At 32.7% G+C, this 144,179-nt stretch overlaps 2 protein-coding genes across 4 annotated transcripts; both read left to right on the top strand.

The window, feature by feature from the left end:
- The first annotated feature begins 34,069 nt into the window (after positions 1-34,069).
- On the top strand, positions 34,070-129,366 carry LOC134721038 (fibrocystin-L-like). 3 transcript variants are annotated; one of them, XM_063583722.1, is made up of 62 exons: positions 34,070-34,168; positions 40,623-40,697; positions 41,627-41,768; positions 42,425-42,527; positions 77,198-77,255; positions 78,446-78,539; positions 81,032-81,085; positions 81,861-81,977; positions 82,378-82,448; positions 82,888-82,998; positions 83,247-83,333; positions 83,934-84,205; positions 85,224-85,315; positions 85,757-85,916; positions 86,624-86,753; positions 87,069-87,215; positions 87,560-87,720; positions 88,150-88,383; positions 88,786-88,901; positions 89,239-89,393; positions 89,758-89,918; positions 90,266-90,353; positions 90,896-91,056; positions 91,720-91,951; positions 92,317-92,586; positions 92,957-93,081; positions 93,426-93,558; positions 94,146-94,353; positions 94,709-94,944; positions 95,310-95,489; positions 96,003-96,179; positions 96,672-96,973; positions 98,314-99,490; positions 99,852-100,001; positions 100,343-100,508; positions 100,869-101,028; positions 101,640-101,796; positions 102,635-102,714; positions 103,231-103,360; positions 103,773-103,929; positions 104,373-104,578; positions 105,307-106,537; positions 107,349-107,643; positions 108,589-108,760; positions 109,186-109,464; positions 109,915-110,178; positions 110,489-110,737; positions 111,590-111,763; positions 112,417-112,650; positions 114,268-114,646; positions 115,331-115,686; positions 117,188-117,341; positions 118,044-118,276; positions 118,587-118,847; positions 119,427-120,061; positions 120,455-120,682; positions 121,431-121,805; positions 122,394-122,784; positions 123,669-123,850; positions 124,357-124,483; positions 125,848-125,871; positions 127,983-129,366. In XM_063583722.1, exons 1-62 carry the CDS (start codon positions 34,096-34,098, stop codon positions 128,186-128,188), a joined length of 13,557 nt encoding a protein of 4,518 aa, XP_063439792.1. In that variant the 5' UTR covers positions 34,070-34,095; the 3' UTR covers positions 128,189-129,366. The 3 variants fall into 3 exon arrangements, with proteins under 3 accessions (XP_063439792.1, XP_063439790.1, XP_063439793.1); XM_063583720.1 differs by lacking the exon at positions 125,848-125,871 and adding an exon at positions 124,949-125,023; XM_063583723.1 differs by lacking the exon at positions 125,848-125,871.
- Positions 129,367-133,621: 4,255 nt separating this feature from the next.
- On the top strand, positions 133,622-139,465 carry LOC134722463 (complement C1q tumor necrosis factor-related protein 4-like). Its single transcript, XM_063586084.1, has 5 exons — positions 133,622-133,661; positions 135,376-135,498; positions 136,191-136,381; positions 136,689-136,932; positions 138,972-139,465. Exons 1-5 carry the CDS (start codon positions 133,622-133,624, stop codon positions 139,463-139,465), a joined length of 1,092 nt encoding a protein of 363 aa, XP_063442154.1.
- Positions 139,466-144,179: the final 4,714 nt, after the last annotated feature.

Here is a 144,179-nt window from a genome sequence, read left to right as displayed (position 1 = left end):
TTGTTAACTTGTGGACAGGATGTTGTGCCACAAACATTCGGTGTCAATATTTCTTTAGTACACCATATCCGGATTTCGACAATAAATGTCTCTTCAGTGATGTTAGGGATCGAAACGGTATTTGGAAGGCCATATAAAAAGTACCCTCATTTTTTAGAGAAAGTACCCTCATTTTTAGATTAACTCTTGAATTTTAAGAGTCAATATATAGGATGAACGGATCATATAAACTGGAGGGAAAATATGATACATGCCCAAACAAAAAATATAAACGAGTCTAAATTGAAAACTACGTTCAAATATATATATATACAACTCGTCTAAACATCAACCCAACAATGTTAGATCTGTAAATTTTCTTTCGCAAATTTTTGGTTCTTCCCTTGCCGGGATTCGAACCCATGCTACTGTGATATCGTGACACCAAATCGCCTGCACTGCAGCCGTCCCGCTAGACCACACGACCACCTGGGCTGTGATATCATTATGTGATAAGTTCTGGAGAAAAGAAAGAAAAAAATGAAGTTCAAAACTATTTTTCTTTTACAGGTTGTTATAGTTTTTAGGTATATTTTACTAGAAAATTTGGTCTAGATATATGTAGTTATAAATAAGGGTAACAGTAGTATACCGCTGTTCGAAAGTTATAAATCGATTGAGACAAAAGTAAATCCGGGTGACAAACTAAAACATAAGGAAACACATCAAGCATAAGAGGTAAACAAAAAAAAACACTGGAGTCAACAAAAAACAAACGACAATGCAACACACACAAAAACTGTATGATAAAAACTGCTAATTTCATGACTTGGTACAGGACATCTTAAGAAAAAATGGTGGATTGAACCTGGTTTGTGGCTAAAATAAAAAGATGTGGTATGATTACCAACGAGACAATAAATATATCTATCAGATACCCAATGACTCAGAACATCGTAAAACCGCATTTGACTGAGATAAATACTCACATTATCAATGCTCGACATGGTTCACAGCGTCTTGGTTGATTTAATTATTTCTTTTTTTTTTCTTCTTTTTTTCTTTCTTTGACTTTGACTTTTGTCTGTGCTATTGAGGACAATCAATCAAGATGGAGCTTCCTGGGCGCAAAATGTTTGTTATTTGGACATGGCACTGTTATTTTGTTTTCTTCTAGTGATTTTGAATATGCCTTTGGTATCAACCACCTCTCTGTAAAAGCTCAAATTGAAATTACTTATTTATACAATTTATGAGTTTGACTGTCCCTTTGGTATCTTTCGTCCCTCTTTTATACACTTTTCAATGTCATTTAAGATTAAATTATCAAATTAAAAAGGTAAAAGATCAAATAAAATACGACGATGAAGAACATTGGGGGCCCACAATTCTGAATGGTTTTCCTAAATACAACTCTGGTTGTCTATTCATGGGGTAGATACAAATCAAGAAAAAAATCAAAGTTTGTAAACAGTTAATTTATAATTGTGACTATATCAATGAAAATGCATGTCAACACAGAAGTACTTTCTATGAAGTAAGTATAATGGCACCCCCCCCTTATAATGATGCAATTCTAAAGTTCAGGTCAAAATATCAATATAGAAACAAAGCAATAAATACAGTTTGACGAGCATGTACTCGATACGTAGGGTGGTCGTATGAATTAAAAAAGTACGCGTGAGGTTATTAGCACAACCTCATGGGCTAGTTTAACATAGTGTTCTTGTTATATTTTTGTTTTGTTTTTTACTTTTCGTAATGCAAATTCACATTTGGATCAACTATAACAATGTTATGCTAAATTCACAGGTTAATCCAGTTAGGTTCGATATCTTTTTAATGTCGTTTTGATTTTTAATAATATTTGCCTTAATTAATTATGGAAGTAATTAATACTTCCATGATTGAATTGATGACATAAATTATACGATTTTATGACAATTTTGATAATACCATATTTTTGCTATTTAAATTAAAAAATTACTAAATCTTATTTTAAATGTACCAATTATAATTCTTCAGTTAACTAAAAACATTGGTCCCTTTGCGTTTATAAGAATTTGATGTTTAATCAACATTTAATATTTTGTTTTTGTTTTATTTTTCATCGGACCTGATTCATTGGTTATTGATTTTCAAAATAAATCATATCCCACCGAGAGGAAACACGACTTCATTTCAGAAAAAAGAAGATTTAGAAAAAAAATCTAATATGTTTTATTCAGGCTATGGTACTTTGTTCACATAAGAATCTTTTCACATCTGACAAGGTGTTAGTTAATTTGGGTTATATAATTAATGATCAGCATTAAAGAAACAAGGTTGTGGTGAATCCGGTGCACACAAAATTGTTACCATTGATTTTATTACTACAGCAGATTTCATTGAGTGTGTATACAAAGGTAATATCGTTAGTTAGCTTGCTTTTTAGCTGAACCGTGAAGTCATTGTTAGGTCAGGTAAACTACCCTCCTTTAAGAGTAGACTAGTCCGGCAGATAACCAATCTGTCTGTTGGACTAGGCTACTTCGAAAGAAGGGTAGTATACCTGACCTGATAATGAATTCACGGTTCAGCTAACAAGCAAGCTAACCAAGGATACTACCTTTGGCTACATACTCAATGAAATCTGCTGTAATACTACCACTGGATCTATTATTCTGTTGGGGATTCACCGAAGGTATGAATATCCCAGTAGCCAGTTATTCCGTACTTTACCGTAACAATATTTTTAAAATTATAATAAATTTAAGAATCTATCACCATCACGCAAAGCTCTGATTCCTTGCCCGAATTATATGGTTAGAATGGTTGTACTTTTGTTTGCCATATTCAGTTCATCAATGATCAATCAACAGTACAAATTCCTTTAATGAAATAAACATTAAAATAAACAAAAGGCAAACTGACGACTTTCATAACTCGAGAAAGTCAGATTACATGAGGTTTGTACTTTTCGCCGTATGTAAAACAAATATCATTAATGCACTTGGTTTTTTTAAGTACTTTAAGATTTAAACCTCCGAAATATTTGCTTGGTCAGCGGATTAAACCATTACGTATATTGATTAACCTAGTTTACTCGTCGTAAGTTGTTATTCCAAAACATAAACGTCAGAAGTAGATGTCTTTTGCTTTGATATTTTTTTAATTTTTGTAATTTTGTATTTGTTTTTGATCTTTTGTAGACTGAATAAACCCCAGATTGTGTCTAGACGATTTAGAGCTTATGATTAGGTATTTATCTTTTGTTGGAACCAGCATGTCCTTTCAATGTGTCTTGTCTGTGTTTAACACTATCGACCATATTCATTTTGGAGAATCTATCCTTTACAAAACGCGGAGGAACAACGATTTTAAATCTACTTCAAAAACTTTTTTTTTTTTCAAATCTGGTTAAAATTAAGATCGATAAGAACTCGCTGGATCATATGATGAGAGCGAAATTAGAGATCTTTATTTCAAAATCACATAGTTGTAATTTTTTATCAATCATTTATAAATCTTATCCGAGAATAACGATATTCCTGTGATATATTCCTTTAACTTGATATTCCTTTCTATACCCATTCGGGCTAAAACTTAATATAGAATTGGTTTAACTGTATGAAAAAGGAATATTTGTTGAATTGACAAATAAACTCATCATAGAAACCAGGACTAAATTTTGTATATACGCCAGACGCGCGTTTCGTCTTCGAAAGACTCATCAGTGACGCTCGAATCCAAAAAAGTTAAAAAGGCCAAATAAAGTACGAAGTTGAAGAGCATTGAGGACCAAAATTCCTAAAAGTTTTGCCAAATACAGCTAAGGTAATCTATGCCTGAGGTAGAAAATCCTTAGTATTTCAAAAAATTTAAAATTTTGTAAACAGTTAATTTATAAATATAACCATATCAATCAAAACGTTTGATACTCTTTAAATGTGTGTGTCAAATCAGATTGTTCGAAACAAATCAATAAATATCTGACTTTCGTCTCAAAATAACTTCGAATCTTAAATGGGCATTGGCATTCAATTTCATGTTCACCGATTCGACACAAATTCTCACAGTTGATTTGTAACATACGAAACGTATATCCAAATTATAAAAAGTCTAAAATAAACAAATTTGCAAGGCATGTGGTTGATAATATGTATAATTGTTTCGCGTGTATTTTAGTCTAGACGCCAATTAATTAACTATCAAAATGACCGTCGAAGACTGCCAACGGTCATATAAGCGATATAAACATAAATATAGATAACATAGATAGCTTATAAATCGTGCAGTTAAATTTTCTTGGTCTTTTTAATTTCATATAATAGGTTAAAAATATATGTTAATCGTCGTTTTTACCTGTATATGAATGAGTGTTTGTGATTCGAAACAGTCAATTAAATGATTTACCTTTGTTTCACTTTCACGTTGTGTCATTCTTTTCCTTTTGATAACTGAACACGCATGATTCATACGTAACCCATCTCTAGTTAAAGAGTTGAATTGAAAGTCATATGCATACATATTGAATGAGGTCGACTTGTTAACTTGCAAGTACATATTTCTTCATTTAATATTTATAGCATTCACAGAAAGTTTTTTTTTTAATACACAGGTTGATTTTAATATACAAATATTGAAAGAAAATAGTGTTATGAATGTATTGTATTGTTTATTTTCATTAAATAGCCTGTTTAGAACAAAAGTAAAATAACAAAAATACCGAACTCCAAAGAATATTAAAAACGGAGAGTGCATTTTCAAATGTCAAAATCAAAGGCTCAAACACATCAAACGCATGGAAAACAACTCTCAGTTTAGTTTACCAATTTAGGAATATGACAGTTGTTATCCATTCGTTTGATGTGTTTTTACTTTTGATTTTGCCTTTTGTTTTTCGATTTTCCTTTTTGAATTTTCCTCGGAGTTCAGTATTTTTGTGTTTTTACTTTTTTTTTAAACCGAAAATTGACGAAAAGACAAACAAGACCCAAAAACTGTATACAGACAACTAAAGACTATGATACACATTCAAAGTATAAAAGATCACTGATATAATTGTATGTGACTACTCATGTCAAATATAAATGCTTGTAATCAACTTTCTATTATTTTCGATACATGTTTCAATGATTTGTAATAATAACTACTGCACTTCGTAACTCAACGTATGAAGTAAAACCTTAAAATACATTTATTTTAGACTGACTTTTCTTTTACCTTCGCTGTTGTATTTTTTCTAGTATCTGACCCAATGAATATAACATATGTGATAAACAAAAGAATATATATCAAGAGAATTTTGTATAGTTCTTTCAGAGTGCTACGTTTTGTCATCTCAAATTCAATACACATGTAACAAGAAAACATAAGGTCTTCGTTTGAAACAATAATGTGTTCGTCCTCCCGTCCGTTCAAAAGCTTATGTGCAATTCCGAATATGTAAGGATATGGATTACATAAAGGAGAAAAAAATCCTCATTTAGCTAGACGATTATAGTTTACATATCCATAAACAAAAAATTTAAGCAATTCAAAAAGAAAATTGATAGCTTATATTATATATTGCAAATTAACTATACAATTTGTCAGAAATAGACCTGTTTTGTTAAAATTCGTGACAAATAAGAAGCAGCAATAGTTTACTGATGTTCAAAGCCTAAAACTTACATTTTGAATACTATTAAAAAAACGTTAATAAGTTTTTGATTTCAAATATTTTGGCCTCGAGCAACTTTGAAAAGAGGTTTATTGTCGAAATGGGAACTTTTAAATTAGTACCGTTAATGTTATTTTAGTGTACAAACAAAGAAAATGATTAAGGAAATAACATTAACTGTAAACGGAAAAGGGGGGGTCGTCGAAAAGCTAATGTATGTTACTATTCCTTTGCTGTTGTTGTTATTCTGGTATTTGACCCAATGCATACAACATATGTCATAAACATTGGAATATATATCATAGGACTTTAGAGGACAACATATGTCATAAACATTGGAATATTTATCATAGGACTTTAGAGGACAACATATGTCATAAACATTGGAATATTTATCACAGGACTTTAGAGGACAACATATGTCATAAACATTGGAATATATATCATAGGACTTTAGAGGACAACATATGTCATAAACATTGGAATATATATCATAGGACTTTAGAGGACAACATATGTCATAAACATTTGAATATATATTATAGGACTTTAGAGGATACTTTTTTGTTTAGTTCTTTTCAGATTGCCTAAGTTTTGTCATCTCAAATTCAATACACATGTTCTTAACAATCTTCATCATATAATCTGTAGTTTACGTAGTCGTTTTGGGGATAAGAATGCTTGCTCTTTTATTTTATTAATTTTGGATAAACGTCTACAGAAATCCCCTCACAATTCGAAAACATAAAAAAACATTATGCACTAGAATTCTTCAAATACCCAATCTAAACATAGGATTGATGTTACTGTCGATGAGCTTAAATCAAGGTGACATTACTTTACCGATGTTCAATTATATATTCACTATATAGCATTAAGCGATTTGAATGGAAAAACGATAGCACATAAAAACTGAAAAAATTGAATGAACCCTAAATTAAGTGAGACGGTTGCTTCACAGTATCAGCGTCTCCCGCTGTGGATACATCACTCACCATGAGTATTCATACTCACAGCGTCTCCGCTGTGGATACATCACTCACCATGAGTATTCATACTCACAGCGTCTCCCGCTATGGATACATCACTCACCATGAATATTCATACTCACAGCGTCTCCCGCTATGGATACATCACTCACCATGAGTATTCATACTCACAGCGTCTCCCGCTATGGCTACATCACTCACCATGAGTATTCATACTCACAGAGTCTCCCGCTATGGATACACCACTCACCATGAGTATTCATACTCACAGCGTATCCCGCTATGGATACACCACTCACCATGAGTATTCATACTCACAGCGTCTTCCGCTATGGATACACCACTCACCATGAGTATTCATACTCACAGCGTCTCCCGCTATGGATACACCACTCACCATGAGTATTTATACTCAGTCAAAATAGCACAGTCGGGAATAGTGCACATTCGGTTTAACTACAGATAAGATGAGTATGCTGGTATCTAAAAATATAAGATTGCGAAAACATGCCACTAGCTGGTTAAAACAACAACGTAAATAATTGTACAGAAAACTTAAGAAAAAGACAAAGGAACTCATTACAAACAACGCAAATGACTTAAAAGACTTAACAAAAATACCGAACTCCAAGGTAAATTAAAAAGAAAAGTCCATAAAAACCTCAAAATCAAATGCTCGATTTTATCTATGGAAGGAAACAACTTGAACCATGGACCCCCAAAGTGCAATTGATGTCGTTACTGCTCATACTGTTTACTATGCACAAAAAAACAAGAAAATTAACTTATGAAAACATATCTTATAATTATTAAAAGGTGCACATTGTGGAGCAGGATCTGCTGACGTTTCCTAAGCACCTGTGATCAATCCCTGCTTTTGTTGAGACGTGTTGCTCAGACTCTAGTGTTCTATGTTTGTATGTACATATGGTTGTTTGTCTTTTATTTGCTTTGCCGGGTTTTTTCTTCGATTGATGAGTTTGACTATCCCTTTAGTATATTCTGCCTCTCTTATATTAAATACCTTCTACACTTTATCAAATGTCTCTATCGTAATACAATATTGAAACTCAAGGTACTTTTACACTAGTCAACAAATGAAACGATACAAGGTGTTGTATTTTCCATATACATGTATGATGAAATTGTATAACTGTACCAATGTGAATAATTTCACAACAGGTCTTATGTTTAAAGAGTGGTACTTTCTTATCGAAACCATTAATTTACGGCAAATACGCGAATTTGTTTTGGATTTATTTTTTGCATTTTATTGTATTTTCACCCAAAAGTAAAAAAATCGATAAAAGAACTTCAAATCTTAAACATGGTCTGCTTAGAATTTTTAAGTCTTTGCACATATTTCAATGTATTTGAATACATAATTTTCATCTACAAAATTTTATCGTCATTTTCCTCAAAATAAATTTCACAATTATGTTCAATAACACGATATTTTCTCACTTTCCAAATGTATCATATTCTTTTAATAATATAAATTTGAATAAGACTATTTACCGGGTTTTTATAATAACATGAGCTACGAAGGATGTCACATGTATAACTGGATCTACTTACCCTTCCGGATTACATGAGATCACCCCTAGTTTTTGGTAGGATTTGATTTGCTATGTTGTGTTAGGTTTAGTAATTTTTGTATGTTTGTCTTTTTTTCTTTTCTTTGGCCTGGTCAGTTTGTTTTCGATCTCTGAGTTTGAATTTCCCTCTAGTATCTTTCGCCACTCTTTCATTGTATACTTCAACAGTTTTTTTTTTATATTTATCATATTTTATGACAAATTGGAGTTCAAAGTTGTGTATCGTTAATTTTGTTTAATAGTATATCAAATATGTTGATAAAAAGTGTTTTTTTACAAGTTTTTAGATTTTTTTTACACAAATTATTTCATTCATCAGTCACTCAACTGATAACTTCATGTTTGTCTTTAATTTATTCAAATTGGTTCGCAATTTTATGATTGTGCGACCAAGGTTGACGTTTATTCAGAGATTTAATAAAGTATATGTTTATATGACAGCTTTATTTGACTACTGGTGTTATTCAAAAGATAATAAAATGTTTCAATTTAGACAATAGAATTGTTTTATCAATTATATTCATACACAAACAAACAATGTACTGTATAAGTCTTGATTTTACGATGTACCCAGGAATGCGTACTTCTCTTAACATTATGTATTACTAGTTCAAGGTAACTGGGATATTAACTTCTTGTGAAAATATTGAATTCCGATAAAATTGATGTAATTTTCAGTTTTAAAAGAATTTACTATTTTCCCAAAACACTTTAGACAAATCAATTAGAATAAAAAGTTATCATTCATTATGATAACTGATTATTTTGGGGAGGGAAAGCACACTCAATACTGCAAAAGATGTATGTACAAAAAGAGAGAAAAAATATCTATTTCTCATAATAGTTGAACTTCATCTATTCTCTGTAAATTACAACATTAAAGCGTCATTATAGATGTATATAGAGACGCCACTACAATGTATTAGAAACTATTCAACATGACATTTGTTAAGCTAGCAGAGTTCCTTTCCTTTTTTCATAGCTTCAATATATCGACCGATAAGGTAAAGGACATGTATTTTAATTTCTATAACATACTACCGATGTACGAACGATACCTGACTGATAACCCTATATCAGCCCGACCACATGACGCCACATAGGGCTGATGGGTTATGGGTTTCTATGTAGCAACATTTCGGTAGTATCTTCATACGGAGTATTTATCTACCATTTGATACGATATTCCAATTCTTGTAGTTCCAATCATGATTTCCTTGATAGCTGGATGCTATTCATAAGGAAGATATTAGAACAAGAGTTCCAAGAGGTGAAGTTGAAATCCTCCCTTTGTTGGTTTTACGGTCGCCATCACGAGTCAGGTAACCGTTATGGAATATACGTTTCACAGGCGATAGCGGATATGTTCATCAAGTCGTAGCTACAATCATGTACCCTGTTCCCCTAATGTGACCTACCAAATTAGACTTCACAGGATTTGTACTTAAACGAGCAACACTACGGGTGCCACATGTGGAGCAGGATCTGTTACCTGTCGGGAGCAGCTCTAGTTTATTTCAGTGGTCATTGATTTTTATGACATGTAGTTGTTGTTGTTCTTATATAATTTTATATAATTATATCTTATATAAGTATAAACCTAACATACTAAGATGATCTTTACAAAAATGATTTAAACACTTAGCATTACATGTCTTCGTGCCATTTTAACCTTCAATTTCGTATAAAGAATAACAGTTAAAAGAATTCTAATAAGATATTTGGATAAACTGGCCGGGACTTATTTCCTTTGTTCTTAAAATAACATTTGTTGTACTATAAATCCAAATTCTATAAAATCGGATATTAGTTCAGTTACCGGACAGATTTATATAAAAATATTAGTAAATATGTACACAGTAGATTAGTAGTATGAAGTGCGTTTTAGTACATGTATATGTCTTACTAATGACCAATATGAAATCAGTTCTAAAAGGAATACGAATTGTGCAAGAATCAAAGAGATTGTTATAATTGTATAAAATGCTATAAAAATGTAAAGATTGTGTGTAGCCATTCATCTGACACATCAATATTTTTTACAATCCGATGTTTATAATATATCTTATTGTTTTCATGCATGCTGTACAAATATGCTAGTGCTACATATTTTTAAAGGGGCATTAGCTGTCAGGTTCATGTTCACCGATTTGACTCAAATTCTCATATTTGATTTATAAAAATTTAAAACATTTATCCAAATTATAAAAAATCTAAAATAAACAATTTACAGAGCATGGGCTGGAGAATATGTAGCTTCGTTTCGTGTGTATTTTAGTCAAGACGCCATCTTATTCACTTTCGAAGTCCTCCGATTGTCATATAAGCGATATAAACATAAATATAGATATGAATAGATAGGGAAATCGTTCTCTTTGATTTTTCTAGGTCTGTTTAATTTCATATTATAGATTAAAAATATATGTTAATCTTCGTTTTTACCTGTATAATAATGATGTGCTATGGATCGAATCAGTCAATCAAATGATTTACCTTTGTTTCACTTTCAATTTTGACATTATTTTCCTTTAAATAACTCAACACGAACGATCCATGCGTTATCATTCTCTATCTTAGGGGTTAAATTGAAGTAAACATGAAAACGGCTTCAATGAGGTCGAATTATTCACTTGCAAGTGATAAATTCGTCACCAATGTTACTAAGGTTATTTTGACAAAATTGAACCATATTTGCCGCTAAAGGCGAATTATTATTTTACGGTTTCACTTTCATTGATGATTGAAAATAAAAATATCATATTTTAGATTTTTTATGTTTCTCGTAGCTATGGTTCTTTTAAAACAATCTATAAGTTTGATGAACTCTTGTCTCACCTTATGAACGTCTAAGCAGAACTTTACAATATGTTATAAATTAAAAATGCATTGAATCGGTGTCTTGGTGAACTTTTAAAATTATATAGGAAACAAATAAGTTTTTTTCATAAGAAAAACAAAATATCTTTAATAGTATCTTTAAAAAAATGGCCATTGTTACATTATAGTTCGTTTTTGTGTGTGTTACATTTCGGTGTTGTGTCGTAGTTCTCTTATATTTGATACGTTTCCCTCAGTTTTAGTTTGTAACCCGGATTTGTTTTTTCTCTATGGATTTATGAATTTTGAACAGCGGTATACTACTGTTGCCTTTATTTAAATATCTAAAATGACAATGCAAAATTATTTAATTGAAATCAAAGATCGATTAGTCGAAATCTAGTACACGATGATTATGACCTTCTTTTATTGTTTATAACGGACTGGGAAACACATATCCTATATGAAATGCTTTGTATATTTTGAAAACACCAGTCCATATCATATGGCAGAGTTAACAAAAAAATCACAAGGGGTTTAATTTCTTATTCTTCTTGCTGGTGGATGGTATTATTTTGACCCTGTAGAACGAAGTAGGACCGTATATCGATGCCACCCTCTCAATGACTTCGACAAGTTGTAAAAAAATGCAAGCACACAAAAAAATTAAGATGGAAATATATTGGTTAACAATCATCTGTCTTGTGAACTCATTTTAAAAATGACAGATAACAAAACTGTGGACTGTAGACACACAATATTGTGTCAAGTGTCAATTTTTTTACAATATAAATTTGACGTGGTTTGTAAATTAACAAACTACTGTGCGACATATACGACATATCTTAAGGAAAAAACTTTAATGATTTTGAATATTCAGCATTATAGATCATTAAAGAATTAATATTTCTCTCCCTAATGAGAAAACATTCATTTTCTTGTCGTGATTCTTTTGTGTGTGTGTGATCGGACTGTTTACTTTGACACAATGTCCACGTAGATTTTATCGTTTAATATCATTTAAAGATATTTCACTATCCAACAATGTCCTCATAACTTTCTGATATCAATATCCCGTGAGATCCCGTGTGTCCAATCTGTCATTATAAAAAATAAGACCAAAATGACGTATTTAGAGGGATATGAAAAAAATACTAAGTGGCTCGGCTGCGCAGACAACATCGTCTATTAAACCTAATACAAATGGACAACTTTTATTGCTTCAGGCATTAACCATATCAAATGACTTAATAAAATATATGTGCCAAGCTAATTTTGTTATTAGGCTTTAATTAATCTACGAACTTTAATTGCATTTTGGTTAACCAATTAACATTTAAAAGAAAAAAGTTATTTACTAATTTCAAACGGATAACTATGGATTATACAGTATATCTAAACTAGAACATACATAGATATAAAAAAAAATGTGGTATGAGTGCCAATAAGACAACTAATCATCCAAGTCATAATTTATAAAAGTAATCCATTATACGTCAAAGTACGATCTTCAACAGGGAGCCTTGACTCACAACGAACAGCAAGCTATAAAGGGCCCGAAAATGACAATTAAAACCATTCAAACAAAACAAAAAAACCGGTCTAATCTACATAAATAAAAAACGAGGAACGTGAAACACTTATGAACCACATCAACAAACGACAACCACTGAACACCAGGATCCTGACTTAGGGCAGGTGCAAACAAATACAGCGGGTTTAAACATTTTAATAGGAACAAACCTTCCCTCTTACCTGAAACAATAGTATAACATCACAACATAGAATGACACACTATAAAATATCAATTGAAATAACTTAACTCAATCAAAAGACGTATTAACAAAAACAAGAGAACACACACAGAACGTATAAATTTGATATATGACACAATGTGAAAACAAAATCCATGAAATCAATAAAATAAGAGGTGAGATGTTAAACAATATCAGAAAGACAACCATAACCTTGGACAAAATCCCGCCAAATAAAATAACGTATGCATAGATATTTTGGTTGTGTTTGGAGTAAACCGCCGTCGCTATCCAGTGTGTTATCTCACTGAAGATACAGGAAAATAGACCCTAAACAAAATAGGATCATTAGCATAAAGTCTTTATTAGCAATGCAATCTGAAGAAATGTAGATTTTTAACATTTAAATGAGTGGTCAATTCAGGTCCGACTTTATGTGATGGATTTCAATCATTGCATTTAGCCTTTAAAAAAGGGATCATTTAAAAAAACAATATACAATTATGGCCCGTTGAAAAGGTGAATATCCAAAATTCTCAACACGAGAAGTTTATTTCATTGAGGGCACAGCCCGAAGTGAAATAACTTTTAAGGGTTGACAATTTTGGATATTCATCGATTCTAAGGGGCCACAATTGTTTTATTATACCGAACTAACAGTGGAAGGGCATTTCGAACACTTACTATAGTTCACAATCTAACACAAAAGCATTATAATTCACGATATAAATGTTGGTACACATGAATTCATCTTTTTTGTTTGTTTATATTCCAATATCATGAGCACACAAATGACTTGCATGTACACTTAGTACTATTGCTGACATTCATCCTGAGCTACAGCAGTGCACATATATATATACACCTTATCGCTTATCCCGGCTGACCCAGTCGCTTGAACTTTTGATACACACAACAATCACTTTTCCATAGTGGCGTCAGATATTTTGTTTTATGACGTTAAAATTTTACGGGAACAAGTGTGATATCCAATAATGGCGGACAAATAGCGATAAGGTGTATATATGGCATAACTTTGTATATGCCAGCGTCACACTGTCCCAATATTGACACTAGATAAACTTACGTATCTGGAATTTCGAATTTTGCGCGAAGATGGTCCCGAACTTGGTCAACGGCCAGTCATCACCCGGATTCGAAGTAAGTACGATGTCTGCAGAAGGTCACACAATGGCATCCGAACCATATGCGAAGGCAATACAAATATGTGATTTTTTTTTTATGATGTTAGTGTCTATGTATTGATTTTACTGTACTACTTTGTGGGGAAATAACTGTGTTTCAAAAGTCCCTCAGGTTGTTGTGGGTGGCTGGATATCTCAGTCTGATGTTGTGGGTGGCTGGATATCTCAGTCTGATGTTGTGGGTGGCTGGATATCTCAGTCTGATGTTGTTGGTGGCTGGATATCTCAGTCTGATTGTGAAGCATCACACAAATTGTGACGATTTTTCTGCATGTCTTTTACCTCTTGTTCATGGTCCTGAGCAAATCTTGGAACTTGTGTGCCAGAATAAAAAGGCTTTTTCTGCTACACTGACGAGTTTATAGTTAAATATTTCTCATAGAAAACGGGTTCAGTAATTGCTTATTGATCCCGAAACATTGTCCTCTACTATGTAGCCATAGTGTGACAGGAACGCAATCACTGAATGGAAACTTCTCTTAAGGGAGATTGGATGTGTTGTTCGGACTTTCCTTGTCTTCCTTCAGTTCGGCACTATTGTAAATTTTGGCATCGTTGTTGGAAACCATCAAGGCCGACATCAATCCATAGAAACTTGTAACCTGCGTCTACAAAGGTCATAAAACAATGAAGCCAGTAATCCAAGGACAGGTGACCGCCAAATGCTTGATTCCAAGAGCACCGCAACAGTTTGGAAATATCAATTTCTTCTCAAACAGCGCAATAAAAGTGGTACAATCCTCAGTTGTAGTAGGATACTTGATCATCTCAACAGAAAAATTTGGCTTTGATGGTATCGCAGACATCATTAATGGTACGGGGTGGTATTTAGAGCAAACTTGGAATTAAAGGACAGACATACATTTTGTGTTAAATTACATTCAAAATTAAAGGAGAAAAAAATAAAGAGATACTAACAAACCTGCATTTGCATTTTAATTGGTTCGTTCAGAGGCATGAACGGTAACAAATAAACATAAATATTTTATTATGAAATTCAATCTTTCTTTCACAATAAATTGATTTTTCCCACAATTGTGCACTCTTCTCAATGCTTTGTTCTCGAGTACATGTGTATTCTCTGTAACCTTTGTTCTTGTAGAGTTTTATGAGAATAAAATATCTATATATCCATTTACTTGAATAGTTTTGCTAGTAAAATTAGCAGCGATGTTATACAACTATTTAAAAAAAAACCAGTTAGTACATTACAAGAACTTGCTTATTTTAGTTCGCACTTCTATGGAACGCCGTAACTGCCTTATGGTACTTCATTCTTTATCATGATGAGGTTTTTCTCTATTATGAGGAGCCTTTTCTCTATTATGAGGAGCTTTTTCTTTATTATGATGAGCTTTTTCTCTATTATGATGAGCTTTTTCTTTATTATGATGAGCTTTTTCTCTATTATTATGAGCTTTTTCTTTATTATGATGAGCTTTTTCTCTATTATGATGAGCTTTTTCTTTATTATGATGAGCTTTTTCTTTATTATGATGAGCTTTTTCTTTATTATGATGAGCTTTTTCTCTATTATGATGAGGTTTTTCTTTATGATAGTTTTTCTCTATTATGATGAGCTGTTGTACGGGAATCATGGGAAATTAAGAGAATTAAGATCAAACAGAAGAAAAATGGCAGAATCAAAAATGATGAAAGTTCTTCGGAATGTTGGCTTGCTCTGTGTGCGGGAAATGTGTGATAAAGAAAAAATAACACAAAATTTTGTCCGCATGCTTTCAAACATGAACTGGAATGTCTAGGGGTTACCATTCCAGCGCATATGATGACACTGCTTCTCACTTCTGTCACCAGCTATACTTCTTACGACAATGCATAAGTTAGGGATTATGTTACCACAAATACTTAAAACCTTTACTTAATTTTTCCATATATAGATATAAAGATTAGGTTTTAAAGTTATGTTGTACCTTAAAACTTATTTCAAATAGGATACATGTAGCACATACTTTTTTTTACAGAGATGTTGTTTATCGCACGGAAATTTTCAAACGATCCTGGTAAACTTATTGATCCTTAAATAAACTCATTCTAATAGGTTACCAATTCAACATTGTAGTTAGATCATTGAATATTGTTTTATTGATATTGATATTGATTTTGTTATCAGTCAAATGTAAAGCAAACTAAATACTAGTTTTATGAGGGTGGTAAAGGGTTATTTTCTTTTATAGAGATATATATATATATATAAAAATTTACATATACACATTCATCAATCTGCAATATGTCGAATCCTGTATTTTAGCAAAGGACAAGGTCAGGGTTTTCTCCCATTTTTAATTGACGTCTTTGCACTAAATCAATTGGATGTTTGATGTGTACTGATTGATAATTTAGTCTTAAATGCATGACTTTATTTATTTATTTTTTGGTCTTTTTGTTGTTAGGATGTACAAGTATCCGACCATGTCCGCTTGTATATTTGTACTATTTGTATTTTTTCCATCTGACGAGTTCAGCTTTTTCAAGTGTTTTTTTTTTTAGTTAGTTCTTATGTTGTACCCGTGAGTGTTCCAGTTTAGGGGAGGGTTGGGATCCCGCTAACATGTTTAAAAGCGCCAAATTCTGTATGTATGTGTCTTTCCAAAATCAGGAGCCAGTAATTCATTTGTTGTCCTTTGTTTATGTGTGACATATTCTTTTTTTTCTTTTCATTTTTTGTACATAAATTAGGCCGTTAGTTTTCTCGTCTGAATTGTTTTACATTGTCACTTCGGGGCTTTTTATAGCGGACTTTGCAGTATTGGATTTGCTTATTGTTGAAGACCATAAGGTGACCTATACTTGTTTATTTATGTATCATTTGGTCTCTTGTGGAGAGTTGTCCAATTGGCAATCATACAAAATTTTCTTTTTATATAGGTGTACCAGATGAGTTCTATGATGAATATAACACAAGAGTGCACACACTGAAATGTCTCGCATTCTTTACTAATCCTTGATACTATCTTGATAGACCTAAATATAAAGCTTTATTACAACTGTCACATAAACTCAACATTCAGCAAGAAAATAAAACATTAATCAATGAACAATGAAAATGAGGTCAAGGTCAGATGAACCATGCCAGGCAGACATGTACAGCTAACAATTCTTCAATATTACAAATATATGTGACTTATTGTTTATAAATAAAGAAAAAGAGATCAAAACACAAACACTTAAAAACCGTGAAAATGAGGTCAAGTTCAAATAAAACCTGCGTTACCGACATATAGATCATAAAATATTTCCATTCACCAAATATAGTTGACCTAATGCATAAAGTATCAAAAAGATAGACCAAAACTAAAAAACTTAACTTTGACCACTGAACCATGAAAATGAGGTCAAGGTCAGATGACACCTGTCAGCTAGACATGTACACCTTACAATCATTCCATACACCAATTATAGTAAACCTATTGCATATAGTATAAGAAAAACAGACCAAAACACAAAAACTTAACTATAACCACTGAACCATGAAAATGAGGTCAAGGTCAGATGACACCTGCCAGTTGGACACGTACACCTTACAGCTCTTCCATTCACCGAATATAATAGACCTTTTGCTTATAGTATCTGAGATATGGACTACGACCACAAAAACTTAACCTTGTTCACTGATCCTTGAAATGAGGTCGAGGTCAAGTGAAAACTGTCTGATAGGAATGAGGACCTTGCAAGGTACGCACATATCAAATATAGTTATCCAATTACTTATAATACGAGAGAAATTAACATTACAAAATAATCTTAACTTTTTTTTCAAGTAGTCACTGAACAATGAAAATGAGGTCAAGGACATTGGACATGTGACTGACAGAAAGTTCAAAACATGAGGCATCTATATACAAAGTATGAAGCATCCAGGTCTTCTACCTTCTAAAATATAAAGCTTTTAAGAAGTGAGTTAACACCGCCGCCGCCGCCGGATCACTATCCCTATGTCGAGCTTTCTGCAACAAAAGTTACAGGCTCGACAAAAAACAAGACTAAAACTGGATTGGAAAGGGGGGGATAGGCCAAGAAATAGATAACGATCATTTATAACATTGTTATTGTACGCAAATAAATATTGAAATTTCAATAGGGCTTGTGCAGAAAGGATTTCGACACAATTCACAAAGTCATCAATGCCAATTATTCGTTGGTCATTAATTGCAATGTTCATGGGCTCAAAAATTGACCTTTCATCGTCCATAAGATAAGCCGCATCAGTGTTTCCCTCTAATCCATAATAAACTTGATCTCGTTCACTGAGTTGTGTAGGTGGTCAACAGGATTCTGTATTTAACCGGCGATCCAAATATTGACAGGAGATGCTTTTGTTGTTTTCAGTCTATGGCGTGCCCAGGCTGGAGTTCAAATAACAAGTCTTCTGTTAATTTTGTCCCTGTAAATGTAGTGCAGGGCTATCAGATGCAGTTCATTTAGTGGATCAGATATTCCCTGGTCTGGATAGAATAATGTGTAGAAATGGCACAAAACACCCTCGTCAACGTCCCTCTACAATCTCTCTATTCTCCGATTGTGCCTGCTTTGGTCTGTAATCATAGGGCCGCGACCATGTTTTGTCAATATAAAATCCGGCACAGATACATTTTGTAGTCCCTTATCTGACAAGAGGCGGATTTAGATGGGGACCCGCCCCCCTTTTTCATTGAAAACATTTGGTTGATTATATAGGGAATCACTGAAGCATGACCGGAGCTGACCCCCTCCAAGACAGTCAGTGGGACACACTTATGAAATTTCTGGATTCATCACTGCTGACAGAACCTATACAAAAACATCTACTCCAGAGAGGAGGCTACTCAGTACGGGGGCGGAAGTGTTGTCACGACAATGTAGAAACTTATTAAGCCTACTGAACCCATCAACTCCGCCCAGTATAATGAATCTCCATCTTACTAATGTATGGTTAGTGTCTATACTAGTGTCATAAGTGATTCGGTGCCGTAACGTTGTATACACGTCTGTGCAGTCGAACGGTCTTTATCTCATGGATACCAGTATATTCTAAGAATGGCATATCTCAACCTCAATCTTTGTACTTTAATTCCTTTTCCCTTCAGTATTTCACGCAACATCCGTTCGCCACAACGAGGAAAGTCTACGACAATGCCGGAAAGTATACTGTCAAGGTTGTCATCTTCAATGTCAGAGAGTTGTAAGAGATTTCCAATGTCCGATATCTTTAAGTCACAATCCAATAACGATTCTAGTACAGTTTTGTCAACATGGTATTTTGGATTGCCATCCAAACTATCAGTTTTCACAGGTTTCATATTTACATACTTGATGCATTCCCTTCGCAGTGTCATCATATGCACTAGAATGGTAACTTCTAGATATTCCAGTTCATGTTTTGAAAGCATGCTGACAAAATTTTGTGTTATTTTTTCTGTATCACACATTTTCCGCACACAGAGCAAGCCAACATTCCGAAGAACTTTCAACTTTTTTGATTCTGCCATTTTTCTTTGTGTTTGATCTTAATTCTCTTAATTTCCCATGATTCCCTTATAACAGCTCATCATAATAGAGAAAAACTATCATAAAGAAAAACCTCATCATAATAGAGAAAAAGCTCATCATAATAAAGAAAAAGCTCATCATAATAAAGAAAAACCTCATCATAATAGAGAAAAAGCTCATCATAATAAAGAAAAAGCTCATCATAATAAAGAAAAAGCTCATCATAATAGAGAAAAAGCTCATCATAATAAAGAAAAAGCTCATCATAATAAAGAAAAAGCTCATCATAATAGAGAAAAAGCTCATCATTATAAAGAAAAAGCTCATCATAATAAAGAAAAACCTCATCATAATAGAGAAAAACCTCATCATGATAAAGAATGAAGTACCATAAGGCAGTTACGGCGTTCCATACACATCGACAAATATCTATATATAAAAGAGTAGAAAAAGTCTTAAATGTCAGAGAATTTTATTTATTGTCTTTATCTCATTGCGTTCGAATAAAAGAAAAAAACAATTTAAATTTGTTATTTGAAAACAGCTAAGTCATTACATGAACCATTGTTATGTGAAAGTTGCATAAACGTTGATGTAAATGACTTTTAAAGGTAATGTTCCGTAAACAATTAAACATTTATAGAAAATGATAAAAACTATTAAGCTAAAACATTTATATTAATTGATTTAGTATCTTTTGTTATACATCAAAGTGAAAGTTGTTTTGAAACATTTTGTTAGAAATAAATCTCAAAAAGATATTTGTTTTATTGTTAATGAATTTGGAAGGTAGTCATGATATAACATTAGCGTCAACTTTCATGTTCTGAAAAAAGAAAAAAAAGTACTTAATATAACATTCAATTCTTTTATCCATACTTACTTTAATCAAAATTACACAAGTTAGCATTGGAATTCGGAATACATTTCGATACTATTTTTTTCTGTTGACATATATAGTTATTTCTATTAAAAAAATTATTTTAGAGATATTTTAGTTATGATAAATAAAAAAAGTATAGTGTATACGTCAATGAGACAACAACCCAACAAACATACATCTAGGGCCTAGTACATACAACCAGTTAATACAATAGGTTTTGCATTTGCGTCGATTTTTGTTTCCTGGTGATTTTCGATCTACTTAATTTTGAAAACCTCACATCCGGAGGGGGGCTTCAGGTGACCCCTAATAGGTGTACTAGTTCAGTGAAAATGACTGCAACCTCCCGCCATTTGCATTTATATACCGAAATGTATTAAAATTTGTATCATTTAATTCTTTACATATTTTTATCAATGATAAACATGTGTTAGAATGGTCCTGTAAGACATAAAAGTTAGGACTATACTAAGATACCTTTGTTTTACATCACAAGACATGTTTTAGACACGTCTTAAAAGGGCGGACGAACGTACGAACGGACTCACAGACCAGAAAACATAATGCCCCTCTACTATCGTAGTTGGGGCATAACAAGATGCAAAATTAGATTGATAAATAAAAAAAAAAAAAAATCAAACAAACAGATAAACCGTATGAAACAGAAAATTAAAAATAAAATGGAAAAGTTAAAGTTTTAGTGTTGACTTCTCTCCTGAATATGCGGACGAGTTTCTTGGTTTTAGTTTCTAAATCTAATAAAAAAAAATATATAAAGTACTTGAAATTTCAATCATATGTTGTAAAATTTTTAATCAAGATTAATTGGTAAAGTATCCATTTTCACACCAAGAAAAGTTTCAGACATGGACAATTTATTTTTATTTACGATCAATTTAAGTATTTTTTGTTAAAAGAATTGCTGACGTATAATAATTCTGAAGACCTCTCAATGACCAATTATATTTATTTTCTACGGTAATTTGGTAATTTAGGCATCACATATTTTATCGAAATTATCTTTCGATGTCCAATATAAATAAGACAAATAAAACATTCATTTAAGGACAGATTATAACCCTTATTTTTATTTCAATTGTTAATTTACACGAAATAATATTATTTTGATTAGGGGTCATCAAATGATAACTGACATTAATTACTACATTGAATTTAGATTCATCTTGATTGTATCATTTTAAAATAATTGTACATTAAAAACGAAAAAGAAAAGATCCTTTACTTGTTTGAGGGTAATGAATCATATTTCTTTTATTTTGAATGGACACTTCGATCCGACGACATAAACAATACATATAATAGAATGTAACAATACATAGAATAGGATGTAGCAATCCACGACTATTCTTAAAGTGCATGTATACTTTTACATACTGAAGCAAGAGCAATAGATTTTTAACAAGTTCAAAATCAAATTCAATCTCACTTCGTTTTAGCGCACACCTGAATTAAGAAAACTAAGTTTATCATTACGTTTGGTGTAACGCAACCAATTCGGACAAAATGAACATATTAAGAGAAACTATGTAATCTCCGTAATAGTTCCTATGTACATGAGGAGTACCTTGCAAAATGTGTAGAAAATTGAAATTATGGTAGCAAACAAAAGCGCACGTGTTGTGTGTTTCTCATGGCTAAATGAACTGTTTTGGTTCTTTGATAGCGTTTTGGCATTAGATTTTTTTTTTTACTAATTTGAACTTCAAATAAAAGAGCTATGAATGCTGGAAATTAAAAAAAATAACCTAAAGAGCAAATGTCCAATAATTAGTTTTGTGTCTCAATGGACTATCATTTTAGAAGGATCCAGTTCCTCGACGCTAATTTAAATAAAACTGAACAGTTTACAAAACTTTGATTTTTTTAAATACTAACGCTTTTCTACGTCAGGAATAGATAACCTTAGTTGTATTTGGCAAAACTTTTAGGAATTTTTGGTCCTCAATGCTCTACAACTTCATACTATATCTGGCCTTTTTACTTTTTTGATTCGAGCGGCACTAATGAGTCTTTTGTAGACGAAATGCGCGTCTGGTAAAAACAAAATTTCAGTCCTGGTATCTATGATGAGTTTATTTACTGTAGAATCATATTCCAAACAGTGTGGTCCTGGCCATTGATTGACGACCTTAATTATCCCATTGACTGGGACAGATTTGGTGAACGTTTGTCGGTAACAATCACTGCTCACTATGTACTTTTTAAAGACACTGAATCTGTGGGGTCACTAAAGGTTCTCAACACCTAAATAAAGCAATTCGAAAATCGAATCCGGAATAATACGATGTGTTGATTTATATCAATAATATAAATCAAAACATACAGGTTATTCGTGAATAATATTTCGAATTATTTTATTATTAAAGGCGTTAAGAACCTTTGGTGACCCCACAGTTTAAATTCTATAATACGTAAGAAGTGAGCAATGGTCGTTACAGACAAACGTTCACCTAATCTGTCACAGTCAATGGGATAATTTAGGTCGTCAATCAATGGCCAGGACCACACTGTTTTGAATATGATTCTATGTTTATATCAACCAAACAGTTTGAAGTTGAAACCAATGCAAATGTTACTAACTTAAGTCAGGCTCATGTAATTACATCTACCAAGTCAGGCTCGTGTAATTACATCTACCAAGTCAGGCTCGTGTAATTACATCTACCAAGTCAGGCTCGTGTTATTACATCTACCAAGTCAGGCTCGTGTAATTACATCTACGTCATTGATATTGTATTAAGAGAGACTTATTGAAAATTGGTGTAATCCAAATTAGTTACTCTCTCTAAATAAAGAAGTTATTATTATTATTTTTATTTTTATTGTTGTCTCATATTGAAACATACTAAATCTCCTTATTTTATGTTTAGAACCTGTTTATGTCCAGTAGGAGATGTAAGATCACTCATACTAAAACTCCTTATTTTATGTTTAGAACCTGTTTATGTCCAGTAGGAGATGTAAGATCACTCATACTAAAACTCCTTATTTTATGTTTAGAACCTGTTTATGTCCAGTAGGAGATGTAAGATCACTCATACTAAAACTCCTTATTTTATGTTTAGAACCTGTTTATGTCCAGTAGGAGATGTAAGATCACTCATACTAAAACTTTCACATTTTTTTTTAAAGTATAATATTAACTTTTAGTTCGAGATACTTATGGTGGCCGGTTAAGGCCATTTCGCCCTTCATATTGTATAGGGCAAAAACGCAAAGTCGAAAGCACTAAAACACGAAATATTTTTTCTTTAAGATTTCGCTTTTTCACGATTTCGCGTTCTCGAATTTTCGCGATTTCACATTTTCGAGTTTTTCAAGTTTTTTGCAATTTTTCGTTTTCGCGTTTTCGTGTTTTCGAGTTTTCGAGTTTTCGCGTTTTCCATAGCCTAAATGTCTTTAAACCAATGTGTACACAGTTGTTATAAAGAATACCATGGCCTTGTCGTGTCTTTTATGAAAGGGGTAGCGCCGAAACATTTTAACAAACTGATAATAAACTGTTAGAAAAGGCATGATTCGTCAGTTTGGAATTAATCACAAAAAAACATTTAACAAAAACGTATTAACGGTTATTAAAAATGCCTGTCCATTCCATGATGTTTACTTAAGACAATGTGGATGTTAAGATGAGCACTTACATGGCATAATGCGAAATTGATGGTACACTTTTGGAATCTATTATGTTAGGGGTAAATGTATACATGTATTCAAGTCACCACAAAGACGTTTTTTAACTTCTTTTGTTCTTATCTCTTCTGAAACGTAACAGTTTATTGAGAAGTGTGCAATACTACAAAAATAAAGTGTTTTATTTAACGATTGTGTAATCTCTTTCTGTTGACAGGACAAACAAATGTATATTTCATAAGAAGGCTTTTCCTTTAATTAAATACTAAACAAATATTGAACCTATTGATGGACTTAAAACAAGTGTTTAGGTCTTTCAGGTTCAGAAATAATAAAATACAATAGAAAGTATATTGTCATGCTTATCACAAAGAGAGGACTATGGTATGAGTATAGTGATTTGAAATATATCTTTCGATTGCTTTAAAAATGGTAAATAAGCAAATTTCAAAAGTTGATTGAAATACGATGACATCTTTCAAATTAGGTAACCTTCATGCTACTACTTAAAAGGGTTTTATGAACATAAAACCTGCATGTTATCGTTTAATGGCTTAATTATGTGCCTCCTTGTCCCATTTTCTGATTGCACTTCATTTTTTTTAAAGAGACATAATGCATCGTTGGTCTATTTCTGAATTGTAAAAGATCCACTAACGGCGATCTTGTTAGAGAGAACTTTTCTTAATTATCGAAACAACCTGTCAATCTTACAAAGAGAGAAACTTTTCATAATTCTCAAAACAATCAGCCAATCTTATATTGAAAAAGATTTTTTTAATAAATTCCGAAACAATAAGTCGATCAAATAAAAAGAAACTTTTCATAAATCTCGAAACAATCTGTGTAAGGTACCAATATCGAACACACATGACATGTAAAAGAATAGTGTCAACTGTCAATTAATATTTGGTGAACTTGATAAAATATAGAATCAACGAAGAAAATATAACTGTTGATATATAATTATAATTGAACTGCAATTGTAATTGACTAAATATCGATATACTAACCCAACCTTGGAGTTTTGATATTTACAAACAGAGACCATTTACTAGAATGCTGTGAGTGAGCTATGAAAAGCAGTTGTGCAATATGTAATGGAATAGAAAATATTTTTTATTAATGTTTATAGTAAATTTAATAAAATAAGCCCTTGAATATCGAAGCTTTCGTAAAAATGATCATGATTCTGTAGGCAAAACCAATGCACAATACTGAAGCGCTGAGATCAGGACAATTGGTATTACATACATTGCACAAAATGGAGATATAGTGATAAATACTGAAGCCGTAAGAGGACACAAAAAAAAATTAGATGGGACACAAAAAAAATTAGAAAATATTTTTTCTAATTCGAGATCACGATAAAACATTACCGTTTTACCGAGATTTCGATAAAAAAAATATATCGTTTTCTCGATAAAACAAAACTGTTATATCGAGATCTCGGATTATTAAATCGTTATCTCGGTTAAATATATCGAGATCTCGATAAAAATATATCGTTATCTCGATAAAACGAAACTGTATTTCTGAATTCGTCATTTTGATGTTATCTAACAAATATTCAAATTAATATCTGAAAAAAAAATTCAAAGCACTCTTTAAAATTTTTAACTTAATTCATTCATTTATTTAGTTTCGGAGAATAAACTACTGGATTTCTAGATAAAGCAGTCAATAGCTGTCTAAAACAACTTTTGCCAATTAAAGTACTTACTACAAGTATCATCAAATTAAACTACAAAGTTGTGCCCCGCACTCTACTCTGACGTAACTGTTTTACGTTGAACAAAGTCAATGTAGGACTTTCTTTGAGATTTTATTGTGTCTGGCATATGAAAAATGGTATTTTAAAATACACAAAGTTGTAACCATATAGGTCTATGGTTTACACCAGGGGGAGTTATTTTGAAATGCTATTCACCTCTAATGCTAGTAAATACGCCAAAAAATGACAAAGTTTAAATATCCACCAAAAGAGAAAATATAAATAAAAATAAATACCCAGACCACACACCCTTAAGATATGAACGAACAACCAACAAAGTGAAAGACTCTTAGCATTCAAACTGTAGGGGGAGTTATCTGGAAAAGATAGACGTTGCGCACGTATTTACTCAAAAAATGATAATGTTCGCCTATCTCCCAAAAGAACTTGACAAATATTAATAAAAAAAAAAAAACACCTGACAACATGCACACCTTCAATATGTGCACAATGCTCAAATGGTTATTTACAAGACCGACTACATTATCATATTTTATTGATAACATTGTCTTCTGAATTAAACTTACTAAAATGTACTAGACAAGCAAAGAAATGACTTAAGTATTTGAATTAGGATAATAATGTTTAATTGTTTGATTTGCGGATTCTTTTTTTTGGTAATGATATATACCGTTCAGTGACTTTTATTCTTATAGGCACTTACTATGTCCCTCTTACGGATTTTTTTCTCTCTCAATTGTTTGATATGTGTGTTAGCAGCTGTGTCTCATATTCCAATGAACGTAGTTATTATAAAAGATTAACACGTTTACAAGAGGGATATAAATATCAAAGATAGGCCAAATCTTTAACTTTAAATAGAAGGGGGGAGGGGTGGGTTTTTTTCAAAATAATATTCTGATCCGCAATTTGATAAAAAAAAAATTGTTGTGGTCAAGCAGATGACAAAAAAAATATCCGAAATACAGGATTTCCCAATACTGTATAGTGTTAAATTTTAAAAAATAATTTGATTGCCACCGACGAAAAACTCAAAAAAATATTTCAATTTGCGCAAAAAAAACAACAAAAAAACCATTACGCCCAACCCCCTTGAAGTTAAATGGTTGCTCCCTAATCAATGAACTTTTGAAGCCCTTAATTGCTCTAAGGCTAGAAAAGTGGAAGATAAAACTATCAAAGACAAACAAAGATCTGACATAAACTCAATTTTTTTAAATAAGAAAGACGTTTAGATTTAAATAAAAACACGCACTGGCAAGGTTGATAGTCCTTGATATATTTATTATCTTTCTTTTGTTCAAACGTAAGATGTATTTTTGTTGTGCACATATAATCAAATATGTATTTGCATTTATCTCTTTATAATTTATATACTTTTGCAATTTAAATGTGAACTTGAGAATACTTGACAATACATTTACATACATGCTTATACTAATAAAATGTTAACCTCTCTTTCATCTAACTGGTTCAACTGGTGTTTTTGTAGGATAATTTGCATTTTGTTTATACCAAACTTACAAATTCTATAACAGTTCAATTGTACCAAAGTTAACGACTTACATTCTTTCAACATTGATATATTCTAATCAACGAAAGTAAGCTGAAACATTTCGCGATTATTTTTTCTTAATCAGGTCTTGTCCTTCATAACGTTTTATCAATATTTTTGATAAATCCTTGTGTCTTATTTGTTTAATTTTCATGACAATATACAAAGACGTACTAGACCGACTATACGCATTTTTGTATTGACGACGAAAATCATTTAAACTTTATGAAAAATCATAATCCATTTGTATCTACTCATAGTTTTACTGATAATGATAGCTTTACAAAGGAATTTCTTAACATGCATTTGACACTTTTTTTTTTTATTTCGCTGTGCAACATTGTATAACATTGACACATATATAAGCATATGAGCATTGCGTGTTTTCTTCGATGACTCTGCAAGAATATGATCTACTTAAGTTCCACTTTTTGATATGCTAAAAAAGTTACTTACCTTTTTTTGGAACCACACAGTACATGCACTAAGGAGCATAGAAAAACTTTTGAAATGACGACATTTTTTAACAGACTTGTTCTTATACTGATACGTTTTAAAAGACATGAGGTAAAACAAGCAAATAATGAATTGGATATTTTGATGATGTTCATTCACTATATATAACACTTTTTATGGTAATTACATCTCCTGTAATGAAACGAACTTGATTTAAGGGATACAAAATAAACCAGAATATCTGATCTCATTAATTCCTTTTTTTTTAGAATTTGACACCGCATATTAGATGAAAAAACTAGGATATTAAACAAATGCAAATTATTTTCATTTTCCTATTGTCACTGTCTCATTCTCGAATAATAGCATCTGCCATATCCTATGACGTACAGGTCTTTTTCTCAGTTGTTATGATTGGACTAACACATGGTCTACCAACGATTATCATAAGTAGAGATTTTCTAAAACTAAAAAGAGCTACCCCAACAGGGTTGTGAGAAAGAGCGATAGACATATTTACACACAGGGGAGACCACTCTTTGTTTGCTTTTAAGAATTTTGTGTCCAATTTTCCAGAGATCACATTCACTATGAAACAATTAAAAAAGTGAAAAAGTGAAAAGTGTTTTAGCTATAAAAATAATTGGCAGACAGCAACCAACTTACATATAGTTGGTACTGCTAAGTGTAACACTAAATAAAATATGCTATATTAAAATTATAACAAACCAAATATTTCTTGAGTGGACTTTAAAATTATTTATCTAAGAAAGGGTGACAAATAAAATTAACGGGATATAATTTTTTTTAGCACATAGCTAAAAATAAACAATACAGCATACCGTATAGACTTATTAATCAAATTAAGTACATGTAGATACAAGTATACTAGGTAAGATCGAAGTTAATGTCTTAAATTGAAAAACAAATTGAAGCATGAAATTAGATTAGCTTAATCTTTCAATCTTGACATAAACCTTTGACTATAAAAAATAACAAAATCCTTAAATGAAATATTGCAAATACAAGAAAAAACAATGATTTTATGAAATTCTTTTTAAAAAATGTCCGAAACGACTGAAAATTATTACTTTTTTTATTTTTTTAAACTACCAAAACTGATACCCGTTTAAAATACCCCGGGTTTCCAAAACTATGTTTACGGTTAACTGTACGACATACTTGTTTTTGGTTTATTGTTTTGGTCATTAATCCTACCCTTAGTGTTCTCATTTGAATTGTTTTATGTTTTGTTATTCATTTAGATCTCTTTTTTTATATTGCTATACGGTATGGATATCATCAACTTGCTTGTTGTTGAAGGTCGTTTGAGGACATATAGTTGCCAACATCTACGTCCTGTTGGTATATAGTGGGTAGTTGTCTCATGGACAATCACACCACATCTCCTTATTTTATATAGCAAACAAGAATTTTTGTCCGACATTTCTGCAGCACAAATTATGAATTTTTTTTTAAATTTTTTTCTCAAGAAACTCAAAGAAATCATCAAGATAGCCTCTCTTCATCCTTCATGTGCCTTTCCCTAGTCAAAAACATTTTAGTCTATGGTTGACGTTGAATCATGTTTGTATAATATTTGTTATTTTTTCTCGTAAACAATGAATTTTAATAAATTAGCTGTTAGTTTTCTCGTTTGCAATATTTCAAATTTGTCTAATTTTTGCAGCTGGCTCGTTGCTGTAGACCGTACGGTGACTTATAATTATTTACTTTTACGTCATTAGGTCTCTGATGGAGAGTTGTCTCAATGGCAATCATCATACCACATCTCCTTAATTTTATATTTATATGAGTTACAGCAAATAATTTTGAGACCCGATTTTTCAAAAGATTATGTGTTTAGATAAGAAGACTTCTGTTTGATAAGGTTGTGTGGAAGTGAAGGGTCGAAAGGTCATAACTGCATGGCAAACGAATAGAAAGGAACATCAAAAGCACATGACATTTTTACACTTTAAAGTGATTAATTCTATTATAAAGTATGCTTTTTTGAAAAATAAAAAATAAATTCTTTAAGTTTATCGAAAGGACACAAACAACAGTTGAAAAACACTGATTAGAAGGCAGCCACCTTGAAAGGACGTTTTTTTTTAATGTTGTTTATGTATCCAATACATAAAAGGGACCAAAGGTTCAGAAGAGATATTAAGCTGTGTAAGGGCAATATTATGATTGCTTACTATTTGACGCTTACTGGAGCGTAAGGCTTTGAATGTAGAAGAATGTATAAATTCTTTCTTGACAAGAACTCACGCCATACTACCACCATTGTTGGCTGCTTTTCCCGTCGATACGAACACAAAAAACACTTTGCGAGAACAGATTGATTGTTTGTTGGTGATTTGCGCCAGTTTCTGCACTCTCTGCTATATCGTGGTGGCCGACTTCTTTTTTTTTTTTTAAAGACGGAGTTCACGGAGAGAACAACCAAATTTAGGCAGAAAAACTAGCAACGTTCATTCAATTCAGATCGGAGTTGACATTCTTATGTTGATTACTTTTTTTTCACAAATTTTGGTATTCGTGTGTTTTCAATTTCTCGTAATTTCCGAATATCACGACAGCATCAATAACGAACTTAAGATATTTAAATGTGCATACATTAAATCTTTATTCGTTTAAAATTTGGAAACAAAATAAGTAAAGATTATCAATACAGCCGTCTGTTCGATAGATGTTATCATCCAATTAAATTGTTAAATACAAAATAAAACTGTCATATTTAGCTTATTTGTTACCTTATGTTCTTTTATTCTTTATTGGTTCTTGGTAGATCAACCGTTTAACCAAGATTAAAAAACGTAAACAAGATACATAAGTATGAATGAATGAATGAATACTTTAAAACAATTGTTACAGAGAACATATACATATTAACAATATACGAACAAAACTTCTATGTGCAGTTGTAAATGCACCTGTATGTTATGCCCTTGACATTTATGTAAGACATGTACTATATCTTATGCCCTTAACATACACATTAGATCTAATCTGTATCGTATGCCCTTAACATCTACGTGCGATCTCATCTGTATCGTATGCCCTTAACATTCACATGGGATCTCATCTATATTGTATGCCCTTAACATCTACGTGAGATCTCATCTGTATCATATGCCCTTAACATTCACATGGGATCTCTTCTGTATCGTATGCCCTTAACATGCACATTAGATCTCTTCTGTATCGTATGCCCTTAACATTTACATGAGATCTCATCTGTATTGTTTACCCTTTACATTCACGTGAGATTTCTTCTGTGTCGTATGCCCTTAACATCCACATGATATCTCTTCTGTGTCGTATGCCCTTAACATCTACGCGATATCTCATCTGTATCGTATGCCCTTAACGTCTTCTTGAGATCTCATCTGTATCGTATGCCCTTAACATCTACATGATATCTCATCGGTATCGTATGCCCTTAACATCCACTACGTGAGATCTCATATGTATTGTATGCACTAAACATCCACGTGAGATCTCATATGTATTGTATGTACTACACATCCACGTGAGATCTCATTTGTATCGTATGCCCTTAACATGCACGTGAGATCTCATATGTAGTGTATGCCCTTAACATCCACGCGAGATCTCATCTGTAGTGTATGTCCTTAACATCCACGTGGTATCTCATCTGCATCTGCCCTTAACAACCACGTGAGATCTCATATGTAGTGTATGCCCTTAACATCCAGGTGAGATCTCATCTGTACTATATGCCCTTAACATCTACGTGAGATCTCATCTGAATCGTTTACCAAAAAATCTTTGTGATATCTCTTCTGAAGCATTCACATGGGATCTCTTCAGTATCGTATGCCCTTAACATGCACATTAGATCTCATCTGTATCGTATGCCCTTAACATTTACATGAGATCTCATCTGTATCGTTTACCCTTTACATTCACGTAAAATTTCTTCTGTGTCGTATGCCCTTAACATCCACATGATATCTCTTTTGTGTCGTTTGCCCTTAACATCTACGTGAGATCTCATCTGTATCGTATGCCCTTAACATCAACGTGAGATCTCGTCGGTATTGTATGCCCTTAACATCCATGTGAGATCTCATATGTATTGTATGTACTAAACATCAACGTGAGATCTCATATGTATCGTATGCCCTTAACATGCACGTGAGATCTCATCTGTAGTGTATGCTCTTAACATCTACGTGATATCTCATCTGCATCTGCCCTTAACCTCCACGTGAGATCTCATATGTAGTGTATGCCCTTAACATCCACGTGAGATCTCATATGTAGTGTTTGCCCTAAAAATCCACGTGAGATCTCATATGAAGTGTATGCCCTGAACATCCACGTGAGATCTCATATGTATTGTATGCCCTGAACATCCAGTTGAGATCTCATCTGTACTATACGCCCTTATCATCCACGTGAGATCTCGTCTGTACTATATGCCCTTAACATCTACGTGAGATCTCATATGTAGTGTTTGCCCTTAAAATCCACGTGAGATCTCATATGAAGTGTATGTCCTGAACATCCACGTGAGATCTCATCTGTACTAAATGCCCTTATCATCCACTTGAGATCTCATCTGTACTATATGCCCTTAACATCTACGTGAGATCTCATCTGAATCGTTTACCCAAAAATCTTTGTGAGATCTCTTCTGAAGCATTCACATGGGATCTCTTCTGTATCGTATGCCCTTATCATTTACATGAGATCTCATCTGTATCGTTTACCCTTTACATTCACGTGAAATTTCTTCTGTGTCGTATGCCCTTAACATCCACATGATATCTCTTCTGTGTCGTATGCCCTTAATATCTACGTGAGATCTCATCTGTATCGCATGCCCTTAACATCTACTTGAGATCTCATCTGTATCGTATGCCCTTTACATCTACGTGAGATCTCATCTGAATCGTATACCCAAAAATCTTTGTGAGATCTCTTCTGAAGCGTATGCACTAACAACAAAAGAACAGTCATCATGATATACGACCACCTTCGCATGATTGAAAAAATAAAAGTGAATTGTCTTACAAATTTTCTTATTTGTTTCTTCCGAGTCGAATAAGTGAGTTTAATGAAAATGTAAGAGGTGTAATTTTTGTATCCACTCGTACTTGTTGGGTGAGATTATGCTATCGTTGTTACCTCCAGTAAAGAAAAACAATGAAACCTTATCATCGAAATAGACCAAACATATTGGAATTTCATTATTTAGAAATACTAAAAACATCAGTATGTTAAACCAATTGTGCAAATTTATCAGACTGATTAACAAACCGCTTGACTCTTAGGGATAACATTGTTTTATAACGTTAATATCATATTGTATAGAAATATATGATGTGTTTATACATGTATATAAGCTAGAATTTCTTTCTTTTCCTACTTGTAGATCATACATTTGTATTAATTCTGACAACTATTATTTGTTATATTACCAATGTTTATATTATCTCTGTACTATGGATTTTGGTTTATGAGAATAAAGATATATAGTACATAAGGGTACCAGATGGCTGGTTCTTATTTACCATTATCAAATATTTATACTTTTTACAACTTGCATGCAATATGTTTCAAAGCAATAGCATAACAAATAAACATTGGTATAATGCAGGATTTCGTTTTCTTTATAATGCAAGTAATTCTGCAATTTGTACAGTAACTTCTAACTGAGACTACTATAACACATATGTATCTACTATATATATACTGTGATATATTAGTAGTCTCAGTTTCTAATTTCTGAGAATCCAATATTTCATTGAAATCTTGAAACAGGATTGTCTTTATAGTATCTAAAAAAGATAATTGGATGTCTGGCGTTCTAAATGGCGGCATATCTCACGTTCTAAATGGTGGCATTTAGCTCTAATGAGTTTCAATATTTTTTATGAAGATAAATGATAATTTTAATAAATGGACAAATGGAAAATAGAAACTTTGATTTTTTTTCTGATAATTTTTTTTAATTGCATTTCAAAGAATTCTGTAATAACATTTTACAATGATAACTTAATGAATATTTTCGGTCCAGTGGGACTTACTAATAAAGCTATAAGTAGTTTAGTCAGTACTTAGTCGATACACTAGCACTTACGTCGGTTATACTTTAATGAAAGTGGTCATTTAAAACCAATTATTAAAATGTATACAAAAAATAATATCTTATTAAATATATAAGTATACAGTACATGTACCTTCGGTCAAGCAATGGTCCAAAAATCAATGTAAGCCTTTTGAATAGAACTTACGTCAGTGGGTATAGACTATATAAGGGTGATTTAAATTAAAATTCGTCACATTTTACAAAATATCGTTATGAAGAAAAGTCTTGTAGAATTAATCGGTATTGTTTTATGGGCATGTAACTTGGTGGATTTTTCTAATGGAGGTAAGGCCATATATTTATTTGATTGTTTATAAAAACTTGAGTAAGCATAACATGCACGCATAAAAAAGATGGCATGCACAATACATTTCATTATTGTTTTTTAATATTTCAAAACTCTTGGAGAGTTAAGATTTTATGCATCTTAATTCGGAAATCGTGTTTTTCAGTTTTCAATAATACAGACTAATCATTTTATAAAAACCAGAGTAAGCATAACATGCATGCATTAAAAAGACAGTGTGCAAAATTAATGGTTTCGCCAATACAACTCATTATGCGTGCTTTTCAAATTATTGTTTTTGAATAATTCAAAACTTGCAGATGATAAAAGAATTTTATGCATCTTAACTCAGGAATCGTATTTTTCAGTTTTCAAATATTATCAACTTTTTATTTTACGAATTTTGAAAACTATAAAAAAAAAAAAAAAAAAAGAAAGAAAAAAAGTGATAACTGCGTTTATTATAAATCTAAAATAGTATACAAAGATGAAGTATATGATAAGAATTACCAAACAATAAACAGTCAAGTAATTTATAGCTTAAGAAAAGGTTTGCTAGAATACAGAAATTACATTCCAGCTTTCTAAATTATTCTGTAGTTTATATTTTGATATCCGTATGTTAATAATTGATAGGACGTCTTTAAACCGTAACATTATGTTAGATGAACAAGAAAATATAGAAACTATAATATAGCATTAAAAATCATACTTTGTCACTTTAAAATAAAAAAAAACCAATTTGTTTTTGAAATAATAAGCGGATCTGTATTTTATTTTTTTAATTCTTCTTTTCCCTCCATAATTGGCTTTTTTCAGAATTCGTCTTTCATATGCAGTCTTTTTTTATTTATAAATAAACATTTGAAAATAGGTGTTTGCTAATTCATCATAGAAAGTCTCTTTTTAATGAAACTTTTTAAGAGCTGTCATTTTGGCAAGATTTTTCGACGTTGCCTAATACGAAACGATGTTCGCGGTCAGGATAGAGTGTTTAAGATGGTGTTTGCTGTTATATGTTGGTTTGTACACGACACATGAATTCATACATACATCGGAGTTATTGAGTGTAGGATATAGCACGGAAATGTTTGGAAGAGACAACACCTGACCAAAGAGCAGAAATCAATCCAAGGCCACCAATGGGTCTTCAACGCACAGAGAAAATCCCGCTACCGGAGGCGCGCATCCGCAAAACACAATGTCTACTAGTTTAGCACATTGTACGCCACATTACACGACGATACATACAAAAGAATCAAAATGAGCAGAACACGCATAGAGGTTTTCTGGGACAGGCGGGCTTAAACATGTTTTATGAGATCTTAACCCTAATCTTTACTAATGAAATTAAGAATGAAAATAACACTAAAATTATAATTATTTTTGATGCAGTCTAAGCCTTTCTCTGGGTTGACCTCCAGGTTTGACATTCTGTAATAAGACTCAAACCCACAATTCTAAAAGCTAAGCATCTACATGAATAATTTGATGTGATGAGCTTATTACCAAACGGAACCTAAAATAAATAGTCAAATCCATCTAGGTTAACTCAAATTCTGCTGGAAGCTGGAGCCGTATCTAAATTCATCAACTGCAAAAGTTATGTCAACATCAAAGCATTGAAAACTGAGGATATGCATTATAATAAGCTCGGATAAATGATTACATAAAACATGCTTTTAAAGTATCGTCGTTTATTATTTTTTATTTATTTCTCACATTTTGATAGAATTAAAAAATGTTTTCGTAAAAGAATTAAAAATTTCGTTAAAGACGTTGAGCGAAATACATGCTGACTGTTTATTTTAAATCAACGCATTAAATATCAAAGAAATAATACCATTCGAGGTTCGTTTTATTCGCTTAAACAGAAATATAGATTTAGTCCGATTTAATTAATTGTAGAAGTGATTTTTAGAAGTCTCTGTAAAAGAAAGGTAAACGCTCCAGAGCTAAGCCGTCTTTTTTTTTAAACCTTATGCCGATGGTGGAGTTACCTTTAAATGACCTTGCAATATTAGTGATTATATAGTCTGTGATAACTATGATTTATAACTATTGTTTAAATTAAATCTTTAGGACAATAGTATGTATATCTTGATACGAAGATGACTTAGAGTAGGTCTACACTGTCAACAGACCTGTAATATTTTGTCTTGCGATAATGATATTGTATAGACATATCTAGATCAGCCAAGTTGATATGTACCTGACCCAGAACATGTATTAATATGCATTCAATTGTTTTCGAATAAGTGTGATATTCTAAAACTCTCATTATATTTAGTTAATTGATTATTACATGTCTATTGAACTAATTATTTAATGAACCTGTAACAGGCCTGATACGAGTCTTTATATACCGACATACAAGTAGCGACTGTATATTATACTCTTAATGCACGAATACCTTTATACATGTTTGATCTTAAAGCATGAAAAATATTTATGACCTAAGATTTTGAAATGGTGTATGCTAAACTAAATTACATCCACAAATGACCAAATGTTATCATTATTTACATTTCTGCTTGTCTCTTTGGTAGTATAACGTCTATCCATCTGCTGTATTACAAACTCTTAAAAAGTACTTCTTTAACAGCTTATTAATAATTCACTATGAAACTTTTATTAGAAGCAGTTCAATTGATTTTTTTATTTGTGCAAGTCTCCGTCTGATTAAATCATTGTCGTGAAAATAAAACAACCAAATAGGTTTAGTACCGTATGATGACATTGTTTGTTGTGTTCAGCTTTGTGAAATGTTATTCTATATATTGTCTTTCCAGTTAAAATCACTTACATTTGATGAGAAAACGAAAAGTAATTTTAAACCACAACATGCCTACATGGCGTTATAAAATAGCATTGAAAGTGTTTTAAATTTCTACAAAAATACACAAATGTTCAGTTTGCTAATGGATCTCTGCATTATTTTGAGCCGGTGAGTTCCTAATGTCCGTAATAAGGATAAGCAAATGTTCCACGTGAAATCCAGCTAAACTGAACGTCATTCATTGGTGTAAAATGAAATCTGATTAGTCCCTTCTATTAAACATAAAATAAGGATCATGCACCTCAAGCACGGTCAGGAATACGCGAGCGTTTTGCATCATCTAAACATCCAAGGAACAAAACTGGTAATAAAAGTGTAATAACTATGCAGATTAATATATTGGTTAGCGGCTCAGGCCGATATGGGAGTCCCGGGTTGATTATCATGCCGATCAGTTTAGGCAAAGGTAATCGATAATCGCTGATAAAGGCAGAGGAAATCGATAACCAGTGATAAAGGCTGAGGAATCGATATTCAGTGATATAGGCAGACGAAATCGATCATCGGTGATATAGGCAGAGGAAATCGATAATCAGTGATGTAGGCAAATGAAATCGATAATCACTGATATAGGCAGAGGCAATCGATAATCAGTGATAAAGGCAGAGGAAATATGATAATCGGTGATAAAGGCAGAGGGAAACGATAATTCTTGATAACGGCGATATATGTTTTATGCGCGGGAAAAATGTCGGGATAAGTCAATAAGCTTTACTTCAATGATATTTAACGCGTGGTTCTGTTGGGAAATTTTAATGTTAATGTTACATTTAATACGAAATGGCATTAATAATAAATATTTTTTCTTGGCTTCTTCGTGCTCGGGCGAGTCCACATCTCATATATACTCAACTTTTAATTTTTCACGCGGTGTTGAAGATAAAGATATAAACGCGATACGGTTTCAGTTGAGATTTCAATAATTTATAAGTTTCCAACTTACATTGATTACATGACTTGCTTCTTCTGAAATAAAGCATTTAGATTAGACATAAATCAATTGATGATATAAAACTTCAAATTGGCAATTTTATGACGAAACGGTAATAATCCATAAAACCAAAATATTAAAATGCAAGAATCTTTAGTATAGCCTTAGTCCTAATATTTTCCCTTAGTTTACATTTTACATAGTAAATAATGTTAAAGGTTGACAGAAGTTCAACTCTGTAAAGAACAAAGATGTGTTGTATACTATAAAGTTTACAATATAGGGGATCAATGTCTCTATATACCATGCAATACAAAATTGTTTATCTAGCCTTATCGATTTAACAGATTATAATTGTTAAAACATGGTAAAATACAATACGACATGGGTATACGTTAACTTTGTAATATACCATTGTTTACCCTCGGAAACAAAATACCGACCGTGTCCTATCAAAATGGTTAGGTCAATAAATGTTCCTGTGAACATCAATGGATTGATTTAAAATATACATGATGTCCTATTTATTTAACCTAACTTATTTTAATTGTATCAAACTGAGAGCATGCCAATAGTATACCACTTTAAACATATTTTATAATTCAACAATTTTGTGAAGTTGGCCTTACCTAAAACTCTATGCTCCTAAATGCATTAACGTACATTCAAAATATTTCACAAAAAGATACTTGTTATATATTTATTTTACGTAATAGCGAGTCCTAAACTTCTGTCTTTTGTCCATTATTGTCTGAGTTTTACTTGTCGATTCACTTTCTCGTCCTGAATATACATGTACTATTTGCCACTGGACGTTCGGTAAACAAGCATTTCTTTTCCTTTAAAAAAATAACTTACAATCATGTTATATTTGCCACTGTACGTTCGGTTAGCAAGCATTTATTTTTCTTTTAAAAATTAAGTTATATACAATTATGTAATTCAACAAAGTTTATTTTATTACCATCGCCGTCAAATTTCTAATTGTATACAATAACTGGCCAATTGGATTTTATTTAAATCTTGTTCTATGTCTGATAATACACCGTCATATTACAAGAATAAACAATAGGTAGTAGTAGACCGGGGAAAACATGTTATCAATAAATCTATTTTGTTAAATGTAGGGATTTAATATAACTATGATACAATCGGTTGTATATCATATTTAATAATGTTACTTTTGATAACTGTCAGATAACGCAAGTTACATGTGTTAAATTTGAGAATTGAAAGGGAAATATGTCAAAGAGACAACATCCCGACAAAATGAAGAGCATACAACAGCCGAATAATATATAGTTTAGCATTCTGTTACAATTATGTCGATTGTCAAAACGTTAAAAAAAACAAATTGGTGAAACCAGGGAACTAACTTTCACTTAACTGTTGGTCTCTCATACCCTGGTCCAAATAATTCATAATAATTATTTCTTTGTAACATTAATATTTCTCGTTTTGGTCGTATTATCAATATTACGGTCCGATACATATCAAAGTAGCAAATTTCAATTATTTTGTCTAAACATAGCTTATAAGCCATTTTTTCCCGCCTGATTGATGCCAGGTAGGTTTCGTTGACTGAATTTTTAATATCACAATGAACAAATTAATTGTACGTAAAAATAATCTCAGGGAATATAAATACTTATCTTATGCTAATCTATAATTTAAGATATTCTTAAGTATTCGTGTACTTAACCAGAGTTTTACACTTTTAAAATAAATCATGCATACTATAAACTGTGGTTGATATAAGTAATCTTTTTTTCGGTTCTATAAACAAATTGAGGTATCATAAACACCTTTCAGATTCCTTTGCCAACAAATTGAATTTTTAAAATAATAATTTTCAATTATCTGGTGTGAAATTAAAAGTTATAAAGTCATTAAACTTTTACAGTGCATATGTTATGTCAACAAGCCATGAAGGGTTCAAATAATTGCATTTTCATCATGAATTGATGAATGTATCCATTAACTCTACCTATATATTATACCCTGAGTTAAATGATTCGTGAAAGGAATCATTTTCTGGAACTATGACAAATTTATTAAAATGATACAGATATTTTATGAAAAATAGTCTGAAGATAAAAGAAACGACGGTCACGAACTCACGTCAGTTTTAAGTATTTATGTATCAACTATGTTTATATTGATCATTAGTTAGATAACTTAAATATTAACTTATATAAAGTATATGCGTATGTTTTTATTAGATAAATTATCAATTTAAATATCAAATTTGTCCTTGGATATGTTTTTCCAACTTTAATATCTATTCAATATGTTTTAATGGCCATTCATACATGTACTACCTTTTTCCAGACTAGTGTCATAAAAGTTCTTTGATTCTAAATCTTTTCTTTTTTTGTATTGTGCGTGTATGTAAGTTTATTGTTTATTGACTTTTTTATTGTCCTTTGTTCTAATTTCCTTATTATTTTCAGAAATAATTGATGCTTTGTCGCTCATTGGATTATCAAATACTGTATTAGTCTATACATGCATCACTTCAGAGTACAAGCAGAAACATAGCAATGCTTTTAATACCCATTATCGAGAATTTTCTTTTAATAATATGCATTATTTCATACGGAAGTTTTTTCAAATGGAAACTCAAGATTTTAAAGCCTGATTATACAGCAGTTATAAATACATCTTCTCTACTTTTGTCTAGCTACAACTATAACAGGGCTTTCGCCGAAATACGGAAGTAGAAATGGAGGCACCAGAATAACCATCTCAGGGGCAGGTATGTATATTTCCCTTTAAGTTATATGGCGATAAGTCTTTGATCGTCTTTATTAACATTATTCAGTACTTATCTAACTAAGAGCGTTTACATATTGCATAGAAATGTGTCTATTGTTTTATATAGTGGGGTGACATTTAGATTTTTATTTTTTATTTTGTCTTGTTGAAAAAGACCCCACGTCTGCTTTGATCCAATAGTATATATATAAACCACTTTTAATTTTTAAATACAATGTAGATTGAGCATAAATTAAATGATGTCTGATAACATATAAATATGCCGATGGAAGAGGAATTAAATGTAAAAAAATATTTAAAAAAGTCTACATACATAAAGCAAATGCAATAGTTTACATACTATTCTGATGAGAAATGCAATAGTTTATACTGTTCTGATGAGAAATGCAATAGTTTTACTGTTCTGATGAGAAATGCAATAGTTTTTACTGTTCTGATGAGAAGCACAAAAGTTTTTACTGTTCTGATGAGAAATGCAATAGTTTATACTGTTCTGGTGAGAAATGCAATAGTTTTTACTGTTCTGATGAGAAATGCAATAGCTTATACTGTTCTGATGAGAAATGCAATAGTTTTTACTGTTCTGATGAGAAATGCAATAGTTTTTACTGTTCTGGTGAGAAATGCAATAGTTTTTACTGTCCTGATGATAAATGCAATAGTTTATACTGTTCTGATGAGAAATGCAATAGTTTTTACTGTTCTGATGAGAAATGCAATAGTTTATACTGTTCTGGTGAGAAATGCAATAGTTTTTTACTGTTCTGATGAGAAATGCAATAGTTTATACTGTTCTGATGAGAAATGCAATAGTTTATAATATTCTGATGAGAAATGCAATAGTTTATACTGCTCTGATGAGAAATATTTTAATTACAATTATAATTGTTAATTTATATTTTACTTCAGGGTTTGCAAATACCCAGTTTAACTTTGGAGCAGGAAATGAAAATCTAGGTAACAAAGTAAAGCTTATCCAAGGGACACGTGAATATGAATGCGATATACATGTGGATGGTTGCACGCCATCCCAGGCTACTTGCTACACAAGGTATTTACATATGTTGTTAGAAATGTGTGAAGTAAACACTTCGTCCATAAAGCTAGCAAAAATAGTACTTTAAATGTTTAAGATAAATTTCGAGTATTTCTCGTATTAAAATCAACGAATTCCGTATACGGAGAAGAGCCGCTTTGTTTCTGGACTGCAAATACCCAATCACGTTTTATCGGTATTTAATTAACTCATAATGTTGTTTGGTTCCCCTTGAAGTATACTTGTACTGTCTGTTAGCCTATGATACATGTTCATGTAGCTTTTTTGACTTTTTACATGTATTGTAGGCTATAGTTTTAATTTCTTGAAGTGGTCTATTCCATAACTTGCATTCGATTATTGCTAATCCAAGGATTTTAATTATAAAAATCTTTGGTTAATCCAGACATATATAACATATATAGGATTAATTATTTTGTCATTTCATTCTTACTAATCCTTGTTGTTTAAAGTGTTTATATTAATGTATTTATCTTATACTTATAAATATGCTCCGCAATCGGAGCGCCATAATTGACTCAATAAATTCTCTCATGTCTTGAAACTTGTCTTCTACTAATAAATAATGACCTCACAGTTTTATGATCTTCTATATTTTAATTAAATTGTATCCATGCATTGAAATGAAGTATAATTACGTCTGCTTTTAGACCTATGCCAGACGGTGAATATACCGTCAAGGTCAGTGTAGACGGTGTAGATGTCCCTGCTGCCAATCACTGTGCTGCAGATGACACACAATGTATATTCCAGGTAAGTTTAATATTTTTTCTGTTCCGATAAATAAAGAAGGACGACCAGAAAGTCAGGGACTCCAACTCCATCAAGTAGTTGGCCTTAGCCTCAACTATATATATAAGACGGCAATAAAGATATGAAAAACTTGATTCGAAATATGACAGGACACTTTTAGCACTTTTGTGCTTTTTTCGTGGTGGTAAGTTTTATTTGTTATGGAAGCGGGAGTGTTCGGAGAGGCTAGGAGTAATCAATATTGATAATCCGATCAATTATTAGGAGTCCGCGATGAAAAAAAACAACTAAAAACGGAATTATTTTTTCCGTACTTGACTCTTAAATTATACTCCGCTTCCTGGATGGTAAGCGGAAGAAGGGATCCCGTAGACCGCCTTACGTCACGATGAGCCTCTCACGATTCATGAATTATGCATATTCTATTTATAGGCTATTTATAAACGATTCTGAAAATACTTATTCTAAAAATAGAATATTCTCAACATGTACAACTATTAAAAAAAACGAATCAAAATCATTAACTTTCACGTAACACGGTGAATTTGCTTTATTTATTTTTTATCACATGAAAAAAAGGACAATGTACCGCATTACAGTAGCATATATCATTGTGAAAATATATATATACAGATTCCTTTTTAAAATACATATGATACATTTGATATAGATATGATAAACAGTAGTACTTTAAAAGTGCCATAATTATGTTGTAAAGACCTGCAAATGTCACATGCACGTGGTCCCATGGCTTTGGATGTACTATGGAATTAATAATATTTGTATTATCCGTTTAAAAGAGTATTTTTATCGGTAGGCAAATTGAAAAAAAGATATAGCCTACACATGTTAAACATGTTACACGTACTAAATTAAGGCTTTACAGGAGTGTGAGAGGATGTTTAAACTGGTCTGCGTTTAAAGAAACGAATCTGTAATCTGACCCCCTGTTGTCTGACCATTCTACTATAGCGGGACGTTCTATAGGAACCATTGTTACTTGTTTACAATAAAGCTATGTGAGGGCGTTCTACATGATCCCCTGTTGTATGAACCCTGTATATTTACTACAGAACGTTCTATAGGATTCCTTATATTGTTTGTTTATCATGTATACACTAAAGGACGTTCTACAGGATCCCCTGGGCAGTCTACAGGATCCATTGTTGTCTGAATATTATATAATATATATATATATATATCTAGTATAGAATAGAACGTTCTATAGGAACAAGTTTCTGGTCAGGATTCTTCTGAAAAAGCTCATACCAAATTTATGAAATACATTCTTGGTGTAAACAGAAAGTCAAGTAATAAAGCTGTAATGTCAGAGATTGGTAGATTTCCTTTGTATTTTACTATAATTTTATCAATGTAAAAATATTGTCATATAAAATAAAAAAAAGAAGATGTGGTATGATTGCCAATGAGACAACTATCCACAGAGACCAAAATGAAACAAATATTAACAACTATAGGTCACCATACGGCCTTCAACAACGAGCAAAGCCCATACCGCATAGTCAGCTATAAAAGGGCCCGATAAGACAATGTCTTTGTTCTAATTGCTCACTCAGTAAAGGTGAAGATGAGCTTCATTTTTTATTAGAATGCCCTCTTTATGATATTCAAAGGGACGATTTTTCCAAGACATTTCTAACAATTGTTATAATTTTATAAATTTAAAATCTTCTAAATTTTTATGGCTCTTGACCCAAAAACATGTTACTCTTATGGAAAAACTGGGCTGTTCTATTGGTGACTGTTTTGAATTAAGGAGATCAAGTATGAACTCTGACACTAAGTCAAGAAAACAATTTGAGAATAAATATATATATTATGTAATTTTATTAGTTTTTGGCTTGATTCTGACCAATGCTCATTTTCCAAATATATATGTGTACGCCTCTTTTATTGTTGTTGTTACCAATTATGTAAATCAATTGTATCTGATTTTATGCCCTTTATGGGCACTGTAATTTTGGAGAAAAAATATATATATAGGATCTCATATTGTTTGTTTATCATGTATTATACTAAAGGGCGTGTTCTCCAGATCCCCTGTTGTCTGAATATTATATATTAACTATATAACGTTCTATAGGATACCCTATTGTTTGTTTTTGATGTATCTACTAGGCTAAGAGAACGTTCTAAAGAATCGATCCCCTGTTGTTTGTTTATTATGTTTATACTTGAGGACTCTCTACAGGATCCCTTGGTCGGTCTTTGGGATCCCCTGTTTTCTCAACATTATATATAAACTATAGAACGTTCTATAGGATACCCTATTGTTTGTTTCTAGTGTATCTACTAGGCTAAGAGAACGTTTTACAGGATCCCATGTTTGTTTTTCAAGTGTATACTATAGGGCGTTCTACAGGATCCCATAGGCGGTCTACAGGATCCCTTGTTTTCTCAACATTATAGATATACTATAAGACGTATATGATCCCCTGTTGTTTGTTTTTCAAGTATATACTACAGGGCGTTCTACAGAATACCTGAGCGATCTACAGGATACCCTGTTTATAAAAATTATGCATTTAAGATAGTACTTGCAATAGGTTCCCCTGTTGTTTGCCTATCATGTATATACTATAAGGCTTTCTATAGAATCCCTTGGTTGGTCTACAGGATCTTCTCTTTTTCAACATTATATATCTACTATAAGACGTTCTATAGGGTCCCCTGTTGTTTGTTTAATATGTTTATACTATAGGGCGTTCTACAGTATCCCTTGGGTGGTCTACAGGATCCTCTTTTGTTAAAATATTATGCATCTGAGATAGGAAATTCTATAGGTTCCCCTGTTATTTGTTTTTCAGGTAGATACTAAAGGGCTTTTAAGATCCCTTGGGCGGTCTGCAGGATCCCCTGTTTTCTCAACATTATTTATTTACTATAAGACGTTCTACAGGTTCCCCTGTTGTTTGTTGTTCATCTTTATACTATAGGGCGTTCTACAGTATCCCCCGGGCGGTCTGCAGGATCCCCTGTTTTCTCAACATTAATTATCAACTATAAGACGTTCTATAGGATCCCCTTTTTTTGTTAATCAAGTATATACTAAAGGGCGTTCTACAGGATCCCTTGGGCGGTCTGCAGGATCCCCTGTTTTCTCAACATTAATTATCAACTATAAGACGTTCTATAGGATCCCCTTTTTTTGTTAATCAAGTATATACTAAAGGGCGTTCTACAGGATCCCTTGGGCGGTCTGCAGGATCCCCTGTTGTTTATTGTTCGAGGTGATACTATAGGGCGTTCTACAGTATCCCCTGGGCGGTCTGCAGGATCCCCTATTTTCTCAACATTATTTATTTACTGTAAGACGATCTACAGGATTCCCTGTTGTTTGTTTTTCAAGTGTATACTATATATAGGGCGTTCTACAGGATCCCCTAGGCGGTCTGCAGGATCCCCTGTTTTCTCAACATTATATATCTACTATAGGACGTTCTATGGGGTCCTCTGTTGTTTGTTGTTCATCTTTATACTACAGGGCGTTCTACAGTATCCCCCGGGCGGTCTACAGGATCCCCTGTTTTCTCAACATTAATTATCTACTATAAAACGTTCTATAGGATCCCCTTTTTTGTTAATCAAGTATATACTAAAGGGCGTTCTACAGGATCCCTTGGGCGGTCTGCAGGATCCCCTGTTGCCTTAACATTATATATCTACTAAAGGACGTTCTATAAGACCCACTGTTGTTTATTTTTGTTGTTCATGTTTATACTATAGGGCGTTCTACAGGATCCCCTTGGCGGTCTGCAGGATCCCCTGTTTTCTCAACATTAATTATCAACTATAAGACGTTCTATAGGATCCCCTTTTTTTGTTAATCAAGTATATACTAAAGGGCGTTCTACAGGATCACTTGGGCGGTCTGCAGGATCCCCTGTTGTTTATTGTTCGTGTTGATACTATAGGGCGTTCTACAGTATCCCCTGGGCGGTCTGCAGGATCCCCTTTTTTCTCAACATTATTTATTTACTGTAAGACGATCTACAGGATTCCCTGTTGTTTGTTTTTCAAGTGTATACTATATATAGGGCGTTCTACAGGATCCCCTAGGCGGTCTGCAGGATCCCTGTTTTCTCAACATTATATATATATATCTACTATAGGACGTTCTATGGGGTCCTCTGTTGTTTGTTGTTCATCTTTATACTATAGGGCGTTCTACAGTATCCCCTGGGCGGTCTGCAGGATCCCCTGTTTTCTTAACATTATTTATTTACTGTAAAACGATCTACAGGATTCCCTGTTGTTTGTTTTTCAAGTGTATACTATAGGGCGTTCTACAGGATCCCCTAGGCGGTCTGCAGGATCCCCTGTTTTCTCAACACTATATATCTACTATAGGACGTTCTATGGGGTCCTCTGTTGTTTGTTGTTCATCTTTATACTACAGGGCGTTCTACAGTATCCCCTGGGCGGTCTACAGGATCCCCTTTTTTCTCAACATTAATTATCTACTATAAAACGTTATATAGGATCCCCTTTTTTGTTAATCAAGTATATACTAAAGGGCGTTCTACAGGATTCCTTGGGCGGTCTGCAGGATCCCCTGTTGCCTTAACATTATATATCTACTAAAGGACGTTCTATAAGACCCCCTGTTGTTTATTTTTGTTGTTCATGTTTATACTATAGGGCGTTCTACAGGATCCCCTAGGCGGTCTGCAGGATCCCCTGTTTTCTCAACACTATATATCTACTATAGGACGTTCTATGGGGTCCTCTGTTGTTTGTTGTTCATCTTTATACTACAGGGCGTTCTACAGTATCCCCTGGGCGGTCTACAGGATCCCCTGTTTTCTCAACATTAATTATCTACTATAAAACGTTATATAGGATCCCCTTTTTTGTTAATCAAGTATATACTAAAGGGCGTTCTACAGGATCCCTTGGGCGGTCTGCAGGATCCCCTGTTGCCTTAACATTATATATCTACTAAAGGACGTTCTATAAGACCCCCTGTTGTTTATTTTTGTTGTTCATGTTTATACTATAGGGCGTTCTACAGGATCCCCTAGGCGGTCTGCAGGATCCCCTGTTTTCTCAACATTAATTATCAACTATAAGACGTTCAATAGGATCCCCTTTTTTTGTTAATCAAGTATATACTAAAGGGCGTTCTACAGGATCCCTTGGGCGGTCTGCAGGATCCCCTGTTGCCTTAACATTATATATCTACTAAAGGACGTTCTATAAGACCCCCTGTTGTTTATTTTTGTTGTTCATGTTTATACTATAGGGCGTTCTACAGGATCCCCTAGGCGGTCTGCAGGATCCCCTGTTTTCTCAACATTAATTATCAACTATAAGACGTTCAATAGGATCCCCTTTTTTTGTTAATCAAGTATATACTAAAGGGCGTTCTACAGGATCCCTTGGGCGATCTGCAGGATCCCCGGTTGTTTATTGTTCGTGTTTATACTATAGGGCGTTCTACAGTATCCCCTGGGCGGTCTGCAGGGTCCCCTGTTTTCTCAACATTATTTATTTACTGTAAGACGATCTACAGGATTCCCTGTTGTTTGTTTTTCAAGGGTATACTATATGGCGTTCTACATGATCCCCTAGGCGGTCTGCAGGATCCCCTGTTTTCTCAACATTAATTATCTACTATAAGACGTTCTTTAGGATCCCCTGTTGTTTATTTTTCAAGTATATACTATAGGGCGTTCTACAGGATCCCCTGTTGTCTTAACATCATATATCTACTATAGGACGTTCAGAAGACTGTTTTTCAAGGCTATACTATAGGGCGTTCAACATGATTCCATTGCACGGTCTACAGGGTCCCCTGTTGTTTATGAAAATTATGCATTTAAGATAGGACATTCTGAAGGTTCCCCTGTTGTTTATTTATCAGGTATATACTATAAGGCTTTCTACAGGACCACTTGGTTGTTCTGCAGGATCCCCTGTTTTCTCAACATTATATATGTACTATATGACGTTCTATGATCTCCCTGTTGTTTGTTGTTCGTGTTTATACTATAGGGCGTTCTACAGTATCCCCTGGGCGGTCTGCAGGATTCCCTGTTTTCTCAACATTATTTATTTACTATAAGACGTTTTTCAGGTTCCCATGTTGTTTGTTTTTTCAAGTGTATTCTATATATAGGGCGTTCTACAGGATCCCCTAGGCGGTCTACAGGATCTCCTGTTTTCTTAACATTATATATCTACTATAGGACGTTCTATAGGGTCCCCTGTTGTTTGTTGTTTATGTTTATACTATAGGGCGTTCTACAGTATCCCCTGGGTGGTCTACAGGATCCACTTTTGTTAAAATAGTATGCATCTGAGATAAGAAATTCCATAGGTTCCCCTGTTATTTGTTTTTCAGGTAGATACTAAAGGGCGTTCTACAGGGTCCCCTGTTGTTTATGAATGTTATGCATTTAAGATAGGACATTCTAAAGGTTCCCCTGTTGTTTAATTATCATGTATATACTATAAGTCTTTCTATAGGATCACTTGGTTGATCTGTTGGTCTATAAGACGTTCTATATGATCCCCTGTTGTTTGTTGTTCATGTATATATTATAGGGCGTTCTACAGTATCCCCTGGACGTTCTACATGATTCCCTGGTTTTTTTTCAAGTGTATACTATTGGGCGTTTCTACAGGATTCCTTAGGCGGTCTACAGGATCCCCTGTTTTCTCAACATTATACATCTACTATGGGACGTTCTATATAGGTTAGACTGTTGTTTGTTGTTCATGTTCTTAATATAGGGCGTTCTACAGTATCCTCTGGGCGGTCTGCGGGATACCCTCTTTTCTCAGCATTATTTATCTACTATACGACGTTCTATAGGATCCCCTGTTGTTTGTTGTTCATTCACTTGGCGGTCTACACAATCCCCTGTTGTCTGAACATTATACATTTACTAAAGGACGTCCTATAAGAGCCCCTATCGATTGTTTTTCATGTTTATACTACAGGTCGTTCTACATGATCCTCTTTTGTTTAAAATCATCCATCTGAGATAGGAAATTCTGTAGGTCCCTCTGTAGTTTGTTTTTCATGTATATACTATAAGGCTTTTATGATCCCTTGAGCGGTCTGCAGGATCTCCTTTTTTCTCAACGTTAAATATCTAAAATAGGATCCCCTGCTGGTGTTGTTCGTGTTTATTTTATAGGGCGTTCTACAGTATCCTATTTTGTCTGAACATTATATATCTACTATAAAACGTTTTATAGAATCCCATATATTGTTTGTTTATTATGTATATATTAAAGGGCGTTCTACAGGATCCCCTGTTGTCTGAACATTATATATCTACTATAGAACGTTCTATATGATCCCCTATATTGTTTGTTTATCGTGTATATACTAAGGGGCGTTCTACACGATCCCCTGGGCGGTCTACATAATCCCCTGTTGTCTGAACATATATTTACTAAAGGACGCTATACAGGGTCCCCTGTTGTTTGAATATTATACATCTACTATGGGACGTTCTATATAGGTTAGACTGTTGTTTGTTTTTCATGTATATATTACAGGGCGTTCTACATGATCCCCTGCACATTCAAGGGTCGGTCTTCGGGATAGGTTAATAGTTGTTTATATACCTATATGGAGTTATTCTCTTTCAGAACGTCAGGTCATTCTTTTTCAGAATCAACCCGGACGATACCATGTTTCAATGGTATATGCTCCAAGGCATACAATAATGACCTGTGTACGGTCATTATTTTCCTTGATTAACATGCAATCTATGATTTACTTCAAAATTTTATTCGTCTTATAGTATTTTGTTGCCGATTTCGAAATTTATTTTCTAAAGTTCAACCGATTATAGATGTAAAAGAAACCGTCATTGTAGACCCGCAATTTAATTTTAGAAAAAAAATAACGTGAAGTTTTGTTGATTTATCGCTATAAGAAAGAAACATTATCATATAGGTCAGATGAATTGTAATGTAGACTTTCATAAAAAAAATCAAAATTTAACATATTTGTGTGTAAGATTTGGAAAATCTTATCGAGTCAAACTGAATTGGTTGATTGCTTAACGTCCAGTGGAAAATATTTCATGCATGTTCAGAACGATACACACTGAATAGGAAATCATACTGTGACCTATATGTATTTATATTCGTCTTCGTGTCAGTTCGTAACTTTTTAAAATGTATGTATACCTTTTACTCTATCAACTGATCAACTAATAAAATAATCTTATATTCTATTGAATAACACGAAAGGGTCGGGTGCGGAGGGTATATAATTTTATCCTGATTATCTTTTAATAAAATGTATTGCTGTTCGAAAGACAACCTTTCTGAATTTTTCATTCGATTCAAGTAAAATGGATAAATAAATAACAACTTTTCCGCGATAGAAATAACATAACAAAACGTAAAAAAAACATACCCCTCCCCCTTTTCCATAAGCTAAGTGATACAATAAATAACTTACAATGTGTCTTGTATTTGTCATGCACCGTTATCGGATGGTAACAATACATTTGTGTCTTACTTCATGCAGTTACAGTAATATTTGCATTGTGTATGGATAACAATTTTTAAAAGATTTATATCTAAATTATTTAGTGAGTTTTATTTCACATTTTAAATGAGCCGCAGGGCGTATTAAACCTGAACGCATTAGAAAGGAATATCCCACTTTAGTGTTGTCGGTAAAAAAGGATACTTAATTTTACAAATCTTTATAAAATTAATATTTTTTGACGGTATATAAGTCAGATAATGCATATTTTAAGGTTTTTCTTGTCGTAGAACACACCTCGGGGTGTCAGGATTGTTCAAAGAAAGACCTCCCTCCGGTCGGTCTTTCATTTGATCAATCCTGTCACCCCTCGGTGTGTTCTACGACAAGAAAAACCTTAAAATATGCATTATCTATAACGTATCTGCTATAGGGCGTTCCATGTAGAATCCCCGAAGGACATTCTTTGGGATAACCGGGTCGGTCTATAGGAGCCTTGTTGTTTGTGCACCATGTATCTATTAGAGGGCGTTCTATCAGATCCCTTGTGGTTTAATAATTATGTATCTGCTATAGGGCGTTCTATTGGATCCGTGGGGCGGTCTATAGGATCCCCTGTTGGTTGTTCATCATGTATCTATAACAGGTTATTCTATAGGATCCCCAGGTCGGTGAATATGATTCCTGTTGTTTGTTAAACATGTTTCTTCCAGATGGTGTTTTATAAAATGCCAGGGTCGGTCTATAAAGGAGCCCTGTGGTTTAATAGTTGTGTATCTGTATGTGGCGTTCTATAGGATCCCCGGGGCGGTCTATAGGATCCCATTGTTTGGTTATCATGTATTCACTAGATTTATCTACTAGAGAGCGTTTTAATTGATCCCCTGTTGTGTCTATAGGATAACCTGTTATGTTATAATCGTGTTTCTGCTATATGATCCCCTGTTGTTTGTTCAACATGTTTCTTCTAGAGGGTGTTCCATAAACCCCAGGGTCGGTCTATAGGAGCCCTGTAGTTTTTTCATCATGTATCTATTAGAGGGCGTTATATATATGCTCCCATGGGCGGTTGATATGACCCCCTGTGGTTTAATAGTTGTATATATGTATTGGGCGTTCTATAGGATGCCCTGTTGGTTGTTAATCATGAATATATAACAGGTTGTTTTATAGGATCCCCTGGGCGGTCTATAGGACCCCGTATTGTTTAATAATCGTGCATCTGCTATAGGGAATTCTTTGGGATCCCCGGGTCGGTCCATAGGATCCTCTGTTGTTTGTTCAACATGTTTCTTCTAGAGGGTGTTCCATAAAATCCCAGGATCGGTCTATAGGAGCCCTGTAGTTTTTTCATCATGGATCTATTAGAGGGCGTTATATATATGATCCCATAGGCGTTCCATAGGATCCATTGTGGTTTAATAATTGTGTATCTGCTATAGGGCGTTCTATTGGATCCCCGGGGCGGTCTATAGGATCCCCTGTTGGTTGTGCATCATGTATTTATAATAGGTTGTTGTATACGATCCCCTGGGCGGTCTATAGGATCCAGTTTTGTTTAATAATCGCGCATATTCTGTAGTGCGTTCTAGAGGATCCCCAGGTCTGTCTATATAATCCCTTATTGCATTGTTTAATTACCTTGCATCTGCTATAGAGCGTTCTATGGTATCCCTTTCAAAGGGCGAGGGTGCATATTGTTATTGGTTGTTTTTTTTCTGTTTTTTTTTTCTTTTTCACCATAATTTTATTGTCTCGACAAGTTCTCGGAAAAGGATAGACACATTCATATTTATGGAATTATGGCATAATGTAAACCATTATATAAAGTTGTGCTTTTTAATAATGGGATGGTCCAAGATGGTCTCGCTTACTATAAACACTGGTCAACAGGTTTTTTTTTATATTCAATATACAAAGTAGGTGTCAACAATTTGTATGATCCTCAGAACTACATGTACCCAGCAGTAGGTAGTTGTGTTTTTTTAGTATACATTTTATTTCAAAATTGCTGACGGTAACCTAGCAATGACAAGGTCACAGTGTGGGAACGGAACTGTAAGGTTTTCTAATAAATTGGTCATTTGGGAAACTGTCAAGCGGGGCTCCGACATTTGCAAAATAACAAGTTTCTTGATGGAAACTTTGATGAACTCTTATGCAACTATAAAACGTTTCTGTTTCAAGTTTTGATATCTAAAACATTCTTTATGTAAATATGAACCAATAAAATGATAAGAAACATATATGAACCCAAACGTGTTCCTTAGAATGGTGGAGCTCCGTGTAAAACGATAAAAATTGTCACACAACAGCGATCAAAACTGTCAAATATACATCGAAAAATCAATGTTTGCTACCTCCATTTTCACATGTACCTTTTCTGATTTATAGTCTTACCTGTCTGAAAGTTTCAAAGCCATTGTCCCAGTAGAAATCCAAATATATGCATTTTCTCAATGTCGGATATTTTTATTAACTGTACAATCGCTTGCACGTTTACTGTAATATCACTCGGAGCCTTCCTGTACAATCACTTTGAGCTTTCCTGTAGAATTGCTTGGCCAAATATATTATTGCATTGGTTGTTTCTCGCTGTCCTATTATAGTTATGCGTTTGCTTTTCTACATTAGCTGGAGGTATAGGGGAGGGTTGAGATCTCATAAACATGTTTAACCCCGCCGCATTTTTGCGGATGTCCCAAGTTAGGAGCCTCTGGTCTTTGTTAGTCTTGTATTATTTTAATTATAGTTTCTTGTGTACAATTTGGAAATTAGTATGGCGTTCATTATCACTGAACTAGTATATAATGTGTAGGGGCCAGCTGAAGGACGCCTCCGAGTGCGGGTATTTCTCGTTACATTGAAGACTTGTTGGTGACCTTCTGCTGTTGTTTTTTCTATGGTCGGGTTGTTGTCTTTTTGATACATTCCCCATTAATTCCATTCTCAATTTTATCTATGGTATTTGAAGTGAAAATAAGCACAAAACCAGTCATTTTGACAATTAAGATTCTATCAAGGAACCCTTTTAAGGTGACTAAATCAGAGGCAAAAACAAAGTGTGTACAATAGATATAAAAAAAAGGTGTTGTATGATTGCAGAGAGACAACTTTCCAAAAAAGTCCAAAAAGACACAGAAACTACCAACTATATGTCACCGTGCGGTCGTCAACAATGAACAAAGCCCATACCGCATAGTCAGCTATAAAATGCCCCGAAATAACAATGCAAATCGAGAAAACAAACGGCTTATTTATGTACAAAAAATGAACGAAAAACAAATACGTAACACCTAAGCAAACAACCACTGAATACGTATACAAGACAAAAGAAAAGGACAGTACAAAATATGTTAAGAATCTAATCTTAAATAAAAATGAAAATAATCCTCGTACAAAAATAAATATTTATATATACCGACAGGTGACTAGATTCTAAAAGAGTAATTAGCATATTTTGAATTTTACTTAATATATTATTTACCAGCAATTTAAGAAAAGATAATAAATACATATTTGAACAATACAACAAAGATTTTTTTATTAAAGTATCGGGATATTGTAACTTGATAAAGGAATTCGAATGTGGAATGGTGGTAGCTAACCACTGATCCAAGAACAGACACGTATATGTAAATAAACATGATATTAAAATGAAAAGATGTGGTATAATTTCAAATGAGATGTCAGTTTATTACAAGCTATAGCTACTGGTAGAAAAAGCTCCACTAAATCAAATTTTATCTAGGATGGGAGAGGACTTGATATCTGAAAGACAGAGAAAACACAAAATCCTTCAACATGATTTTTTTTTATATCAATGTCATGATTCGGGAACCTTTCAATATTCTGCAACTATATAGCATCCGACAAAGGAACGAAACAGTTTTTGTTTTTTAGTGAGAATAACATTTTATCAAACCTCATTTATATTTTCAATATAAAAATAAGGAGATGTGATATAATTGTCAAATTTCAAAAAAAATAAATAGATGTAAGCAGTTATAGTCGGCTATAAAAGGTCCCGACATGAAAAATAAGAATCAATACCTTTCGAATTTAACTGACGGTCTAATTCATAATAAAACAATTTACGAGAAACATATATGACAGACATGAACCATGTAACGACAACCACTGAACTACGGGCTCTTGACTTGGGACAGGTACATAAAGAAATTGGCAGGACGTCCATAAAATAAAAAAAAAATCGAAAAAAATGGGGTTTCAACCACCGAAATTCCCTCTCCCCGCATACCGGATACCGTCTAATGCAGGCTGCATCCATTCAAATAAAAGCTTCAAACATCAGTAACACTTTTGAGTGTGTAATTTAGTTTTAACAAAAATGATTACAATTCCAAATAATTAACTGTAGTGTAAGTTATTAAATCGTATCAGAAAAAGGGGAGAAAAATCATGTCCGACATAATAAAAATAACCAGGGATCCTATAGACCGCCCCGGGATCCTATATAACACCGTATAGCAGCTACACGATTATTAAACAAGAAGTGATCCTATAGACCCAACAGGGGATCATATAGAACGTTCTCTAGTAGATACATGATTAACAAACAACGGGATCCTATAGACAGTCCCGGGGATTCTATAGAATGCCCTCTAATAGATACATGAAAAACAAAGAACAGGGGAACCTATATAATTTCATATCTCAGATGCATATTTTTTTTAACAAAAGGGGATTCTGTAGACCGCCCAGGGGATCCTGTAGAACGCCCGATAGTATAAACATAAAAACAATCAACAGGGCATCCTGTAGACTGCCCAGGGGATCCAATAGAACGCCTTTTAATATATAAATAATAAACAAACAATATAGGGGATCCTATAGAACGTCATATAGTAGATTTATAATGTAAAGACAACAGAGAATCCTGTAGACCGCCCAGGGGATCCTGAACAACGCCCTATAGTATGAAAAACAATCAACAAGGGTTCTTATAGAACGTCCTTTAGTAGATATATAATGTTCAGACAACAAGGGATCCTGAAGACCACCTAGGGGATCCTGTATAACGCCCTTTAGTATATACTTGATTAACAAACAAAAGGGGATCCTATAAAACGTCTTATCGTAGATATATTATTTTGAGAAAACAAGGGATCATGTAGACCGCCCAGGGGATCCTGTAGATCGCCCTATAGTATATACTTGAAAAACAAACAACAAGGGGTCCTATAGAACGTCTTATAGTAGATATATTATGTTGAGCAAACAGGGGATCCTATAGACCGTCCAGGGGATCCTGTAGAACGCCCTTTAGTATATAAATGACAAAAAAAAACAGGGGATACTTTGGAACGTCTTATAGTAGATATATATATTTTTAAACAAACGGGAATCCTATAGACCGCCCACTGGATCCTGTAGAACGCCATTTAATATATACTTGATTAACAAAAAAATAGGGGATCCTATAGAACATCTTATAGTAGATATATTATGTTCAGACAACAGGGGAATCTGTAGAATGCCCTATAGAATATACTTGAAAAACAAACAACAGGTGGGCCTATAGAACGTCTTATAGTAGATCTATTATGATGAGAAAACAGGGGATCCTGTAGACCGCCCAGGGGATCTTGTAGAACGCCCGATAGTATAAACATAAAAACAATCAACAGGGCATCCTGTAGACTGCCCAGGGGATCCAATAGAACGCCTTTTAATATATAAATAATAAACAAACAATATAGGGGATCCTATAGAACGTCATATAGTAGATTTATAATGTAAAGACAACAGAGAATCCTGTAGACCGCCCAGGGGATCCTGAACAACGCCCTATAGTATGAAAAACAATCAACAAGGGTTCTTATAGAACGTCCTTTAGTAGATATATAATGTTCAGACAACAAGGGATCCTGAAGACCACCTAGGGGATCCTGTATAACGCCCTTTAGTATATACTTGATTAACAAACAAAAGGGGATCCTATAGAACGTCTTATCGTAGATATATTATTTTGAGAAAACAAGGGATCATGTAGACCGCCCAGGGGATCCTGTAGATCGCCCTATAGTATATACTTGAAAAACAAACAACAGGGGGCCCTATAGAACGTCTTATAGTAGATATATTATGTTGAGCAAACAGGGGATCCTATAGACCGTCCAGGGTATCCTGTAGAACGCCCTTTAGTATATAAATGACAAAAAAAAAACAGGGGATACTTTGGAACGTCTTATAGTAGATATATATATTTTTAAACAAACGGGAATCCTATAGACCGCCCACTGGATCCTGTAGAACGCCATTTAATATATACTTGATTAACAAAAAAATAGGGGATCCTATAGAACATCTTATAGTAGATATATTATGTTCAGACAACAGGAGAATCTGTAGAATGCCCTATAGAATATACTTGAAAAACAAACAACAGGTGGGCCTATAGAACGTCTTATAGTAGATCTATTATGATGAGAAAACAGGGGATCCTGTAGACCGCCCAGGGGATCGTGTAGAACGCCCTATAGTATATACTTGAAAAACAAACATCAGGGGATCCTGTAGAATGTCTTGTAGTAGATACATAATGTTGAGAAAGCAGAGGATCACACATACCGACCAAGAGATTCCGTAGAAAGTCCTCTAGTAGATACATCAAAAATAAACAATAGGGTATCCTATAGAACGTTCTATAGTTTATATATAATGTTCAAACAAAAGGGAATTGTCAAAGATTCACGACCTTGTTCAAACGTACCCAACGTTACTATTGTTGACGTAACGTTATTGTAACGCAAACTTGTATGGGATCTGAATTATAGAATTGAAAGCAACACAACGTCTTTTTATTGCCTACAAAAGCGAAGTACTAACCCTAGCATCATAGCATCTTACATATTGGTACCGTGACCGATGGATAAACTGAAAGCAGTGAGAGGAGGCCACAGAAGCGCCGTAACCAGACAGATTCACAAAACTGACGAGAAAATCAACGAAGGAGAGATCACCCGACGGGACATTCATAGTGCCATTGAAAACCTTGAACGTAAACATGAACTTTTGCAGAAACTAGACGCTGAAATATTGGATTCCTTGGATGCAGAAAGTGTGGAACAGGAAATTTTGGATGCAGACGAATTTAATCAGCATATAGACATTAATATTCGCCGCTACAAAGAATGTGATTTGGAGTTGAGATCAAGTACACCTCAGGATTCGGTGAGTCAATTAACCTCAAGTATCGTACAAAATACTAGAACAACGCATTCATCTTCAAATAATTTCAATCAGAATACAAATCAGCACATGCAAACATCGACAAGTGCAAACTCACAAGGAGCATATGAGATCAACAGAGATCCGCCATTAAATGAAACTTATAAGTTCTATCACAAACTTCCAAAACTAGATTTGCCGACTTTTTCGGGAGATTTACTTCTATGGCAAACTTTCTGGGAATCGTACGAAACTACTGTCCATACAAACCCATCATTGACAAACGTACAACGTTTCACATACTTGAAGGCCCAGCTTCACGGAGAAGCGGAAAGTTGCATATCGGGATTGTCACTTACACACGCAAACTATGAGCAAGCAATTTCATTACTACAAGCGCGATATGGTCAACAAGGAATCATTATTGATGCACATATGCAAAAACTAGTCGATTTTCCAAACCCCACAATGTCATTAAACAGTCTCAGAACATTCTATGACAAAGTTGAAAATAGTATTAGAGGCCTAGAATCACTAGGACAGTGTCAAACAAATTTTGGAACAGTACTTACACCCATCATCTTTAGAAAACTACCACCGGAATTGAGAACTACATTGACAAGAGAGCATGATACAAGTACATGGACCATAGACTTACTACGGAAGGCTATAGGTAAGGAGCTGCGCGCTCAACAAGCTGGCCACGCTATGAACACAGATAATTTAACCCCTACCGCATCGTTTGTAACAAAGGCTACAATGAAAGGAAATTATAGACAAGTCAATAGAGTACACACAAACTCCAGGAACAACACTGAATCGAATAAACCCAAGCCATGCATATTTTGCAACAAATCCCATTCAGCTGTTGATTGCTCAGAGATTAAAGATAATGCAAGTCGTTACGAAATAGTCAAGAAAAAACAACTTTGTTTCAACTGTTTTGGTAAACATAAGATATCAGAATGTAGATCACGATATAAATGTCGTAAATGTGACAAGAGACATCACACTGCTCTATGTAATCAGGAAATTCAAGCACCTGTACCTCCCGCTGATGCCGCCGCTGTCAATACAGTAAATGTTAATAGAGAAGAAAGTAACCCTATGTCAACGTTTTACACGTCAACACCACAAGCACAGGCACATACCGAGATACTTCTTAAGACAGCAGTAGCACCTGTATGGTTCGAGGATCGGAGCGCGATGTCTAACATTTTACTAGATGAAGGGTCTCAGAAATCATTTATTTCAGAAGATTTAGCAGCACAATTACAACTTAAACCTTGTGGAAATTCTACAATTAGTTTATCAACTTTTGGAAACGCCAACCAGAACGTGAGACACATGGATAAGGCTCAGATTACTTTAGAAATTGAAACTGGTGGATTTATTCCTATGGATGTACTGATAGTACCGCGCATTGCCGCACCCCTCAGTAATGTTACAAATGTCATCGCTTCAAAACTGCCATATCTCAAAGGGTTACGATTAGCTAACCCAGTCACAGAGGATAGGAAATTTGAACTTTCTCTTTTAATTGGAGCGGACTACTATTGGAGTATTGTGCAGGATCACGTGATCAGAGGAGATGGGCCAACGGCCGTAAAATCCCGTTTGGGATACTTGTTGTCAGGACCGATGCATACTTTTACAGGAGAACAATCATCAACAGGAATGTTTAATGTACTGATTCAACATCAGCAAGAGGAAAGCAGCCTGGAAAAGTTTTGGGATTTAGAATCTATTGGTGTCAAAGCAGACGAATTAGAAACAACCACCATGAAAGACTTCAATGATGAATACGAAACAAAATGCATAACTTACCAAGATAATCGCTATACCGCAAAACTGCCTTGGAGAAATGATTTCAATGAGTTACCTACGAACTATAATGTCACTTTACGCAGAACTTGTAATATGATCGATAGACTCAAAAAGGATACCAACATGCTGAAAATGTATGGCGACATAATTAAGGACCAAAAACGCCGAGGGTTCATTGAGCGGGTAACAGAAAATGGAAACCAGTCAAACAGAATTCACTACATTCCTCACCATGCAGTAAAAAAGGACTCATCTACGACTCCTATACGTATAGTCTATGATTGTAGTTGTCACGAATCACCTCACAAGGCTAGTTTAAACGATTGTCTCATGTCAGTTCCGCCGATGTTAAACGATTTGACGGGAATTTTAGCTAGATTCAGATTACACAAGCACGCAGTGACTACCGACATAGAGAAAGCGTTTTTGAATGTCGAACTGGATAAAGAAGATAGGGACGTCACAAGATTTTTTTGGTTGAGTGATCCATCTGACCCAGACAGTCCACTGATAACTTACCGTTTTAGAGTCGTTCTATTTGGAACTAAATGCTCACCTTACATCTTGAATGCCACCCTTATGAAGCACTTCAAACTCAATTCTTGTAAAACAGCCGAGATACTGAAAAACGACCTGTATGTTGACAATGTTTTGTCAAGCTTCTGGGATGAGAAAGAAATGCTGAAATTCTACAGAGAATCACGAGATTTATTGGCAAGAGGAGGATTCAATCTGAGATCATGGACGTCAAATAGCACAGAATTACTACGCTTAGCCCAATCTGAAAAATGCATAGAAAGAGATACGAACATCAAAATTCTTGGTCTCCGTTGGAATGTAAACAACGATCAAATCTCGTTTCGAAACAACATAAATACAACAACGGAAAGGATAATAACAAAACGTGAGATCTTAAAACAATCTTCAAACATTTATGATCCGCTAGGTCTGCTTAGCCCCGTCACCGTCAGAACAAAGATATTAATGCAATTGTTGTGGAAAGAAAAGTTTGCATGGGACTGCCCTTTACCAAAAGAAATCGAATCAACATGGAGTGATTTGACCAAAGATCTACAATTTGCAATGAACATTGAGATTCCTAGATGTTATTTTGAGTGTTCAGGAATAACGGACATTGAAACAGCAGAATTACATATTTTCACAGATTCAAGTCAACTAGCTTATGGAACCTGTGCGTATCTTGTCACAGAAAAGGAGTCTGCATTAGTAATGGCAAAGAATCGAGTTGCCCCATTGAAAAGTGTCACTCTACCTAATCTTGAACTGATGGCTGCCCTTTTAGGGGCTCGACTTGCGAAACATCTTATTCAAAATCTACATATTGGAAACTTACAAATCAACTTCTGGTGTGACAGTCAGATCGTTTTGAAATGGCTTCAATCAACAAAACCACTCAAAAAGTTTGTCGCAAACAGAGTCAAGGAAATTAAGGAGTCAAATGAAAATCTAAAATGGCGTTATTGTCCGACGGATGCAAATCCTGCAGATTTATTAACTAGAGGCATAACAGGAACGAAATTCATAAACAACAGATTATGGTTTCATGGACCCGAGTGGATAACAGACAAAACACAATGGCCAACATGGAGCGGAAACGAAATTGTTGAAAACGAGAATATAATGGAGATTCCCACTAATGAAACCTCAGAAAAACAGCACGTCTTGCTCACATCTGAGAAACGTCAAGAATTTGGCATACATAAGATTATGGATATCGAACGTTATAGCAGTTTGAAGACATTAATACGTGTTACAGCCTATGTGATGAGATTTATACAAAACTGTAGGTTAGCACGGAGTGATAGAACATTGTCGGAATTGACCGTTAATGAAATACAGCATGCTACATTGACATGGATACAAACGGTTCAGAAATCAGAATATCATGAAGTGTTTAATTATTTCAACAAATCTGTGACAGTTAAGCCGTCTATTGTAAGACAATTCAACTTGTACTTTGATGAAAAAAATGCACTTCGTTGCCGCGGGAGAATTCAACATGCACCTTTGGAGGAATCAGCTAAACATCCATACTTGTTACCTCCGTTACATAGACTCACTTCACTCATTATTATGGATGCTCATATCAATCATTTACATGAAGGCGTCAACTATACCGTAACACACTTGCGACAAGTATACTGGATACCTCGAATTCGTCAACGAGTCAAAGTTGTTCTTAGAAAATGCGTTAACTGTCGGAAATTAACAGGGCATGCTTACCAACAACCTGATCCACCGCCACTGCCCAAAGAGAGGTTACACGAGGATATACCGTTTACTGTTACAGGCGTAGACTTTGCTGGTCCTATGTATGTGCGAAATACAGATGATATAAAATCAAAGGTATACTTATGTTTGTTTACATGTGCGTCGACGAGAGCTGTTCATTTAGAACTTGTGAATAACTTATCAGAACCTACATTTATGTTAGCCTTCAGAAGATTCGCAAGCAGGAGATCCTTACCGAAGTTACTAATATCTGACAATGCACTAACTTTTGAAGCAGCCAGTCGAGAAATCAAACATCTTACAAACTCAAATTTAGTGCGCGAAAGTCTAAGCTCTACAGGAACAAATTGGAAATTTATTACAAAGAAAGCTCCGTGGTTTGGTGGTTTCTATGAACGGTTGATTGGGTTAACGAAAATGTGTTTGAAGAAAGTATAAGGAAGTAACTGTGTCGATTTAGATACTTTACAAACTGTGTTAACAGAGATCGAAGCAACTCTCAATGATAGACCTCTAACGTATGTTTCATCCGATCTTACGGATCCAGAACCACTGACACCATCACATCTTTTGTATGGTCGAAAAATTACGCGACTTCCGTATCCAGATAGTGAAAACAATGGACATTTTGAACCAATTAACTTTAACAAACGTGTTCAATTACAAAGAGACATTCTAAACCACTTTCAACAGCGATGGAAATATGAGTATTTGACCTCATTACGGGAACATCACAGAAGTGTAGGAAATAACGAACAATCGATAGCTATTGGTGATGTTGTTCAAATACATGACGAAACTTTAAGAAATTCATGGAAACTCGCCGTTGTCGAAGAACTCGTAAAAGGAGAGGATAATCTTATCAGAACTGTAAAACTTCGCACTAAAAACGGAACCACCAACCGCCCAATCACGAAATTATACCCAATCGAAGTGAACTGTATTGAATCTGAACCGGAGGATGTTACACGACCCAAGATGTTCCGTCAGGCGAAGTCAGATGCTGTACAAAAGATTCACGAGTGGACAAAATAACTTTTCAAATTATGATCGAAATAGACTGTTCAAATTCAAAGTGATTAATTCTTTCTTTTATGATACATAGACTTTAGAGTTAAGTGATGAATTATGATATATGTCTTCAATTTAGTCAAATTTTCATTTCATTTCTATTTATATTTCACTTTCGGCGCCCGGAGTGTCAAAGATTCACGACCTTGTTCAAACGTACCCAACGTTACTATTGTTGACGTAACGTTATTGTAACGCAAACTTGTATGGGATCTGAATTATAGAATTGAAAGCAACACAACGTCTTTTTATTGCCTACAAAAGCGAAGTACTAACCCTAGCATCATAGCATCTTACATAGGAATCCTGTCGACTACCTAGGGGATCCTATTGAACGCCCTATAGAATATACATGATAAACAAACTACATGGGATCCTAAAGAACGTCTTATAGTAGATAAATAATGATGAGAAAACAGGTGATTTTTAAGAACGCCCTATTGTATAAACATGAAAAACAATCAACAGGGGGTCTTATGAACGTCCTATAGTAGATATATAATGTAAAGATAACAGGGTGTCTTTTAGACCGCCCAAGAGATCCTGTTGATCGCCCTTTAGTATATACATGATTAACAAACAATAGCGGATTCTATAGAACGTCTTATAGTAGATATATTGTTATGCCGGCTCCCCGTAGTTATTCAGTTTCTAATATGCATGTAGGTTGTTGTTATGATCCATGATCAGAAGTTGGTTATCGAATGTGTTTGATAAGTCAGGAAAGGCTTATTTTTGTATATATAAAACTATTAATTTGTATGATTTAAAACTGAGTATCATTGTTTTTGAGACAGATGATGTTTATTCTCGTACTGTTGGAAAATGAAAGTAGGCCATAGATTTTTGTTTACGGCTGTAAATAATAATTAAATGGTGATTCATGTCGGCATAATTTTACATCTTATAATTCGTTATGTTTGGGTTTCTTTTGTGTATGATTGCTAATTTCTCGGAACAGTTAAAGACTGTAAATAACTCTCGTTCCGATTTTCAATGTTGGTCACCGATCTAGGTGATACTTACATGTTTGATGTGTATTGGTTATAATGCTCGTTATTTGTTGACTTTCGATTGCTATATACAGTAGTTTGTATCTGTTTGTATCCATTACAAAAGTTTTCCAAGCTTTTAGTTGCATTTTAAATACTTAAACTATATTTATTCGTGAAGAACATGGCATTGTTTACTATTTTGTCACCGTTAAGGGAATTTCCCTAAGAAGAGTGATGGCTCGTGATTGGACGTCTTTATATAAGCTCAATTCTCATTGGTCAATAAAGGATATAAATACGTGTGGTTGACTGCGTCAAGGGAGATAGCTCAAACTTGTGGAAAGAGTCGAATGAAATAGATAGATAAACTAAAATACAATTATGTCGGATGTAATGAGTTTAAAAGTTAGTATTGTGAAATATATTATATTATTATAGTTTATTAAAGGTGACGGTGACAAATCTAAGTCCTGGTGATTAAATCTCGGTGACGGTGACTATAATATCGGTGACGGTGACTATAGCTGTCGGTGACGGTGACTATATAATATCGGTGACGGTGACTATACTTGCGGGTGACGGTGACTAAATATTTTTGTCACCAGATTTGGAGATTCAGATGTGTATAATATAAATTAATGAAAATATAACCGTGACTATTGAGATAGTAACAAAGATAGTTAATTGAAGAACATATATATATTTATATGTTTTTAATATAACAGTTTGATGAAGAACAAGGCTTTTGATCTTGTTTAATAAGAGTCATTATATAACTATGATTGAAACCTTGGTATTAAGGATTTGTGTTAAAGAAAAGCTATAAATATATAGTTTATGAGTAGTATTCACTCTCGTGAATAATTGTAAGACCAACCATACCCGGGGGCACTGACCAGTGACAGCACCGAGAGTCCAGACTCGTTCCAGTATTTTATCTCATTAATAAAATGTTGAACTTCATTATTATTCTATTTTAATTTAATAATACTTATGAAAACACTACAATAGCCCATTAATACACCTTTATTGGTATATAATTCCTTCGTCCTATTTCGGGTTTAGATCGATGGTTTAAATTAAGACACCTTTCTCGACCTCTAATAGATTCCTTTTTATGTAACCCTGTTATCTCTGGTGCCCGACTCTAACGCCAGAGAGGCACCGTAACAATATCATGTTGAGCAAACAGGGGATCCTGTAGATCGTCCAGGGGATCATTTAGAACGCCCTTTAGTAGAAATATATTTTTAAATAATTGGGGATCCTATAGACCGCCCAGGGGATCCTGTAGAACGCCCTATAGTATAAACATAAAAAACAATCAACAGAGCATCCTGTAGACCGCCCAGGGGATCCGATGGAACGCCCTTTAGTATATAAATAATAAACAAACAATATAGGGGATCCTATAGAACGTCCTACAGTAGATATATAATGTAAAGACAATAAGGGATCCTGTAGACCGCCCAGGGGATCATGTAGAACGCCCTATAGTATAAACATGAAAAACAATCAACAGGGGGTCTTATAGAACGTGCTTTAGTAGATATATAATGTTCAGACAACAAGGAACCCTGAAGACCGCCCAGGGGATCCTGTAGAACGCCCTTTAGTATATACTTGATTAACAAAATATAGGGGATTTTTCAGAACGTCTTATATAGATATATTATGTTGAACAAACAGGGGATCCTGTAGAACGTTCTATAGTTTTTATATAATGTTCAGACAAAAGGGGATCCTGTAGACTACATAGGGGATCCCATCGAACACCCTCTAGAATATACATGATAAACGACAACAAGGGATCCTATAGAACGTCTTATAGTAGATAAATAATGATGAGAAAACAGGTGATCCTTTAGAACGCCCTATTGTATAAACATGAAAAACAAACAACAAGGGGTCTTATGAACGTCCTATAGTTGATATATAATGTAAAGACAGCAGGGTATTCTGTAGACCGCCCAAGGTATCCTGTATAGATCGCCCTTTAGTATTTACATGATTAACAAACAATAGGGGATTCTATAGAACATCTTATAGTAGATATATCATGTTGAGCAAACAGGGGATCCTGTAGACCGCCCAGGGGATCCTGTAGAACGCCCTATAGTATATACTTGAAAAACAAACATCAGGGGATCCTGTAGAATGTCTTGTAGTAGATACATAATGTTGAGAAAGCAGAGGATCACACAGACCGACAAAGGGATCCCGTAGAAAGTCCTCTAGTAGATACATCAAAAATAAACAATAGGGTATCCTATAGAACGTTCTATAGTTTATATATAATGTTCAAACAAAAGGGAATCCTGTCGACTACCTAGGGGATCCTATTGAACGCCCTTTAGAATATACATGATAAACAAACTACATGGGATCCTATAGAACGTCTGATAGTAGATAAATAATGATGAGAAAACAGGTGATTCTTTAGAACGCCCTATTGTATAAACATGAAAAACAATCTTATTAACGTCCTATAGTAGATATATAATGTAAAGATAACAGGGTATCCTGTAGACCGCCCAAGGGATCCTGCAGATCGCCCTTTAGTATACATGATTAACAAACAATAGGGGATTCTATAGAACGTCTTATAGTAGATATATCATGTTGAGCAAACAGGGGATCCTGTAGACCGTCCAGAGGATCATTTAGAACGCCCTTTAGTATATAAATGAAAAACAGACAACAGGGGATACTTAAGAACGCCTTATAGTAGATAAATATTTTTAAATAAACGGGGATCCTATAGACCGCTCAGGGGATCCTGTAAAACGCCCTATAGTATAAACATAAAAAACAATCAACAGGGCATCCTGTAGACCGCCCAGGGGATCCGATAGAACGCCCTTTAGTATATAAATAATATACAAACAATATATGGGATCCTATAGAACGTCCTATAGTAGATATATAAAGTAAAGACAACAGGGGATCCTGTAGAACGACCTATAGTATAAACATGAAAAACAGTCACTAGGGGGTCTTATAGAAAGTCCTTTAGTAAATATATAATGTTCAGACAACAAGGGATCACAAAGACCGCCCAGGGGATCCTGTAGAACGTCCTTTAGTATATACTTGATTAACAAAAAATAGGGTATCCTATAGAACGTCTTATAGTAGATATATTATGTTCAGACAACAGGGGAATCTGTAGACCGCCCAGGGGATCCTGTAAAACGCCCTATAGTATATACTTGAAAAACAAACAACAGGGGCCCTATAGAACGTCTTATAGTAAATATATTATGTTGAGAAAACAGGGGATCATGTAGACCGCTAAGGGGGTCCTGTAGAACGCCTTCCAGTACATACTTAAAAAACAAACAAAAGGGGATCCTGTAGAACGTCTTGTAGTAGATACATAATGTTGGGAAAGCAGAGGATCACACAGACCGACCAAGGGATCCCGTAGATAGTCGTCAGTAGATACATCAAAAACAAACAATAGGGTATCCTAAAGAACGTTCTATAGTTTATATATAATGTTCAGACAACAGGGGATCCTGTAGAACGTCCTTTAGTATATACATGATTAACAAACAATAGGGGATTCTATAGAACGTCTTATAGTAGATATATTATGTTGAGAAAACAGGGGATCCCGTAGACCGATCAGGGGATACTGTAGATCGCCCTATAGTATATACTTGAAAAACAAACAACAGGGGGCCCTTTGAACGTCTGATAATAGATATATTATGTTTAGAAAACAGGGGATCCCATAGAGCGACCAGGGGATCCTGTAGAACGCCCTGTGTTATATACTTGAAAAACATACAAAAGGGGATCCTGTAGAACGTCTTGTAGTAGATACATAATGTTGGGAAAGCAGAGGATCACACAGACCGACCAAGGGATCCCGTAGAAAGTCGTCAGTTCAAAAACAAACAATAGGGTATCCTAAAGAACGTTCTAGATATAGGAAGATGTGGTGTGAGTGCCAATGAGACAACTCTCCAGTTTTTATATAATGTTCAGACAACAGGGGATCCTGTAGAACGTCCTTTAGTATATACATGATAAATAAACAATATAGGAGATCCTATAGAACTTTCTATAGTAGAAATATAAGGTTCAGACAACAGGGGATCATGTAGAACGCCCAGAAGAGCATGTAGAACGCCTAATTAGATCATGTAGCTTCATTATAAACAATTAACAGGGGAAACAAAGACCAGCAGCCCCAACCCCACCACTACCACCACCCCCTCACACCTCGTAAAAGAAATGTCTAAGAACGTGTAAGCTACATGTTTTTTTTTCAATTTGCCTACATCAAAGTACTTTGTTAAGCGGGTAATAACAAAATTATCAACTCCAATTATATTCAAAGCCATGGGATCACGTGCATGGGACATTTGCAAGTCTTTACAACATAATTAAGGCACCACTACTTTGTGTCATATATATGTGAAATATCATATATATCTTAAAAAGGAATATGTATTTGCTTAATGAGGGCACAATGATATATGCTACTGTAGTGCGGAACATTTTCCTATTTAAGACACCATTTCACGTTGAACGTGAAATAGATTCTGACATGAACGTTGCACGAAAAATAAAGACGTTTTGCATGGTGAACCTTTTGTGATTGAGTCACTGTCCTCGTGTATATATGAACTTTTTATTTTACTTAATATTCCCTATTTAGTGTGTACACATTTATGATACAAATAGTTTACAGCTTTTAAAAAAGTATATAAAGATATTCTGAATTTTTAAAATGCAAATAAAAGAACAACATCATTGGCCTTACCGCCTTAAATTATCATTTCTTATCACGGAAACAAAATTAAATCAATTTCGTTCTTGACCATGTTGACGATCCCTGTCTAGTGTTTGATTAAATTTTTTTAAATACTGAGCACGCAAATAAGCATTTGAATCACGAAGCACGTATAAAAATTACATAAGCAGAACATGTTGAACACCTATAGCTGTTTTGCACGACTGAACGTGAAATAAAAAGGTAAAAACACGTTGAACGTGAAATAAAAAAAACGCGATCACGTTCCACGAAAATAACCCTCTACCACTCTCCATGAAAGTTAATGATTTTGCATCGTCTTTTTTAAGATAGTTTTATATGTTAAGAAAATTCTATTTTTAGCATTAGTATTTTCCGAATCATTTAAAAATAGCCTATAAATAGAATATGCATAATTCATGAATCGTGACGTAGGGCGGTCTACGGGATCCCTTCTTCCGCTTACCTTCCTGGATAAGTTGTCAGAAAGAAAAATACAAAAAAAATATACATCTTCATAGATCGTCGTTGTTTACCACACGCATAATCACGTTAGTATGCATTGTTATGTAGGGCATGAACGTTGAGTTCAAAACCTTTAGGACCGTCGCACAACTGAAGTTTTGTTGTACAAATGAAGACTCTTCATCCTCATAGAGCGGACAACTTCATGTGCAAATTTGTTCTACTGACAGTGACTGAGTCTGAACAGGAACTCTCTATACTAAAAAAAGTACAGAAAGTCCCTTGTCTAAACCGTAACAACACTAAACACAATGGGTAATGCAATTTTCAACCACTCTTTTAGGGGCTGTTCGTGCATCTTTCAAAACAGTTTACCAAAAACAACATACATGTACATGTATATCTATTTTGATAGGAAATAGCAATGTACAGTGTATGGGTCATCAATATAGTGTACATGTGTATTGTAACAATTACAAATATCTGCATAACAAATAATTTCAACTCATGTTCTAGTCCCACACTTTTACCTGTTTAAATCCTTTTACAAATACTCAACTACATTTTATATTCCCTGGCACGAAATTCGAGTTCCATGTTCATTGATACACATGTGTACTATGACATGGGCCAGACATTTTCTTCCACAAGATTTTTGTCATTTAAAAAATAAATATAGCTAGATTATTTTTATTTCAAACTGTCAAATTCATACCCACCATGCCCACTGCATGAACAAATGGTAATTTTTGAAATCTCAAGAAGAGATTTTATATGAATTTATAGGGTTAAATATACTTACCATGAAATTACATTTATATTATATAGAATATGTTTGCTTTCACAACATGTTCTCATCGCAATTAACTAGGTGATTAAAAATTACATCCATGAGATGTACTCACCTACGTCATAGTTCACCTGTGTAACATACACTAGCTTTAGTTTTAATTTGTCGTTTAATTGAATAATTTCAATTAAGTGAACAAAAAACTGAATTTATTCCAGGGGTGGTGGTGGATTGTGGTAAGTATATTTAACCCTATAAATTCATATAAAATCTCTTCTTGAGATTTCAAAAATTACCATTTTATATGAATTTGGTTAAATATACTTACCATGAAATTACATTTATATTATATAGAATATTTACTGATTAACAAGCAGTATTTCATTTGGTGGAGGATAAATTCTCTCACACACATACAATTTCAACATATATAAAATTATGTGAAATTTCTTAAAAAGTAACTCCATTAAATTTTGTAAATACGGATATTAGTAAAAACCGAAATTACTGAATTTATTATACAATGAAGCTATGCTGCATAACTATATGTATCAATGGCAAACTTTGCAGATTGTATAAATACAAGTATGCAAAATTAATAGACTTGATGTAGAGTTGTCTCAAATTGGCACTCACATGTATATATATACCCCATCTTTCTATATCTGATGAATAAAAAATCTGCAGGTCAGTATAGAAATAAATATATTAAAGCTCCTTCATTATGAGCTAAATGTGTTGTAATATTTATGCAACAGTAAATAAGCATTTATTTCTGAATAGGTTGTATTTGTTGCTTGTACAAATCGACAAGAATTAACCCAAACTTAATTTCATTACTTTCCACTTTGAAACTTAAGTTTATTTGGAAACATTATTACCTTTCTTTAACTTTCCATTGTTTTCTCTATATTAATATAATAACAGATAATATATGATTGCTGTCGTCTTTTGATAACCTGATCAATATCAAATCTTTTGAAATAAATTCTTTTCTACTTAATTAAAGAATTATAATCAATTAAAAAATACTTTGTTAATAGGTGTCCTTAATACAATCAAAGTATATTAAAGACTCAAACCAAAGTTGTTTCATGATTATGCTAAATCTGGATTAATCTTTAAACTTTTTTAAAGTTATAGTCCCTGAGAATTTGCTTCTCTGCTAGATATACTACTTTTAATATTTTATAGATTTAGAATAAAATATTTTCCTCAAGAGAAGTCTTGTACTATTGTATAATGACAATTCTCTAAACTGACTAAATTTTAAAAATCTGATAAAATTTCTATGAGTGGTAGAACCTTTGAATACAATGTCTACCATTTCAACCATGAACAATATTTTTGTTTTGTATTGGACTACTCAAGTGTAAAAATACAGAAAAGGACAAATCAGTGGAAAAGTTTCAGTATACATGTTTCCATTGATATACTGCTTCCACAGAACATTTGGATGTTGAGCTGAATTAAAGCCATGATTGTTGTCCTTATAAATCCAAAAAGAATGCTAACAGATGATTTTCTCCAGCTATGAAAAATCTGTCTAAAATAAAATGTTTTGATATTTCACAACGGTTAACTAAATTCTAGAATATCTTGCCATGTACAGTTCCAAATTTAAAGACACAAAAATTTGACATAATGAACAACTCTTGTATGTTGCTCTTGACAATTGTTTATATTAATTTCAGAAATTATTTCGCTATCCGAAATACTAAAATGCAACTTGTCAAATATAGTTCTATAGTTGTATTTAAAGAAAAACACTTGTTTGGCAATATGGAAAACACTTGTACTAACTTGCAGTATCCTTAAGTGTTCTTAGTTATTTCAGAAATGGTTTCACTATCAAAAATGCTCATTTTATTTCTGTCTTGGTTCACCTCATCTGAATCCTATACATTCTGATATGATTCAATTTATATCAACCAAACAGCTTTTGGTAGTATTTTGTGACTTCAACCCAGTCATTTGGTTAACTTAGTCACTCAGAAGAATTTTGCATTTGTCCCCAGATTTGGCAAAAACAAAATTAATGTGATTTAAATAATCACATCTTTCAAAACAATATTGAATCAAAATTCAAAGTAATTGTTTAAAATAAACACATCTCAATTTTGTGTTGCATACTCTTGCATAAGATACTAACTCTATATGCTATATATTTATATTATTCTGACTGGTAATATGGAAATTGAAAGTGAATAATTACCATCAATTCCGAGGTTAAAATCACATGCATTCGGAAAACCTTCCTGCATGTAGATAATACACAACTTGACTTTGACCAGACTAGATTTTTTTAACTTCATGCTTATAATGAGCAAAAATAAAAAATAAACAGTGACATTTTAATATTTAGGTACATGTATAATATTAAGAAAATGTCTCGCATTTGATTTGATATAATCATGGAATTATCATACTATATTTTACTTCCATGTACTATTCTTAGACTATTGAAAGCTATTTGCTAACTATTAAACAGTCTTTTAAATAAATTGCTTTTCCTACATTTTGCTGTTAGAATAACTGCTTCTACACTGGTGCTAAAATTTGAGAACCAATTAAAATGTATATATATTATATGTTTATATTGGTACATCATGTGTTACTCCAAAAAAAACCTTTTTTCTCTGCATCTCGTAAAGACTGACTAAATAAAAGTTTTATACAAAGAGCTGTATAATAGATAGTTTCAAATCTTAGGAACTACTTCGATTTCCTAGACCATGTCTAGCATTTTAAATAAATCCTGCATCCACAATGCTTTAAATCTTATTTATTTATTTACCAATATTTTACTAATTTTTTTACAAGATCTAAATTAATGATAATCTTGTTTCTATAAATCAGCATATTTGAATCCTCTATACTTCAGAATTCTGAATCAATATTTAACTCTAGGAAAAACAATGTGTAGCAGTTGCATAAACTGTTGGGTTCTACCAATCTCACATTAAGAATAAAACAGACCTAATGAATGAATCCTTATAGCAGAAACTTGCCCATCTGTTGGCATTGCTTAGAAAACTTAAGACGTAAATTAAGGCATAATTTTCTATCTTTAAAAGAGTATTCAAACTCCTTTTGCTTTCATGATTGGAAGATATATGTATAATTTGACAGTTATACCATATAGTGAGGGTAAGATAGTCTCTTAAGTCTTACGTTATCACCTCTTTTTTGTATACTCAAAACAAAACAGAATTAGTACATATTATATCAAATGCATTAGCAATGTACACTCTGAATTATGTAATCAATATATAAGCCATTACCTTGAATGAGTCTTTGTGAAATGCATCATGGCATCCCTAAACTCTTTATTCAATAGACAATCTAATGTTTACATAAAAACATATAGAAGCCTTTGTTTCCTTACTGCCGACAAAAACAAACAATTGGTTATAGCAGTTCATACTTATAATATTCATGTTCTTCTTGTCATAAGTAAACTGACCATGAAATTTAATATAAGTAAAAAGAGTTGTCACAAGCTATCAACTGTATTTAGAACAGTGCTCCATTCTTACTGTCTCCATGTCTGTTAGAGCATTGGAGAATTATTTATCAGTAAAAAAAATAATTAAATATTTACAGCAATTTGCTGTTCTGGAAAAATATTTCAGGCTTCTAAGAATTACTGTCCTGATTTAAACTGGACATATTTAAAAGAAGTATGTATTGGTATGCTTAAACTGCAATCACATTTGTATTGTACTAGATAACAATGTATTATTTTAGTGTCTTTAATATCTGTCTTGACTATTTCCAGACACTAAGTCTTGTTCAATATATTATCAATATGAGCAAATATGTTAATTGACTAAACTGTTGGTTCATCACAAAAAACAATGTGCAACCAAATATTAGCTATGCTTGTGTTGTTTTAAAATATAATAAAAGTAGACATGATGTTCCCTGGGTGGAAGGATGTCTAGAAAAGTCAGATAGATAGACCTGGACTTAAATTCACCAGTCTGATTCTAATTTATTTTATTTGCAACAAACATCCACGTGCAATTCTATGCTCCATAAATATCAATGTGCAATCAATAAATAGTTATGATTTAATTTTATGTAAGATATCAAATCTGTATTTTATTAGAATGAATGCAACTTACAGTAAATCATGCATGGTGTTCTAGTTCCTATATTTCCTGTATGAAACATGTCAACATTAATCAATTAGACTTGGGCAAAATCTCTATTCTATTTTAATTCTATAGTGATCCATTGAGCACGTTTTATTTTCAATAAATATGGTTTATGTTCCCTGAATGGAAGGTTAACCAAATAAACATCATCAGTTGTGGGCAAAATCCCTATTCTGATTGTGATATATTTATCAACTGTTAAAACAGTATCACTGTAGGTCTACGCTCCCTGTATGGAACGTTTTCCAAATAAAACAATCAGAAATGGGCAGATTCCCTTTTCTGATTGAAATTTATTGAACCAATTGAGGTTCTAGACACAATAGTGGTATACGCTCCCAAACGGACGTTATCCACATTAAAATAATCAGATCTGGTCAAAATACCTATTCTGATTTAATAGTTATGTGTTTACACAGTCTCGTGTACCAGGTGTACACGTAACAGACTGCAAATTGTAAACAATCGAACCAATTGAGGTTCTAGTGAAAAAAGTGGTATACGCTCCCATACGGACGTTTTCCACATGAAAAACAATCAGATCTGGTCAAAATACCTATTCTGATTTTAATATAGTGATGTGTTTACACAGTCTCGTGTACAGACTGCAAATTGTAAACAATCGACTTTAATATCCAAACTTTTACACTCGACCCGTTTCGTAGCATTGCTCTAATGCAGTGAAAAATCCGGTCAGCTGAGCGTGAAAAAAGAAATAAACATCCGTTTAAATATATATCTTTTTAAAAACGTAGCACTCACGTAACATGTCCGATTTTGACAGCTAAATTCTGCCTTTCCTCGGACCCGATTTAATGTTTGAAAATGGCGGCTAAACAAAGGTCATTTTCTATGTCGTCGTATTTCCAGACTCGTAAACTGTAAAAATGACGAAAACGTGCATATCAGAAACTTGGCAGAAGCGCTGTATTCTGATTCACATTAAATTAATCGTATACCGATATTCCAAAAACAAATAATGTCTTTTATAAAACATAAGGATTTTCAACAGTAAACTGTTAAAAATCCTTGCCGACGAGAAACATGCGTTCTCTTGAACGCAAAAATTAAAACTAAAGCTAGTGTATGTTACACAGGTGAACTATGACGTAGGTGAGTACATCTCATGGATGTAATTTTTAATCACCTAGTTAATTGCGATGAGAACATGTTGTGAAAGCAAACATATTCTATATAATATAAATGTAATTTCATGGTAAGTATATTTAACCAAATTCATATAAAATCTCTAATCTCAAAAATATGACCCCCTATATTTTTGAGTAATGACTAATCATCAAAAGTTTTCAGTATTGTTTACTACATTTTGTTACCATTCTACAGAATCATTTTTACAAATTAACACCCATTATAAATATTTTTTGAAATTTGTTATAAATAATTGAAGATGACATTATTTTCAGACAAAGAATTCCCTGTTTTGTCTGATCAAAATGTAGTAGCTTTCTTGAAGTTTGTCTGACAAATCAATTAAATCTGGTCATCCAATTGCACAGGCATTGTCATATAGCATGTATAGATTTTTCCTGGAACAGTTAGATAAAGGATTTAAATCATTCTTCTCAAAAATTATGTCTAAAAGGTGACAATGGATTTTAAAAATGTGACCATCTAAGATAGGTTTGTTTGGCCATGCAGTCAATGGATGATATTTTGGAATTAAAGGACATAGGATTGGTTTTATGAATGGTGTTTTGTTAATTACCAGTAATGAATTATTTACACATATCCATGGGATGTTTTGACATAATTAATAACCTTTGTAAATAGTTTTGTCAAATATTTATGTATAATGATTTGAGGTCTCAGTAGAACAATTATAATTATATGTCCTGGTTTGAAACCAAATTAATATATATATATATACATTGTACATGTTAATGATGTTGAATCATTTTATGAACTTAAAAATGCTGTTTTTTGCAAATTTTGTGAAAACAAAGTACATGTACTTGTAAATTAAGGCTAATTAACATATATCTTAGATTATAGAATACTATTATTAAATTTAATATATGTATGAGGTGTAGCTGTGAAACTTGCCTTGTGTATAAGTCAACATTCAGAAAAAAAACCTGATTTGGTTTATACAAAAAAAGAAAGACAGAAACTGCTAGACATGCTAGCTATAGTGGAGAATAAGTCCTTCATGAAGACAATGGCGTTGCTTGATATAACTCATGAACGACCTGACTCAACAATCCTTGAGCACAACTTGACTCCTCTGAGTTCTCTCCTAGTTGCTTGTTTACTTCATAGGATGTTGTCAATTCAAACAGGTGCTGGGTCAAACCAAAGATTTGAAAATTGGTAGTTTCTGCTTCTCCCCTGAGTAGTGGCAGTTTGGAGAAGATGTTGCTAAGTTGTAAAACTTGTGTCTGATGCATTTGTCATTTAGAACAATAACATATGTTTAAACTAGTAGCAGTTAAAGTAAGAGCAAGGAATAGTTGGCTCAGAGTCAGAATAATGTGTCCACTGTCCAGGTAGGGCAACATGTCTTGGTGCAGACTGTTTCGCATGTCAGTCTATATAGCTAGTGCAACACAAAGAAGAAACATATTTATTTGGCAGAAATAACTAATATATGTAATTTCAAAGAACACTTAAATGTATTGATTTTATATATTTTCTTTTTCAGGTAAGATGGGGAAACACGCCCTACATTTCGAAAATAGAACCTGTTTCAGGGGTACCAGGTGAGTGAAATGTATATTAAGTGATAAAGGGTTTAATCTGAAAATATTATTTCAAAATATTTGTTTGGCAATTAAAGTACATTTGTCAAAATAATAATTTTTAAAGACAAATTTTTCTTTTCAAACATAGCTAGAATATTGAGTAAATATTGATGAAAGTAAGCCCGCCTTATAAAAACTTAAGACTAAGAGCAGAGATTTAAACTTAGGAAAATAGTATTTCATGACATCATTGGTGTAGTCTTTCTTTGAGTTTACAGTTACATTGTATGTAAGGTTCTGTCTAAAAAATATTTGTTTGTAGACACCTCCTTGTGTACAAAGGATGTTGACTTTAATTGCATTGAGTAACACAATAGTATTTTGCATTCATACACCTTAAATTGGGTTCTTTGACATTGCTATTTGAATAAATGTAATTTTCAGTTATTTTGTGTTATTCCAGATATTTTCTTTAAAGGAGTAGGTCCAGTAAGACCACTTTTTGGCCCCAAAATATAGCAGTTTTACAAAATTGTTAAAATGTATACTCTTAGTTATCTATTGGAAAGTAGAATGCTTCTGCTACATAAATATGGGCTGTTTTTTACAATACGATGTACAAATATCGAGTACTAGCACCATTAAGTCATGCTAAATTACTGAAATCTTCACAATTCTAGCATTTTGGTTAAATTTTAGACAGTTTCCGTGAAAAACGAAAGTGGCCGCATTTTTGTTCATCCAAAATAATTAAATGTAAGTTGTATTTGATGATAATACATAACATATATAAAGGTTGAGGATGTACACGGATGCGGACACTTTCATTTTTGACAAAAACCATCTGAAAAGTGACATTTTTCAGCATATTTGGAAGTTTTTCATATTTTAGTTTGAATCAGAACGTTTTTAATGACTAAATTAGTTAAAATCTTTCACATGAATTAGTTGAATCAAATAAGATAGACACTTAAGTGTTTAAAAAGTGATCAACATCTTTCGTCAGATGAACCTGAAATTTGAGGCCAAAATCGGTCCTTACCGGACCTACTCCTTTGTCGTTACACAACATATATAATCCTGCATAGCATTTCTAGTGGCAATGTTACATGTAAGAATGTAAATATACATACCTGAGATGACATAGCACAATTGAAATGCACTTAAAATATACACCTGTTTCTTGATGATATTTTTTATTATTTTAGGAACAATGGTCACAGTTACTGGAAATATTATGACCACAAGATATGGTAGTAATACACTGACCAGTACAAATGGCAAAGAAAACAAAATTCTTAGGTAAAAATTTAAATCAAGAGAATATAGATTTTTCTTTAGTCTCATATCCATCATTCCATCAAGGATTCCATGTGCACTGGTATAAAATGTCTGAACGCACTCCATATCATATGTTTTTGTGTGTAAATTGAAGTATTTTTTTATTGTACAACTACTGACTTCCTTCAGTCACCCTTTCTATGTATAAAAGTTGACAGATGCTAATCAGACGTAGGATAACTAATAAATTGATTCATTTACTGTTCAGCCATTTTCTATCCAAATAATCCGAAATAATTTACTGATTCAAGATCTATTTGAAGTGCATTTCAACCCTTATTTCAACCCTTTTTCAAAAAAAGTTTTTATGTATCAGACTTGCCTATACATTGCTATATGTCTGTCTGTTGCAACTAGTTAGTTATTTGATTAATTTATAGCAGTTGTAGAAAGGTATACAGAAAACTTATGGTCCTACATGTTAAAGGGGAGATAACTTAATTTCCTTTGTTAAAATATTCTTAAATTATTACAGGGGGACATCATTTTATGAGTTTTAGTTTACAATTATTACAGGGGGACATCAATTTATGAGTTTTAGTTTACAATTATTACAGGGGGACATCATTTTATGAGTTTTAGTTTACAATTATTACAGGGGGACATCATTTTCTGAGTTTTAGTTTACAATTATTACAGGGGGACATCATTTTATGAGTTTTAGTTTACAATTATTACAGGGGGACATCATTTTATGAGTTTTAGTTTACAATTATTACAGGGGGACATCATTTTATGAGTTTTAGTTTACAATTATTGCAGGGGGACATCATTTTATGAGTTCTTGTTTACATTTATTACAGGAGATAACAATACTTAACCAATGCTGTCAAAGGGTTTAGAAATGTTAAATATTGCTGTCCGTTGACTTTATTCTATTTAATGGAATTACAGGATTATCATACATGTGAACCTCCCGACGGGAGTACAAAACTCCCGTTTTCAGGGGTCTCCTCCCGTCCTCCCGTTTAGGAGAAAAAACTCCCGTGTATGAAAAATTTCATGAATGAAAATTTTCAGACGCCATATTTGATCATTTCTTACTACTGTATGGGTGTAATTGACACCTGTGTTAATTTTTACCTTTACATCAAAGAAGATGTATAATTATATGGCTTCACTTGACAGCTTGGGGGTCAAACATACTGATAATCAACGATGTTTACCTCTTGCTAACTGCCGTTGTGTTATAAAAACGATGTGTATTGGGAATATAGAAATACTTTTTTGTTACTTCCCTTTGTTTTATCCTGTTTTCAGTTATTTTGCTTTTAAAAATGTAAATCGTAAAAAGACTAAAAATGATTAATATTTTAATCAAATAATCATAAAAGGATGTTGATTAAATGAAATTAAATGTTTTGGGACAAATAAAAAAATATAAATTTATAAATTATTTTAGCAATCTAGACCTCCTTTCAAGGATTAAATTGAAGTTTATGTGTTTCTCCCTTATCTCTCCAGCCTTAAACTTTAATATGCAGTAACTGATTACAATTGTTAACTAGCAGTTTTTGAACATTTCATTTAGAACCGTTAAGAGAACATTATAATTTTGGAAAAACAAGGAAAAAAGGAAAATTGTCCGAAAAATCACTGTCAAATAGGTGTGTTTGACTTTTGAGAAAATATTAGAGTTATCTCTCTTTGGGTATACGTTGAATTAATTGCCATTGTTTTACAAACACTTGTCTTTTAAAAAATCTATCTAGATGGAAATCATTACTAACAAAAAGGTTAATACTAACAACTCTGTACATACCAAAGATGGCACCAAAGAGGTTTGTCTCTTGGTGTTTTTATGTAAATAGTAAATAAATAATTTTAATGATAAAAAAAAATAAAAGTTTTAGTTAGTTTAATTCTTGGGATGTTAGTATATACTAGATTTTACTGTGCAAGCTAAGAAATAGCAAAACATTTTACACTGTTTGAGTCTTCTTAAGTTTTCTACAAATATGACTTTCATAATGCTTAAAAGCCATGCAGTACTAGTGGTAGTGTATGTTATTTTTTTAATTAATTTATGATGTTGCAAATATACATGTAGAGCTTATTTCTTTCTTATTTGTCTATACATTTACCAATGATAAGGAGATGGAGACATGAATAAAAATCTATACAGATAATTTTAATGATTTATTTGCAAGCAGTGAACAGTCATTTATCAAAAACAAAACAAAACAAAACAAGAAACACATTCTTCTTAATATTTTATTTTATTCAAATAGAAAGGCAATAAGGGTACTATAAACATATTACAATTTGATGGATATTTGAAGAAAAAACACAATTTCTACATCATACGACAAAATTTATGTCGATAAAAAACCTCCTGATCTGAGTCCTAATCTCCTGACCAAAATTTCCAAATCTCCTGATCTGAGTTTCACAGTCCATCACATGTATGGATTATGGTAGTCATAATATTAATCTTATTTGTTTCTTTTCAGAGTGTACATCAATGGCCAGACTTGTGAACCCAAAGACACAGTTACAGATACATTGTAAGAAGAAAACATAAAGCTATATAATCTTTTGTTAGAAATTTTATGAATGATGCTTTTAACTTAAAACTCTATTGAAAAAAAGAAGCTGCAAATATGACTTATAAAAACATCTGTTCTTAGTCATGTTATTCTTTTATAAATGTATTCTACCATTGCATGGAGTGTGATATGATAATTTTCTTATGATTTCACAAAAAAAAAGGGACCATGCTAGATTGCATCCAATATAGAGAACACTTTTTTTGCAGATCATTGAAAGGAAAGATAAACTTTGTCTTCATGCTATAATATTTCCCCACTCTTTTCATTTAAATATTAAATGTTTTATAAGCTCAGCAAGTGTTGCTTAAAACAAATGTTACTGTTGACTGATAAAATTCTGTTCTTTTTTATAGTTGTGAGTTTAGGTTTGAACTTTGAATTCTGTGGATTCATTTATTTTCGTGGGTACCAATTTTCGTGGTTTGAGAAAAACTTACATATTCGTGGATATTAAATTTCATGGTTTTGGCAAAGTCTACACTCATTCCTTTACAAAGTTGTATTTCGTTGAACATTTGAATTCGTGGTTCTCCTGTACCCACGAAATCCACGAAAATTAGTATCCAACGAATATTAATGAATCCACAGTAAGAAAAATGAACAAAAACAATCCAACAGCAGAGTTAACATATAACAAATCTATATTTTTGGCTTTGCACTTTCATGACGAATATTTTATTTAAGTCAATCTCATTTCTGTATCATAAAATATGTTGTTGTGTTTTTACAGCTATGGCCTTGCCTTGGAGCCCTCTGATGGTGTTCATGGTTACATAAAATGTAAAATGGGTGGTTCTTATGTTGGTAACCAGAACATCACTATCATCATAGACTTTGAATATGGAAGGTAGGTAGATCGATGGTAATGTGTAGATAAGCTTCTTACCGTGTATTCGATATAAGTCACGGAATCCAAGAAAACACATTTTTTTTGGATTTTTCAGGTACAGTAAAGGTTGACCATGAAGTTTTAAATTGTTTAAGGACGTACCTATTATTTTTTATGATTACAGAGTTTGATAAAGCAAGGAAATCAAATATTTGTAAAAAAAATTATTTTTTCCTCTATCCCAAAAAATTTGCAACACAGAAACAAAAATTGAATCTACAGTTTGTCTTTTATTATAATAATTGATATAACTGGAAATAAATGAAAAAATTATACAAATATACAAACTGGAGAAATTACTTGACAGTGAATTTTAATGAATAAAATCTTAAATCTTAAGTTTAATCTTTTAATACAGGTCTTATGCCATGCTACCAACAGTTTTATTACGCAGTGATGGAAAACTTGCAATGTTACAAACCTATGCAGGTATGTAGGATGTAAATAGAAAGAGAAATTTTAATATGTAAGGGTTTTAAAATGACTTCACTTAGTTCTGTAAATGCATATCTTGATGCTTTTAAAATTTTAGCCAAAGAAAACTTTCATCAAAATTACCAACAAGTCTGAATTTGATGCCATTTCATATTTTATCTGAACTGAAATTCTTGTATTTAACACATTTTGAATTAATTTTATACAACTTTGACAAATAATCTCCAATCATAAACTCAATCATACTCTGGATTTCAAATGTGGAATTTTATTGGAAGTCAGTTTTATAAGCTTAATACAGTTATATTGTATTGTACATCTAATAATTGTGTGAAATCATTTAAAGTTTTCAAAAAATCATTTTTATACCCCTGTCAAATTGAAAAATTGGAGGTTCATTGATGTTCTATCCAAATTTACCTGTCTATTTCAGAGGTAAATTCCGTATCTCCAGCTGAAGGAAGTATCAATGGAGGAACTGTTTTAACAATAACAGGAAACAACTTTGACGATACTGATGCCCTTGTTGATGTTAAAGTTGGAGGTTTGTAGAAAACATCTAAAAACTTAAATACAATATCAGAAACAAAGAAAGACTTAAAAATACAAACTCATATGGAAAATAAGATGTCCAAATTTTGTCAAATATATGAGGTTATTACTGAATATAAAAGAATAAATGTCTTTTACATGATTGTGTTAAGACAGGGAACTGTGTGTTATTATTTTCTTAAAATTGAGTCCATAAAATGGGTAAGGAAATTTTCTACTGTCTAGTATATTTGTTTTTAGGTGAGACCTGCACAGTTACAACAATGACAGACACAGAGATACAATGTAAAACACCAATCCAACCAGCTGTTCAGGATTCATATGCAGGTATGTTAATATACTGATCAAAATACTGTAGCAACACTTTCAATATGAAATAAGTACAGTGTTCTCCCCAGATATTTCATATAGCATCATGGTAACCAAGAAAATTTGAAATACCATCTTGTTTCTAAAAATTATAGCATCACATCCATAACACAATCTATAAGAAAATCAATTCAGATAGCATCACATTTAGATATATAGCATCACATTACCATGATGCCAAAAGGCCCTGGAGAGAACACTGAAGTAGATGTGATTTGATTGATAATGATAAAAATCCAAATGCACATTTATACAGTCCTAATACTTAGCTGCAGGACCAGCAGCCCAGGTTTGTAAAATTGCTTTAGGGCCTGTGAAACTCTTCTCTACAGGCCAACAGAATCTTAACTAAAATTTTCAAAAGATTAAGCTCCCAGCCTAAAAACTAAAAAAAAGTTATGGTGAAAACTGCATCTTTAGGTCTTAAGCCTTCAACAATGAGCAATATGCTTGTGCTGGCTATTGATTTAAACATCTATCACAGTTTTTTATGACAACTTTTGAGAAAGTGAAAAATACTTTAAGAAATATTATTATGATTTCTTTGAATTATTTTAGGTGGCCGTGGATTATTTGCAGAGCAGTGGACTCAAACCTCTGTTGATTTCGCAGACAGGGCAAACATTGCCGGTTTGTCTAGTTCAGCAGCAGATTACGTCTCCTCTGAAGTTGACAGCAGTTCATTTGTTAATGCAAACAAATCTGGCGCCAATGTATTGAGACTGACTGGTTACTTTGTCCCCAGTATTTCAGCACCGTACAGATTTCTAATCAAGGCTGATGGTTATGCTTCACTGAATTTCAGTGCAACTGGACCAGCTGCTGACCAGGTGAAATATGTTTTATATAAATATCCTTAATTAAACAAAGAATTTATTACTGTTGAAATGCTTGTATAGTTCGTGGTTTTATTCTCAAAAATTGAATCTGTCAGACAGAGGTACAGACTATAGAGTATGATAAGCAAGTACCTGAGAGAACAAGAATGTGTCCAAAGTACACGGATGCCCCACTCACACTATCATTTTCCATGTTCAATGGACCATGAAATTGGATAAAAAATATAATTAAGCATTAAAATTAGAAAGATGATATCATAAGGAACATGTGTACTAAGTTTCAAGTTGATTGGACTTCAACTTCATTAAAAACTACCTTGACAAAAAACTTTAACCTGAAACATGCACTTTCATTTTCTATGTTCAGTGGACTGTGAAATTGGGGTCAAAAGTTTAATTTTGTTGAAAAATTAGAAAGATCGTATCATTAGGAACATGTGTACAAAGTTTCAAGTTGATTGGACTTCAATTTCATCAAAATCTACCTTGACCAAAAACTTTAACCTAAAGCTGGACGGACGAACGAACAGACAGACAGACGGAGGTAGTTTTTGATGAAGTTGAAGTCCAATCAATTTGAAACTTAGTAAACATGTTCCCTATGATATGATCTTTCTAATTTTAATGCCAAATTAGAGATTTTATCCCAATTTTATGGTTCACTGAACTTAGAAAGAAAATGATAGTGCCCCATCTGGTACTTGGGACACATTCTTGTTTTTACCTGAAATTTCTTGTGGAGAAGGGATTGCAGACCAGTGTGAACAATACAAGCCTGATAACTGAACACATAATATTGAAACATTTTTATCTGAACCTATCATAGTTTTGTTCACATTAATATTGTAGGAAACATTTTTTTGTAACAAATATAAAAAAGAAAATGTGGTATGATTGCCAACGAGACAACTGTCCACAAGAAACCAAAATGACACAGACATTAACAGCTATAGGTCACCGACTACGGCCTTCAACATGGTTTGTTAATTTTTATTTTTTTAAATTTCAGACTGAAGTAGCCCGATGTGAGGCTGCTGCTGATGATTACTGGACACACAATGGACAAACCTCTCCTGAATATGACTTAGAAGCAGGAAATAAGTATGTTTGTTTTTAAAGACAGAGTTCAAACAATCAAGTTCTTAGGCCTAATAGTATCAATAACTTTTAAAAAGTTTGACAGTTCAAAATCTATAGTCTACCTGATCAGAAAAAGAGAGACTTGACAGAAACAGTTCACATACTTGTAAAGATGTGCACCTTTTTTTGTATTTTGATCATATTTATTTATTAAGTTTGTAAGTATATGTGTATTAATATTAAATCTCCCTACAATTACAAAGAACTGGCTTATAACATGTGCAAATATGCATTTCAAAGTTTCATCTAGATAAAATTATTTATTCTTATAGATTCTGCTTTTGACGCATTCAAGTAAAATATTAAAAACAGCAAATGTAAAATACTGCATTATTGAGTTCTGTGAAAATGTTTGTATAATGTTTGAGCAAATGATTGACGTTCTTTATCCTTCTGTTATAGATACTTCATGACAGTCCTGGCTGGAAATGCTAATGCTTTTGACAGTGTTAAAGTCTCTGCTAGATCTCCAATATCACCAGTCACTGCTAGTATGAGTGGATCAGCTTACCAAGAAATACAAAATATCATTCTCAACTCTACAAAAACTGATGAAGTACAGGTAAAATATCATTCTCAACCCCACTTAAACTGATGAAGTACAGGTAAAATATCATTCTCAACCCTACAAAAACTGATGAAGTACAGGTAAAATATCATTCTCAACCCCACTTTAACTGATGAAGTACAGGTAAAATATCATTCTCAACCCCACTTTAACTGATGAAGTACAGGTAAAATATCATTCTCAACCCCACTTTAACTGATGAAGTACAGGTAAAATATCATTCTCAACTTTACAAAAACTGATGAAGTACAGGTAAAATATCATTCTCAACCCCACTTTAACTGATGAAGTACAGGTAAAATATCATTCTCAACTCTACAAAAACTGATGAAGTACAGGTAAAATATCATTCTCAACTCTACAAAAACTGATGAAGTACAGGTAAAATATCATTCTCAACTCTACAAAAACTGATGAAGTACAGGTAAAATATCATTCTCAACCCCACTTAAACTGATGAAGTACAGGTAATATGATAAAGATGTTGGATTACTTTACAGATCAGTTAGTCACCACTTTCCTTTAGTGAATACTCGTAAATTCTATTAATTATTGTATACATTGAAAATTCTCAAAACTGGCTGTCTGAAAACTTCAGTCAATTTGTTTAGAATTGAAATCACCAAGAGTTACTTCCCTTTAATATATGTATTTGAGTGTATGGGAAAATGTGTTTTTCATTAATTATGTTTATTTTGTAGGAGATAACAATCAGTGGCTATGATGCATCAGTATCTTCTAAGTCCGAAGTTCAGAAAGTTTCCATAACAGATATTGCTGCACAGAACATAGATGCTAAATTTCGATTAGGATTAGATGGAGTCTTTACAGGTAAAATCAATAAATAAAAGAAAGAAAATAATTTGTGGGGGATTGAAATGAGATTTTGTTTTTATAGGTATTAATGTCTTTCATACTAGCTCCATACATTGATATCTCCTGAACTTGCATGAAATATTTGCCACTGGATGTTAAGCAACCAACAATAAATCAGTCATACATTGATATACTTAGAACACGCCCTCATATTACATGCTATCACAACTGTATTCCAGCATGCAATTCAAAATTATGATCGCCATTGCAATATGAATGATTTTGTAATCACAAACAGCAGGTGTTGTACCATATATTTTATCTTTGCAGCTCCTTTGACTGCTACATCAGATGCTACGGCTGTCACAAACGCCCTGAACGACTTAGCTTCTCTAGCACCTGATACGGTCACTGTCACTCAGAAATCTCCCTCAGATACATCAGAAGAATTCACAATTACATTTGAATCAACAAGAGGTATGTTATTAAGTTAATAACATAAAAAAAGGCTAAAATTTTATGAAATATTTCAGAAGACAGTAAAATTTTGTTTTTACTTATTTTCTTATTTTTCTTGTGTATGTCACTTAATTAAACTTTTGATTATCAACACCTGAATCCTAACCTTCAAGATCAAATTCAGATAAAATTATCAATTCTTTCAATGAGTTTCAATTAAACATCAAATTAAAAGGCGGTGTAATTGAACTTATGGCCTATTAAACCTCTAATTTTCAAGCATTTCTTTCTCATTAGGCACTCTTTCCTTGTATATGATATTCTTCTGTGTCCACACTTTTTAAATTTTTTGTTTTCTATAGGAAATCTGCCTCAGTTGACCTCCATGGTAGAATCTAAAGGCAGTGGTTTGAATATTCAAATTTCAACAACCACACAAGGAGTGTCAGGAAAGGGCAAGGCTCATCTAGAAATTGATGGAGTTTTCTCCCCTGCCATAGCTGATGATGCCACTGCAAGTGAGGTAAAATAAATTGCATCAGATTTGAACTTTTCAAATTTATCTGATTTTGAGTGCCTTTCTCTGCAGAATGATTTTTGAATGAAATGTCCTTATGGAATTGAAATATTTGAATTTATATGAGGTTCAATTGTATATTTTATTCATCTTGAACCTTACACTTTTTATTTGAATACATTTGAGAATTTATTACTGTTGAGAATAATATGTTACTGCTTAAAATGTAAACGACATATCCAACAGAAAAGCACCACCTAAAAATGTTCTTGTTCCTAAAATAAAATCACTACTAACATAAATATTTAACAAAGCCAATTTTACAAGTTAAAAATGAATAAATTATAAATAAATATTTTTTTTTCAAATTTCTTTATTGTAGGTTGAAACAGCTCTAAATTTAAAAAAAAAATCTAACTTTTTTTTTCACCTTAGGTTGAAACAGCTCTTAAAACCATGTTTGGAGTAAGATGTCCATCATCTATTGCTGCATTTAAAGATGGAGTTGCTGCTTACTTTGAAGACTTTGAAGGGAGTGTGTCATCACGCATGGGTGAAGTTGTTAATGAAGTTGAACCTCTCTGTGGTCGATTTTCTATCAAAAATCCAAATTATATCTACCAGACAGCTGATAAGAAGCTAGGACCTAAAATTGGAACTTTCAGAGAGGTAAGTAATTAAATTTTTTAAATGATTTTTGAAAATGAGTGTAACTTATATATTATTTGTACTGATATATAAATTTTGATAACACTTTGCAAAAAAATGTTCTAACTACTTCTAAGAAAAAGCATAAACAACTGTTCTTCTGATAAAGCCTGGCCAAGTTATGGTAGAATGTTTCAATCAAGGTTGCAGTAAAAAAAAAAAACATAAAGACAACCATGACCAGAATAAAGTAAAAAGGAGAAAAGATTGAAAAAGTTTATGTTTAATGAATGCTTATTTGTCTCATATCCTAAATTTCATGTAAATTAATATTTTGATTTTGCACGAATATTTGTTTTTCTTTTTACTAAAATGCTGAAAATTTAAATTGAAAATAATGAAATTATTAAATTTTTATTTCAGTTATGTTTTGGTTACAAAGGCAGTATTAAGCAGTTGAAATTCCAACATACTTATAAAGGTGCAGAGAGGAGCCGCTGGACTTACATTAATTTCGAAGGAAAAGCTTCAATGGACACGTAAGTGTTGTCAAAGATTCTTTTTATATTTTAAAAAAATTGACAAATGCAAATCCATCAATTTCATAAAAAAAACAAGCCTCATTATTTGTTGGAACAATCCATTTGTACACTGGTGACATTGTGTCACCTCAAAGGAAAATCCTAAAGTATGCTAGACAGGGTATTTGAGATGGGCACTGAGAAGTAAAATGTCTTCTTATCACATTGAGGAAGGAAGGCTTAGCTAGTATTATTTATGTATAGAAATGAAAACAAATAAAATTTGATTACAGTTGCTATTTGTTTTGTGAAAAAACAAAATTGTGAACTAATTTTCAGTTTTCTTCTGTTTTAGATGGAATTATACTTGTATGGACATTGGTACTCCATTGATAGCCCGTGACAAAGATGAATCTCTTCACCGTGTAGATAATATACAAGTTATATCCGACGAGGATGTATATATTGATACTGTTGCTATCGTGTTAGAAAGTAGTTCTGATGTTGGAAGTAAGCAGATTCATAAGACAAAATACAATAATAAAAAAATGCAAAAGATACAAAAGGGGGTCATTCAAACCTCAAAACAGCAAATTAATAATGAAATTATAGGAAAGCTGACTTTAAATTTTTTCTTATTAGAACATTATAAAAATTACAAGTTTTTAGAATTTTTGCATCATCAGCTATATGGCCATCACAGAAAATATTTATTGCACTAAGCTCTGTCTAATAACATGTATAAGCCTCCTCCACACAAAGTTTGATATTCCAAGACAATATATGGTTTTTCTGTTCTTTTCTCATTATTTTCCACAAAATTAATCATATAAGTGTGATAAAAGTTTTCAAGGTTATATTTTTCTTATTTCAGGTGGAATGAATTACCAAAGATACAGAGCCGCTAAACCAGGAGGCTTCCCAATGAAGACTGTCAGTGTATCAAGCAGTGCAATGAATCAATATCAGGTTACCATGGAACCATTCGAATGTGGAAACAACTTTGACCTCTTTAAAATTGCTGGAACTCAAACTGTAAGTCTTCCTTCTACTCAAGATTTTTATCAATATAACTGTACAGAAATTCTAAAAGTTTATACTAATCTTTATTACAAAATTTTACCTGTAGGCCTCAAAGGATAACAGATAAAATATATACCAACAAGAACACTACAAATTTACATTTAATTTAATACACAAAAGTATTTTATAATCATGATAATACTCAGGTTGTTAATTTTACACCAGTGACCAAACATTGATTAAAAGAAGAAACAACTTGACCTTAATCTTGTTTTGCCATGTCAGTTTGAATAATGTAAAGTGAATAGTATAGATACAGACTTGGACTTTATAATTGAAAAATATTTTATATATTTCAGGGAATATCTGTTGCTGTTACACAAACATCTAAAGCCAACCCACCAATTACTGGTACCTTTACTGTAGCCTACGAAGGAGCTACCCTAAGTAAGTTTTTTCTTTTCCCAAGTATTTGTATCCTATTGTGAATTTTATATGCTAGGCTGATGATTGTTCGAAAGCTAACAAAGACATTGGATATGCTTTGTGACAAACCTTCGGGCTATGTGAGATATTAGCATTACTTAACATCTATCATTGACAACATTTATTTTTTTATAAACCTATTATCATCCTGAACATGCATAAAATATTTGCCACTGGACTTAAAGCAATCAATCAATCGTTGTTATTTAATTTTTTGAAAATTTTCTGAAAATTCTGAATTCTGAAACCAATAGACCAATCTCAACCAATGTTATTTAATTTATTGAAAATTTTCTGAAAATTCTGTAGACCAATCTCAACCAAACTTGAATTGAATGATCCTTAGGAATATAAAGTATGTTTGTGGTTTTTTTATCCTGCGTAAACTTACATGGCCACCACAGCTAACAAAAGAACATAGGGGTAAGTGCATTGATTGCTTATTAAATTGTAACCATAATAGAATCAAGTTCTGTATATAATAAAGCTTTATAATTTTATAGGAATCCCAGTTGACTCTACAGAAGAACAATTGAAAGTTTTATTGGAATCTAAGTTTAAAGATACAATGGGACAGGTGGAAGTTGTTCATCAAGGAGACTGTTCTAACTTTGCTTGGACTATTACCTTTTTAACCAACAGGGGAGACCAGTCTGAGATAACAGTATGTATAACCATTTTAAATTATTCTGAGAAACATCCTTGATATTGTATAAGTCTTGCTTTTAATCTCTTCTTTGTGATATGGATATATTCTGGTGATTTTTAGATACAATTTACACATTAACCATGGTAACAGATAAGACTGGTTAATTGATAGTGTAATATCAAATGAATTTTGCTTAATTTGTAAAATATACAGAAAAAGTATGTTGTCTTTTTTATCTTCTAAAAGCATGAAAATTTAATTAAAAGAAGCACATACAGATATATTTTTCATTTGAATCAAACAGATATTTTTTTAACTTTGGAACTAAATCTCTGCGGGAATCCTACCGCATTTTTGTGTCCTTTATATTGGTTTAAGGGCCAGCTGAAGTCTGCCTCTGAATGTGGGATTTTCTTGCTGTGTAAAAGACCCATTGGAAGCCTGTTTTCTGCTCTTTGTTTTATACACCCTTAAATATAATATACTGATTTATTGCCCCTCTCTATATATAAATAGACCTTAGCTTATAGTCAAAGATAACTAAATGATAGACTGTAATTAAAATGTATGATATTCAGTGTCTATAATAAATGTATTTGTATGACATCATATACATTTACTACATGCAAGGGAATATAGATTAAACTTTTGTACAGTTTATTTGGTTCTATTTTACAGATTAGTGACCAGAGCAATTTGAATGGAGCTAGTCCAAGTGCTAAAACAGGGACCGTAAGAAATGGAGGTCATATGTTGGACACCATTGGAGGAGATTACCTAAGGACACCCCACACTAAACCTCAGGTAGAGGTTGGCATAAACAATGTCCCCTCAAAATGTGCTGGAACTTGTGACTTTGAGTGGAAGTCAGACAGTACCCCTACATTTACATGGGCATCACCTGTTCAAGGTACTTAATTTGTAATGTTAGATAAAGCTATGGGCATCTCCTGTTCAAGTAACTTAATTAGTAATGTTGAAACATGATCGAATGCATTCATTTATTTAGCTGTCTTCGTGGAAATAATAATTTGGCTTTTTTAGCTGTGAAAGATATTTGGTTTCATTTTAAGCCCTATTATCTCAAAATTACCACTATAAAGGTATTTTATTCTTGACATTTATTTCATATAAAATTTTGAAATGTAGTTGAATTTTGTATCCTTTAATTGTTGAGTATTTTTTTATTAAATCTTATTGATTGTTATTACGAAATACAAATTTTGGTAACAGAACCGAGTATTGTTTATGAAAATATTTTTCATTGTTATTCAGGTACACAAGCTTTGGGAACAGAATTGACCATTGATGGTACTGGCTTTAGTTTAACTCAGGCTGACAACACAGTGACAATTGGTGGTGTAGCATGTACAGTCACAGCAGCAGCATCAACCTACTTAAAATGTAATGTTGGAAATGGACCAATGGGACAGTTTCCTATACTCGTAAAAGTAGCAGGAAAAGGTCAAGCTACAGGGTCAATACAGTTTACATACACAGCAGAAATTACTGGAATTAGTGGACAAACTTCAGGAAGTCTTGCAGGTATTATATTTGAATTATTTTCCCATGATTTTTGTACAAACTACCGGTAATATGATTTCAAGAAATTGATTAATTTCTAAGGCATTGTATAATTCAACACTATTTGTTTTGCCCATAAAGTGTTATCCTGGTCTTTCTATCTGTGTCTGCATGTCCCAAGATTAGTTTCTGTTCTCGTACTTAAGCTTGCCTCAACCAAATATTCTCAAACATATACACAGCACACATATCAAGCTTGAACTTGGGATGCTTCACTTATACCGTTCTAGAGTTATACCCTTTTTATACATGGAAGAAATGCCGCTGAATTACGAAATGTAAGATTGAATAACTGAATAGGTCTGACAGTTCTGTTAAATGTTTTTTTCAGGAGGCACTGTAGTAACTGTCACTGGGTCAGGTTTCGCCCCAGATGTGGATGTACAGTTTGATGGAGTATCTGCTGTAGTACAGACCAGTGAACCTGGAAAAGTTGTATGTCTAACTCCCAAGGGGGTAAGTTCATTAAAAACTCAAATAGGTCTTCTTTAGTAGATATAAGAAGATGTGGTATGATTCCAATTAGACAACTCTCCATTCAAGTCATAATTTGTAAAAGTAAACCATTATAAGTTAATGTACGGTTTAACACACAACCTTGGATCACATTGAACAGCCAGCTATATTTCTATATTTGTTTGCTTAGAAACTCTTTTTGTACATCTTAGTTTTGAATAGAATCTTAGAAGAAATGGCATAAGAAGTATTACTAAGAACAGTTATAAATACAATTATCTGTTATGGTCTATCAGTCAGTTCCAGAAGATTGGTTATTTATATTAATGTAATTTCTGTTGTAGTCTTCAGCAGCTAGTGTTGCTGTAACTGGTGTACAATACGGGAACACACTTACTTCACCAACACAATTCACATATGATGCTTCCAAGACTGCAACCATGTCAGCCATTAGCTCAAATGAGGCTTCTGTGTTTGGTAAGATTTTTGTTTGAATCAGCAACCCAACAACAAAAGTAAATAAGTATAGAGAGAGCAACATACAGTCTTCAACAATAAACATTTTCTACACATTATGTCAAGATCTAAATTATCTTTAAATTCCACAGAAAAATCCCTTTTCAGTCTGGATCAGTATCATTACAGAGAGAACACACTTTAATCCTATACAGAAACAAAAATCTATATTATAAAATAACACCCCAAAAATAAAACAAAATGAAACTGATCCTTGAACATAACAACCAAGCAAAGAATACCAATAAGAATGGAAAAGTCATCCCATACAGCATAAAATTTGGATTGGATATTACCATAAAAATTCTTATATTCAGATCTAAAAAGTGACGTTCAGCTTAAGATATGCAGCACTTTCAATGAAACAAATCAAAGATTTAAAAGTTTTGTATGATTTAAGTCTTTTAACAAGTGTGTAAAGTTATTATGTGTTAGATTATAAACTCAGATGCTACAATGAAGCATTTTAGTTTTTTTTTCAGATTTGATGACAATAGATATGGCACACCACAAATATTTAATCTTCATTTATAATATTTATAATGTAGGAGGAAAATCAATTACTATTAGTGGAAGTGGCTTCGGAGGAGCAGCTTCTAGTGCAGATGCAATTAAAGTCAATGGAAAAGTCGCTATCATTACTTCATACACCGCTTCCAGTGTGGTTGTCACTCTACCAGCCAACGCCCCAGGAACATACAGTATTGATTTTAGTATTGGAGCTGATGGATATGCAGCAGTTGCAGCAAATGTTGTGTTAGTACTTTAAAAACTTTGTGTTTGATATCAATCTTGTTTACCATAAAATAAATTTAAGGACCAACATTAATGACTGAAACTCCAAATATGAAAAAGAAGTAGTTTATATAGAACTTTTTTAACAAATCGCAAATGAGTGAATATGTAAAGCAAAATTATATAAAATTTGATCCGTTGGAAGAAATGTCATAGTAGTTGTTGTTATTTATTTTTACTCAAAGGGACATCCAATATCACTCAATCCCTGAAAATTGCTACCCATGAAAATAAATGAATCCACAGTATCTTCTAATAATTTAAATATGTTATATACCTTCTAACGATATAATTATAATGTTTATTTATTTATTAGTGGAACAGTAACCTATCAATTAACTGTGACAGATATCTACCCCACACAAGGATCCCTGTATGGTGGAAGTCTTGTAACTGTGTTTGGAAAAGGATTTGGTACCAATGCCTCATTGGTTGATATTTCTTTCGGAGATTTCAAATGTCAAATACAAGATATAGCTGATACTGAACTTACTTGTCTAACATCATCTACAGCTAAAACTCATGTGGTTACCAACCAAGGATCTCATTCAAGTAAGTTATGTTCATATACTGATAATGCCTTGTTTTCCTAAATATTTAAGTCGTAGAAATGACTACGATATTGAATTGATTTACATCATTAGCATCGATCTTTTATTCATGTTTCGGAAAAATTTTGTCAGCTTTAAAAAAATAGAGAAATTCGGCTAAACAATTTTTTAATGAAAGAATTAGCTAGAAAAGTTTTTATTGTGATAATTATAATGACAGGCTAAATTGATTATGAATGAAGAATATATAAAAATACAAAGAGTAAATATTGGATTCAAAATGTTCTTCTTTTAACCAACATTAATCTGATGAAATTCAGACTCCCATTTCACAACAATTTGCTGACTGTTACTATTTACTTCCAGCCTATGGGGCCGGTTTTGCCTGGGATCCCCTGACCTTGACCGTGGAGGAAGGAGATACCATTAATTGGCAGTGGTCACTTGGAACAAATGGCTACATGTTAGGTGTTTACCAATCAGATAATATAACTGCCACAGCAGATAAAACTGGAGGATTCTCTTCTGGTGATGCCACAGCTACAGGTAGGATATGGTTGTTTGTTATGATCTTATTCTTCTTATATTAAGTAGATAATTTTTTAACTTTTCATAAAATTTAATATAAAAACTATAAGTACTGTAAATTCAAAAATTATTACGATGTTTTATGATTGTGAAAAATGTGACTGGATAACAATCAAAATAATTTGAACCTGCATTTTTGAAATTTTTAAACAGAATTAAACAAAAATTTTCATTAAATCGCAAACATTCAAATCGAATTTTAGTTTAAAATAACAAAATCACATTAATAAATGACCTCCAAATTTCTGAATTTACTGTACTCTAATCTTGTAGTAGTTTCGACTGTTTACTTTTAACAGAAGCATTAGTCATAAAACTAATAATTGTTACTGTAAGTATGATGTACACATTTTTAAAAAAAGGTTTCTTTCCAAGAAGAAATGTCTGACTGATAGATATTTTTCCTCTTTCTTTTACATTATTGTGCTTCAGTCTATACATCTTATATAAATTTGTGGACTCTAATTACAGGATCTTACAAATACCATGCATACAGACCAACCTCCTTTACCTACTGGAGTGGTTTAGCCGATGGTATATCTATAAGTCTACATGGGCAGGTTGAAGTTACTGACAGGGTTGATTCTGTACAGAACCTAATGCTGAAAGGAAATGGATATGAAGCCACTTATGATACAACAAATAAAGGTATATCAAATTAAATTAGGTTAAAAAAACTTTCTAGATAGAACATCTTCCTTGGCTATGTAAAAGCTTTCTTAATGGTCATGAGTCTAATAAGCCTGGCTACATTTAAAGGAACATGCACAATTTTAAGACTTGCACATTAACATAAAAATCATAAATGTTGGATGTACTTCAAGCACTTGCATTTTGCAATATTACCAAGAATACTTCAGATTCTGACAACCATATATTTAATGCTATTTCTCTGGATAATCATTCATTTCATGGTCTTCATTCATACTGATTGACTTGGGATAGGCATAAAATTGAAGTGCCATTACAGAAAAAAATTTATAAGAAAATTTGTAAACAATCAATTATATTATTTCAGATTCATGTTAATTGCAAGTTTAAAAATTTACCCCTACCATAAAAAGAAAATGGTAATCAGCTCTAAAATTGTCTCCCTTTAATTCTTAATAATAGTATATTTAATGCATTTTCTTTTTAAAGGATCAACAACACCATCAAACAATGGAGCCTGTCCTTGGGACACCACAGCTATATCTTCATGCAGCTCTTTGTCAGGAGATGCTGACAAGTTCAACTTCATGTACCAGTCCTGTATGACCGGTAAAGTGTCATCTATATCTAACAACCAGCAATCAGCAGCACACACCATTGATCTAGCCGGCACAGGCTTCAGTGCACAGTCCTGTCAAAACAAGATTAAGTTGGGAGACTACCTCTGTGTTGTATCCTCAGCTTCAGATACAAAGGCTACCTGCACAGTAGATCCACAAGGGAAAATGCAGGTAACTTAAACACAAAATGACAAGTTTGAAATAAAATTTCAAAACATTTGCATGCAATATTTCTGGAGGTATTTCACCTAGAATGAAATTAAAACTATATTTTTCATTTATTTTTTTCTTGTTTTTAGCTCACCCAGCCCAAAGGTCCAAGTGAGCTTTTCTCATCACTTGGCGTCCATCGTCCGTTGTCCGTCGTCCGTCGTCTGTCGTTAACTTTTACAAAAATCTTCTCCTCTGAAACTACTGGGCCAAATTAAACCAAACTTGGCCACAATCATCATTGATGTATCTAGTTTAAAATTTGTGTTTTGTTACCCGGCCAACCAACCAAGATGGCCGCCATGGCTAAAAATAGAACATAGGGGTAAAATGCAGCTTTTGGCTTATAACTCAAAAACCAAAGCATTTAGAGCAAATCTGACATGGGGTAAAATTGTTTAACTGGTCAAGATCTATCTGCCCTGCAATTTTTTAGATGAATCAGACAACCCATTGTTGGGTTGCTGCCCCTAAATTGGTAATTTTAAGGAAATTTTACTGTTTTTGGTTATTATCTTGAATATTATTATAGATGGAGATAAACTGTAAACAGCAATAATGTTCAGCAAAGTAAGATTTACAAATAAGTCAACAGGACCAAAATGGTCAGTTGACCCCGTTAGGAGTTATTGCCCTTTATAGTCAATTTTTAAGGTAATTTTAAGGAAATTTTGCTGTTTTGGGTTATTATCTTGAATATTATAATAGATACAGATAAACTGTAAACAGCAATAATGTACAGCAAGTTAAGACTCAAAAATAAGTCAAAATGACCAAAATGGTCAATTGACCCCCTAAGAAGTTATTGTCCTTTATAATCAATTTTTAACAATTTTCATAAAATTTGTAAATTTTTACTAACATTTTCGACTGAAACAACAAGGACAAGTTCATTATAGATAGAGATAATTGTAAGCAGCAAGAATGTTCAGTAAAGTAAGATGTACAAACACATCACAATCACCTAAACACAATTTTGTCATGAACTGTCTGCTTCCTTTGTTTAATTCATATACCAAGGTGAGCGACACAGGCTCTTTAGAGCCTCTAGTTATTATTTACTGTAGAAAGATTTCATAAGAGTTCTAGCATGAATTAAAATATTCATGCGATATGATCGTGATTTTAAATCCATTTCACATGGTTGTTTTATTATAGGTTTTGTCAAGTGCAAGTTATGATTCTATGTTTTAAATTGAAAATATTTTCTATTTATTTAAGTGAAATATATAAAAATTACTACATTAGTGTTTTAATGTAATGTAATGTAATGCATGTAATGATTTGTTTTGTCATTTTAGATTGGAAATGTTGAACATTTTGACGTATCATCATTCAATCGTGGACAATTTTTACTAGAGTTACCAACAGATGCTAAGAGATCTTTCCTACTGCTACCTCATGTTTCTTCCATGTCACCAGAGTCTGGGTCAGTGGAAGGTGGTCAAGTGGTAACAATATCTGGTGGAGGATTTATTGCCGGAGAAACAACCGTCATGATTGGAACGTATGACTGTCCCATCATCTCTGTTGACTATTCTACAATAACCTGTACCCTACCAAGAGCAGGCAGAGAAGGATTCAAGAATGCCAAGGTCACAGTCACTGCTAGTGATGGACAAAAAGCAGATGCTGTCTGCTCTTCCACTAGCTCATCCTTATGTTCATACCAGTACAAATCTGACCAAACACCAACCGTCACTGGTGTCACCCCAGATACTATATCAGGATCAACAACATTGACAGTCAGTGGTACAAACTTTGGAACAGATACCTCAGCTGTCAGTGTTACAATTGGTGGAGAGGCTTGCATTGTATCGGCAGCTACTGATACCAGTTTAACATGTACAGTACCATCAGCCCCAGTAGGGGACCAGTCAGTCAATGTCAACGTCGCTTCTTTAGGAAAAGCATCAACAACAGTTGTTGTAACAAGTTCTCCTACGCTGACATCCATTTCCCCATCTTCAGGCAGTACTGAAGGCAAAACAGTCGTTGTTGTTTCAGGAAATGGTTTCGTTGTTAATAAAACCGAAGTCATCATTGATGGAAACCAATGTGAAATAGTAGCTGTAATGTTAACTTCAATAGAATGTTCTACACCTGCTGGCACAGATGGCGCCAAAACTGTCACTGTAATATCCAATGGTGTGACTTATACACAAACCTTGACCTTTACATATGGTTCAGCCATGACCCCATCTGTCGCAAGCATTTCACCATCATCAGGTCAATCTGGAGATACTGTAACGATCACAGGAACTAAATTTGATACTGTTACTGGAAATAATGTTGTCACAGTAGGTGGAGCCACTTGTGCTGTATCTTCTGCAACCAGCACATCTGTTATGTGTACCTTGGGAGTTCAATCTCCAGGACAATATGATGTTATGGTCAATGTTAACCCAATGGGAAGAGCTGGTTCATCTGTTCAATTTACATATGCTATGTCAGTTTCATCAATCAACCCTGCAACAGGTAGGATATGGTTTACGATTACAATTTTTTTTGGAGTTAAATCACTATAGTATAATGTATTTTTTGCAAAATAATCAAATTGAACAATATTCTGAAAAATGTTGAGCTGCTAAAGCTATAGCCAAATCAATATGATAATACAAAGCTTACAATTTTTAAAGATTTTTTTAATATAAAAAAAGAAGATGCGGTATGATTGTTAATGAGACAACTCTCCACAAGAGACCAAAAATAAGTCTAGTGAAATTAAATTACAGCTTGAAATTAACTATTGCTTAAAAATATTGTTTGTTTTCTTAGTTCTCATAACACATATAAGAAAAAGTAGTGGCATTCTTATTACTATTTTATGTAATTTCAGGAAGTCTTGGTGGAGGACAAGTAATTACCATTGCTGGTTTAGGATTTGATCCTCAAACTTCTAAAGTACTTATCTGTGGTCAGGAATGTACTGTTGATAAAGCAGCTAGTACAAGTACCAATCTGGTGTGTTCAACCCCTGCTTCTACAGGTAAAGGAAAACAAGTTTGTATTCTACTCCCCAACAAGCTTCTATACAGGTAACTGAAGTATAGAAGCAGAATCTCAATGAGTACCCAATATTGAACTGTGATGTAACCAGTTGTTTGACACAAGAGTTCGCAAGCTTAGAACAATGATGACAATAAGAAAAGTTAAACTTAAAAAAACAAAAATTGTGAATTTTGGAAGTCACAATGTTTTAAATATTCACAGTTATATCTATGTTCTAAAGAAGATCAAGTAAAAGTATAGTATGATCACTACTATTTAAGATAAATGAAAATCCACTCCTGTGCAGCTACAGCCAATTACATTGATTTTGTGTTTCAGGAACTGTAACTGCAAGCTGTGCTGTAGAAGTCATGGATAATGGACAAGCAGCCACATCAACCTATCAGTATGACTCAGCAGCCTCACCATCCATTACTTCAGTGTCTCCATCTATTGGTGGAACATCAGGGGGAACAACTCTTACAATTGAAGGAACTGGCTTTGGGTAGGTAGAATAGTCTTGTTGAAATGAGACCTGTATTACTAACTATTTATAGAGCATTGTGGGTGGCTATCAGGGGGGACAACTATGACTTTTACCTTTACATTAAGTTAATTTTGATTGGTTAACTTATCTATACCTCCTTTATGATTGATCAGAAATGAAAGTTTTTGTTTGAAACCAATTCCAGTATTATAATGCAAAACTTCTTACAATATATTCATATCACAAGCCAAAGAAAACTTTTTTCTCTCTAGGTCAGAATGAAATTAACTTATTTTAGTAGTTTGGATAGGGTTATATATATATGAGAAAACTGGAATCTGATTGAAAATTTAAGTATGAATTGAAATTGAATTTCAGAAGTTCTACACCAGATGTAACAGTCAATATTGGTGGAGTTGCTTGTGTTGTACAAACTGTTGCAGATACAAAAGTTGTCTGTACAACAGGAGCAAGAAATTCTGGATCTACTGATGCACAAGTCGAACTACAGATCAATGGTGGAGGAAATGCAAGACAGGTATATTTATTTTATTAAAACATGCTCAAGTTTAACTGTATGTTAGGGACAAGAAATTGCACTAAAAGTAATAGAAAAACAAAGGACAAGGGGTATCCATCCATAATACTAAATCAGTAAATGCACAATATGACTCTGCCACAAAACATACAAAAAAACAAAGAAACAGCACTTTTATTGCTGTTTTTAAGCTCAAAATCATAGTGAAAACTGAGCAAAAAAAACCCTCCTAGCTCGCTCCCCATAAATCTGTTTGTGTTTGTTCAGATGCTGCATTGAAAATAAAATCACTGTTTTAAAGGGTTTTCTTCAAATTTGAAATATATCTGAAACTTTTTAGATATGACTCTTCAGTAATTTCCTGTCAGGTATTCAAGTTTTTACATTATTGTTATACCGTTATATGAAGTCAATAGATGCAAAATCTTATGTCATGAGTCATATTATCCAAAATCTTATGTCATGAATATTATTATCCAAAAATAGCAATATTTTCTATTTGACAAATACAAAGTTTAAGTTGTCAAATTATAAACTCAAACACCAGTCAATTTTCCATTTACATTGAAAGTAGATATCCATGAGTAACAGGTAGAATTATTATTTTATAGGTTGATGCAGCCTTCAGCTATGTTTGGGCATGGTCTTCTACAAACTCCTGGGGTGGAAAGAGTCCTCCTGCAGAAGGAGAAATAGTTGTTATCCCAGCTGGAATGACAATTTTACTGGACCAAACCACACCTAAATTAAAGACACTATTGTTACAAGGTTAGTACTTTAATCTGTGACAAAATTAATTTTTAACCAATTGAAATTTTCAACAAGCAATTAGGATATGTTATATGTTTTTTCGGATATAAAAATAAAAAAAGAAAAGAAATTTACCTATTTCAAAATTCTTATCTTCTAACTTTTGAGAACTATAAATTGTGAGTTTCTGAGTTGTATTTATAAGATGAGATATTTTTGGCTCTCTGTATGCTATAAATACAGATGAAAAAGTTATTTTTGAGGTAGGCATGATTTGTTTTCATTATCTGTTTTATATAACACACACAGCTTCTTTTGATAAAGAACTTCATGTTGTCAGATAAAGAAATTATGCAAAATGTCCAATTAAATCTGCCAACAAAATCATTGGGTTTGTAAGGAAGTTGATATTTCAAGCTTATGTACATATACTGTATATGCACCATTACTATAAATTGTTGAAGGTGGTACCCAACACTTTCGCTAAAATTTATTTGGCTCTTTTAATTTTCATAAAATTTTGACAAAGTATTTACTTCAACCCTTTGACAAAAATTCAAAAATTTCAAAAAATTTGAACCAACCATTTTATTAGAAAAGTTACACTGATTATATAGCAGTTTGACAAACACTAGTTTTGATCATTGAGAAGCTCAATATTCCCTTAACAGCACAATGTGATTAAAATGCTTAGCTGATTTTACAGAGTTTCTCCCTGTTGTGTTAGGTACCACCTTAAATCTGCCTACAAAACATTGGGTTTGTAAGGAAGTTGATATTTCCAGCTTATGTACATATACTGTATATACACCATTACAATTTATTTGTTTAATCACATGCAATATTTGAATTACAGGAGGAAAATTGATATTTGATGAACAAGATATTGAATTGAATTCAGAATATATATTAATCACCAATGGTGGAGCTCTCCAGGTTAGTAAACATTGATACAGTAAAACCTGGCTAAACCCAATCCTGCGTAAACCAAAAACCTGTATAAACCAAACATGTTCTTAAGCACTGTCATATCAAATTGTATGCGTTGTCAACCTGATTAAACAGAATATCGGTCAAAACCGAACAAAATCATAAGTCCGGATTAAGTTCCGTTTAAACAGGTTTCACTGTACGATGTGAAATACAGTAATTTAGAACATTGCATATATATAAAAAGAAGATGTGGTATGATTGCCAATGAGAAAACTCTCCACTCTCTTCATGTTATTTTTTCTGTCAATGTAAAAGATGAAAGATTGCATATATCAAGTTCTCTAATGAACTGGTAATTTTATGCAGTTGTCAAATGCCTTAGAAGGAACAATGTTTATTTATTTTGTAAATATGAAAAAAAAAAATTTAACCACTAAACTTTTGGTCTTGAAGATCTTTCTTTCTTTTCTGATGGTGTTTTGCTATTTTAGATTAAAAAAAACTTATTAAAATTTACAGGTTGGAACAGAAGACAAACCCTTCCAGAGTAATGCTGTAATTAGACTGCATGGAGCTTTTAGGAGTCAGGAACTTCCTATATATGGAAGCAAAGTTCTGGCAGTAAGAGAGGGAACACTGGATCTTCATGGTGAGTTATGGCGTCTTTAACCAATGGTACTTTTGTTTTTGAAATAATTGTTTTTTCCACAATACATATAAAACTGAGAGCAAAAGACATCTGAAGGCCACCAAGGTCTATTGGTGCTAGATATTTAAGAATTTTATAGTATTATGTGCTGTTTATTAAGATTACAATGTAGACACCAATTGTCAGTCTGTCTGTCCATCTGTCTGTCCAATGAATATTTTTCATTGCATCTTTCTCAGGAACTACATTACAAGGATTTCTGAAATCTGGTTTCATGGTTTATATTACTCAGTTTTACTGTGTGATGCGCTTTCAGGTTTATCACTCAGCACCTTCCTGTTTACTTTATACTTTAAGTGGGTGGGGTAATTAGTGAGCAGTAGCTCTAAGATTTACTTTGTTTTTTTCTCAGGTATCCCAACACCAGTTACCTGGACTCATCTTGCCCAGACAGCTAATGCTGGAGACACAACAATAACTATAATGGCAGCTGTTAACTGGCCTGTAGGAAGTCAAATTGTCTTACCAACAACTGGACACAGACACTCACAGAGCCAATCTGAAACAAAGTAAGATATATTGATTGTATTTATTTTCATGGTGTATTTATATTAATGAATTTCAGGGTAGGTATAATATTACAAAAATAAATTCACTCTTAATTTAAATGTTTTTTTAATCTAACCATTCAGCTGAAAAACTTACTATTCATCTATGCATTTTCTAGTTATTTGATCGTCCATGTAATTATTTGAGCATATATATATAAATTTTCATATCAATAGATTCTAAAAAAAGCTTTTCATTTCATATTTCAAATTTAAAGTATAGTAGAAATTAAAAAGAATATTTTCATATTCAAATTAATTACATAGGGTCTTTCATACATTAATATTGAAACAATTGATCACCATACCGTGATGTATAGTTGTGCCTACTTCATTAGGTCTTTGGTGGAAAGTTATATAATTTCCATAATTATTGAACCAATGTTTTTTTATTTCTATTATAGAACCATCACTGCCATTTCTGGACAAACATTGACCTTAGATTCAGCCCTAGCCCACAAACATGTGGCCGAAAGTGAAACGTTTGGTAGTACTACTGTAGAATTACGTGGTGAAGTGGGTCTTCTGTCACATAATGTTAAATTTCAAGGGTCAAGTGATGTCCAGTTTGAGGTTGATATTAAAGCATGCCCAGATGGATTCAACACAGGTAAGATATAATTCTGATGACATGAGCAACATGACGGGTGCCACATGTGGATCAGGATCTGCTTAAACTTCCAGAGCACCTGAGATCACCCAAGTTTTTTGTGGGGTTCATGTCGTTTAGTCTTTAGTTTTCTATGTTATGTCTTGCATACTATTATATGTCTGTTAGTCTTTTTTTTTTGGCCATGGCATTGTCAGTCTTTTCCCCGATCTTTGAGTTTGAATGTCCCTTTGGTTTCTTTAGCCCATCTTTTACAACATTTGATTCAGAATTGTCAGAGAGGAAGCAAGAGCAATACATATATACTAAAAAAACAATATCCTGCAAAAAGGGGATACCTTTGCTTCTTTGGAAACCCCTGCATCTGCCCCTGATCTGAATGAATTAAAAGTTTTTTATTTGTGGATGACATTTTTGGGTTGGTTTACTTACAACTGATTTGTACATGGAGTTCTTTAAACAATATATATATTATCATATTCAGAATCTTTGTAAAGGTATAATTGTAATTGTTTTGGTTCTTGTAATGAAATTAGAATCATGTTTAAATTTAAAAAGTCTAAATATGTTCTACTCTTCATTCCTCCGTTTGCATTAAAATATAAATAGAACATTATTCTCAACCCTTTCAACGACTAGTAAATTTGTGTATGTACTTTAAAGTTGAAATAGGTTTTGCATACCGTATATATCTCCTCTGTATATTTTTATACTTTTTTGGTTTTTAGGTGAATTTGCAACACAGACCTGTTTCCAGGGGAGAATGGGGGATGAGCAAGGAACTGACCAGTTTGGTGGCCATATAATGATCAATCCAGCAGAAAAAAATAAAGATTTAGCTGTAGCTAGGATATCTCACATTGAAGTGTCCCATGCTGGTCAAGCTTTCAGACTTGGACGTTATCCAATCCATTTCCATCTTCTTGGTATAACAACAAAATCATACGTCAGCGGCTGTGGTATACATGACACCTTTAATCGTGCTGTAAATGTGCACGGCACACACGGTCTGGTCGTAGAGCGCACTGTGATTTATAACATCATGGGTGGAGCATTTTTCTTAGAAGATGGCGTTGAGACAGGTAACACATTCCAGTATAACCTTGCAGTGAAGGTCATTGCTAGTACAAGTCTTCTAAACGATGACATCACTCCCGCTGCCTACTGGGTAACCAATCCTAACAATACAGTTCAACACAATACTGCCGCTGGAGGAACACATTTTGGTTTCTGGTATAGAATGCATGACCACCCTGATGGACCTTCATTTGATCCCAACGTCTGTCCCAAACATGTGCCAATTGGTGTTTTCCAAAATAACACAGTTCATTCTCAAGGATGGTTTGGAATATGGATTTTCCATGATTATTTCCCAAGGGTGGATGGTTCATGCTCGTCATCTTCAGCAATGACAGTGGCAGTCTTTAATACTCTTACTGTTTGGAACTGTGAAAAAGGTGCAGAATTTGTTAATATTGGCGCTGCTCAGATGGTTGGTTTTGTATCAGTACATAATGAGAAAGCTGGTTATGAAGGCAAGTCATTAGTTGAAACCCCCCAGTTTGATGAGACTAATGGTCATGCTATCAAAGATTCAGTCATTGTTGGTAGAAGCCAGTATCTTGATAAACAGCCTGGTTGGTCAGGCACAGGTTGTACAGTTGGAGGAATCGTTCTGCCTTATGGAAATGGATTGATCGTTTCTGGTGTGTCATTTTATAATTTTGATCAGAATTCATGCCAAGCCTTTACCTATACTAAAATTGATGGAACATGTTCTTTGTACTGTGGAGGTTTTACATATCATTTCAAAAATATAGCCTATGACGCTGCTTCCAGTAGTCACAGAGTACGATTTGATTGGCTACATGAAGGAGTGATGGTTGATTTGGATGGAACATTCTCTGGACAGGCAGCAGGCAGTTCAATTGTACCAACCATGACACATTTGCCATCAAGGTAAGGGGTATGATAATTCAATGGCAGGAAATAGCTGGTCGAAAAAATATCTTGTAGTACTATAAATTCACAAATTATTGCATGAGATTTTTTCTAAATGGATTAAATTGCAAGCTTGATTTTTGCAATTTAAAGAAAATCTCCATACATATATATGTATCAGATATCAAAATGTGAGTTCTTATAATTGCAATACTCACCCAGTTGCATTATTAGCATTTATAAAAACCTCGCAATAATTTCTGAATTTACAGTATAACAGTAAGTGTTGGTTTCTTTGTACCGGACATATTTTAATCAGGATAATTCGTAATTATAACAAAATAAAAAAAGAGGTATATATTCTCACAAATTAAGGTCAATTCATTTATAACAAGTAGTCTTTGAATTATTTTGTCCTTTTGATATATACATGTTGACGAATTGGCACTTCCATTACATTTTGGAAAAAGACTTGATACATTCTTTTATTTGTTAGGTTTATTAACCTGTAAAACACTCAGTCAATTTCTGATGAAGAAAAAATTATTCTCTAAAGTGTCAGTCTATTCTTATAGCAGTTAATGCCCTTTAACAATGAAAAAAATAATTAGTTGATACTTATTTTTGAAAACAATAATGTAGAGACAGTAACTACACAACAAAGGCAATTAACAAATCATTTAATTGATAGAAATTTGATATGGGGAAAACTGATAAGGGAAGGGCCATGACATTACTGCAGAAATTATAAAAATAGTTAAGTTAAGAGTTTTGTCTTTGCAAGAATGCATATTGGAAGAACTGAAGACAAGTGTAATTTCCATTTCAGTTGTTCATCTATTTCCAATGGATTTACGATGGATTTACCAGCCAGTAGTTGTCCCCCAGGAGTTAAATTCCATAGGATGTCTTTCAATGGTATTTCCCCAGCATCATTAGAGGGTAAAGATGTGATGATCACAAACCAGTATGGTACACAGAGAGGAAACTATGTGGACAAGCGTATAACTCACAAAGATGGATGGGTCGTCCTTCTCATTGGAGGTGAAAGTCATAAAGTCGCATTTGAGAATGCTGCCCATGTTACCAACATCAGTTATACAGGAGTTTTCTATGAATTTAATGTAAGTTAATTCTTATGTTGTTTTCTAACTTTTATATTAGTTGTGGGGCTTTAAATTCATGACTTGAATAATTTCATCACAGCAGTAATATAGGGCCTTCTTTTATGGTACTTAAGAATGTACTCTTGTGAGGTTTACGATACAGGGTACAATATTTTGCCCCATAACACCCATTTTTATTTTCATTTAAGACTTAAAAAGCTCATAATAGTTCACTTACCAAATTTTTCACAGATTCTTTTCTTTTAATTGTAGACCCAAATAATACAAAAATAAGGATAAAATCTGAATCACCTCTTTTCAGCCATTTAAAAAAAACAATCTTAAAAAGGAGCTCCATAACCTATCAATATTTTTAGCTTATTTTGTTCCTTAAGTAATTATATAATGCTCTTCCGTCTTTAAGTATTAATTTTAAACCTTGATTTTTTTTTTTTTACCTAAGATCATCCTTAAAAAAAACCTATGTATATTCCTGGGTCAGACTCAAGGTTTAACGTACATCATCTACTGGATAATAGTGAAGGGAGATAAATCATGTACTGTGGATTCATTTATTTTCGTGGGTATCAATTTCCTGGATTGAGGATAATGTGCATTTTTCGTGGATATTTGATTTCATGTTTTGCAAATCTCTGCATACAAAGCCTACAGAAATTTTGTTTTTCATTGAACATTTGAATTCTTAGTTTACCTGTACCCACGAAACCCATGAAAATTTGTATCCAACGAATAATAATGAATCCAAGTAACAGTATTGGGGATATTTGAATAACAATTATACTTGATTTAGGGAAGGCAAGCTGTATAAAGTTATATGCAAAAGTAATTTTGTGTAATGGTAACATTAATATTAACAGGAAAATAAAAAAAACGTATAAACACTAGATTTGATTTATACAGAATTTAGGAAGAAATTTTCATTGTTTAAATGGTTTTTTTCAGGATGCCAGTGATTATGTAGAAGTTTGTCACTTATTAGACCAAAAACCAGATAAATTTTATTGGCAAGGTTCTGCTGCTGGACAAAATATGTCAACATCAGCATTAGATTTAAGTAGGAATAAGCATGGAGATTGGTACTTTGACAATACAACCAACTATTTTTGCTTTATGGGTACGTATTCATTTTAGATGCATGATGATAAATATTGATGAGTATTTCATACTGTAAACCAACTTATTTTCATGGATACTTTATTTCCCGTTAAATTTCCTTTTCATCCTATTTCACAACAATTTAATTTCATGATCTTCAAATTTACTTGATGTAATCTGCAAATTTGCTTGATGTAGTTTAATAAGGAAAGATCCAAGTTTTATATATTCTAATAAATGCATGCAATAATTTCTGAATTTACAGTATATATCTATTGTATATCAACAGACCTATTACTTATTTTGATTTAAGATTTCAGGCTTCCAACATTTTTTATTAAGTAAGATGTTCTCCAAGCCCATTATTTGGATGGTAAAATCCATTGATATTGCTGTATTTGAATTTCTTTGTCAATTCAATATTCTTACATTTTATTATTTTAGTTGCTGGAAAATTACAAAGAAAAAGATCATCACCAAAACCATCGGTCAACTCAGTAGACAGACCAATGAATGTAGACTCATTCAAATGTTACTTTAAAGACTGTATTACTCCACCAGATCCTGATACCATTCCACCGACATGTACAAGACCGTCAGATGCCCAAGTATGGTCCGACACCGCCATATGGGATGTGGATGCTGATGGATATGTCAGTAATGTTGGTAGCGGTACTCATGGACTACCGAAGGCTGGAGATATGAAATTGAAAATCAAAAAAGGTGAACCATACTAATGTAATTGACATAAATTTTTCTGGTTTATGTTTTCATATTCAAATTCCTATTGAGACATTAATTATGTAAATTTTTCAGTCCAGTATAAATCAGGAGATCTATACAGCGAGTAGGATTTTTTTTCAAATTAAGACTGAAAATCATTTGGACCAAAAGTCTGGCTCAAAATGTTAGATCTTGAATTGCAGCCATTTCATAGTTTCTATTAAACAGATATATGGATTAGTACCAAATTTCATAATTTACAGATACATTGGTTGGTGGTGATACATCTATTCTCATTTTATAACCAAAGTTTCTATTTAACAGATATATATGGATTGTCTGTAACGCAGCTATTCCTCAGTTTATAACCAAATTTTCTAATTATTAGATACATGGGTTGTTGGTGATACTTGTATTCCTCATTTTATAACTAAATTTTCTAATTACCAGATACATGGGTTGTTGGTGATACAGCTATTCCTCAATTGGATTCATTAGTGTTAGAAGGTGTGTTGGAATTGAGCCATGGACCAACTAAAGATAGAGAGTTTACCATTGATGTAATGTACCTGTACATACAAGGAGGTCGACTGATCATAGGATGTCAAGAGAGCTCTCCTTTTGAGGGCTTAGCCACAATTATATTAAGGGGAGATCATTCCACACCAGTTTGGCCAAAGACAGAAGGACCAAATATTGGTTCTAAAGCCATGGGTGAGTTGTTGATTGTTTCATACCTTTTTTGCCATTTTTATGGAAAAGATCTGTATTACAGTTACGATTATGTAAATAGTGTTGTCTTTATTCAATGCAAGTATTGTTAATATACAAAATCATTTTAAGGTGGTTCAACATTTTTCTTTTCTGAATTTTATAAGGTAAGAACATACAGAAAGTATATGATAAATTCATTTACAGTGACTAAAGAAAATATTTAAAAATGAATGGTATGGAAAAATGAAGTTGGTCTGCTAAACCTCAAAATATCTCAGTGTAATATTAGAATATTGTTTGTTAATTTTAGCTGTATTTGGAGGCCTGGATCTGCATGGTAAAAATGTGGCTAAAACCTGGACCAGACTTCAGCAAACTGCATCAGCTGGATCTAACCAAATAGTCCTTTCTGAGGCAGTAACTTGGTCTGCTGGGGATGATATTGTTATTACAGCAACAGGCTATGAAGTCAATGAAGCAGAGAAACATACTATTCAGTCGATAGCTGGAGATCAGAAGACAATCACACTTACTGCCAATTTAGAATATAAACATATAGGTAAGTCCAAGGGTACTACAAATTATGATGTGTTTCAGCTTTTGATTTTAACATTTTATTGAAGACTTTTCGTTTTGAATTTTGTATGGAGTTAGGTACTTTTTGGTTATTTTACTTTTTGTTAAGTATCAATGATTGCTTCATAGCTTTTATGATGAGAAATTAAAAAAAAATGTTGTGGATGTAGAAGTTAATTTCTAAATGCTGTTGTAGATATTAGTAAAAAAACATATAGGGGGTCATTTTTGCGGGTGTAAAATTTCCTTGATTATAATTGAATAAGGTATACAAAATATTTTGGCGGATTCAAAACTTTTTTCAATACCTTTGCATGTACCGTTTTAAATTGGCAGAATTTATATCAGCAAAATTAACCTGCTATATATGGTAATTGTCATTGAGTAGAATTTTATCTAATAACATTAGTTACTGAAACTATAGTATTGTTTACACAATAGATATCATAGAGATTTTTGTCAAGAGGAACAACTATATGTTGGCATTATGAGCAGTTTTATTTGCATTTTAATTTTGGGAAAATAAATGACCATCTTGACATTTTTAAATATTTTGTATGGTGGTAAATGGTAAATTGTGGTCTTAAGGGTTGTATGTACATTTGTAATAGAAGTTCTTTTTACTTTCCAAAGCACATCCTTACAGGTTTCAACATTAGATACTGATTTAGATTAAGAAAAAAATCATTAGTTGTTTATTCTGGATAATAATGACAAGCATTTTATTTTCAGTACTGGGACATAAGAAACTTTTTTGGAAACAGTCAAACCTTTTTAAAAACAGGAAAATTTATCATATGAAAAGTTAATTGCAACATGTAATTTTATATTTCAGTTGCATCTGAAAGCTTTGCCAATGGACAAAGTTACAGCATAGGTGCAGAGGTTGGTTTGTTAACAGGACGTAACATTAGAATAATTGGGGAAGACTACGCTGATATAGAAAAAGAATCATTTGGTGCACGTGTCATTGTTGGTGTCACCGCTGACGCTACAAGAACTTTCACAGGTAAATCATATAGAATATTTATACCCCACTTTAAGAAGTGGGGGGGTATACTATTTTATGTCTGTCCACCCCATGAATATATTTCTGAGGTACTATGTCATAAGGATTACTGAAATTTTGTCTCCGGTTTTATATAAGTCAGCTTTACCCTGTGATGCGTTTTCAGATTCATCACTCAACAACTTCCTGTTTACCTTACATATTTTTACACTGTTAAAATTATCCAGTTGCAGCTCTTATTCTACAAGAACTTACACAGGTAAATCATATAAAATATTTAACCTTCAATTTAATTCTATAAGAACTTGCACAGGTAAATCATATAAAATATTTAACCTTGAAAATGATTCTACAAGAACTTGCACAGGTAATCATATAAAATATTTAACCTTGAATTTAATTCTACAAGAACTTACACAGGTAAATCATATAAAATATTTTACCTTGAATTTAATTCTACAAGTACCTTATACTGAATATTACTGTGTCTCTACAACTGAATTCAGATAAATGATACCAAGTATTCACTTTTGATTTTTTTTTATATACAGTTTTTTTTTTTTTTTGAAAATTCAGATATGCAATAACAGGATTTTTATTTTACCTGTTAAGCCTGTTTTTTATCATGAACATTTCCTTATTTTTTTCTCCAGGATATGCCAGAATATCAAATGTAGAATTTTATCGTGGAGGTCAAGAAGGTTTTACAGCCCCTCATGATCCCCGACATGCTGTTTCTTTCATGGATATCGGCACTTTGAATGACATAAAACCATGCTATGTGAAGAAGTGTAGCTTCCATCATGTATATGGTACAGCTATTGGAGTGTATGGTGTACATGGTCTTGAGTTACAGGATAATGTCATCTATAGAACAGTCGGTCCAGGTGAGGAGCATTATTAGATTGTATATACTGTAATTTATTGTATAAAATAGAGAATGGAAATGTGGAATGTGTCAAAGAGACAACTACCCACCATAGAGCAGACAACAGCAGAAGGCAACCTATGGGTCTGCAATGTAGCAAGAACTCCTGCACCCAGAGGGGTCCTTAAACTGGCCCCTGAACAAATATGTATACTAGTTCAGACCTGCCAACTTTTGAAAATCTCCATGGGGGATTTAGCGCGCGACAAGATTTTTAAGGGTTACAATTTTAGCGACTTTTCTGTGAGCATTGTTTTTTACTCCTAAAATAGTATAAGTTCTCTTCTTTTTTCTTTTGGTATACTAATGATGAGCTTGTAGGCTTTGATTTCTTATATTTGCATGATTCTTTTACTATTAAATTATAAAATTGACAAAATAACTGAGGAATAGAGAAAATGGCATTAAAAATAAAGGATTTAAAGTAGAGACCCCCCTTTTCCCCCCTCCAAAGACCTTCTCATCTATGAACCTTGACTCAAAACACCTAAAACTACATGTCCTAAAGTAAGAAGGATGAATACAGATTTTGATTTAGTCTTACTCATGGTCTTATTAGTATCAATGAGAAAATGGATAAAATTTGAGTTATCTTTCTTTGTATTCAGAGGTGCTCTTACCAGCGGAGGCTTATACAGTAATACAGTAGAAGTGTATACAAAATGGCGGCGATTTTAAATCAACAGACACACGATGTCTGGTTTTAAAAATTAAACAAATTGCAAGATAAACGATGTTTTCTTGAGAGTTCATTACAGTTCTCATCTTTCAATTAATTATGATTTTGCTGTGGAACTACGGCAAATGTTGCAAATTGTGCTTGTATGATAAATTGATTAAAATTGAAAGGCTGTTTGACCAAATTTGTGTAAACAACTTAATTTTGAGGACTGTTACGACCCATTAGGTAATCTGAATTCTGATTACATACACACACTAATTATGACACCTGTTGATTAGCGTAGGGTCATTAACTTGTCATAATATGTCCCCAGGTAAAATGATTGATTTTTAAAATTGATCAGAAAAACTTCAAAATCGGTAAACAATATTTTTTTCGTGTATATTTGTTGAAAATCGGGATTTTGACTAATTTTACGATCCCGATATCGGGATTCGGGTTGAGGGGTAAAAATCGGGATGATACCGCGAAAATCGGGATAGTTGGCAGGTCTGCTAGTTCAGTGATAATGGATGTCATACTAAACTCCAAAATTATACACAAGAAATCAAAATTAAAAATTATACAAGACTAACAAAGGCCTGCAGTGGCGGCTCCAGAGGGGGGTTCTAGGGGTTGGAATAACACAATGACGGGATGTTTAAGTATAAAGCCACATCATATGTTTAAAGAGAAACACAAAAAGGCATATATACAAAGCACATTAGCAAAAATGAAAGACAAGAATACAAAATTATTTGAAAGTATGGTCAAAACTGAATCCTTTCATTTTCATCTAAATATCAAAGCCATTTCAAACATATTTTTCCAACTTAAAGAATATAGCAAAATAATCAAAATAACGAACTAGAAGATGTCAATTTAATTATTTTTTTTTATACTTGTCCCATTTAGGTATTGAAACTAGGTCATCAGACACAAGATTAAGACGTAATTTGATGGCACTCAGTCTATTCAGAGGATCATACAATGGAAGATACGAGAGCTCTAACTTTGATTACAAAGGTATGATAGAAGCTGTTGGTGCTTCTGCGCTTGTTATCCAAGGCAATGCCATATCATCATTTGAACGTGTGGGATTACATAGTCTTGGAGAAGACTGTTCATCTACAACTGAGCCATGGACAGACAACTCTATTCATACAGGGTTGATTGGTACCGCTGTGTTCCCTTCAGATATGAATGATCCTAATATGGACAAAGCACATAGCTGTCTGCAGTTGGCCAACTTCACTGTATGGAAATGTTGGGATTTTGGTCTTTATCATAACAGGTAAATGTTTATGTAAAACAAAAAAAGTTTTGGGAAGTTTTTCACTAATCAATTAATTAAAATCAAAGATATTGGCTGTTCATGTCGGCCATCTTTATTTCATTCTTTGACTTCTACAGCTTTTTGGATTTGATAGCATAAGAGAACTTTGTAGAGTAAACCTTTATTTTATTTTTATAAATAATTTAACTACATTTGAGCCTCCCTTCAAAATCTACTGGCTTTTTGAATTGGATAGCATAAGAGAACTTTGACTATGTGGTATGGGCTTAGCTCATTGTTGAAGGACATACAGTGATGTATAGTTGTTAATTTTTGTGTCCTTTGGTCTATTGTGGAGAGTTGTCTCATCGCCAATCATACCACATCTTCTTTATTATATTTATAGAGTAACCCTTTATTTTATTTTCATACATGATTAACTACATCTTAGCCTCCTTACAAAATCTTATTAAATTCTTGTTGTTTCATTAAGATTTCTTAAATGAAAACATCTCCCCACCAAATATTTGAGGAATCAAGCAATATTTGGTGTTCTGCTAAATATTTTTATACCTAAAACTTAAAATCAAGTGCAATAACAAATATAATTCTTTTTGGCTTAATAAAACTTCTTTATCAATTTTGTTTATACATAACTATTTTGGAAACTAAATATTGTGAAAGTGAACTTTTCAATTACAGTATATTTGATATAGTTGTGAAGAAGAACACTGTCTTAGAGAATGGAGTGGGTATCTGGCCTATGGTTTATGGAGCAAGCGCTGTGGACCATATTTTTGTGGACAATTACATAAAGATTGAAAACAATTTGGTGGTGGGACAGACAGCTGCTTTTGACTGCGCCACAGATGTCATTGATTATAACGATGCTAATTACCAAATTTCGGGCAAATTTGGACGAGCATGGAGAGTGAACGGAAAAGGGAAAGTTGGGCTCAGTACTCCCAACTTCAGTCAGGCAAGCAATGCTGCAACTATTAAACCATTTTATAATCAAATGGCATATCAGTCCCTTGGAGGAAGAATGGAAGTTATAGGTTAGTAAAACTTTTTGGAAAAGGTATATTTGAGACAAAAGACAACTGACATTAACTGTAATTTTTGTTGCATGACAATAAAATATAGACTTTTTTAGAAGATAAAAAAATCCAATGATTTTGACGAATCTTGTTAATTTTTTTCCCAAAATAACGGTAATGATAACCTCTGACGACTCAGGATAAGGATATTTTGATGGATGACGGTAATGGTAGCCAAAATTGACCGTTTGGCACCTGACAGTACAGGGCAATACTACCCTCATATTTGATCTACTTTGACACTTAAAAAATCAAATAACAATATTTATTGAAATTGTTTACAACAGAATTTTCATTTGTTTAAAACTTAATTTTGTAATAGACTTTTATCCTTTGATTCACACAGAAAGAGGATATAGTGAAACAAGAATTTTTATTTGCTTAAATTTTTTTTTTAATTATTTATTCAATTTTAAGAATGACTAGTTGTGTGTTGATATTTTGTAGATACTACCTGTGCGAATTTTAAGAATGACGAGTCTCATTTTGATATTTTGTAGATACTACCTTTGCGAATTTTAAGAATGACTAGTTGCATTTTGATAGTTTGTAGATACTACCTTTGCGAATTTTAAGAATGACAAGTCGCATTTTGATATTTTGTAGATACTACCTTTGCAAATTTTAAGAATGACTAGTTGCATTTTGATAGTTTGTAGATACTACCTTTGCGAATTTTAAGAATGACGAGTCGCATTTTGATATTTTGTAGATACTACCTTTGCGAATTTTAAGAATGACTAGTTGCATTTTGATAGTTTGTAGATACTACCTTTGCGAATTTTAAGAATGACTAGTCGCATTTTGATATTTTGTAGATACTACCTTTGCGAATTTTAAGAATGACTAGTTGTATTTTGATAGTTTGTAGGTACTACCTTTGCGAATTTTAAGAATGACGAGTCGCATTTTGAGTTTGTAGATACTAGCTTTGCTAATTTTAAGAATGACTTGTTGCATTTTGATAGTTTGTAGATACTACCTTTGCTAATTTTAAGAATGACTAGTCACATTTTGATAGTTTGTAGGTACTACCTTTGCTAATTTTAAGAATGACTAGTCGCATTTTGATATTTTGTAGATACTACCCTTGCGAATTTTAAGAATGACTAGTCGCATTTTGAAATTTTGTAGATACTACCTTTGCAAATTTTAAGAATGAGTTGTTGCATTTTGATAGTTTGTAGATACTACCTTTGCTAATTTTAAGAATGACTAGTCGCATTTTGATATTTTGTAGATACTACCTTTGCTAATTTTAAGAATGACTAGTCGCATTTTGATATTTTGTAGATACAATGTACTACCTTTGCTAATTTTAAGAATCACTAGTCACATTTTGATATTTTGAAGATACTACCTTTGCTAATTTTAAGAATGACTAGTCGCATTTTGATATTTTGTAGATACTACCTTTGCTAATTTTAAGAATGACTAGTCGCATTTTGATATTTTGTAGATACTACCTTTGCTAATTTTAAGAGTACCTGTGGACAGGATACAGCTGTAGCTTCTAACCCTAAGATGGAGGATGCTATTCTGCCAATGCTTATATCTAGATCTCATATGTACAATGTTGACAATAAACTCTACTTCATCAGACCAAATGTTGGGTAAGTGATAGACTCTTTTTAATGTTATTTAAGGATGTCTGCTGGTCATGTTTTTGAATTCTTGTCATATTTTCGATTTTCTCAGGTTTTATCCATCCAAATGTATTAATTTTTTTTTACACGACACCCCACTTTTGTCTTCATAAATCTGTTCAATAGATAATTTAAGATTTAGTGATCCGGCGGCATGAAATCCTTGTTATTTTTTCTTGGTTTAAAGGGTAAAAAACAATTCCAATGTTAACAAATAGTAAAGTCTGAAGAAAACCCTTTTCCCGCCATTTTCTAAATGTCTTGTATTTTGAAAACTACACACGAGACTAATGATTTTATTACTTTATTTTGTTTAAATATCAAAGTTGTTTTCATTTTAAGCAACCACATGAAATCCTTGTTATTTTAAATTAGAGCAGCAGACATCCTTAAGATATAATTCATGGAAGCTCTAGATTTGTTTTCATTTCACCATAGGTTGGGCATTTGTATTGGATTATTTTACTTTTTGTACTTGGAACTTTAAAAAAACCAAATTGACTGCTTATTGCAATTTATTATTCATTATTGTATATTTGTTCATGTAATTTTTAAAATAAGAATTAAAACACTTTGCAACTTATTCTTAAAGTAAGGACCTATCAAGTTGTAATATTAATGTTATTCTATTTAGTGTTACATATTATTGGAATAATTGTTTGTTTCCAGGTTAGTTAACCCTGCTGATTGTGTAGATATGAGTTGTGATGGACATAGGAAAGCCCTGATTAAGGATTCTGATGGTTCATTCCTTGGTGCTGCAGGAGATGCTCTTTCACAGGCAGAATACCAGTGGGATGGGGATGCACGATATGGACTCGGAGACTATCGTATTCCTAAACCTATGCTCACTTATCCCGATGGGACTAAAGCAGATGTTGATGTTCTTGCCAAATATAAGGGTATGATTTTGTTCATTCTCTTTGTTGAATATTTTCTCAAGTTGCTTATTTCAATATTTAACAATCAGACAACTAAGAAATTAAATAAACATCAATTTTAATTTATTGTATTTTAGAATATGTAAATGCAAAAATTCTTCTGTGTATGGCTGTGAGTTTTTGCCTAATATTAGTTTATTGGGGAGAGTTATTTGTTGTAGAGGCAAAAATTTAAAATTTAGTATTCAGTCTTTATTTTTTTATTTTTCTATTATTCTTGGTATAATTTATGATGATACATGTACATTTATGTTGTTTATTGTTGTTCTAGGTATAATTCGTGACGATACATGTCAATATAAATCAGAATCGCAAGCATACTTTTGCACTGGATACAACTATGAACAAATCGTAATAGAAAATATGGATGCAGACACAGAGAGCAGACGATTGTCACCTGTAGGAGTCCTTGGCTGGAATGATAATGGGGATGGCTTTATGGATCTGATTAATGGACCTCAGGATCACGGATGGTGTTCAGGTTACACCTGTCAGAAACGTCTGTCTACCTTTACTTCTGTCATGGCAACAGGTACTGTTTTATACATTGACTTTTGTTGATTTTATACTTAAATGATGTGACAAGTAGAGAAATACTACTGTGGAATCATTATTATTAGTTGGTTATCAATTTTTCATGGATTTTGTGGGTACAGGAAAAACCACAAATTTAAATGTCCAAGGAATTTTAAATTTGCTGTATGATTAAATGCATACTTTTAGAAAACCAGGAAGTCAAATATTCATGAAAACACATTTTCCTTAATCCACGAAAATTAGTAACCAGGAAAATAAATGAATCCACAGTATTTTTATTAAACAAATTACATATCTAGGCTGAAGCTGTAGATTGAGTAAATTGTTTACAGCAAAAGTGCAATAAAACTTTGATTAATTTAAAAAAAAAAAAAAAAAAAAATTACATATCTATAGTCAAACATTTATTTTCTTTTTCTACCTATAAAAAGGTGCACAGAATGATTCCTTTGAAATACTGAATCGTTATAGTAAATTAAGTATATTTTACAAATACTTATTAATGCCCTATTTCACAGGTCGTAACATAACAGTGTATAGTTTACAAGTACTTATTAATGCCTTTCTTTCACAGGTCGTAACTACAGTGTATATTTCACCAGTACATCACCACAGCATCTGAGATACAGAATGTTAAACTCAGACAATACCAAGGCTGTAGGCATAGCAACATATTACAATGTACCAAATCGTTTGGATATTTATTGTGATGGTGCATATGTCTTACCATCCAATGGATACAAAGACAGTGAGGATCGAGTGTTACTCAATGCTCCAACAACTTGGGATGAGTTTATGCCTGACCCAGCAACTGATGCCTGTGGAACAAACTATCTGGACTATGATTGGAAACACCAACACATTATCTTGAGGGGAGCTGGTGTGGTAGATATAAAGATTAATCCTGTCATTGTTCTAGGATTCAACGTGCCATCTATGACTGTCGATCAATTTTTCGGTGATGATCTTGTAAACAATTTGGCCTTATTTTTGAAGGTTCCAGCAAGTAAAATCCGTGTAATGAATGTACAGACAGGGGCAGATAAGCGACGTCGTAGGAGGAGATCAACAGGACCAAATACAGTGTATACTGTAGAAATCGGCAATCAGCCATGCTCTGATATAAACTGTACTACAACTACAACTGTTAGTACACTGACATTCAGTGACTTACAACAGTTGGCAGTCACAATTATCAACAGCTATCAGGTATATATACATAGATGTATGTGTGAGGCTAGCTTTTATAGTATTGTCCTTTTCTTAGGATACACAATGTTTATATAAACAGAAGATGTGGTATGATTACCAGTTAAACAACTCTCCACAAGAGACCAAATGACACAGAAATATACAATCATGTCAATAAACATTAAATATTTTAATAGACCTAACAAAATGCAAGTTAATGATATTATAAAGAACTGAATACATTTTCTGGTTAATTAAATCATCAATTAAAGTGGGAAAAATAAAATATAGAGAATACCGAAGAGAAAATAGTTTGAAAAAATTGAAAAAGTTCTTTATATTGCATAAACATTTTCTCATGCCAGCAGCTTTTGATATTGTTGTAACACACATTATTGCCTTTTGTTTTAGTCTGGTAACTTGTCTGACATCCTTAACATAACAATTAATGGAGTATCAGTGGCAGAGGCCATGCCACCCGTAACAGATCCTACATGGGCCGATGTTGTCAGCGCTGGAGACGATTACGTGTCTGTCCTCAAGATACCACATACTTTACATATGAAGGAGCATGCCCAACCTGCATCAGAAGGAAATCCATTCAGTGTGCAACCTAAACTTCATATGTTGGATATTATTGTAAGTCTTTTTTACCCTTCTGGAGCACCTGAGATCACCCCTAGTTTTTGGTGGGGTTCATGTTGTTTATTCTTTAGTTTTCTATGTTGTGTCATGTGTACTATTGTTAGTCTGTTTATCTTTTTCATTTTTAGCCATGGCATTGTCAGTTTGTTTTTAGATTCATGAGTTTGACTCCTCCTTTGGTATCTTTTGTCCCTCTTTTAATGTAATAGATATACTGTTAAAACTAGTTTAGGAAATATGCAGAAGGTACCATCATGGACACATTCCAATGTTCAAACTTATAAGAAAGAAAGTACAAAAATAAGATGTAATTAGAAAATGGATAGTATTGGTAATAGGAAATAGTAAAAAGTGTCTTTTAATATTTTGATTTAGTTAAACATGTATGGCATATTTTCCACATTCATTACAACATAAAATGCAAGGTCATATTAACTTTATGTGGTTATATAACGCTACTTTCTGACTATAAAAAGACCATAGACCATCAGACTAGGCCATACACTCAATACATCTTACTATTGATATAATACCTTGCATACTCTACTGAAAGTTATTATTCAAAACTTATATATATACTATAGACTATTCTTTCAATTATTCAAACATATTTTACAGTACTTTAATTATTTTCTTTTACTTCAAAGACATTTTCTAATTGGTCAATGAAATCTTTGGTAAATTAACTTATCAATGGTGTACAGTATTTGATTGTTACAAATCATATTATTCATGTTTGCAGGGAGATCAGATTACCCTTTTGGGAGCCTCAATTGCCCCATGGCAAGTCAGTGTATCATTGAAAACAGGAAGTGGCAGCAACCCCAGTGCAGTACTGTCAGGAACCACCAATATTTCATTCGTTGGCGGCTGGGCTAATTTCACCGATTTGATGCTATCCCATGAGGGAAGTGGCTACGTTTTGGAATTCACTCTCTCTTACCCGACTGAAGTTGTATTCTCTGTAGAATCTTCTCCACTGACTGTAACACAGAGAGGTTTGAAGGCTGGAGTAGTTTTCAAATCTGGAAACATCTTCGCCAATGATCTGACCACTGTCACCCTTGACATTAAAGATAGCACAACTAATGTTGTTGTATCGGATATTGACTGGAAGGTAAATATTTCTCTTCTATAACATCTTGATCTTGCATCTTATTATGGTAAATCTTAATGAATCTTTCTATTGTTGTATACAAAGGTGTTAATTTTAATTGGTAAATATTTAATCTTTCTTTACTTATGTCAATATACCAATTTTCATAAATGATTTTGGAGTAGAAAATTCACATAAATACGAGACTTTGTGAATATGTCAACGTGGATATTTCTCTACATGTAACAAAAAATAACAAAATCATGCAAATGAATTATAAAAAAAAGATTGCTTCACTTATAAGGATATAGATGTGTTGCTAGGTCACTCCTTAATTGTGTTAACTATATGAATGGGCTGGAATTTCAAAGAGTGAATATATATTTAAAATGAGTCTTCTGATATAATTTCTCCAAATACTATACAGGGGTTTTATTTGCCTAATTCATACAAATTTTCACAGATGTCATTGATTGTATGTTTCAAATAAGTGGATTGGTTATGATTTTGCTATGAAAGATATATAGTCACAGTGGAACTTTATTTAAACTAATACATCTCATCCCCTTGGGAATAGTACAGGAAACTATACATCTTTTTGTATTTTAGGGTCATTTGTGGCAGGTAACAGCTTCAATGTCTGCACCAACATCTTTTGGATATGGAGGTGCTCTGGCAGGAACAACTGTTGGAACATTCGATCCTGCTACTGGTCAAGTATCACTCAGTGACCTCCGGTTTGATCAACCTGGTATGGCTGTCATCAAATTTACCGTAGAATCTAACCCTGCAGGATATTCATTTGAAGTAGAAGAGTTTGTTGAAGTTATACCTTCAGAATATAATGATGTTGTCGAGGATACCTCTAAACAAATGAAAATAAAAGTCAATGAGGACTTCTCAACATATGGAACTCAATCATTTGGAGCCTCTGTCGTAAACGAATTCTTGACATCAAAGAGTTCCTACATAAGGGCTAAAGATATGGTTCTGTCAGAAGGTTAGTAGTCAATCTAAGATGTGGAGTTGACTTTTGATTAGATTTTTAAGTTTGGTTTATTCACGCATCATTGTCAATATAATTGAATTTGGTGCGACTGTCATACAAGTGAAAGGTTTAGCTAGCTATAAAACCAGATTCAATACACCATTTTCCACATAAGAGAATACCTGTACCAAGTCAGGAATATGACAGTTGTTATCCATTCGTTTGATGTGTTTGAGCGTTTGAGCTTTTGATTTGCTATTTGATTAGGGACTTTCTTTTTTTAATTTTCCTGGGAGTTCAGTATTCTTGTGATTTTACTTTTGATATATTTTTATTCTTCTAATATCAAAAGTTAGTTCGACTACTTAACAAGTCTATCAGAAATTTTTGAACATCGATTTTTTTAAACAAGCATTATATTCCAAGAATTTATTTTAAAGGTTGAAATTGTTTATTCAGTGTTTATTACAACAGAATTAGTTAAGAATTATACCATATCACTAGTAATATTTCTAGTCAAAACAACTTTCAATACTATAGAAGAAATAGATAAGGCAGTTGACTGTCCTTGTGAAGGTTCACCTTTGATTCTCACCTTAACACCAAATGAAGACTAATCACAGATTTTCTAGATATTCTTTAATAAAAAAACAAATATCATGGTAGTTTTATTAATATGACCAGTCTTTCTTAAAAATAACTCCTGCACTATAATTTCCATGTTTACGGTAAGCCACCAATGGTAACTGTTGTTGATATATACATTGATAGTTGATGATAATCACTGCACATTAATTTTCCTGTTTACAGTTTGTAATTTGAGGGGACTGTTATTACAGATTGATATGACGTATTTTTTTTCATAATTTATTCATAGTGTAACACTTTGTTTTTAGGAAGTGTTGTTATTACTGTTACTGTGACTGGAAATACCACAACCGTACAATCTATTATTGATGATGCTTGCACTGCAATCTCCTCAGGAAATACCTTCACCTACAATGGTCAGACATTTACTCTGTCTACATACTTGACCATTGATAATGTACAATACTATGGAGTCAACTGTGGAGAAACGGTAAGTCTAAAGTAGAAGATAAAAGTTTTCGCTACTGGCCCAATGAACTATAATTCAATCAAGATTTACTTAGCAATGTTAGATGTTATGAATATTACACGTTAAATCCGCTTCATCTGAATGGCTTTGGTTATATTATAAACAGAAGATTCACCTGATTTATTCAAATTCATTTTTTTTTTAAATGCTCTTGATGTAATAGAATAGAAATAACTACTTGCAGAAAATTTGGTTGAGGTTTAGTAAGATTTAAAGCTGATACATTTTTAAAGTAGCAGTGCACAGTTCAATATGAATAGAAATGTTTCATGTGTGTGTAAATCACAGTTCTCAATAAAGAGATACAGCAAATGAAGTTTTAATTTTCAAGTGTTTCAGGTTCTTGCATTCAGCATGAATGAAATGAAATTGGATTTAATTTAAACCAACCATAAATTGACAGTAATTTGTGTTTTGAATAAACAACATAAATTAAAATTTTGTAATATTTTTGTTTTGTTTTATAGGATGACGATGATGATGCCAAACTTGGACTTATCATTGGAATCGTAGTGTGTGTTGTTATCATAATGGCACTCGTAGCAGGATTTATATACTGGAGATTAGTGGTCTATCCAAAGACCAAAACACACAGTAAGTTTCAAAACAAAGGAAACCAAACACCATTTTTTTTTCCATAAATTTTTCTCAAAATCGATATGCCAAAAAAGGATTTAAAAAAAAGCCTGATATTATAAGAATGAATATGATAAAATAGCGTTGACATATTGTTGATTTGTTTAGAATATTACATTTACTCCTTTATGAGAAACAATTCATTATGTTTTTAAGAAGGTACTGTAAATTCAGAAATTATTGCGAGGTTTTTATTATTGCGAATAATGCGACAGAGTTGTAAACGAAATAATTAAAACTCGCATTTTGTAATATTTTAACTGAATAAAGCATGACTTTTCCCAAAATCGTAAAGATTAAAATCGCATTTAAGTTGAAATTGACAAAATCGCAATAATAAATGCACGCAATAATTTCTGAATTTACAGTAATAATCAATTAGTCAATAAAGCAATCTGACCTTGACATTATCTAATGTTACAGAACACCACCACTCCAACATCGTGTACATAACTAAAGGAGGCATGAGACAATACCATGTTAAACCCTATTGTCGAGGTATTAACCATTGTTTTGTGGTAGTTTATATACCATGGTGGTTCAAAACACAGATCTTTGGGTCACATGACATTTATTTTTTGTTTTTAGCTTTGTTTATTATTGTACAACACTGGTCAATGGTATGCACATGTTATGTTTGAGTTGTTTATGGCATATGCGGTTACTATTTGCACATGGTTGTGACATTTATATCGAAAGTGTGCAATTTCAGCATTTGTAGCATCTAGTGGTATTCTTGGTTACACAGTATTCTATACACATTGCTGCTATGAGAGAGAGCTCTGTTTACGAATAATATGTATTGGAAAATTAATCCTGGTTAATTTTTAATATTACCATATTTTCATAAGAAATATATTCCTATACTTATGATTGACGTCCTTCTTACGTCCATATCACCCTGCTCAGTTGCCTAGTAATTCTCATATCATGTCTTTGAGACGAGAGCAGACATTATCAACAATGTCACAATGTCTGAGGAGAAGTTATCAGCAACGTCACAATGTGGGAGGTAATTATCAAGCTGGCTTTCTTCAAGCAAAAACTGTTTTTAGGGAGGGGAAAAAGACAAGTCATAGAAAGATAAACAGATAATTGGGTTTTCTACGTAAGGATATAGTAAAATATCAGCCACTCCACACAATGTTCAGCTTTGTGGCTCTTGGCTGATATTTTGCGATTTCAATGTGTAGAAATCCAGATAGTTTATAAGTATATAAAATCCTGAGATATGTATTCTCTGATCAAAGAGGTATAAACAACATATGATTTGATTTTCGTATTGATTACAATGTTTGTCATTAAATCATTCGTTTTCATAGGACGACAGTCTTTCGCTATAGGAGGTTTGTTATTTTGTGAATTCCTATTTATTAACAATCATTGCAGTTGTGGTTTGGTTTTTATTAATGATATGTTTTTCATATTATTCTAATCAAACAGGAACTGACTTTATCCACTGAATTCTACATAAAATAAACTTAACCTCTACAACATTTGGTCTCTGGTTGTGTTATTTTATCATTGGCAAATCATACCACATCTTCTTATTTTCATATTTATAACTGTCTAAAAACCGCACTTTGGGAACTAGAATTTTGTCATTTTGAAAATGTAAAGTTCAGAATAATCCAGTGTTTTTTTTAGTTATATACCTAAAACTATCAAGATACCCAACAATTAGTTTCACAATAATTTATTTAGAAAATCCTATAAATTTGAATTGATCTTTTCCAAAAAGAGATATATTATAGGACTTTTTTTTTAAACTTTAAAAAAAGATGATAAAAAAATAGTCAGCTTCCACAAAATGTAACCAATGTAACAAAGAACAATTAAATAGAATATTTTACAACTAAAAGTTTTTGCATGGTTGAAACAGTAAAAAGTTTCAATACAAAAAAAAAGTAAAGCCACAATTATCTACTATTTAGTTGTCTCTCTTGAACATTGAAAATCTTGTAGACATCATATTTTTGAGTTGAGATTCCAGAATGACCAATTTAAGTCAGTTCACTTATTGATTTTTGATGAAATGATCATTTACTTCACAGAATTTAAATCTGGTGACAAAAAAAATGATAATTAAAGGACATCTGTGCTCTTTAAAACAGCTTTTTAAAATACATCTTTCATTTCTTCTGAAAACGTACTTACTAAATAGGATAGACCAACTTTTTCAAAGAGTAGGAATTAATGGATATTGTGTCCTGAATTACATATATTTTATGATTTAATCTGCATCTGAGTAAAATAGTTACCTTTTAAATAATATGGCACTTATAAGAACAAAAAAAGCTTTCGCTAATATCCCAAATGAGAAAATTGTAATTAGATTTTTGATTCATTTTCAAATACAAGCTAGTCAGTCATTTGGACTGCATTTGACTTTTTTTTTTGGTAAAAAGATATATCAGTGAAAACTTTTTGGGATATGAACAAATATTTAGGATAATGAATAAACTCTATCAATAAGAGACTAATGGAAACATTTTTGATCCCAGACACTTATCTTTTAGTACAAAAATACCTGCATGACCACATTTATACCCATGCCATAATGGTTCACTGTCTTTAAATATCTGTCTGTTTGTCCATCATATACAACTTACATCGCACTATTAAAACTTTCTGGAAAATGGTATCAAATTTTACGTGAATCGCTCATCAATTTGCTGTTACCTTGTTCTAATATCTATTGATCCTAACTATATCAGAGGCTTCCAGAGCATCATGAAATTTCAAAATGTTTCATGCTTCATGTAAGCATGTACTATTGTGTGGTGTTTTTTCACAACCATTGTTCATCAAGTTCGTGTTAACCAAATACTTAAAGCATTGGTATCATTTGTAAACAAGAGCTCACAATTCATCATGTGTGATTAATATATCTGTGGTAATTTACCTTGGATCATGGCTTACTTACTAACACTTGTTAAACAAAATCAAAGTTGAAACTTGACTAACCTAAACCTATAGAAAAGTAAAGTTTTTATACATTTCATTCAGAAAAAGGATTTTCATTTGTTAAATGGGAAATAAAAACACATGCTTGTTTTTTTGCAAAAGTATTTGAATATTTATAATTCATTTTGACAGAGTATAGAAATGATTTTGATGTGAATTTATAGAGCAACAATTTTTTGAGAAATATTTCGTGCTATTGCCCAACTTATTGTTTATTGGTTGTCGGAATTTTATTTTGCTTCAGAGCTTAATTTTGTAATGTTTCATAAACCCAAATGAAAATAAATTTTCAATGGTTTTTTCAAATGCATGTGAAGGGAAATGTAGCAATATCTTGTTTCAGATCCTAGTTGTGTTGGTTTTTTTTTTATAAAAAGATGGTCTACATCCAAAAGTACATATACTTTAATGATCAATGTAATAGCTAATCTATGTTTAATTAATCAATTAAGTTTCTAGTTTAGTAATATTTATCAATTTGTTTTTATAGGACTGAAGGATCCACAATATCTAGGACAAGGAGGAAACCCAGAAGACATTTTGTGGCGTGAAAACACATTCACCAGCCTAAGAGAGAAGTCATGGCTGCCCCCAGAGTTCCAACCACCCAAATCTACCGTATTTAATGAATATCCAACCAAAACAACCTTCTTTGATGAGAAGAAGAAGACTGAAGCTTTTACAGGTCATGCATAAACAATCACTCAGACAAGGACAAAGAAGTTTTTATTTTTGTATTGTTTTTGTTTCTTATCATTGTTTTTCTTGTTTTTTAGAAATACATTTACATATATACATGTATCAACCTAAATAATAAAATAGCACTTATTTTTTATCATTAACACAAGTTTGAAAGAAAATATATAAATGAAAAGTAATTAAAAAAAATATTTCTTTATTTCTGTCAGATAAAATAAGAGAAAACAATAAAAAAACAAAATATAAAGAATTAATTGAGTGAATCACATGTTTTTCCACATAATTTGAAATCCAAATCTCTAAACTTTACAAATCATGAGATTGAAGCAGATTTTATTAAATGGATTATATATTTCCCAGTAACATGAGTATTATCTAAAGAAAATGTCCGTCCGATGTATTTTACTTAAGCATTATTTATAAATAATAAATTTTGTGAAGAAATAACCTATGTAGATGATAATATATATAGTAACCGGGTAGATGAAATGCAGATATTTTGATTAGTACAGATATTTGTATTATTGTTAAACCAATACCATTCCATTAAATGTTTCTCCATGCTTAGTTATCTTACAAGTAACTTGATAAGAGCCCTAAATATTTGTTTTGTTTTATTAAATTAGGGGACACATGATGACAGAATTTGTAAGATAACTTTGCCAGTTAACCTTTTTGAAGATTCAATATATTTGCTTAATATTAATGCATTACATCTTAGATTTAGGAGAAATAAATTAGGTTCGTAAATCTCTAAAAGTAGAACAATTTTTTATTTTACTTCTATGATAAGATAGATAAAATAAGAATTTTGCTTTTATATTAATGCATTACATCTTACATTTTGAAGAAATAAATTAGGTTAGTAAATCTCTAAACATAGAACATTTTTTTATTTCTTTTCTATGATAAGACAGATAAAATAAGAATTTTGGTCTTCATTTTGAATGCTGAATTTATAAAATGTTTAATGGAATGGTACCAAACTGTAGTTTAGAAATTCTTTATATGATGATCTGTGATAATTATAGACCAGGAAGATTTATACCAGATAGGGCATTGTTATGATAGAGGTATTGGTCCATTCAATGGTCTTATTTTAAATCTGTGATTTTGCACTTTTCTGTTATCTTTATACATTTTTACTGAAATTTGAATAAAAAAATCTTTTTGAATTATTATTTTTTGTATAAATAAATATAAGAAGATGTGTATGAGTCCCAATGAGACAACTCTCCCTCCATTCAAGTAACATTTTGTAAAAGTAAACAATCATAGGTCAAAGTATGGCATTCACACAGAGCCTTGACTCACAACGAACAAAAAGCTATAAAGGGCCCCAAAAATGACTAGTGTTAAACCATTCAAACAGGGAAACCAAGAGTGTAATCTATATAAAAAAGAGACACACTTATGATCCACATCAACAACCGATAACCACTGATCATCAGGTTCCCTACTTAGGTCAGGACTGGTGCAAACAAATGCAGCAGGTTTAAACGTTTAAGAGGCACCTTCATCCTTAACCGAAACAATAATGTAACATCACAACATAGAAGTACACACTATAAAATATCTATTCAAATGGCTAAACTCAATCAAAAGACATACTTACAAAATCAAGTTGACTCACACTGAAAGAATGAATTAGATCTATGACACAATGTAAATACAAAATAAATAAAACAAGGGGTTAGATGTAAAACAATTTAAGAAAAACAACCACAACCTAGGATAAAATGCAGCCAAATAAAATAATCTACACAGGAAAATAAAAATAATTTTGTTGTAAGATGGAGAAAGAGTACTGATATATTTTAAAGTTTGTATGTGATATCATGAAAAATATTAATGAATTACAATGAGAACAAATTGTTCACCAGTTCTATCCAATGTGTTTGTATACACATATTCTTTTAGATGGTGATATATAGTGACAATGGGGTCCAAAAAGTTATTCATCTGTTCTTAAGTCCATCTCAATGTGTTCATCTGTCAGCTTTCTGTTCTTCTTTCCATCCTTTTATGATTCTTACTACCATGAGGTAGTTATACACCTTCTATGCCATTAGTTTATCTGAATAACTTATAGGGGTTTCTTTGGCATAACATTTATATAAATTCAATATACTACAGAACACCTTATTAACTTCTCCTAAACTCAAATCAGAAGTTAATGTAAGATTCTCAGAATGTTCACCATTCAATTCAATTATGCATCTCCTATTTCGTTTTTGATCAAAAGTACTTTTTAGGGGATTATCTTACAAAATCATGGACTTCACAATAGGCAAATTGTAAAAAAGGGGGGATTTTAGAGCTTTGCTAGCAGTACCTCTTGTATTAATGATATGATTCAAAGTTCTAACACAAGCTGGTAATAATCAATACAATCCGAATATCTTGAGTAGATATCTTTGTATAAACAATAAAATGCTAAGTAGAAAACTAAGTTTTCTTCTTCGTGTTCGGTATTAATATAAGACTCCAGTGGCATGATTGCCAATGAGACAACTATCTACAAAAGGATACGGATTTAAGCATCTAGTCACCGTATGGCCTTCAACAATAAACAAATAGCCCGCATTTGTAGACCAAATGTGAATAGGGATGCTAATGTGTGTTAGTTTGGAATAAGCTATAACTTGCCATTATCCCTGAAACTTTACAGAAAGATCGTACACATGACTGACTCCTACATCTTGACTTTTGGATCAATTTCCCCTATTTTGAAGAACTTTGGAACGTGGTTATATTGTAGTTCTATTATGATACTTCATGGTGTTAACAGAGCTAAGAGGGAGAAGTTTTAAAGTAAGATTGTATGGCCCATTTAAAGTTTTTGGTCGAGGTAGTTCTTGATGAAGTTGAAGTCCAATCAACTTGAAACTTTCCGCGGTCCACTGAACATAGAAAATGATAGTACAATGGACACATTCTTGTTTAGTTATACATCAACTCTTTTTTATCACATGTATATGACAAATATGTATATGTGTAGTCTGCAAGTGTAACTGACATCAATTTACCTAATCGTCTACAGATACTAAAGAAATGTGCTCACTACAATTAAATTCCAGAAAACAGTTGTCTTCATATGAGCATGGCTCATGTTTTGAATCGGAAGTGCAGTCTAAAACGTCAACAAAAAGCTCATTCATAATTTGCAACCAACAGTAGAAGACGTTTTTCTACGAATGTCATGCTGATTTCAATCACTTTTGGCATTCTGATAAAAAAAAAGGACATTCGATTAGAAGAAATGTAATTTGAATTAAACTATATAACAAAACAGATATCGATCAAAAATTGTTCACGTTCCAATATATTGTTGACACAATAATTTTGTAGAACAATGAAAAGCTGCAGAAGGTTCTAGAAGACCAGGATTATAATTAGTACACAAGACGCGCGTTTCGTCTACATAAACTCATCAGTGACGCTCATGTCAAAATATGTATCAAATTTATAAAAACGAAATGATATTTACAGAATATTTGAAGATTAGAACTTTCTTTTAGATTAGTAGATTCTCAAAGAAAAGAACCCATTCCAGTTGTGTGTATTATTTTGTGCATATTACTTTTTGTATTGAATATATAAATATAAAAGATTTATTATTGTTTGCATATTACTAACTTTGAAAAATATAATTTTATTAGATCTAATAATAATTGATGGAAAAAACTATGGGTGAACTAATATCTTTAAGATTTATCGAACTGTAAACTTTAAAATAAACATAATTCATTGGACATACCTTCAATATAAACCTTATAAGTTAGTATAATTCAATTTCGGATGTAACGTGTCTTCTGATTGGATGACGTGATTTGTTATCAGCCCATTGACATAATTTAGTCATGTGACCGTGACGTCATCAACGTTTTTTCATGGTTATCTACGGTTTAAAATGAAATTTAGATTTAAATTATAAGAAATGACTGTTATATTTTTTTCTGTCTATTCGAAATAATATTAAAAAATTTGCTGCACACTGTTAAATAACCCGCAACCACGCTTTAATAGCTATTTTTCATTAGTTTTTAGGTGTTTGAGCTTTTGATTTTGCCATTTAATAAGGAAATTTCCATTTTGAATTTCGGTATATTTGTTATTTTATTGTCGAGCCTTCGACTTTAGTGGAAAAAGCGAGACTAAGCGATCCTACATTCCGTCGTCGTTGTCGTCGGCGGCGTCCACAAATATTCACTCTGTGGTTAAAGTTTTTGAAATTTTAATAACTTTTTTAAACTAACTTTGATTTCTACCAAACTTGGACAGAAGGTTGCTTATGATCATAAGATAGTATCCAGAAGTAAATTTTGTAAAAATAAAATTCCATTTTTTTCCGTATTTTACTTATAAATGGACTTAGATTTTTCTGCGGGTAAACATTACATTCACTCTGTGGTTAAAGTTTTTAAAGTTTTAATAACTTTCTTAAACTATCCTTGGTTTGTATCAAACTTGGACAGAAGCTTGTTTATGATCATAAGATAGTATCCAGAAGTAAATTTTGTAAAAAGATAACCATTTTTTTCTGTATTTTACTTTTAAATGGAGTTAGATTTTCTTCCCAGTTAACATTACATACAGTCTGCAGTTAAAGTTTTCAAAACATTTATTAGATTCTTGAACTATCCTAAATTTTTACCAAACTTGGACAGAAGCTTCTTACAATCATAAGATAGTATCAAGAGGAATATTTTTAGTGAGTTTTTTTCTCATTTTTTTTTAGCCTGCGATTTACAGCAAAAGTAGGCGAGACACTGGGTTCCGCGGAACCCTTACAATTTTTTTTTTATGTTAAACTTTATTTAGTAAGTCTTTACAGGGGTGAGTAAAGGCAACAGTAGTTATATTTACCGGTGTTCAAAAGTCATATATCGATAAGGGAAAAACAAATCAGGTTTACAAACCAAAACCAAGGGGAAAAATCAACTATAAGGAGGAGAGGAAAATAAAGAAACATCAGAATACAACAGTGCAATAAAAAGAAACGCCAACACACATATAAACGAATTGTTTGACAACAACTGTCATATTCCTGATTTGGTACAGAGCATTGCTACATTAAAAATTATGGGCTGAACGTAGTGTAAAGGCATCCCAAACCTCCCATACGCATCCGTTTCATCTGTTATTGGTTTGTTTGTCAATCCGGCTATCCTTCTTCCTAGTCTAGCCTTTGTATATTTTATGCTTAAACGTGTTTTGGAAGAGAACGGTTTTATCAAGCTTTCAGATTATTTTTACGTTTTTATTATATCTTTTGGGCCTTGACACTGGTTGAAGTTTTACCTTGAGGGAATTTGCACAGATAAGGTTTATATTTAGAGAGACATTATGTCATATTTCTCTTTCAGTCATTGTTTTAGAGATATCGAAAACTTTATTTTGTAAGCAGTTGTGTTGACCCAATATATGATGTTGCTGGTTATATGTATAGCTGTTTGTATTGCAGTCGGTAAGATATATCATAGTCCTTAGATTTCTAAAAATACTAAAATACTTAAAATGCCATTGACAAATTATCTTGCAAATTCTTTATACAAATTTAAAAAAGTCGATCTTTGATGACCATTCAGGGCTTTGATGCTATAAATCAGCTGCGTCGGATATATAAAAGCAGCAGTAGTATACTGATGTCCGAAATTCATAAATCGATAGAGAAAAAATGAATCCAGGCTACAAACTAAAACTGAGGAAAACACATCAAATATAAAAGGAGTACAACAACACAACAGAAAACATAAAATGCAACACACACAGAAAAGAACTATAATAAAACAATGGCAATTTTCCTGACTTGGTACAGGACATTTTAAGAAAAAAAATGATCGGTTGAACCTGGTTTTGTGGCCGGCCAAACCTCGCACTTTTATGGCAATGTTTAATATAACACTAAAATGACGCCATTACATGACAGGAATGCAGTTCAAATAAATGCAAGAACATTTGGGACAGAAAATCACGCAAATAAACAATACAATATAGTACAATTCGACTACGAAACATAACAAACACGAAGTGAACAATCACAAACGACAATGCAGCACACACAGAAACAAAATATACGACATATATTGACATTTTCCTGACTTGGTGCAGGACATGTTTTAGAAAAAAATGGGGGATTGAAACTGGTGTTGTGGCTAGCCAAACCTACCACTTTCATGACAATATTAAATATAACATTAAAATGACAACATTGCATGATAGGACATTATAAATAAATGGGAGAACATACAGGACAGAGAAACACACAAATAAAAAATACAATAGAACAGTACGACACGCTTAAAGTTATTACCGATACTTGTCGTATAATTCAATACGCGTCAGACGCATGAAATCGACTTGATGCAAATGCACGAAAATATGTACATGTGCAAGACCATGATTGATTTAAGAACATTAAAATACGAAATAAAAAAATAATTTCGGACGGGTATGTTTTGCAGGCTTCTTATTGCTACCCAATTTTCAAGCAGTTACAAGCTGTTTGTTTATATTCTATCAACCCGAAATAGGTTAACAGATGTATTGATATCCATTTGCATAAGGTCGATTTCTATCCGAAGCAGCTCAAATGATTAAATTATTCCTTGTTTTACCGTGATATCCAGTAAATGCTTGAGCTTTCATTTATATACAGTAATTTTGGAAATTTGTGAAGTTTTCGACGCTCGTTTTCAAAAGACCCAGTATTACTTTTATATATTACCCAATTTATACTGAAAACATTGATATTTATTTTCTACTCTGTTATAAACAATGAAAATAAATCAGATTTCATCTTAAAATATTAAACAAGTATATAAGAACACTTGATATTTTTGTTACAACATTTACCTTGATAGTATTGCTTCTTTTACAGTTGATTCTGCTAATGATGCTGTCGCATTCACAAAAGGTCTTAATTGTTTCACGTTCACACTTGACAAAAGGCGAAATCATAAAATTTGACAAAAGTTTTACAAATATCAATGCCGATTTCACCGGTGACGGAAAGTTTCTAGTACAAACTCCGGGGATTATTCTTTCCATTTCCACGCCCTTAGCAGGAATGACGAGGAAATATGGTTGGACCTCTATAAAAACAAAGAATATATCGTATAAATTTATGCTTATACCATAAAGGATTGGGCTAGTGCAGACAATACAGTTGTCTTAATTAGAGCTTCAAAAAGGTGATCATATTTTTGTAAAGGCCGTTGATAATTACATAAACTGGATTTATGGTGCTGCTGATGATGTGTATACAACATTCAGTGGCGAACTGCTGTTTCCTGAAACGACAGGTAATAAACTCATGTTAACGACTATACCAGTTATTAGAACTATTATTTTAGAACTGTTGGTATTTAAGGTTTTTCGATAAATTCAAGGGAATATTTTCGACCTTTTTTCGTATGCAACCAGATGATACGTACTATGATTTGGTGATATTACACCTAAAGACATTTAACGAAACTTGCTTTCACATTTTTAGTGGCATGTGTGCGTGAATTTACAAGACCAAGTGTATCCAGAAGTAGATAAAACAACCCATAAGTACACGTACCAAACACACCGATAGCACGGATAATCGTCACGCGTCTCAAAAACGCTCAAGGAACGTTTGTCTTTCGTAGCGTGCATTTGATCTGCGTTAGACAAACGCCAGACTTATGCCAATAAACGTAACTTCAACGCCCGATAAACGCTTATGTGCGCCTCTCGTACGCCATAAACACGTTGTGCGCACGATACAGATATGCTTAACAAGTTGACTACGTCAAAAATAACTAGCGTTCACGGTTTTTGGACATGCCCAGCGTATGTCGGTGCTTTACACTGATGTGTAACGCCGGTATTTCTTACAGAGTCAGGAATGTGAGTAATTTTCTATTCGTTTGATGTATTTCAGCTTTTGATATTTTCCATTTCTTAAGGGTTCCTTGCAGTTTGGAATTTTATTAAACATTTTATAGATATGTTTCCTCTTTTTCAGTTGATTCTTCTGTCAAAGCTGCATTTTGCGTTTCTTTAACCTACAATTTGACATTTAATGGTGACCATGTTGTTTATGATAAAATAATTACCAATGTCGGGAATGGCTATGATGCCAATACGGGAGTGTTTACAGTATCAGTACCAGGGCTTTATATGATTCATTACCATGCGCTTGCGCAACTTGGAAAGGTTGGTTAATAACGAACATTATATTGTATCGTTCTTGAAAATTAAGGATTCAAAATTACATGTTTGTGAACTTGTATTCCATACGGGTTATTATCTTATAAATAAAATTTTGTCTATGAAAAATCTAGGTATCTCTATACTCGCTATGTTTTAACGTGTTGTTCAAGACAAAATCACAGTCAACAGCACAGAAACCTAAACATAGGCATATTTAGGAGCAATATGACATACACAAATCCGTAGGTTAATTATTGTAATTTGAATGAGACATTAACTATGCTAATTCAACGAATTTTATTTTTAACAGAGGATGTGGTTGGACTTGTATCAAAATGACAAATACATAAATACTGCTTTTGGAGAGGCACCTAGTACCTATGCTGATCACGGTAACAGTGCAATTTTAGAACTGCACGCTGGAGATAAAGTTTGGGTGAGTGGAAGACCCGGTGATACAGTCATCTTATATGGAGATGCATCGGATAATCAACTTTATGCAACTTTTACAGCTTTTTTTCTTTCGCCTGCTCTGCATGTGATATCTACAACAGGTAAATAACAAAGATTTTCTCCAAATACTAAAAACAAAAAAATCATTAACATGAAAATACGCGATTGGAGAATTAAAGATTCCAAGAGTAAGTTTATGTGTTCAATTACAATATGTAGTTCAATAATTACTTTTACCATTTTTGACATTCTTCCACACAAATATACATGTTTTTATAATAGATACCAGGATTGAAACTTTTTATTTGCTTCAGACGAGCGTTTTGTCTAATGCTAAGTCCGTTTCTGTGTGTGTTACATTTTGATGTTGTGTCATTGTTCTCCTCTTATACTTATTGCGTTTCCCTCAGTTTTAGTTTGTTACCCCGATATTGTTTTTTTGTCAATATATTTACGATTTTTGAACAGTGGTATACTACTGTTGCCTTTATTCGTCTACAAAAGACTCATCAGTGACGCTCGAATAAAACAAAAGTTAAAAAGGTCAAATAAAGAACGAAGTTGATGAGCATTGATGACCAAAAAAATCCTTAAGTTTTGCTAAATACAAAGATATAATTTCCTTGAAATATCTGATATAAAAAAACTTGGTTCGAGAGTGTATGCATGGCTGTTCCACTTTTCGTCGTATTTCCCACATCGTTTACTTTAACGTAATCAGTTAAAGCTTTTCAAATTTACATTCATGTATATAGTTTTAATGTTGCATTTGTTATTCTTATCGGATATTGTTAAATGTCTTATCGTTTCAATTTGTAATTCAATTTTTTTATGTTCCATTGGTGCGTGAGGGTAAGATAATTTACCACACAGTTCATTTATAAGATTTTAGCTTGGAACAACTAAACTTGCACGATGTATTTGGTTTACAGTTTGATTTAGAAAAAAACATAGCTAGATAATACTATTAATGTTTTAATAACTAACACAAATTTATATTAATATTATTGTAATTTTCATTATTATTAAATACATCGAATATCATTATTACATACCTAATCTTGAACTATATCCTATATTTTGGAAATTTTATAGTGTGACGTCATTTTTCTGCGTCGATCTAGTCGGCCGGTGACATACAATGCGTGGTCGGCTGTGCTGTTTTTATGTGTTGACCTAGGTTGTTTTACGTTTTCATTTTTATTCTTAAGATAGTCATCACTCCGGTTGTAATTTTTATACATTTCCTTTTTGGCAAAGTATAAATTTTCTAAACTACGGATTTTTCTTATCCCAGGCAGTTAACTAGGCAAAGTTGGCTTTAGAAAAATTTGACTATTTATTTTAGGTATTTTTGACATGTAGCTTTTCAACGATTTTCGGTACTTATACATCTTCGGATTTCAAATGTTTGGCTTTAAGTGTTCCTGATGACGGTACATGTAAATCCAGAAAAGCGCTTCGGACGCAATAAATTATTTAAAGTTTTGTTTTCCATTTTTTAACCGTATTTGGCACAACTTTTTGGGGTTTCAGGTCATCAATTCTCTTCATCATTGTTTGGCTTTCTTTACTATTTTGACCTGAACGTATTACGTAAGTGATGAGTTCTACGAATATGAAACACGCGTCTGGCGTATTAAATAATAAGCCGAGCACTTTACTAGCTATTGGCAAGTCGTAATGTTCTATTGCATTGTTTAGTTGTGTATTTCCATGTCCTGTATGTTTTTCTATTTATTTGATTGTAGTCATATCATGTAATGTTGTCATTTTAGAAATGTCATGTAATGTTGTCATTTTAGGCCTGTCATGTAATTTAGACATATTAGTATTACATTTAAAATTGCCATAAAAGCGGGAGGTTTGGCTAGTCACAAATCAGGTTCAACACACCACTTTTTCTTAAAATGTCCTGTACCAAGTCAGGAAAATTGCACTTTTTCTGTTTGTTTATTGGTTTCTTCTTATGTTTGATGTGTCTCCCTTAGTTTTAGTTTGTAACCCGGATTTTTTTTTCTCAATCGATTTATGACTTTCGAACAACGGTATACTAATGCTGTCTTTATTTAATGTGTTTAGAAAGAATATTATTTCCATATGAAAATGTACTTAAAATTAAGTTCTATTTTGTTTTCAGTAGGCAACGATAGAAAAGTTCCGGCTTTCTCCGTTGGATTAACCCACGATATAGATAACACACAAACTGGATTGACTACGCACAACGTTATATTTGACAGAGTTTGGACAAACCAGGGCGGAGTTTTTAATATGGCAACCGGAGAATTTAGAGCTATAGTTCATGGCGTTTACGTTTTTCATTACCATGCTATATCTGCAACAGATACTGAGGTACTAATAGAGCTTTATCATAACGATGAATATATTGACTCACTGTATGGTCATCATACTAATGGATGGGCAGGCGGCAGCAACTCGGCAACACTCCGACTTTCAGTTGACGACACTGTATATTTACATATGAATACCAATTCCACAACTAGCCTGGAGAACCAAATGCGATGTATACCACATTTTCAGGATACCTCTTGTCACCAATTACAAACTGAAGCAGTATATTTTCGTTTGACTGTGTGTATACGAGAAAGATTGATAAAGGATTGCTTCTCCTAAGTTTGTTTTAGATTTCATGATAACCTATTATCAGAATTATGTCAAAAATCATTTATATTAAATGAGAACGGAGTTAAGATGTCGTTAGGCAGCAGTCGTTTATCGATGTTGAAATCTCGTAAATCGTTAAAGAATAGTCACATTTAGTCTTAGATGAATTGCTGTGTTACATTTTTGTTTTTCCTTGATTTTTTACACGCCCGTCAAAATTTTGACGGCACGTATTATGGTATACACATGTCCGGTGTCCGTCCGTCCGTCTGTCTGTCCTTCTGTCTGTCTGTCTGTCTGTCCGGCGTAAACATGTCGCACCGTAACTTGAGAACGACGTATCCAAATTTCATAAAACTTAATATAGTTGTTTCTTATGATGGTCAAATGATATGTATACTTTTTGGTGAAAATTGGATTCAAACTTTTTGATTTACGGCACTTTGTAACTAAGATAGGGGTGTGTTTTTATCACATGTCGCACTGTATCTCAAAAACGATTCTTGATTATGGCTTAAAACTTTAAACACTTCTTAGTTATATTAATCCTAATATCTGTATACTTTTTGGTGATGATTCAAAATTTCATTTTTGAGTTATTGAGTATTTTGTAAAAAAGGGGGAGGGTTTTTTTACATGTCGCGCCATATCTCAAAATCGATTTATTATTATTGCTGTAAACTTTACACATGTCTTTGTTATATTAATCTTAAGATTTGTATACTTTTTTATGATGATTCAAAATTTAATTTTTGAGTGATTGAGTATTTTGTAAAAAAGGGGGAGTTTTTTTTTTAAATGTTGTGCCGTATCTCTATAACAATTTATGATTATTGCTTAAAACTTAACACACTTCTTTGTTATATTGATCTAAAGATCTGTATACTTTTTGGTGATGATTCAAAATTTTATTTTTGAGTTATTGAGTATTTTGTTAAACAGGGGAGTTTTTTTTACATGTCGCGCCGTATCTCAAAAATAATTTATGATTATTTCTTAAAACTTTACACACTTCTTTGTTATATTAATCTAAACATCTGTATACTTTTTGGTTTTGATTCAAAATTTTGTTTTAGTGATATTTAGTTTTTTGTATAAAAAAAAAAAACAGGGTGGGGGGTTTCCCGCCGTGTCTCAAAAACTATATATGGTTATTGCTTAAAACTGTCTCAGAAACTATTTATGATTATTGCATATAACTTCCACATTAGACGTCGGGCGTATCATGCGCTCATGGCGCAGCTTTTTATTGTTCATCAATTAGGCCGTTCGTTTGTCGTTTGAACTACTTTACATTTGTGATTTCTTGGCCTTTTATATTTGACTATGCCATATGGGATTTGCTCATTATTGTAGGCTGTACGGTGACCTATAGTTGTAAAGGTCTATGTCATTTTGGTCTCTTGTGGAGAGTTGTCTAATTGGTAATCATACCATACCTTCTTTTTTATAAGTACCAACTCACGTCCACATGTTTTTGTTATATGTACTTCTATTTACATTTATCTGATAAGTTGAGCCGTTTCATATGATTTTGGTAGTCCAGTCTTTTGTTGTACTATTACACCACGCTCTCAGGTTAGGATCACGCTAACATGTTTAAACCCGCCGCCACATTCTGTATGTTTGTGCCTGTCCGAAGTCAGGAGAACATAATGTTGTGGATGTTGTTTGTTGCTGTGTTTCATATTTGTTTTCCCCATATTTTTTGTTTATTAATTAGGCCGTTAGTTTTTCTCGTTTGAATTGTTTTGAATTTGTAATTTCGTGACCTTTTATATCTGACTTTGCGGTATGGGTTTTACTCATTGTTAAATTTTGGACCACAGGGATGTGCTGCTATCACACAAACTGCTCTTGTCGACTTTTTTTTTATTGAGGAAAACGTCATTTGCACAATAATTTTGTATTTTTATGTTTGATTGACTTGAACATTTTTGTTTGACTATTTATGCAAGTATGTTTTGGTTTTGGATTCAAACATCTACAAATTCGTTGGAAAAGTGCCCCAATTGTACACACGTTGCTTTACTAGTGACTTGTAATTCTTGTTTAAAATTCAAATGAGACGAATTCAGCTATCTGTATTATGAAACAGTACTCCTATATATATAAGTAAGGATAGCCGAACTGCATTAGTCTCAATAAATAAAGTAAATACTTCTTCGAGCCATACAAGGATGTTCTGGTTCGACTGCGTGATTCAAAGACTTTTACCACTTAATTCCTAGAGACATTTTTTTCTAACCAAATTTTTGTGATACTAAGGAGCAAGATTTTCATTTAACTTGGTTTATACATGTTGGGATTTTTCTCGCTGTATGTCAAATATCCAATATTGTCCAGTATGCCGTTATAAAAATAGAAATACCGATTAAGTGACAAAGTTAAGATTTTAGTTCATATGGTGATAGTTTAAAATTTACTGCTTCAGTAGTTGTCTATTTGTTTGATGTGTTTAAACTTTTGATTTTTCAATTTGATTAGAAACTTTCCGTTTTGAATTTTCCATGAAGTTCAGTATTTTTTGTGATGTTTCATTTTTCGACAACCAATGTATCTTCAATTTATTATGTGTTGGTGTCTGAAGATTGTAGGTACGTTCAATAAAGACCCTAAAGCGAAAATCCAGACCGAACCTTCTACTTGTGGCATAAACAACTTTGCTTCTGAGCAGGGTTTCCCCTGGGTCAAATTTTTTTTTCGCCACCTCTTTCGCCAAAACAATATTTTTTTCGCCACTTTATTATTTTTTTCGCCAAATAACATAACTATATTTTTCGTTTAAAATTTACCTTTTTTCTACGCCCCCCCTCCCTTAAATAAGATAATTTTGCCCGATTGTATCTATGATTATGCTCTCATACTTATTTTAAATTTTACATTTTATAAATGAATTAACACTAAACATTTACTTTAAAACGACAGATTTTTTTTAATTTAAAAGAGAAAAATACTCATTGTATATAAAACAACTTTTCTAATTGATTGGCCTACTATACTTGTAATAATAAAGAATTAAGATATAAGTCCAGGAATATAACAAAATTAATGGACATCATGTTTTGATGATTATATAATACCAGTATAGTTCGTAGGCAAAGTTTCTTTAAAAGAAAAATACTGATGTTCCCTTTTGTACTAAGAAGTGTTTTTTTACATCAAAACAAAAGCTTTTATTACTTGAAATTGATCCCTCGTTTCATGTGTAGTCATTACATTGAAGGGCTACTCTCATTTCAGCCAACCTTTTCGATAGATTTCTTCATAACGACAGTTTTCTTTTTTTGAACATCGTAAATGAAAAAGTTGAGACGTAAAACTATGCTTGAAACACTTGTGTCACTCAAACGACTTTAAAAAAGTCTCCCTAATCAATTACCACTATTTAAGTCAAAGGATAATTAAAGTTTTGAATCCGCGATTTTTCTTGCTTTTGAACATTTTTCGTCACAACAACAGCTTTCAATCTAAAACTATCTTTAAAAGCGGAGGAGACGTCAAAAGTTTGCTTCAAACACGTGCGTCGCAAAGTGGTAAATAAATTCTGTATGTGACATTTAGAAGAAGCCATTTAACCAATTTGTCAAACAATTCAATCAACACCTTTATTAATAGTCCTTTGTTGTCGATAGCTATAAAATGCAATCAGCTGATTATTGATTTTCTGTCTAAACCTTAATGAGGTCAAGGTGAATTCCGAGTATTGTCTGAACCGGTAAAGTCCGAGAAACTCGAAAAAAGTAAATAAACAAGATGGAGGAAAATAAATCGTTCTATATATTTCTTTCGCCAAATTCTTTCGCAAATGAGGAATTTTTATCGCCACAATTATTATTTTTTCGCAAATTGCGAAAATGGCGACCGCCAGCGGAAACCCTGCTTCTGAGTAAACATATGTAAAACATATTAGAATGACGAAAATATGTTGTCATTACAATACCAAAAGGACAATAAACAAATCATAGTTCCAATAAAGACAGCTATTTGAAAGATTGTTATAAATTCATTGTTTATAAAAAAAAAAAAAAATTAAACATAAGACATACATAGCAGCTCCGTGTCCTTGTTATTGAGATATCTTCAATTCAATTCAAAATAGCACAAACATCATTCTCTCTAGATTGTTCTTTCAAAACTATGAAAAATAATTAGGGTTCTGTAAGATTTTCCAAAATCACTCTTTAAACTTTATGCTATTAAACTATGAAAATAAAATTAGGTGTTTTTGGCCTGATATTTATATAACACTACATGGATAACACTGACGAATTTCTGACGAAAGACAAAAACAATAGTAGCTAACATCTTATCAATAAAGGAAAACAAATCAATGTAACGAACTTAAACTGAGGAAATAGAATATACTTACAATACAAAGAGCATAGTTTTGTGCTCATACTCCAAAATCAACCAATCAAAATGCTGGATTTCATGTTTCGAGCACGATTGTTGTGCTCCGAGCACTGAGCAAAGTTTTATGACTCGAAGGCCTTATATGTCGACAAGGTAAGCGGATCCTACAATGTGCATCTCACCGCTCATGTTACACTCAGTCAAACTGGCATAGTCAGGCATAGCCTGTTATTCAGTGATTGACGTTTGTTGCTGTTGCTTACAAATGATTCTCGTTTTTTATATAGATTAGACCTTTGGTTTTATGTTTGAATTGTTTTACAATAGCAGTTTTGAAGCTTTTTACAGCATGCTGTTCGACTTGAGC

This window comes from Mytilus trossulus, chromosome 6 (genome assembly GCF_036588685.1).
Source record: "Mytilus trossulus isolate FHL-02 chromosome 6, PNRI_Mtr1.1.1.hap1, whole genome shotgun sequence".
In the NCBI taxonomy this organism is placed as follows: domain Eukaryota; kingdom Metazoa; phylum Mollusca; class Bivalvia; order Mytilida; family Mytilidae; genus Mytilus; species Mytilus trossulus.
The sequence above is the reverse complement of the archived record's forward strand: the minus strand, read 5'-3'. Positions and strand labels throughout refer to the sequence as shown.

Coding starts and splice junctions, on each gene's coding strand:
- LOC134721038 (XM_063583720.1), top strand. CDS start 34,096: ATGAAGAAAAGTCTTGTAGAATTAATCGGTATTGTTTTATGGGCATGT. Junction 83,334..83,933: donor TGTTCAGGATTCATATGCAG/GTATGTTAATAT, acceptor GAATTATTTTAG/GTGGCCGTGGATTATTTGCA. Junction 87,216..87,559: donor TACATTTGAATCAACAAGAG/GTATGTTATTAA, acceptor TGTTTTCTATAG/GAAATCTGCCTCAGTTGACC.
- LOC134722463 (XM_063586084.1), top strand. CDS start 133,622: ATGTTGCTGGTTATATGTATAGCTGTTTGTATTGCAGTCG. Junction 135,499..136,190: donor GCTGTTTCCTGAAACGACAG/GTAATAAACTCA, acceptor CCTCTTTTTCAG/TTGATTCTTCTGTCAAAGCT. Junction 136,933..138,971: donor GCATGTGATATCTACAACAG/GTAAATAACAAA, acceptor TTTTGTTTTCAG/TAGGCAACGATAGAAAAGTT.